At 44.8% G+C, this 114,249-nt stretch overlaps 2 protein-coding genes and 1 long non-coding RNA gene across 6 annotated transcripts; 2 read left to right on the forward strand and 1 right to left on the reverse strand.

Moving 5' to 3' along the window:
• Positions 1-3,466: 3,466 nt before the first annotated feature.
• On the forward strand, positions 3,467-13,415 carry LOC147376194 (3 beta-hydroxysteroid dehydrogenase/Delta 5-->4-isomerase). 4 transcript variants are annotated; one of them, XM_086392144.1, is made up of 4 exons: positions 3,467-3,522; positions 3,657-3,877; positions 8,498-8,662; positions 12,197-13,415. In XM_086392144.1, exons 2-4 carry the CDS (start codon positions 3,733-3,735, stop codon positions 13,006-13,008), a joined length of 1,122 nt encoding a protein of 373 aa, XP_086248270.1. In that variant the 5' UTR covers positions 3,467-3,522; positions 3,657-3,732; the 3' UTR covers positions 13,009-13,415. The 4 variants fall into 4 exon arrangements, with proteins under 4 accessions (XP_086248270.1, XP_086248269.1, XP_086248272.1 ...); XM_086392143.1 differs by having other exon boundaries at positions 3,467-3,877; XM_086392146.1 differs by lacking the exons at positions 3,467-3,522; positions 3,657-3,877 and adding an exon at positions 4,269-4,382.
• An 11,955-nt stretch (positions 13,416-25,370) lies between these two features.
• ZNF697 (zinc finger protein 697) lies at positions 25,371-60,000 on the reverse strand. The gene is made up of 3 exons (XM_086392142.1): positions 59,815-60,000; positions 32,155-32,435; positions 25,371-30,102 (listed from the first exon to the last, which is right to left on the reverse strand). Exons 2-3 carry the CDS (start codon positions 32,396-32,398, stop codon positions 28,694-28,696), a joined length of 1,653 nt encoding a protein of 550 aa, XP_086248268.1. The 5' UTR covers positions 32,399-32,435; positions 59,815-60,000; the 3' UTR covers positions 25,371-28,693.
• Positions 52,267-60,657, forward strand: LOC147376196 (uncharacterized). Its single transcript, XR_015160840.1, has 2 exons — positions 52,267-59,247; positions 60,422-60,657. It is a non-coding gene; the product is annotated as an uncharacterized LOC147376196 (long non-coding RNA).
• The last annotated feature ends 53,592 nt before the right edge of the window (positions 60,658-114,249 follow it).

The raw sequence follows: 114,249 nt of genomic DNA on the forward strand, positions 1-114,249 counted from the left end.
AATTCTACGGACCGTATACTCCATGGCGTCACAAAGAGTTGAACGTGACTGAGGGACTTTCACATAGCTGGGGAGCGTGAATGAGGAGTTGCTGCTAATGGGTACAGGAGATCTTTTAGTGGGGATAGAAATGTTCCAGGCCTTCCCAGGTGACACGAGTGGTAAAGAACCCACCTGCCAATGCAGGAGACGTAAGAAACTCAAGTTCCATCCCTGGGTCAGGAAGGTCCCCTGGAAGAGGACATGACAACCCGCCCCAGTATTCTTGCCTGGGAAATCCCATGGACAGAGGAGCCTGGCAGGTTATAGACCATAGGGTTGCAAAAAGTTGGGCACGACTGAAGCAACTTAGTACACACACGCACGCACATACACAAACCCAGAAATGTTCCAAAACAGGACTATGGTGATGGTTATACAAGTTCATAATTTTACTTAAAATAGTCGAATTGTACACTTAAAATAAGTTAATTTTATGTCATGTAAATTTGTTTTACAGCAAAGATGTCTGAAAACAAAACAAAAGTAATGTTCTGGCCCCCGTCTGCCTTCCCCTTTATCTCTCACCGTCTACACGGTTTATCAATTCCACTCATCGACTCTGAACTCTTGTTCCACTGGTTCTTTGGCTGAAGGCAATCCTCAGAGAGAAACTAGATGAAATCTACCAGCCTCCAACATTTCCAAGAGCTGGGGGAATTAGCTCTTCAGCCCCAGCCTTGGAGGGGATAGGAGGTATAAATGCCCACTTACAGCATCCCCACAGCAGGCAAAGCTGTACGAGGCATCTTGATGACCTCAGATAGGCGCCACAGGTCTCAGTGAGACCGAGGGCCTTTAGTTAGTGCTCAGAGAAGAAGACGCTGTAGCTCAGTGCCTTTCCCAAGCAAGGGCGTTTGAGGCATTGGGAGCAAGTCCCAAGTGACAAGAGGAGGATGTCCACAACGCAGGAAGAGGGGGAGACCTGAAGGAGGGTGTCAAACCCACTCCTATAAAGCATCACTCTCTGCAACTGTTGGCAATTTAAAGAATTCTTTTCAAGTGCTTGTGGCGTTTCACTAAGACAGACCATTTGTACTGAGCCACCAAACAACTGTCAATAAATATCTGAAAATCAAAATCATATGGACTATATTCTCTGCCCACTATAGTATTAAATTAGAAATTGATAACATTATCTAGAAAATCTCTGGTTTCTGACATTTAACAACATGCTTAGGAATAACTCATGCATTAAGGAAGAAACCACAGGTAAGTCAGAAAATATTTTTACCTGAATGGTAACAAAACTGCTAAGGGACTTCCCTGGTGGCCCAGTGGTTAAGACCCTGTGCTTCCACGGTAGTCTGCAGCTTCAGTCTCTGGTCCGGGAACTAAGATCCACATGCCTTCAATGTGTGCCCCACCAAAAAAAAAACATTGTTGGTTGCAGGTAATATGGTGCTTAAACAGAAATTTGTAGCTTTAAATGCAAATGCCCATTGTCAAAAAGAAGAAATCAAGTATCTAATCTTCGACCACAAGAAACTTGAAAAGTATAAATTAAACACAAAGTACATAAAAGCAAGCAAATAATTAAAATGAGATATTGATGAGAGAAAATAGACAGTAGAGGAATACAATAGTAAAATTTCCTGTATGCAGTGTATAAAACTTGATTTTAGATGAATTCTATATTTAAATATACATCCAGAATGATGAAGGCTTTAGAAGAAAAGTTAGGAGAATATCTATCCACTAAATACCAGACTGTAGTTGTTTCTGGGGTAGGTTGGAAGGGTGGGAATTGACTGAAAATGGGCAGGAAAGAATTTTTTGCAGGGAAAAAAAAACATTCTAGATCTTGTTTTGGGTGGTTTCTTACATAGCTGTACATAATTGCAATGGTTCGTTGAACTAACGTTTAAGATCTGGACATTTTAAGGCACGTAAATTACACCTCAATCTTTTGACAGTATCTTGAGATGCTGATGGCAGTGGTATTTGGACATCTCTGGGGTATAGGCTTCTGAACCATGTAAGTATCATCCGTTCAAGAATCTACTGAGAGTGTTTTTGCAAACCAAATGTGGGTTGAGTGCAAACATTCATAATAAAAGCTACTATGGCCCACAGCTACAGACCGCTACTGTTGGAGGCATGCCCATCAAATTGAGAAGACATCTTGGGAAGGAAAAGTGAAGCAGGCAGCTCCATGTAATCGTTGGATCAGTTTATCAGAGTGTAACTTACAGAGTAGGGTTTGGTGGACAATGACCCACAAGCATTCACACACGTACTCAGCATTGCTGAGGGGCCATGGGGACAATTTTATAACTAACCTAGGGTATGAGGTAGGTGCTAGGAACTCCTGCATACAAGACATACATTCCTAAATTAGTATTTATGAAAGGGTAACTAGTTTCATGGGTGCCAGGAATACAAATAGTTTCATTGTCGTTTGGGACTAACAGAGCCTAGAGGCCATTTGGCCCTAACAGTTATTAAGCAGTATCTATTGCGTTTCCCAGGTGACTCAGCAGTAAAGAATCCTTCTGCCAATGCAGGAGACACAAGAAACCCAGGTTCTATCCCTGGGTCAGGAAGATCCCCTGGAGAAGGAAATGGCAACCCAGTCCAGCATTCTTGCTTGGAGAATCTTCATTGACTGTTGGGCTATAGTCCATGGGTTCACAAAGAGTCGGACACCATTTAGTGACCAAATAACAACAACAACTAATATCTTTAAAAAAAAAAAAAAAAACCCTTGATAACAGAGAAGTGGTTCACTGTACAGTCCTGGGTAGGGTTAGTGAAAGGACAGGAGAAACTGTAAGGGACCAAGGTGGAAATAGTTATGCTAACAGCCATATACCTACTCACGTTGTACAGGTCATAGAACTAGACAGTTATCACCAGATAGCTTCCCTTCAACGGTGCTTTTCCTCCAGAAACCCAGAGCTCTGCAGGGGGAAAGAAACTGAGGATCCAGATATGTTGGGTGGGAAAGAAAATTGCCTTCCACCGAATTTAGTGATTGGAGCTTCCATCACTGCAAATTTCTAAACTCTAAACTCTGCAAAACAGCAACACTTCAAAGAACACTCTGACAGAGGAGACAACAGGCTACCGTGGATCCACCTCACCCCCACGCCCTCCAGATGTCTTTGCTGCATGAGGCAACAGTTCACAGTGCTGGAGATTTCGCCCCGTCCCGTTTAAGTTCACAGACGGTGGATCCCAGGCAGCAGACACTGACTGCCAGGAGCCCTGTTGAGGGTAGAATCAAGAATCTTTATCGCGCTGTGGCCTCGAAGCTTGCTCTCTCCTCCTATGCCTTAGAGGAATGAGGGCTACAAGGTAAAGGTCACTACTGCTTGGAGAGGAAGTGAGGAGATGTGAGCAATGTGTACACTGTAAGAATTCAAGGCTGAGTGGGCTGAGTCAGAGGCAGCAGCATATAAAGCTCTCTCCAGTCCCGTCTTTTGGAGATCTGGAGATCAGAACCTGGGTGCTTTCATCTGGCTTGCCACAATCTGACCGGTTAGAGCTTTTTCACTTTCTTTCTGCTACTCCTGGGAGGTGGGCACAAGGGATTTTTGCAAAAATGGAATAGAAGGAACACAGTGTATCTTTATGAGCACGGAATCACTTGAACTCTTTGTGGATCTCTCCAGCATCGTCCTCTCGCCCAAACTGCCCCCCAGTGCTTTCTGGTTCCTGGTGAGCGTTTCTCAGTGCTCAGATTTGGCCATGGCAGGGTGGAGCTGCCTCGTGACCGGAGGAGGAGGCTTTCTGGGCCAGAGGATCATCTGCCTGTTGGTGGAGGAGAAGGATCTGCAGGAAATCCGGGTGCTAGACAAAGTCTTCAGACCAGAAGTTCGGGAGGAATTTTCTAGTAAGTAAGCGAGTGAACTCCGGGAGCTGGTGATGGACAGGGAGGCCTGGCGTGCTGCGATTCATGGGGTCACAAAGAGTCGGACATGACTGAGCGACGGAACTGAACTGAAGCTGAGTCATGGGCGTGTAGCTCCCTTTGAAGACTTATGTGGGTGTGGGGGAGGGGGTTCTTGTCTAGCAGCTTAAGGAAAATGGTAGCCAAATCAAGGCTAATCCTGTTATCAGAGAGGAAGATCACAGATGGAGTAATACCATGGTGTAATCACAAGTAGTGTCAGAAGACGGGGTAGGGTAATACATGGTGCAGTCCCAGATGGGTCAGGGGCCCCAGCCCAGGGTGAGAGGGTGGGCGGTGGACCAGACACTTAGAGTCTGTTCTTCTCATCTAGAAAATCATGTTTCAGTTTTCTCCCTGTCCACGAGTCTTCAGTGTTTCAACTTGTTACTTGTTGTGTACCGTCTGCAAAGAGTGAGCCAGTGCTGTTAACCTGGAGATGCCACCAGTGAGTTCCAGAGCTTCTTGATTGCCCTTATGTTTCTGTGGCTTCACTGAGCATCTCTGTTGAAGGTGAAATAGAAGGAAGAGGGGGTGAAGTGTGTGAGTGTGTGTGTGTCTCTGTGAGCGTGTGTGTGTGTGAATGAGAGAGAGAGGGAATTAGAGAAGGAGCCAGAAAGAGGGGGGAGGAGAGGATGCACAGGCATGCAACAAAGAAGCCAGAAAGAGAACTAGAGGCAGCCTGAATGGAGACACACCTCGAGGGGATTCCCTGTGCGTCTCTTTGTACTATTTGCCTCTCTCCTCATCATCACAAGGACATGACTACAGAATCTGCTAAAGCAGCTCATGGCTCTCTTTCCTGATTGCTGCCCATAGTGCCAAGGCAAACGCTTGATTTATAGTGTATTTTCCAATCTGCTTTGCTCCCGGATCCTCAAAATATCCTTGTGAGGAAGGCAGGAGAGGGTAACACCCGCCTGGACAATGAGGAATTGAAGTCCGCAAAGGTAAAGCGACTTGTCAAAGTCTCTGGGATCGATGGGGAGCAGAGCTCAGACGAGCCCCAGTCAATGGCCCGAGGGCCAACTCTTGACAAAGTGAGTCTTCAGTCTCTCCCATTTCCCGCCTGTGTGCCCCCAAACCAACTCCCTGTCTCCCCTCCCCAGCCCCGGTGGATTGGCCATCTACACACAGGCCCTGGCTGCCCAGGACCCCCGTCCCCACTTAAAGTCCTCCTCCCCAGCTCACTCTCCTGGCCCCTGCCCATCACTCTCTTCTCCTTTCCCCTCCCCGACCTCTGCAAATGTCTGTTTCCTCTACCCTCTGCTTCAACAGTGTCTTTGATTTTTTTAAAAAAATTCACAAATGATTAACACCAACCTTTGGTAATCCCTACATCCCAGCAATATATGCAGGCTGATGACTTATGCCCAGAGAGAGTGATGCTCAACCTAGCGGAACAGCTCCCAAGGTGAATAAGTCAGGTGCTGTGGTGGGTGGGCAGGGGCCTCTGTCAAGATAACGATAGAGAATACTTACAGGGTCCCTTTTGTGCCAGGCGCTGTGCCCAGCGTCTTACGTGTGTCAACTCATTCGCTCCTCATCACAACCCTCTCTCTGGGATGGGTAACAGAGCTTCAGTTTATTTTTTTCTTTTTTTTTATGAGAATACAGGCATAGAAGAATCCAGTCAATTCAGGCTGCTGTAACAAAATACTGCAGGCTGGGTATCTTATAATTTGAAATGTATGGGTCACAGTTCTGAAGTCTGTGTGTGTGTGCGCTTAGTCGCTCAGTCATGTCCAACTCTGTGACCCCATGGACTGTAGCCCGCTAGGCTTCTCTGTCCCATGGGATTTTCCAGGCAAGAATACTGGAGTGGGTTGCCATTTCCTCCTCCAGGGGATCTTTCCAACCCGGGGATCGAACCTGCACTCCCTGTGTCTCCGGCATTGCAGGTGAATTATTTATCCACTGAGCCATCTGAAGTCTAGAAGTCCAAAATTCAGGCAGGGTCAAGTTCTGGTCAGAGGTCTCTTGCTGGTTCATAGCTGCACCATCTTGCTGTGCCCTCTCTCAGTGGAAGGCATGAGGGATCTCTCTGGGGTCTTTTCTATAAGAACATTAATCCTATCCGTGCTCTCCCTTCATGATCTAATAACCTCCCACATGCCCCTAACTCATAACACCATCAAATTAGGATTTCAACGATGGCTCTGAGGGGACAGAAACATGCAGACATAGCAGAGGTTAACTAATTTGTTCAAGGTTCCACCTCAGGAGACACCAGTTCGATCCCTGGGTCGGGGAGGCCCCCTGGAGGAGGTCATGGCAACCCAGTCCAGTATTCTTGCCTGGAGAATTCCATGGATATAGGAGCCTGGAGGCAACAGTCCATAGGGTTGCAAAGAGTCATGCACGGTCTGGCTGCAGTATCTGTGCTCTCAACTGCTAGTCTGTCTAGTAGCTTCTCTCTAGGGCTCCCTCCAACCCCGCTCACAACAGGTAAGCTTACACTGCATATTCAGTCTATGCAAAACACTGGCCAAGCCCACAGAGGCTTGGAGGAGGAGGGAGCTAGGGGTTCCAGCTGAGGCATCTACAGCGCCCTCTGCTTGTCACTCTGCATCCCTGCAGACTAATGGGTGAGCGGTCTTCCCTCGCTTGGCCTTTGAGCCAGTCTGCTGAAGTCAGCCTTGAAAGAGAGGAAGGGGAAGGGACAGGCAGGGCAGAGGTGGAGACACAATCAGAAAATTCTGCTCTCCAGCTAACTCCTCTGCCTTTGTCCCATTCTGTGGCCTTTTGGGAGTGGAAGGGGCTGGGGCGGAGCTAATCTCAAACAGGCTTAAAGGAGAGCAGATGGTTTTACCAAGTTGTAACCGAAGAAGGAAATTCAATCTATGAGGTCTCTACCTTCACGAACTAATAACCTCCCAAAGGCCCCTAACTCCTAACACCATCACATTAGGATTTCAACAATGGATCTGAGGGGACACAAACATACAGACCAGATGTAGCAGAGGTTAATTAACTTGTTCAAGGTCCCACACCTGGAAAATGGAAAAACTGGATTTGAACTCAGGCTGTCTGGCTGGCTCCTCTGGTGGCTCCGTGGTAAAAAAAAATCTACCTGCAATGCAGGAGACTTTTCACTCTGGATTTCTCTCTCACTGTTCTCTGGCCTCCATTGCCCATTTCATTTAAATTGACTGATCCTGAACTGATCTGCTGTCCTGCAAGTGGGTGATGGGACAGCAAGCAAGGCTTGAAGGCAGGTGGGCAGGCTGGAGCCTTCATTAGAAGTGTGACTTAAGACTATTCCTCTGAGCCTGTATGGCCTTGCCTGTAAAGTGGAAATTGGAATCCCTGTCTCATGAGATGGCTGGGGAAGGAAATTAGAAAGCTGAAAGTCATATGTGAAATAAATAGCACAAAATAAGTGCAGGGTACTTATCCAAGCTCTTTGTGTGGCATTTATTTCATGGGCTAATCTAAGGTGGGCCTTCCCTGGTAGTTCAGACAGTAAAGAACCTGGCTGCAATGCAGGAGACCCGGGTTCGACCACCGGGTTGGGAAGATTCCTTGGAGAAAGGAAAGGCTACCCACTCGAGTATTCTTGCCTGGAGAATCCCATGGATAGAGGAGCCTGGCCGGCTACAGTCTGTGGGGTCGCACAGAGTAGGACTCAGCTGAGCGACCACACTAATCTGAGGTGATGATGTTGTGCCACCTCCCTGGGCTTCAGAGGAGCCGGAGACCCTGATGACATCTCTGTGACCCTTGGCTAAGATAGTCAGAATGTTAGTCCCTTGGTGGCTAGCTCATTTTCAGCACTGATATCTGCTTTTGATGATATCTAATAAGAGCTCTTGCAGTTAAATTCAGCATTGGGGCTCATTCTAAATTCCTGTTAAAAAGCACCACCATGCTCTTAATCACTCAAGAGGAAAAAACTCGGGCTGCCTTTGACTCTTCCTCTCAGCCCGTCTCCAGTAAGAACCAGGACCTGGAAGGTAAGGTCTGAAAGTCAAACCTTCTGTACTTCTTCTCTTCTCAACTCCCTCTGCTGGATCCCTGGTTCCAGTCCTCGTCATGTAAACTGTGGTGCCATGGCCCGATTAATCCCTCAATCACCTTGCTTTTTCTTAGCCACCCCCCACCTTGATCCGCTTTATAATACTGCAGCAGGGGTTTGCTTCCTACACCACAATTCTTGCTTACATTTCTCCTTTAATTCCAAATCCATACCCGATTCCCCATTGCATTTAATTTGAATTAAATGCAAATTCTTTCCTTAATGAATTTTATACATGCCGCATGAGTCTCTTTCACAGTTTCGTGTTCCAGGTACTCATGACTCCTCATAGCTCAAACTCTCTTTTTTATGTTTTTGGAAGGAGATGGGATGGAAATAGATATTTGCTGTTTCTCAAGAAATGCTGCACATTCTGATTGCTATGCCCTTGTTGACTTGCTCCTTCCATGGGCTGTTCACCTCTCCTCCCGATCTCTCCTTCCCCTCAGTCTACCTGTCCTTGAAGACCTAGGTAAAATGCCACCTTTATCAGGAAACTTTCAGATGCAGAGAGCTTTCCAGTGACCTGCCTCCTGTTCACACAGAGCTCCAGAGCAAGATCAAGCTGACCCTGCTGGAAGGAGACATTCTGGATGAGCAGTGCCTGAAGGGGGCCTGCCAGGGCACCTCAGTGGTCATCCACACCGCCTCTGTCATTGACGTCAGGAATGCTGTCCCGCGAGAGACCATCATGAACGTCAATGTGAAAGGTACAGGATCCTGGGAGGAGCTGGAGGGAGGTGGGCCAGTGATAAGGGAGGCCAGGATAAGGGAGGGGGCGCCTGGTGAACACCTGTTGGGTGGACACCAAGCATTTTTGCTCATCACCACCAACAGAGATTCCTGGTGGATTGGAGAGTAAATAATCTGCCTACAACTTGGGAGACCCTGGTTCGATCCCTGGGTCAGGAAGATCCCTTGGAGGAGGAAATGGCAACCCACTCCAGTATTCTTGCCTGGAGAATTCCTTGGACAGAGGAGCCTGGTGGGCTATAGACTGTGGGGTCGCAAACAGTCAGATACGACTGAACGACTAACACTTTCACATACTTTCTTCCAATCAACAGACTCATAGCCATCATCCTCAGTTTTTTAGATGAGGAAACTGGGGCTGAGACAGGCTAAATAACTTGTCTAAGGCCCTGTGGAGAGGAGTGAACAGGCTAGAATTTAAACCCACACCTCGGTAAGTCCAAAGGCCACAAAAACGTTTCTGCTGGTCCAATCAAGTGTTGACTCAACTCCAACCTCAAACTCTTGTTCTCCAACCACCTCCTGCCTCCACTGCATTGGAACCAGAACTTAAAAGTGTTTCCTTGGTCATCACGTTAGCCCTTCTGTGTGGTTATAAGCTGGGGGTCACAGGACAGCCAAGAACTAACTAACAGCTTTGTGATATAAGATGCTCCCAGGTCAGGAGTAATGGGCCACAGCTCTGGGCTGGTTTCCTTCAGGCAAGACTTCCTGCAAAGGAAGGATTATAAGGGTAGTGAGAACGTTGAGAGAATTTCTGCTCATCCCCAAGAAGAGTTCCTCACAAGAAAACTACCAAAGCTGGTTCACAGTGGTCTGGCAGTACAGAATTAGCCAGCTCTGGTCTTCCTGTAGTATCTTCTTAAGAAGACTAGTTTTACATTATCCATAATACCATCTCTTCAGTTCATTTGTGCAGTTGCTCAGTTGTGTCTGACTCTTTGCAACCCTGTGGACTGCAGCATGCCAGGTCTCCCTGTCCACTGTTTCCCAGAGTTTGCTCGAACTCATGTCCACTGAGTCAATGATGCTATCCAACCATCTTATCCTCTGTCACCCCCTTCTCCTCCTGCCCTCTATCTTTGCAGAATAAGGGTCTTTTCCAATGAGTCACCTCTTTGCATCAGGTCATGAGAGTATTGGAGCTTCAGCTTCAGCTCACTACCAGGTCTTTTGTTGTTGTTGTTGTTGTTCATTTTTGGGGGTGTGCCACATGGCATATGGAATCTTAGTTCCCTATCCGGGGATCAAACCCATGGCCTCCTGCTTTAGAAGTGGACCACCAGGGAAGTCCCACCAGGTCTATTATTGAAGAGTAGCTCCTAGCCAGGTGTCCAAAGTATAGCATCTTAAGATCCTTATCCCTTAAATGCTTCCTGGCTCTCTCTGAACTGTGACTTTCCAATCGACTTAAAACCTAGACACTTCGCTCAAGGAATTAGCTGAAATCCCTTATTGGCTTGCTGTGTAGTATCCTCCTCTGATCCCTGGAGGCCAGTCTCTCTAGGACCACAGCACCCCAACCCCCAGCGCATCTGCCTTCCACACCCTGCCCACCAGAATTAGTCTACACAGAGACTCTTTTTCTAAAGCAACTCTTTGCTTTTGCGTCTCTGGCCTAAAATCACAGTCTCAAAAAAGACCCTTTCTAGTTTTGCCTTAGCCATGCCCCTGGTTACCCCCACACTGCCAAGAGAGTGCTAACCGGTCTTGAGTTTTCAGCTCCCCTACTCCATAATTTCCTACTCTCCACAGCTCCCAGCATTGGGGATTTGAAATCCCTGGGAAGAGTTGGAGGCCTCCATCGACTAAAACTAGGATCACTGTATCACTCTCTGGTTTAGAAAATGCTTCACAATTGCGGTCATTTCTTCTTGTGCAGTTCACGTGAGTGCATGCTCAGTGGCTCCGTCGTGTCCGACTCTGGCCCCATGGACCACAGCCCACCAGGCTCCTCTGTCCATGGGGTTCTCTAGGCAAGAATACTGGAGTGGGTTGCCATTTCCTTCTCCAGGGGATCCTCCCGACCCAGGAATCAAATCTGTGTCTCCTTCGCCTCCTGCATTGGCAGGAGATTCTTTACCATTAGCTCTGAAATATCTCTGCTTTTAGATTTAAATGTTTTTAACGAGGCTGTCTTTCCTGAAAATCAAATTGCACAAAGATATTAAGAGGGTTTTTTTTTTAAATACCACTCCAAAGTGATGTTTTTTCCAGGAAATCATTTCTTTCCTGTAGGGAAGACTCTGGGTTACCTCTAGGAGCTAAAATTCTCCCCAGGTTAAGGAATTCTACAAGATCCTCCCATGACAGATATTACCAGCAGAGGGCGCACTCCTTTCTGGTTCTTCACCAGGCTCAACATACAAAGCCATTGCCAGGCTCCAGAAGACTAGTATTGAGAAAAGGTTTACCACCTCAGTTTTTCATTCCTCGGTAAAAGGAGTCATAGACAGAATTAGAAGTGGCCTTTGCAAGAAGCAAAATCAGAAACACAGTCCGGATCTCCAGCTTCTCCTCACCGTTCATTTGCTCAGTGACAAAAAGTCCTTGTGACAATTTTTTATTGGTCTTCAAAAAAAAAAAAAAGATAAGAAAATACCAACAATTCAATTTATATTTAAGAGTATATATTACTTGCATCTTTCCTGGAGTATCCCCTGGATAGGGAGGCTGGTGGGCTACAGTCCATAGGATCACAAAGAGTTGGACACAACTGAAACAGCTTAGCGTGCACGTTCACATTACTTACATACAACTCTGTGTGTGTGTGTGTGTGTGTGTGTGTGTGTGTGTGTGTGTGTGTGAGAGAGAGAGATGTGAGTCCTTCAACTGTCCTCCTATGGACCAGAGTTGTCCCTATTCTAAGAGTATGGCCTCCTAATTTTTTTAAGTTTACAACAGCTGTCTTTAGGACTTCCCTGGTGGCTCAGACGGTAAAGAAGCCACCTGCAATGCAGGAAACCCAGGTTCATCCCTGAGTCGGGAAGATCCCCTGGAGAAGAAAATGGCACCCACTCCAGTATTCTTGCCTGGAGAATTCCATGGACAGAGGAGCCCGGCAGACTACAATCCATGGGGTCGCAGAGTCAGACACGACTGAGCAACTAGCACTTTCACTTTTTCATTTCAGCCCACCTTTAATGAGGTGCTGGAGATGACAAATGATCGTTTTAAAATCTCGTTACTGTGCAAAATATAAAGTGGCAACTCGTTCTTTTCCAACATTAAAAGTACAAACATGTTCCATGTAAATCCCCAAAGTCCATGAAATCCAAATGCTTGCGGTCCAGAACCCAAGTCTTGTTCTCCTTTCATCTTTTCATTTTCCCTTTTGTCCTACGGCTTTAGCATGGTTGGATCTTAGCCAGAGATAATGCACTGCTCACATGTAATAGCCACTGCACTTCAGGACGAGGCGCAGACACGGTCCGTGGCAGGGCTGGGCCTGGGCTGTGTCCTGACACTGACGGTGTGCTTCCTTCGGGCAGGTACCCAGCTGCTGTTGGAGGCCTGTGTCCAGGCCAGCGTACCGGTCTTTATCCACACCAGCACCATAGAAGTGGCTGGGCCCAACTCCTACAGGGAGATCATCCGAGACGGCCATGAAGAAGAGCATCATGAATCGGCATGGTCCTCTCCATACCCATACAGCAAGAAGCTTGCTGAGAAGGCTGTGCTGGGAGCTAATGGGTGGGCTCTGAAAAATGGTGGCACCTTGTACACTTGTGCCCTGAGGCCCATGTACATCTACGGGGAGGGGAGCCCATTCCTCTCTGCCTACATGCACGGAGCCTTGAATAACAACGGCATCCTGACCAATCACTGCAAGTTCTCAAGAGTCAACCCAGTCTATGTTGGCAATGTGGCCTGGGCCCACATTCTGGCCTTGAGGGCCCTGAGGGACCCCAAAAAGGTCCCGAACATCCAAGGACAGTTCTACTACATCTCAGACGACACGCCACACCAAAGCTACGATGACCTCAATTACACTTTGAGCAAAGAATGGGGCTTCTGCCTGGATTCCCGGATGAGCCTTCCTATTTCTCTGCAGTACTGGCTTGCCTTCCTGCTGGAAATAGTGAGCTTCCTGCTCAGTCCAATTTACAAATATAACCCTTGCTTCAACCGCCACCTAGTGACTCTTTCCAACAGCGTGTTCACCTTCTCCTATAAGAAAGCTCAGCGAGATCTGGGGTATGAGCCCCTCTACACTTGGGAGGAAGCCAAGCAGAAAACCAAGGAGTGGATTGGCTCCCTGGTGAAACAGCACAAAGAGACCCTGAAAACAAAGATTCACTGACCTGGGAGTGACAATGATGGGAACGTGGACATTAGTTAGTAGATGTCTATCGAGGGCTCCCCTTGAGGCTTCATACAGAAAGTAATACGGACACAAGCCTGGGTCCTCCTGCCTCCCTTTTAGAAGATGCTCACCTTACTATCTGCCTTCCGCCACCAGAAACTGTGTCTGTCAATGGCCCAAGTGGGAGCTTTCTTCCCTACCCGCCTCCAGGGGACAGACAAGGTGATTTGCTGCAGCTGCTGGCACCAAAATCTCAGTGGCAGATTCTGAGTTATTTGGGCTTCTTGTAACTTCGAGTTTTGCCTCTTAGTCCCACTTTCTTTGTTAAATGTGGAAGCATTTCTTTTAAAAGTTCATATTCCTTCATGTAGCTCAATAAAAATGATCAACGTTTTCATGACTAATCTGGAGGAAGCCGTGGTTTATGTGAAAACAGTCTCTTTTGTTTTCCCCTCCATTTCCAGATATCAGCCTTTCCTATTCAGAGAAGCAGCATGGGACTGGGTTGGGCAGAGTGCTGGGGAAGTGGACAATGGGATTGACGAGGACTTACTATGTTTTAGGCATCTACTGAATGACTCACTTATTTAACCCTCACCAGAAACCTACGAGGTAGGGATGACTGGCTATTCCCTTTTATGAATAAGGAAACATGTTCACAATCACACTAACTAGTGAGAGACCAGGACATTTAACCCAGAAAAACTTGAAAACCCTTATCTGCCACTGAATTGTGTCTCTTGCTGGTGAATGAGCTGCCAGGGTGCAGCGGGAGCTCTGGACATGGAGTATTGACTCTTGGGAGAGCCCAGATCTCTTGGGTCACCTCCTTCTTGCCTGGTCCTGTGCAGGTGTTTGAGGAGAGGAGGACTGAGGAGAGCCCCTCATGGAATCTGGGAGGTTTTCCTACCCTCGTCAGCCAGGAGGAGAGGGAGAGGCAGAGGTGCAGCCAGCCTCACTGCCAGTGCCAGTGTCCTTGAAGGTCCCTAGAACACACGTGGATGGATGCGTGTGTTGGCCACTCCGGTAACTCAGAAGTCAATAATCCAACGTTCTTTCAAATCACAGTGAAGCCACATGACGGGTTCCTAGGCAAGTAAAGGGAACAGATGTGAATGTCCCTGAAAATGTCTCTCCCACTCGGTGCAAAAGTAGAGATTTAGCTCCTCCAGATTTAGCTCCTGCTCCTCCTGCTTCTCCTTCCTCCTCCCCATCTCTCCCTCACCCTGCCTCCTCTCTCCCCTTCCCTCTCTCCTCCTCAGCCTCTTTCCCTTCCCTCCATCGCTCCCTAACCACTAGCCCTCTCATCCTTCTCAGGGTCCCCGAGGAAGGGAGGCCAATCGAGACATGTTTGGGGACTTAAATGATGACATGTTCATTAACTGACTGGAGGACAGGCAGTCAAAAGAGACCCTGTCAGACCAACAAGGACCGTGCGACCCGAAGCAGGAGAGGAGGTGGCCCGGGGAGGGTGGGGGGTGGGGGCAAGGGGGCGGGGGCGGGGAGGTGGGGCTGTCTCTTCTACTCCAGGGGTCGCCTGTCTTTGTGAGCCACAGCTACAAGAGTCACACCCAACACCAACATGGCCTCTCTCTTACCCAGGGAATTTACAGATTATGAATTCAGTTGAATTTGATGCGAAGGAGATTGTTTAAGTATTCACTCTTAAGGGGAAAAGGGGAAAAGCACTCTGGCCCGGAGGAACAGGTTTCATCACCTTCAAAACCCCAAAGGGGAAAAAAATTAAAAAAAACAAGGGACAGAGGATTAGCCCTGGGAGATCAGTAAATGGTCCCAGGGGTGAGACAAAGTGAGAGATGGAACACCCGCTTCCTCCAGTACACAAAACACAAGAGGCAGCCTCTGTCCAGCCTCGTGATATGCAAACCCTCATATGTTTATGCCGATAAGGAAGGAAGGAAAGGAGGGTGGTGGAGTCTGAGACAAAAGTTCCCTCCAGCCGTTTTTAGTCTAGTGAAATCCCACAAACATAAACCCGCCAGAGCTGTTCTCCCAGGGGAGGGCGGTGGCATTGTCACCAAAGGGCAAGCTGGTGTGAGAGAAGAAAGAGGAGAGCGGATCTGCCCGGCTGTTGGTCTCTACTGAATAAGCATAAAGACCTGGGAATGCTTTGACCAACGAAGCTGCGTCCTTAATGACACTGGGCTCCCTGACACCCGCGCGGGGTGGTCCGAGCTCGTGCACAGGAGCCCTAGGTGCACTACAGGGGAAGCACCGCACGGGGGCAGCAGAGACCCGGAGGGAAGAAGGAAACCGCCCCGCAGCACCACTCCCTTCCCCGCCCGCCCACCCCGACACACACCTGGGTGACTGCGTGGGGTACGGCCGAATGAGTGAACGAAAGCCAGCTACGTGCTCAGCCACCAGCTTAAGTGCTCTGGATACTGAGTCTGGAGAACGGAGCTGAACAGAAGTTACTGGGAAAAGCCTCAAGGACGAGGTGGGACCGCAGCTAGGTCTTGGAGGAGGGAGATGGGACTTAGGCAGGAAGTGAGTGAGCGGGTCCAGGCAGCGGGAAGAAGCTGAGTAGTGGTGGGGGCAGGCGGGGTGGGGCTGGCAGAGAGGAGGAGGAGGGAGGGCAGAGAGGATTCAGGTCCGCCAGGTGAGAAGGGTTTGCCAGGGGAGATTAGGTAGTTTAGACTGCCCCCCCAAGCTTGAGGAGGCAAGCCTCAGAGGGCCGAGGTGGAGCTGGCAGGAGGGTGACTGGCCTGGGGAAGGAGGGGCAGAAAAGCAACAAAGGACCTAAAGGGGCTGGAGGAAGGCAGACCCGACAGCTGTGGTGGAAACTGCAGGACAACTACTATATTCTCAATTACCTTATTAACAAACAGATGAGGACAATGACAAAACCCAACCTCACAATTTCTCCTAAGAAATCCCAAATATCCCCCAAACAGTCAAAATCTGGGAGCTCTGGGATTGAGACCTACCTTCTCCCTGAAGGCCTAAATGCTTGTAGGCAGCCTGGCCCACCCCAGAATGGATGGAGCAATTTAGGTCTGGATCACACTTCATGTGTACTCCAGGTTTTTTTCTGCAGAAATTTCAGTGTGTTTGATGACAAGGTGCTAACCTGGATCTTGCTGGGGTGTACTGTAATATATGATACGTACCCTTATTACCTTGTTAAAATCCAAAAGAAATCTGAATTCCAAAATATATCTAGCCCTGAGGGTTTTGGATAAAAGAATGCGAACCTCAACCAGCAAAATTATGAATGAAGTATGGTTCTAACACACTTTATATGAGTGTGTGTGTGCTCAGTTGTTCAGTCCTGACTTTTTGCAGACCCATGAACTGTAGCCCGCCAGGGTCCTCTGTCTGTGGGATTTCCCAGGCAAGAATACTGGAGCGGGTTGCCACTTCCTCCTCCAGGGGATCTTCCCAACCCAAGGATCGAACCCTCATCTCTTATGTCTCCTGCACTGGCAGGCAGGTCCTGCACCACTAGCACCACCTGTGCCTGCTAAGTCGCTCCAGTCATGTTGGACTCTTTATGGACCTAGGAACCATAGCACACCAGGCTTCTCTGTCCATAGGATTCTCTAGGCAAAATACTGAGGTGGCTTGCCATTCCCTCCTCCAGTGAATCTTTCCAACTCAGGGATCAAACCTGCATCTCTTGCATCTCCTGCATTGGCAGGCAGGTTCTTTACCACTAGTGCCACCTGGGAAGTCCCATATGTATATATAATAATACTCAGTCAACATCCAAAAGTAGGTAGGCTTATTATCCTAGCCTGATATATGAGGAAATGGAGACAGAGAGGTCAATAACTTGCTCAAGGTCATCCAGCAAGTTGTGGTTCAGTTCCAGTAATAAAAAGCTTTTGACTTCAAAGATCTTACATAAAGATGGCAAACTCACATGCCTGCAGGAGCCAGGTACCATGTGTAAATGAGGCAGGCAAGAGCTAAGAGGCCTCAGGGAGTGGTGAGGAATGTGGTGTGCAGGGAGCACATACTTTGTCTCGGGGGGGCAGCAGTCACAGAGCCCCCCTTCCCATTACTCAAGTGGGAATATACCCCAAGTCACCAGATCTTCTGACTCTTCAAGGAAAGCAAAGGTTCCTCATTTTTTATGTGAAATCTTTTGATTTCTAAATATTGTCAACTTATTCTAAATTTTAAAAACAGTGTGAAGACCAGTTCTGGGAATGGGACCAGTGTGGGTTAGTGCTCAAATTTTATGTGTAATAGCTTATTTCTTAAAAATGGGCGGTGAGGGGTTGAAGGCAATCTGTTCATTTTTGGCGCTAGGTCTCGAGTATACATAACATTATCTTCTATACTTTTCTGTATGTTTGATATAGGTTATAATTTTCAATACATTAATTTTGATTTTAAAAAAGAGTTCAAAATATCAAAACATATCTGTGGGCTGGACTGACACCTAAGGCTTCTGGTTTTGCATCTCTGCTCTCAGTCTAGTGGAAGTAATAAAATATGAGACATGGTGAGTTCTGTGCACAGTAAAATGTACCAAGTGCCCTTAGAAAGGTAAAATGCTTTTGGAGGGTCCTCTCTGGGTAGGGTACTCCACAGAGCCCTTGCACTGGGGCTTAATGTTGACAGATGGGTAGGACTTCAACAGGTAGAAACGTGGGGGAATATATGCCAGGCAGAGGTGATAGAGACAGGAAAGATACAGAGGTGAGAGAGGGGAGTCATTTTCAGGCAGCAAGGAGACCAGTGTGGAAAGAGCAGATGCGGGGGAGAATGGAGGATACAACTGGAAAAACAATGGGTTGCCTTGGGTCACCTATAGGAGACTGCCTTCCTTCCCCTTCCAGAGGCCATGTGACATTTAACTGCATGTCACATGTCTCACTGTCTCTGGAAAATTAACTCTTTAAGAACAAGGAGCTTGTCTCCATACCTGCCCCCTCTCCCCATGCCCCTCAACAACAAATATGGGTAGTCAGACTATAGAATGTGGAGGTTATTCAGTATACAGTGGGAAACCACTGAAGATTCTTGTTCAACTGTCCCTGGAAGATTACTTTGGCAGCGATGTGTAGAATGGATTGGAAAAGATTAAAAGGCTACTTCAAGAATGTAGGTAAGAAATAAAGGCTTGATTTATGTAGTGTTAACAAAGGGAACACACAGGGCAGCTGAGGCCAGCCTGAGGCAGAACAGACGCTGCTTTGGGCAAGGCCTGAGTGAGCACCCCACGTACCCACTTCCTGAAGCCAGGGATCTCAGTGCCCTTCCCTTACTCTCCCTCCAGCCTATCATTCAATCTTATGGGTTTCACCTCCCAGACACCTCCCGAAGGTGTTGTCTACCTCCCTGGTAACCCAGCCTGGTTCAGGCCTCCCTGCCTCAGAGTCATTATCCGTGAAATTCATTCTCGGTAGTTTTGCCAGTTATCCATCCAACATAAAAACTGACCACGTCACTCTCTTCTGTGAAACCATCCAGTGGAGGAGCCTCAGGACTCTTAGGATAATCCTGAGTGTCTTAAGACAACACAGAAAACTTCTCAACAGACTGGTGGTTGCCAAGATGGAAGGAAGAGGGGGAGGATAACTGGTTAGCAGATGTTAAGTCTTTATATATAGAAAGGATAAACAACACGGTCCTATTGTAGAGCACAGAGAACTATATTCAATATCCTGTTGCTACCAAACAGGGTTCTTGGCCTTTCCCAATCAATAGAAATTGACTAGAGGCCAGATGAGAAATTCAAGCAAGGCTTTATTGGGGTCCCTGCTGCGGCAAAGGGGAACGAGGACAAACAATATGTTCCTTTGCTTGCTCGTTCCCCTGCTGGGGGGGCAAGCTTGTTCCTTCTATGGGGTGAGGGTAGGGTGTGTCCAGGGGTCGGGTTTAAGGGGTGGCTTAGGTGCTGTGCCCACCCTTTTGGTGATATTGTGTGCAGGGGGCATGCTCCCCACCCCCAACTTTTCCTCAAGGCTCTTCAAAAGTGGCAGTTTTTTTTTTATTTCTTTGTATCTTTTGGATCCAGAATTTGCCCCAGCTGAACCCCAGTTATTTTTGCCCCAGGACAGAACCCCTAGTCCTGTATAGTTCCTTTGTATTTTATTTCTTGAGGAGAGGTGTGTCCAGGTGCAAGCATTGCCACAGTGCAGCAAAGTGTCCCAGGTCCCAGGCCTGTCTCACTATTATGAACCATAATAGAGGAATTTTTAAAAATGACTGTGTGTGTGTATATATATATATATATATATATACACACACACACATATATTAACACAATGTTGTGTTAATGGCTGCTGTATAGAAGTGATTCAGTTTTGCACACATACATATATACATTTCTATGTAGGTGTATATATGCTGCTAAGTCACTTCAGTCGTGTCCGACTCTGTGCGACCCCATAGACGGCAGCCCAGCAGGCTCCCCTGTCCCTGGGATTCTCCAGGCAAGAACACTGGAGTGGGTTGCCATTGCCGTCTCCAGTGCATGAAAGTGAAAGGTGAAAGGGAAGTTGCTCAGTCGTGCCCGACTCTTAGTGACCCCATGGACTGCAGCCCACCAGGCTCCTCCGTCCATGGGATTCTCCAGGCAAGAGTACTGGAGTGGGGTGCCATTTCCTCCTTCAGGGATACATGTATGTATGTATATGTATATTTATGTGTATACATATATATACATACACAGATATATATATATATGTATGTGTGCATAACTGAGTCACTTCTCTATAGCAGTAATTAACACAACACTATAAATCAACTACAATTCCATTTTAAAAGAAAAAATCTTAAGAGCTAGCCCCTTGTCTACCTCTCCAGACTAAATTCCCGCCAATCTCTGCCCTGTCTCCAGATTCTCCAACTTTATGCTCCAGCAGCAGGCCAAAATTGGGAGCTGCTGGCATGTATCGTCTTCTACATATTCCTGTACCAACGCAGGGTGCTCCTTCTGCGTTGGGCTCGCCCACCTCTCCTGCCACATCCTTCTCAACTCCTTATTTAACATCCAGCGCTTCCCATTTTATCACCTCTGCACCGTGTGGATATCTCATTGCTATTCATGTATTCCGCCTCCCTCACTACATGGTTATATTCTTGAGGGTGAGAACTCACCATTTCATCTCTATGTCCCCTATGCCTGGTCCTGTGCCTGTCACAAAACAGTCACACGATGGACAGATGACAGGTGGATGAATAGACAGACAGACAAAACACACACAAACAACTGAATTGCTGAGGTGGGGAGTGAAAGGAGGCAGGGAGGCAGAAGAAATGACAGTTCTGGAAAGAATTCAGCGATAATGTCAGGGTGTTAATGAACCTGAAGAAGTTAGACCTTCATTATGAGAATCAGGAAAAAGAGAAGCCACACTTCTTCTTAGGGGGTTAGGGGTAGAAACATGAAGAGTGAGTGAGTGATGAGTAAGTGAAGAGAATATGAGAGGAAAGAGGCTTTTGTGAAGGCAAAACTTAGCTGCTAAGATTTTAAGGGTTCTAGAAATTAGATCGGAGAAGGCAATGGCACCCCACTCCAGTACTCTTGCCTGGAAAATCCCATGGACAGAGGACCCTGGTAGGCTGCAGTCCATGGGGTCACGAGGAGTCGGACACGACTGAGTGACTTCACTTTCACTTTTCACTTTCATGCATTGGAGAAGGAAATGGCAACCCACTCCAGTGTTCTTGCCTGGAGAATCCCAGGCACGGCGGAGCATGGTGGGCTGCCGTCTTTGGGGTTGCACAGAGTCGGACACGACTGAAGTGACTTAGCAGCAGCAGCAGAAATTAGATACACAACCTGAAACAACCTCATGCCCAGAGAGTTTTTGAACTACAGAAAAAAGGGGATCCTACTTTTACTGAAAAGCTGAACTCATAAGAAAATCTCCCATTCCCTTAAGTGACTTGGGAAGCGTGCGTGCTCAGTCATGTGACTCTTTTCGACACCAAGAACCATAGTCCACCAGCCTCCTCTGTCTATAGGATTTCCCAGGCAAGAATACTGCAGTGGGTGGCCATGCGCTCTGCCATGGGATCTTCCTGACCCAGGGATCAAACCTGCATATCTCCTGCTTTGCAGGTGGATTCTTTACCACAGAGCCACCAGGGGAGCCCAAGTGACTCAGGGTAAGGACAGCTCAATCCCTCAAGCTATAGCAAGTGCTTCTTAAAGCATCAAGGGAGGGGACTTCCCTGGTGGTCCAAGTGGTTAAGAATCCACCTGCCAAGGCAGGAAACATGGGTTCAACCCCTGGTTCGGAAAGATCCCACATGCTAAGAGACAACTAAACCCATGCACCACAGCTACTAAAGCCCACACCCCTAGAGCCTGTGCTCCACAAGAAAAACCACCACAATGAGCAGCCCTCACACTCCAACTAGAGGAAGGCCGCATGTAGCAACGAAGACCCGGGGCAGCCATAAATAAATAATTTTAAAAAGCATCAAGGGTGTCTGGGAGAAGTTCATGGGGGAGTCCTTTTCCTATGTCATGGCCCAAGATCCCAGGGGTCTTGAGCAGGGAGGGGCAGGGAGGGGATCTGGTATTTCAAGGCGTGAAAGAAGTTCATTATGACAGAATGGAGGCTGTGTTGGGATGGAATCCAAGAAAAAGTGGATTGACCACTCCATTCCCAAGGGCAGGGGGCCCTGATAAGTGATAAGTGAAGTTGCTCATCATGTCTGATTCTTTGCGATTCCATGAACTAAAGCCTACCAGGTTCCTCTGTCCATGGAATTTTCCAGGCAAGAGTACTGGAGCGGGTTGCCATTTCCTTCTCCAGGGGATCTTGCCGACCCAGGGATCAAACCCAGGTCTCCTGCATTGCAGGCAGACGCTTTACCATCTGAGCCATAAGGGAAGCCCAGGGGGCCCTAAGGTTAGTCACAAACTCGGGTACAGTCACCAGTCTGTCTGAAAATTGAAGCTTCTCATATGCAGTCTTTCCATCATAAACAGAAGAAACTGCACCAGCAAAGACAGCCCTTCTTCCAAAATAGATGCTGGAGACAGGGGGTGGGCATGAGGTGGGCTACTGGCCCTCCTGGCATAGACATTGGCCTTTAAGGTAGGGAGAGCCTACTCACAGCCGGGGATCTATATTCCTCCCCCCACCAGCTGGAGTGTGAAGTCACTGGTAGTTATTAGCAGGGCATCTTCACCAGCATGTGGATTGTGAGGTGACCCGTGTTTGACTTCATGTTCTGCCGCGAGGGCCCCCCCTTTGATTTTGCAGAGCCCTGAAAATTACACAGCCAGCCCTGATTAGGAACATGTCTGTCAGCAGTGGGCAAAACAGCTCTTGCTTAATCATAGGTATACAGGGAAGGCTGTCTGCTGGGGAAAATCAAAGGAGCATCTTCTGCAGATGTCTGCTCTGAACTGCTTCCATTGAATCAATCCCTAGTCTCCAGCAACTTGGGGGGCCTGGAACCTTTCAGTCCGGATGAATCCCTCCAAATACATACGTGGGAATGCCAACCTGAGCACTGCACACACACTGATACCTTTTTTTCAACCTTCTTAAGCATAGGACAACTTGGTACTTGGGACACTTTGCCACCCACCTCTTTGGTTTCCAAAGCTGAGCATCTTGGTCACTGTGATGAGGTGACCCACCTCATCACAGTGGCTACAGAGGGCTGTGAACAGTGTGACTTGGATTCCATCTGGGCAGCTGGAAATTGAAAACCAATGGAATGTGTCTGAGGTTAGCAGAAGTGACCTTGAAACACAGGCAGGCAGCAGGGAACTACAGACACTTGAGCTCTGGCCGGGAAAGACAAGAGCACGACACTCGTCTGCTCAAGCTGGGACCTCCTCCTCTTTCCCTCCAGCGGCAAAATTTAGGAAGCAATTTGACTGCCAAGTGCAGCTGAGAAAAAGAGAAATGTGTGGAATTTTGCTTTGTTAAGTGAGCTGAGACAAGGGATGAAGGTCAGAAAGAAGGGAAGGCAGGCTTTCTGCAGTTGGCAAATACAGAGAAGGGCTGGTGGCAGCCAGCGATGCCCCTGGGGCATTATCTGAGGAACAGCAAAGACAGGCATTCTTCCTGACTCTTACTTATTATCTTTAACTATGTGGGGAAGGCATGTGTGAAACAGAGGCCTACCAAGAGTAGACAGGCAGCAGAGCCTGCTGTATCTGACAATGCCCTTTGCATCTGACCGGTCCCCTTTGTACCCCATGGCAGACAAAAGGATTTGCGGCTTAGGAGTCTTACCTAACCATAATCCCCAAGGAAGAAAGGAGGTGCTTAATTCATCCTACAGACCTCCCAATCCTGGCTGGGTTTCCATGAAATACCCATTAAATCACCTGGGAAGCCTTTATAAAATCATGGGTACTTGGACATCACCCCAGACCAGTTAACCAGTGCCTTGAACAGTTTGTTTGTTTGCGAGAGGGTTGTTTTTAAAACTCTCCAGATCAAACCTGTCAGTCCTAAAGGAAATCAACCCTGAATATTCATTGGAAGGACTGATGCTGAAGCTCCAATACTTTGGCCACCTGACAGGAAGAGCCGACTCACTAGAAAAGACCCTGCCGCTGGGAAAGAGGGACGACAGGAGGAGAAGGGGGTGACAGAGGATGAGATGGTTGGGTGGCATCACCGATTCAATGAGTTTGAGCAAACTCCAGGAGATACTGAAGGGCAAGGAAGCCTGGCGTGCTGTAGTCCATGGGGTCACAGGGTCAGACATGACTTAGCAACTAACAAGGTAAACCTACTGTGCAGTTAACGTTATATTAAGAAAATCTGTCTGAAATGAATCAAACCTGGAGAATTCTAAGTTGACGAGACATACTTTCTCTAACTGGAACATGGATAGAGGCTGCTCTAATTAAAGTCCAGGTTGAGCATCCCCTCACCAGGCAGCACCTAAGGCCAGGTTTACTGTTGTGTTCCCATAGGGCACTGAACAGGTACTTCAAATGCTTGGTTTAACATAGCTTCCCAGGGTCTAGGAATTAGACTGGTGGTTGCTTCAAGCCAGAATAGTCAGGCTCAGGGAGAAATGCTGCAATCAGAACTGACTGCCTCCTTACGGGACTAGAACCCAGCAGTTGCTGGCCCTGCTCAGCAGCCCAAAGGCTGTGGATATTCACTTGAGGAGATAGTTGCGATCACTAAAAGAAATTAAGCTGCCTTTCATGCTCTTTTCTATTACTTAGAACCCCTTCTTTTCAAACTGCTGTGTCATTGTTTTCATGGGCAGAGACTAGCTAGAAAATACTTTTAGCACAAATTCAGTCTAGCTGATAAGTTGCATTCCATATAATCTGGAGTCATTAAGCTATATTTTTGAAAACTGGGTGGAAGAAAATACTTTGTTGTGTGATTCAGGAATACATTTTTTACAGATTGGAAGCGGGACCTGAAACTGTTTCCCTCCTCCATCACTGTAGTTTTCCTGCCTACTGCCAAAATCCCCCACAGATTGCTTCTTACAAGGAATGAAGACAGGTCTTTGGAAACTGCAACAACAGTATAACATTAACACATTCCCAACAGCCCAAAGCCACGTTAGTGCAGAAATGTTGCTCTGAATTATTGGCTAGAATGGGCAGACTACTTAGACATCAGCCAATTCCAGAATGTTCTAGGATCCACCTAGACATTCTAAATCAGGAGTGCGCAAACATTTTCTGTAAAGATTCAGGTGGTAAATATCTTGGGATCGTGGGTCACATATAGCCTCTGTCACAACTACTCAACCTTGCCATTTTAGTGCACAAGCAGCCATAGACACTATGTAAGGAAGGCTAAGTAGAACTGTATTCCAATAATTTTTTTTTAAAAATTTATTTGTCTTTGTTGGGTCTTAGTTTCGGCACTCGGCGAAGGCAATGGCAACCCACTCCAGTACTCTTGCCTGGAAAATCCCATGGGAGGAGGAGCCTGGTAGGCTGCAGTCCATGGGATCACTAGGAGTCGGACACGACTGAGCGACTTCACTTTCACACACTGGAGAAGGAAATGGCAACCCACTCCAGCGTTCTTGCCTGGAGAATCCCAGGGACGGGGGAGCCTGGTGGGCTGCCGTCTGTGGGGTTGCACAGAGTCGGACACGACTGATGCGGCTTAGCAGCAGCAGCAGCAGTTTCGGCACTCAGGATCTTTTGCTGCAGTACTTGGGCTCTCCAGTTGTGGCGGGATCTTAGTTCCTTGACCAGGGATCACACCAAGTCCTCTTCATTGAAAGGTGGATTCTTAACCACTGGACCACCAGGGAAGTCTCCCAGTAAAATTTTATTCACACAAAGGGAAGGGTTGGATTTGGCATCTTGCTGACCGTTGTTCTACCAGAGCATAACTTCCATAGATTGAACTGAGTGCTATTTAATGGGTGACAAGTGCTATTTAATGGGTAAAGAAGAAAGACTGACATGGTAAAAGACTGATCTGGATTTAATGACAAATATTCCACACTGGTTGCTGAACACCAGAATGCTGTCCAAGGAACCATCATTTAAATAAAACAACCTGAAAATAAGGCAATTCTCACATATACAAGCACACACTCACACAAAACCTGTTATTTTTAAATCATTAAATTATTCACTATTATAACAAACAGTTGTAAAATAACATTACAGTGAAGGAAAATGTGCACAAACTTCAGAAACACAGTTCCGATTGTCTATGAACACAGGTTCTTAATTTGTACTTCTTCACATATGTATAGCCTCAGGATCTTAAAGAGGCCACATGGCTCAAGGGGTTAACTTATCTTCTCCTTCCAACTCAGCGCTCAATATTTAATCAAGCCATTTAACCTATTTAAACCTGCTCTCTGTTCTCAGAAAAGTGCAGCCTGCACTTGACCCAGCTCCCCAGGAAACAAATGATACATTTGCCTCCACCATCATGAATGAGTTGGTAGAAGGAGTCTTCAGATGAACATTTTTAAGGGTGAACCACAGTTACCAGGGTTTGCTTTAGAAATACTAATTTTCTAGGACTAATATAAGAAACAACTTCCTGAATGCAATTAACCTCACTTAATGCAGCTATGCTCCCTGAAGAATCATAAGGAAAATGGAATCACATCTTAGATGCACCATGAGTAGGGTGCTGGTGGCTGGACAGTTTTCTTTTGCTAAGGGATGCACTCATAGAAGGGATCCTGAAGTAGTAGCTGGCTTTCTTATCATAGTAACTTAAAGAACGGAGGAGGTCAGTGACATCCAAAGATTTCCACTGCCAGTAAATTATTGAACAATAGTTTCAGTCTCCTCTTCCCATTGAACCCATGCTTGACAGCTGGTGTGGATGAGACTGCAATAGTATGAAAATGTCAGCAAAAGACCAAGTGACCCAGAATGTGGATCATAAACCCATGAATAACCAAAAGTTGGATGAGATTTCATAGGCACAGACTTGAGAGAACTTAAAACAGCTGGAAGAGGTAGATGTGCATTTAAAAAAAAAAAAGGAATAAGATTACCTACAAATTGGCTATATTATTTTCATGTGAGTCTTACACACTTAGTATTCAGACTTCAAGAGTCAGAATAAATAATGGACACTTGCTTTGCTCAGATTACTCTCAACCAAAATAAAAAAGGAATTAGTATCTTCCAAAACTATCTATAGTTTAAAAAGCTATTTGCATTTGTGAATAACAATAAACCAATTTAGAGAGCAAGATCAACAGGCATTATACAAACCCAGATTTCTCAGGAATTTTTTTTAAGTGTTATGATGGCAAAAACATGCTTTCCTACAGTCCCCAAAGAAGTTCTTTGCTAAAGTACAACCGACCAAGTATAACTTACCAGCATCCATAGAAAGTTTGCTAAAACAACAAAAACAATCTTGTGGATTTTTTTTTTCCTCGTCAAGTGTGTCCAACAGTTTGTGAAGATGCTTTCATGAAAAGTAGAGGGTAACAATCACTAATAAAGAAAACAAAACCGCTTTCCACAACTCTACCTTCTAAAGGCTAACCCTAAGGGAGGGATTTTCAGCATAGGTCACTGAAGTCTGTACAAGAGTCATCTACAGCCCCGACTAGAAATGGAACATGTCCAGGACATGCTAATTACATGACAAAGACCAGCTTTGTCAACAAGGACATCTTTGGCCCTTCTAGACTAGCCTTAAGTTTTTCCATCAAGCATAAGAATTTTCAGTGTCCTTATATTACATAAATCACAATAGGTCAGTCTTCCTAGCAGCTGAACTGGAGAGCACAGTAGGTCAGACCCACCTATCCACACTGCTGTTTGCCTCTCTTCAGAACCGCCTGTCACACTCCTGTCCCCTGGCCTTCCCTAAGACAGGGGTCATAATACTGTCCTACCTCACAAAGACGTGAGAAACAACTAACAATCATTCAAAAGCATAAAGCACTTTACAAATAGAAAAGTGCTATTTTGGCATTTATATAACCACCAGACAACATTTGTTGCTTGTGCTATTTGGCAATTTTGCATTTATACCTCTCCCTGCTTGTGCCCTCCTTGTGTAAAGTCTTGAGCTTTCTACTGTGCCTCCCTGTGTAGGAAAGAGAAATTTCTGCTCAGACCAGAGCCCATAACCATATGGGTGGAGGTGGGAGTTGGAATAGCTCCCCAATCACTGCAGAGGGGGAGGGGTACACAGATACAAATGAGACAAGGGAGCCCTGTGGCCCAACACGGGAACATCTTGATTTCCTGGATTTCTCACAGAAGGCCAGCAAAAGTCTGAGCAAACTGACTTTTGCAGCAGGTCACTAGGGCAACCATTGATGGCCCGAGTTTCACTTGACACAAGCATCAAGCTGACCTGGGGAAAGGAAGAGTCACACATGGCTGGAATTGTTCCATTTCCCAGCACTTAAAGACCACAGATGAGACCTGAAATAACACTGGGCCTGGAACACACCTGACACCAGGGGTGGGGGTCTGGTCATCCACACAGACCAGCCTAATCCAGCATGAGGCTAGATTATTTTAAAGTAGCAAAGAACCAGGAGCAGTACCAAGAGCTCCCTGATCTGAAAACCAGTTACGAATGATTTTCTAAACCTCAGAGATTCTGCCCTGGAAATGAGGGTGTGTAGCTGAAAATTCTGCCCAGTTTCCTCTGGACGCCTCAATATAGCAGCTAACTGTGGCTCAGAGAAAGGAAGGGAAGAGTACACAAAATATCCACTCCTGTAGGACTGACAAAGTTCCTCTGCTTTTTGTGGGACTGCAGCTGATGTGGGGGGAACAGGGCAAACAGTGGCTTAATACCTGGTGAAGCCAGGACAGAATTACTCATGCACACCTTTGATTTTATCCCAGAACTCTCACTCCATCCACACTCTCTCCCTGCTTCCCAGAGGCCATCACGGCCCAACCTACTGTGCTGCCTGCCATCCTGTACCCTCCCCCACCCCACTATCTCCTCTTCCTAAAAGTCCTCAAAATGCCTGCTCCTCCACACCCTTCACTCCCTACAGCGTGCACTGGATGAAATCACCACGCTCAAGCACATCTCCCAAACATTTCACCGTTAGGGAGGAGGCAGGCAAAATACAGCCCCTCACAAAGAACAATTCTTATTCAACCCACCCCTTCGGGACTCCTAACACCTAAAAGGCTCCCCAGTCATTCTCAGATTGTGCCTCCCGCCCCCATTCCCCGTTTCTTTCTACAGGGTCTGTCCCCAGGACACCTATTCCCCACGTGATTTCCCACCCCCCGCCCCGCCCAGGGTAGCCTCCGCTGGGCCCAGCCCTAACACAGGTGCAGCTTCTGATGCTGCGCCAGGTGCGTCTTGTAGCGGAAGCCCTTGCCACAGCCCGCGCACTTGTGCGGCTTGTTGCCTGTGTGGATGCGGCGGTGGCGGATAAGGTGCGAGCTCTGGATGAAGCTCTTGCCGCACTCGATGCACGTGTAGGGCTTCTCGCCCGTGTGCGTGCGCTGGTGCTGCGTGAGCGTGGAGAAGTCGCTGAAGCGCTTCTCGCATTGGCCGCAGCGGAAGGGCTTCTCGCCGGTGTGCACTCGCAGGTGGTTCACCAGGTGCGAGTTGCGCCCGAAGCCCTTGCCGCACTCGCGGCACACGTAGGGCCGCTCGCCCGAGTGCGTGCGCTTGTGTGTGAAGAGGTGCGAGCTGACGCTGAAGGTCTCCCCGCACTCGGAACACATGTACGGCTTCTCGCCCGTGTGCACGCGCTGGTGCTTCACCAGGTCCGAGCGCCAGCTGAAGCGCTTGCCGCACTCGCTGCAGCCGTGGGGCTTCTCGCCCGTGTGGATGCGCTGGTGGTTGGCCAGGTGCGAGCGGCGCACGAAGCCCTTGCCGCACTCCCCGCAGGCGAAGGGCCGCAGCGCCGCCGGCCCTGCGCCGCTTGCCGCGGCGTGCGCGCGCCGGTGGCTCAGCAGGTGCGAGCTGAGGCTGAAGGCCTCGCCGCACTCGGGGCACGGGTAGGGCTTCTCGCCCGTGTGCAGCCGCCGGTGCTTGAGCAGGTCGGCTCGCCAGCTGAAGCTCTTGCCGCAGTCGGCGCACAGGTTGGGCCGCTCGCCTGTGTGCAGCCGCAGGTGGTTGGTCAGGTAGGTGTTGCGGCTGAAGCCCTTGCCGCACTCCCCGCAGCGGAAGGGCTTCTCGCGCGGGGGCCGGGCCAGCGCGGGCCCTGCCCCGAAGCCCCCGCCCACGCCCATCATCCCCACCACCGCTTCGCACTCGCCAGCGAAGCCGAAGGGCTCCAGGCTAGCGGCTGCGGCGGCCTCGGCCAGGCGGTGGATGCGCTGGTGCTGCAGGAAGGCGGCGCCAGGGCTGAAGCTCTCCCCGCAGTCGGGGCAGATGGTGGGCGCGTCCATGATGCTGGCCATCAGGCTGTCGAGCTCCCCGAGGTCCATGGACATGGGGTGGTGGAGGCGGCGGAAGCGGCGGTGGGCAGGCTTGTCGCCCCGGTGCCGACTCCCCAGGGAGAGGTGCCGCCTCCAGGGAAGCACGGCAGGGGGCGGCTGCTCCTCTTCCTCCTCTAGCCGGTTCTCCCCTGCGCTCTCCTCTTCCTCCTCTTCCTGGGGGCTCCGGGAAATGCTGTCGGACTCAGACAGCCCTGGGAACATGGCCATCTCAACTACGCCAGATTGGTCATCCTCTTCCTCACGGCTTGCAACCCCGTCTTCCTCGCTCAGCAGCCCCTCTGCAACAGAAAAGGAGGCCATGCGGATGACTAGGCTTGACGCTCAAGAGATAAACCCAGAGGAAGCCTGTCACAATAAGAGTGTGGGCCACAAGGTAATCTCCTCCCCCGGAATCTCTTAACATGTCTCTCCAAGGTCCGTGCCTACTCAATCCTCAATTCCAGCCTCCTTCCCACCTGGAGACTCAGGGATGGCCTAAAGCTCACCTTCCCCTTGCCCCTCCAGTTCTTCAGGCAGCTGTCTCTGGGCCTAGGCCCCACCCACTGGACCTGGGGCTCTGCTCAGCCTGGCTGCCTGAAGGCCTGGCAGCGCGCTTGAGATGGTCAACTCTGGGCCAGGTGGGACTTTCTGTGACCTCAGAAGAGACCTGCTCCACTCTGTGAGCCAACAATCCCTTTCACAGCCCTAGCCTCAAAAGACAAGGCCACTCTGGCCAACCACAAGAAGAGATCACCTGGCCTAGCTCACTGGTCTGTTTTTTAGTATGATTGGTCAGTCTGCAACAGCTTAAGGTGGAACAACAAACCAAACACATCCCAACTTAAGGGCTTTACTCTGTGGGGGGGCGGTGTGTGTGGGCACAGGCGCTGTTTGGGTGGGGAGTAGGGAAAAGGGGAGGTGAGTGCAGGATCTGGAGCTAGCTGATGAGTCCAGCCTGGAGGCTGATCCAGAACACATATCTGCCTCTGGTTGCTTATCCCCAGACATGAAAGACCATTCTGTGCACTGCAGGGGAGGGCACAGGAGGTCTGGGAGATGTCCTGGGGAAGAACTGTAACCTCAGGATCCTGATCGTAAGGTATTTCAGCTCATTTCAGTCCCCAGGGCATGAGCAGGATCAAGCAACAAAAGCCCAAAGATGGAACCAAGGAAGTGGATGGATGCCCAGTATTTACTCTTTCTAGATGAAGAACTGCAAAGATTTAGGAGAGCCCTTGGGCACTTATCTTCCCTGGTGGCTCAGATGGTAAAGCGTCTGCCTACAATGCAGGAGATCTGGGTTCAATGCCTGGGTGGGGAAGATTTCCTGGAGAAGGAAATGGCAACCCACTCCAGTATTCTTGCCTGGAAAATCCCATGGATGGAGGAGCCTGGTAGGCTACAGTCCATGGGGTCGCAAAGAGTCGGACACGACTGAGTTACTTCGCTTTCACTTTCACTTGGGCACTATGGGTATTAGCCACGTGATCCCAGGCAGATCTCTTGCCACTGGGTTTATTTATCTGCAAGCAGGGATGATGACTAACTAAACATCTGGATCTGTGCTAAGCAATTCATATAACTCTCCAGCAACCCGAGGAGGGTAGGGCCCAGTATTACCTGTGTTCCTTCTTGAGCTGTTACAAGTGTCATTTTATAGCAATATTTTGTATTATAAAGTGCACACCAGTGAGTTACCCTCTTCACCCTTGTTTACCAGCTACAGCTCCTCTCCAGACCAAAGAAAAGAGATGTTCCTCAGACTTAAGACAGTGTGTGTGCCATCGCTCAGTCATGTCCGACTCTTTGTGACCCCATGGACTTTAGTCTGCCAGGTTCCTCTGTCCATGGGATTTCCCAGGCAAGAATACTGGAGTGGGTTGCCATTTTCCTGCTCCAGGGCATCTTCCCGACCCAGGGATCTAACCTGTGTCCCTTTGCATTTCCTGCATTGGCAGGCAGATTCTTTACCACTGCACCAGCTGCTGTAAGGTGGTACAGAATCTGCTTAATGGTCTCCAATGGAGGAGCCTGGTAGGCTGCAGTCCATGGGGTCGCTAAGAGCCGGACACGACTGAGTGACTTCACTTTCACTTTTCACTTTCATGCATTGGAGAAGGAAATGGCAACCCACTCCAGTGTTCTTGCCTGGAGAATCCCAGGGACGGGGGAGCCTGGTGGGCTGCTGTCTCTGGGGTTGCACAGAGTCAGACACGACTGAAGCGGCTTAGCAGCAGGAGCAGCTAGAAAGCTGCCTTCTAAGAATGCTGCCCATGATTATCACTCTAAAGGAGCTAGAAAACAATGTGAATGGGGTAACTTCCACAGAAATTCCCCAGCTCTTTCCTCACCTGTGCAGATGTTAGACATCAGTTCCCTCTCCTCTGAGTGTCCTCTTGGAGCTTCATCCTGTGGGTCGGAGCCCATCTCCTGCCCCAGGTGCCCTTCTCTCTTGTCTGCATCCTGTGGGTTAGAACCCATTCCTCTTTTGTCTGGGTCCCCTTCCCTGTCTTCACAGTTCTCAAAATCAGAGCCCATGCCCTTGTCTTGTGAGTCCTGGGCTTCACACACACCCTGTTTGTCGTCTTGTTCCATCCAGGAAGAACAGGATGAGGGAGGTGACCAGGGATACCTGCTCCAAACAAAACAAACACAGATCAAGATCACGTGGGTCTGGCCTCATCCCCTTACCAGGTCTGGCTTTGATTGCCATGAAAATTGATGGCACAGTCCAATAAAATGTATAGAGTTCCAAGCCCTAGGTGGCAGATCCTAGAGACTCCATTTCATGCTTTAAAGTAAATAGAATCAATTGAAAAGGAGGCTGATCTAGGTGGCAGAGAAACAGCAGTAACTCACAGGGCCACATGCCAACTGCCACCAGATTATAGTCGATCTGCTTCCATCTATGAAATGGATGGGTTTCCCTGGTGGCTCAGAAGGTAAAGAATCTGCCTGCAATTCAGGAGATCCGAATTCAGTCTCTGGGTTGGGAAGATACCCTGACCAGAGAAGGGAATGGCTATCCACTCCAGTATTCCTGCTTAGAGAATTCCATGAACAAAGGAGCCTGGCGGGCTACAGTTCATGGAGTCACAGAGAGTCAGACAAGACTGAGTGACTAACACTTTCATGAAGTGGATTATTCTATTAGCATGGCTCTATAGCTTTAACAGTGGGTAACAGTGGTATTCCCATTTTACAGATGAGAAAACTTGAAGCTCAAAAAGAGGACTCCACAAGGCCAACTTGTAAGCAGTACCATTCTGGGTACCATACCCTGCCATCTTAGTTTTATGAATTTCTGGTGACACTTATTTGATTTCTTTACTTTACTGATATAAAAAATTTTTTTGCTAGTGTTAATTATAGCCACTCAGCCTTTTCCAGGGGATCCTCCTGACCCAGGGATCAAACCCAGGTCTCCTGCACCGCAGGCAGACTCTTTGCCGTCTCAGCCAGATTGGCAGAAATTGGGGATTAAACTAATCATGCTGCCTCAAAGTTCCATGAGTTCTTTACTCTTATTAAAGCTTGCCCTTCTCTAAACATACACAATTTTTATTTGTCAATTATATCTCAGTAAAACTGGGTTGGGGGGCGGCACACATCTTGACCTCCTGAAACCCACAACAGTCTTTGTGAGGATTTTAGCTACTTAGGAGGGGGCCTCGAAGGAACCAGAGGAAAAGTACAGTCAAGACACAAGAGTAACAGAAGCATCAGGATATTGACTTCTCCTCTAAGACTGCGTCACTACCAGCGGCAGCACCCAGCTCTGCAGTGAGGACCTGCCGCTTCCTGTGAGTAGTGAGCCAAGAAGTTCAAGCTTTAGTAGGTCTCCTGGGGACAGGTAGGGGGTACGCAGGGACCCTCTGTATTAGAAGCCATCTCTAGAACCTGATGACATATTTTGCCTTATTTATGCACTTTAATTGTAGATCGACCATAATAGGAACATCCCCTGGCACAATTGTCAAAATTAAAACAGAAAGGTATGGTACCCAGAATGGTACTGTTTACAAGTTGGCCTTAGGCTTGTGCAGTCCCCTTTTTGAGCTTCAGGTTTTTCATCTGTAAAATAGGAATACCACTGTTACCCCATCATTAAAGCTATAGAGCCATTTTAATAGAATAATCCACTTCACAAAAGTGTTAGTCCCTCAGTCGAGTTCGACTCTCTGTGACCCAATGGACTGTAGACTGCCAGACTCCTCTGTCCACGGAATTCTCCAGGCAAGAACACTGGAGTAGGTAGCCATTCCCTTCTCCAGGGGATCTTTCCGACCCAGGGATCAAACTCAGGTCTCCTGAATTATAGGCAGATTCTTTACTGTCTGAGCCACCAGGGAAACGCATCCACTTCATGGATGGAAGCGGATCGAACTGTAGTCCAGTGAGAGTTGCTATGTGGCCTCATGAGTTGACACTGTTCCTCTGCCACCCAGACCAGCCTCCTTTTCAACTGATTCTCTTTACTTTAAAGCATGAGGTGGAGCTTCTAGAATCTACCATCTACAGAGCCCCTCTACAGAACAGGCCATCATGTGAGCTGTAGAGAGAAGATGACATCAGATTCCTAAACCTTTTTGTAGATGTCAGGTTTATATATCAAATGTATAGGGCACCCTGCCAAGTCTGAGCACTTGAGCCAAAAATAATTGACCCCTGCCATCTATCACTCTTACAGCTTAGCTCAAGGCAGCAAAACAGTTTATAGGTCAAAGATCTTGGACTGACTTAGAAGTGTCCAGCTCTTTCTCTGCCTCAGCAGTCCCCAAACAGGACTTGCAAGAATATGGCTGAGCAGTGGGACTTCCCTGTTGGCCCAGTGGTTAAGACTTTGCCTTCCAATGTGGGGGGGTGGGGGGGTGTGGGGGTGGGTTCAATCCGTGGTCAGGGAGCTAGGATCCCACCTGCCTCACAGGCAAAAACCAAAACATAAAGCAGAAGCAATATTGTGACAAATTCAACAAAAGAGTTTAAAAATAGTCCACATCAAAAAAAATCTTTGGAAAAAAAATTATGGTTGAGTAGGATGCCCCTACTTCGGCTTTTCCTGCCTGCGTCCTCTTAGAGGGCTTCCCAGAGGCAGCCCGGGCTCTGCGACCAGACTCTTGGGCATGGAAAACAGGAGTTATGGGCAGCTGCCATTCCAGCGGGGCCAGCCTTCCCCCAGAGCCCAAGGCAAGTCAGTAAACCTCTTATTGTTTCAATGCCCTCATTGAAAGGTGCAAGGAGGGTAATGCTACTTAACCTTTCTCTCAGGGAGGGTGTCAGCAGGAAACATTAAAAAAGCACTTTGGAAAATACTTGAACTTGATATCCTGAGTAGTCCAGATGTGGAATTCACAGTCTTCATCTAAGTCCTGATGCCATTTCAACAGCCCTCAGAGAGACCGCAGCCCCTCCTTAATTTTGACGGGCTCATGGCCCTAAAGAACACACTATATCTATCCTCAGAGTTGATGATGTGTCATTTCAGTCGTGTCCGACTCTTTGCGACTCTATGGACAGTAGCCCATTAGGCTCCTCTGTCCTTGGGAATCTCCAGGAAAAAATTCCGGAGTGGGTTGCCATGCCCGCCTCCCGGGGATCTTCCTGACCCAGGGATGGAACCCACGTCTCCTGCATTGGCAGGTGGGTTCTTTACCACCAGTGCCATCTAGAGTTGATGATATACTCCTTCAATTAGAGGGAAAAATCAAGCCTTTCTCTTAAACACCACAGGAAAATGGCTGGGACTGAAGATGGTCACTAAGCAGTATCCTGAAACACAGCGGAGTCCCTTTAGAACTTGTAACTGGTTACAACGCCAGGTCCCAAACGCAGGATTAGGCCATAGGAGAAAATCCCTTTAAAGCCATAAACCGTTTAAGACGTCTATCCCTCAAGGGACTCTTGACCCTAAATCACTTCTACCCATCACTCTCTTGTCTCCTGGAGCTCAGTCTCCATAATAAACAGCTACATCCCTTGAGTCAGCAAGTGTAATACATCCTGAAGGTAGGGGGGTAGAGAGGTAAGAGGAAGGTTTGTGACCTACTGGTTTGCTAGTGACTAAAAGCAAAAGCAGCAGAGGTGGGGGGAACTTAAAGGGAACCTAGTCAATGATTTCTGCCAACCTAAGACCAGCAAGAAGAATTTTATATCCATAAAGCAGAGGAATCAAATAAGAATGAGCCTCACCAGAAACTCATAAAACTAAAATGGCAGGGGATGGTACCCAGAATGGTACAGAAATGACTGCTGCTCTCCACCATGAAGGGCAGGGCTTAAGGGTCTACCTTGGGCAGCAGGACATCTTAGGGTTTTACCTCTAAGCCTTTTAAGAAGGACAGAGCGCCTTCTGAGAGAACACAGCAGACAGCAAAAACGGAACAGTGGACTTTCTGATTGTGATTTCTTGGGAACCAAGAGACAGTTCATACCAGAAATACTAAATAAATAAACTTTTTTTTTTTTTTAGATTTAAGTGGGGAGACAGGAGGAGAGGCAGAGTCTGAGTTCCCCATTTAGGGCCGGTGTATGAAATTCATAATGCTTCCCTACTCAGAGTTAAGGAGGCTCTGAGCTCTCAAAGGGAAGATGTCCAGATCCTTATTCACACCAGGGGAGGGAGGATTAGGTTCTGAGAAGAGTGGGAAGCTTCTGTCACCTTGAGAGATACATTCATGGTACAACATCCACTCCAATTTGTTTACAAATGCATTATGTTAGTGCAAAACCAGAATATAGATTCAGCTCCATCCATCATATTACAAGGTTCTAGGCAGCTATCAAGTAACAGAGAAGGCTATTTAGAGGTAAGGAAGGGCAGTCACAATGTATTATTAGAAGAAAACTAGCTGGTTTAAAAATAATCCCATTTATTAGGATATGCACACTAGCATACATATCGTTATACATTTACACAGGTTCAGAGAAGAAAGTCAGAAGATTACTTATTAAAATGTTAAACATCTCTTGGTCATTTCTAGGGACTTAACATCATTTAATCTTAACAAGAATGTAATGAAGCAGGGTGTGAATTTCATGTTCAGGAGGAAAATGAAAAAATGATAATGTTGGTCACTCAGTGCCCAACTCTTTGCAACCCCATGGACTGTTGCCCACCAGGCTCCTCTGTCCAAGGGATTCTCCAGGCAAGAATACTGGAGTGAGTTGCCATGCCCTCACCCAGGGGATCTTCCTGAACCAAGTATTGAACCTACATCTCTTACACCTCCTGCACTGGCAGGCAAGTTCTTTACCACTAGCGCCATCTGGTTCTAATCACTGACTTAGCAGGGAGAGCCTTGGTTTTGGCCATCACAGACACTGTGCTATGTGACTCAAAGTATTTGCCCCTCTGGACTTCTGTTCAGTGAGGAGATTGGGTTTGAATGTGCCTGAATCCGCTTCTCAAAGTCATGTGACAAGAAAAGAGCGTGAATCCAGACATTTCCAGCCCCAGCTTGTGTACTTGACTCCCACCACAAGCTGCTGGCTCCCTCAGTGCCCACCAGCACCACCACAGAAACCTTCTCCAGGGTCAGATCACTTCAGGGTGGGATCAGCCAGCTTTGCCAAGACTGCTCAGATCCTAGTTTTCAGAATTTGCAATATGTTCATGTTGCTTTCTTCTCAACCCACACCCTCCCCACATCTCAAAATAGTGTAATGTTTCTAACTCTGTAAAGTCAGTAGGCTCCAGTGCCTTCCAGACAAACTCAAGCCCATCTGAAAGATCAGTCTGAAGATGCTGCTACAGAGTGGAAGTGAATGTGATCAAGTATGGTGGAAGGAGGGAGGGAGGGTGGGAGAGAATGAAGTAGAAGAAGGGGAAGTGAAGCCAGCAGCTGGCCCAGAATTAGAATTTAACCTGCCTGAGTTTATTGGCACCTTCTCCCAGTAGCTCCTCTCTGGACCTCTAGAAAGGCAAAAGCCATTCCTTTCCAACAGCAGAAGCCTCAGCACTTTATGGATTCAACCTCTCTTCCTGCCAAGAGGTGGAAGCTGACAAGCACACACCTCGCCCCCACCTTCTTATGGATGAGCCATTGACCCTCCTTGTCTGGGGCCTTGTGCAGGGAACCCGAGTCCCGCCACCTCCTGGTGGGGATGGGAGGGGTAGAGGGTGGTGCTCACAGCTCCCCAGTGGCCAGATGTCTTCCACTGGGACCACCAATGGAGCCGACCCTGCACTCGAGGGCATCCCTCTCATTTGAGTAATTCTGTTGGGTGAGCACCGAGGGTCACCCAGTTTTCCACATGACAAGAACTTAGGCTCGCTAGCTGAGCTCCAGATGACAGGGCTCTGAGGTATTGTCAGGCCTCTCCAGTCGCCTTGCCGTGGCATTTCTACTCCCAGGGAAGAGGACAGATGCCCCTCACCCCCAGGAGCAGGTCCACCTGCAGCTCCCCACCCCCGCAACCCCCCAACCCCCAGGCAGGGCAGGCGGGACCAAGCTGGGGGAGCCGCCGCCTGAGCACAGACCTCTCCCCGCCCGTTCTCAGACAGGATGGGGAGTCATGTGCCAAGGCCACTGCCAGGTGGCGGGGAGCCAGGCCAGCGGCGCTGTCATGTCAGGGGAAGGAAGCGGCCAAGAGGCCGGCCAGGAGCAGCTCCTTTCCTGTCCCCTCTGCTGTGGCGGGTCCCTTCCTTACCTCGGAGCGGCTCAGTCTCCCGCCTCCCCCACAGCCCCGGTGCCTCCTCCCTTCACTTCCCACGCCCCCTGCGCACCAAGCTCTCCCCTGGGAGAGTTCCCAGGGTAGAGTCCAGCAGGGACGCCCGGCTGGGTAAAATGCTGGAAAAACAATTTAAGTCTGTGGCTCCTGAGGCTGAACTCATGACTGTAACTGGGGTCTAACCGGGAATTCCAGGGGGTTAATCATTTGTCAGTCTTCAAGCATCAACTGGGTAAACAATCAACCAGGGGGATATGGCCTCCTCGTGAGTGAGCCTGTGGTCAGAAAGGATGCAAAGGGCAAAGAACTCCACCCCCCATACAAGGAGGAGATGCCTCCAGTGAACCCCGGGAATGGGTCCACATCCCAAGGGGCAGCTGACTTCCCAGGCACACACCCAGACCGTCCAGCCCCACATGCCAACCTCCCAAGTGGCAGACTGCTGCGGTGAGGTGCATGGTAATTCCAGACAGAGCCAAAAGATTATTGCAGCTAAGTACTGACCACTCTCCAGACAGGAGAAGCTAAAATAATATGGTTTCCTCCTTGTGGTTACTGTTTTTTTTTTTTTTTTTAACCTGGAGAGGGAAGCCCAAATGGGAAAAAAAAGAGAGAGAGAGAAAGGCTCAAAACCAAGGCAACAGAGAAATCCATTTACAACCCTGTTGGCCAGAGCTAGTCTGAGATTCTTTCCAATCTTTATGGTCAAGAATAGCACATATGTCCTTGGGGTCAGGCATTTCCTGTTGGTTGGGCCAGAGCCCCTCAGTTTGGCCGAAGGGCCTCAGCTTGTCACAGCTGCCAAGCCTGCACCACCATCCCACGCCTTCTGCACAAAATAAAAATTACTGCAATGCAGAGACAGATCCTAAGCGCCTTCAAAGTTAGACCATCTGCCCTAAGATGGGAAGGCACAGAAGCTGAAGGTTTTCATGCAGGTGTTTACTCATCCATATTTTACATTTAACTGAAATAGAATATTCTACCTGATGCGCAGAAAATCCTTCTGTTTTTTTTTCTTTGCTCTGCCCGCATCATCTACCACTATTCCCTGTGTACAGCCTCAGCGTTTCTTCTTATCTAGCAACTGGGCAGTCCTCAGAAGAATTCAGGTAACTCCTCAGGATGCTTCCCAAGTAGCACTAGTGGTAAAGAATCTGCCTGCCATTGCAAGAGGACCCAGGAGACACAGGTTCAATCCCTGGGTCAGGAACATCCCTTGGAGAGGGAAATGGCTACCCACTCCAGTATTCTTGCCTGGGAAATCGCATGGACAGAGCAGCCTGATGGGCTGCAGTTCATGGGGTTGCAGAGTCAGACATAACTGAGCACACACACACACACACAACTCCTTAGCAGCTGGCTCAAATGTTCAATGTTTGTACTTCATGGAATCATACACTCGGGAATCCCTTTGCTGAAACTCCTTCCACAGACAGGAAATAGGGCCTCAGAGAGGGAAAGCGACCAGATCAGAGACTGAAAGACAGTTTGCTAGAAAAGTTACGGCCAGAATCTCACTTTTCTAATGGCTTCTCCAGTGATCTTTCCATCTCTTTAATATAAAACATCACTTCGAGAACAGCCAGATACATTTAGGGCGTATACTTACTTGTCTTTTTCCCCCACACTATTTGTCAGAACCAGTTTGACAGAACCAATAGGATGTGTATAGAGAAAGACAGTTACTATAAGGAATTGGCTTGTGTGCGTATAGAGACTGGCAAGCTCCAAACTCCACAGGGTGGGCCAGAAGACGAGACTTGGGAGAACTGATGCTGCAGTTCTAGTCTGATGGCTGTTTACTGGAGAGCCCCTCCTTGCTCAGGGGAATCAGATTTTTGCTCTATTCAACTGGATGAGTCCCACCCACATTACGGTGCTCAGTCTGCTTTCCTCAGTTTGTTGCTGCTGTAGTTGTTCAGTCACTAAGTCACGTCTGACTCTTTTGTGAGCCCATGGACTATATGGCCCACCAGGCTCCTCTATCCATAGGATTATCCCAAGCAAGAATGCTGGAGTGGATTGCCATTTTATTCTCCAGGGGATCTTCTCCATCCAGGGATCAAACCCATGTCTCCTGCATTGCAGGCAACACCAGGGAAGCCCAGTTATGTGACTCCTCCAAGTTTACCAACTTAAAGGTTAACCTCTTCCAAACACTCTGTCACAGAAACACCCAGAATAATGTTTGACCAAATATGTGTGTACCTGCTGGCCCAGCCAAGTTGATGCATAAAACTAACCATCGCACCGTGGCTAAAAAACACAGTCTGCAATAATCCCGTCCTATGTGGACATTTACTCATGAAAACATCTTATTTTTTATAAAAACTATTATTATTATACAGAGAGTGAAACGGAGTCTCAGGGTATATGCACTGTAGAAGGGAAGTGGGGGAAGAGTCAACATCAATCTTAATTAAAGATCTACAGACACATGCATGTATATAGGCACCCCTCCCCCACAGCAGAAAGAGATGCAATTTAATCATCTACTTCACTGAAGGACAAGAGAGAACACAGACTTAGAATGCACAGCAGGGAGGTTGGGGAATATGGGAGCTGTTAACAAACAGCCTTGTTCTGGGAGAGTTGGGGCTGGAATCCCTTAAGGTTATTTGATGGGGTCAGGTGACCTCAGGAAGTCTTTTCCAACCCACATTATTCTGTGATCATGTTCTACTGGAATGAACAGCCATCAGGAGAATGTTAATCACAGTGAATAGGGAGAGAAGAATGTTGGGACCAAAAGGTTTGAGGCACACATTCAATCACCTGAGTTTCCCACTGCAAATTCAACAGGAGAAACAGCCCTTCCAGTTATCTGCCTAAAATAACCATTTGGCGTCATTGATGAAGAATGGCTGGTACGTTTCAGCCCAGTTCATTTCAGCAGTGGGTGACACCTCTCCATGTAACCTGCCAAGGTGTCTTCCAGTGAAGAGAAAGCAAGAATAAACATGGTAGTGATGTCACCTAATCCTTCAGTGTTTCCGCCTAATAAAATTTTAAACTCCGTAGTTAGACTGTTTTCAGCATAAAGTGAAACATTTACATACACTTAACTATACCTTTTAAAAATTCACTAACTTGTGTTAGTCTTATTATTTCCTCAAAAATAACAGTATCAGCAAAACCAAGACCATAGAAAAATTTAAGACACAATCCAGTTTCTTCAAAAGTGGCAACAACAACAACAACAAAATGGTAACAAAAATAGCAAAATACAAAAGGAGAAAAACATACAAGTTAAAACACTTGGAAGGTATCACCCAACCTCAATGTATAGACCTTATTTGTATCCCAAATAAACAGACTACAAAAACAAAGTATAAAACAATTGTGGACTTGTGAATGAGGGTTAGCTATTTGATATTGAGGAATTACTCTTGTGTTTTTAAGAAATACATAAGAAAATATTTACAGGTGAAATGCTATGTCTGGAATTTGCATTATTTGAAGTGATATGTCTGGAATTCCAGGACAGAGGGGAGTACATACAGATGAAATAAGATAGGCATACACTGATCTCTGTTGAAGCTAGGTGGTAGTAGATCTGATTTTACTCCTGCATTCACTAGAAAACTTACCAATAAAGTTTAAAAACAGAAAACATAAATCTTTTTTTTCCTGAAATTTAAGGCTGCTTATATTCATTTAGGGCTTCCCAGCTGACACTAGCGGTAAAGAACTTGCCTGCAGTAAGAGATGCAGGTTCAACCCCTGAGTCACGAAGATCCCCTGGAGGAAGGCACGGCAGCCCACTCCAGGATTCTTGCCTGGAGAATCCCGTGGACGGAGGAGCCCGGGGTCAGTCACGACTAAAGTGACAGTACACGCGTGTACTTGTTTACATTCTGAGCAGACCATAATACAATGTCAGTAACTTCCACAAAAGGGTTAGTCTGTGTTTTACAAAGTGTGCCAAATCAGGAGTGATTACAATCCTTAATACTGAACAGAGCTCATGGGTATTGAGAGGAGAGGCAGAAGGGAAAAAGATGAAAGAAATTTAAGTTTCATGATTTTGAATCTCTCTTTTTTTTTCCTATTTATGAAATAGGGGAACAGCTGTTATATACAAAATAGAATCAGAAAACTGTTTCTGCTTTCATAACTACTTGCATTTTTCCCAAGAACTCAAAGAAGGAGTTCTTAACACCACAACCAGTGCTTGTTTCTTTCTACCATTATTAGTTCAGCCACTCTACAATCAAGAGAGAAGACGAGGGAAATCCCTGGAAGTCCAGTGGTTAGGACTTTGCAGTCTTACTGCCAAGGTCCTGAGTTCAATCCCCAGTTGGGGAACTAAAATCCCACAAACCAAGTAGCGAGGCCAAAAATGGGGGTGGGGTGGTGGTGCATGGGAATAGAGAAAATAAACCTGGCTGGGAGCCCTGGCTGTGACAGCTCTGGTAGAGGAATGCTTTATCCCCAGTAAAGTCAAGCCGACAAACTGATGCAATGGTCCAACACATGAAGTACATCAATAACTGGTCATCTCCAGAATGATCTCCTAAGGCAGGTGTCTCCAACTTCTGGGATCTAATCTGAGGTGGAGCAGATTTAATAATAATAGAGATAAAATGCACAGCAAATGTAATATGCTCGAATCATCCTGAAACCATCCTCCCCCACCCCTCCCAGCCCCACACTGCCTGGGTCCATGGAAAAATTGTCTCCCACAAAGCTGGTCCCTGGTGCCAAAAAGGTTGGGGACCACTGTTCGAAGAGGATTAAAAAAAATGTGTGTAGATGAAAAGAAAGCTAATACACTAGTGATTTATGAAAATGTTATCTCCATGAGATACACCCTGGCAGGAACAGAATTACCTTAGCAGCCCAAACTGAAGACTTTTAAGTTGTGTCCTTCTCAGGGAACCACTAAGGATGCCATCCAAATATACTCGAGATACCACATTACAGAGAGAACAGCTAGACAAGATCATGTTCCCACTTCATGTTGGAAACTAAAGGCTTGCAGATAGTTTCCATCTTAACCAAGAGTACAGGCAAGTCTGTGGCGCATGGAAGCCACGACAGGACACAACCTTCATCTAAGCAGTGGGGCATCTGTCTCAAGAAGGAGGTCAGAGTGTCCAGGGCCCCCTCATGGCCTGAACATCATAGTTCCTAAGTCAATCATCAGGCCAAGGCTGTTTGGGTTCCTTCTGTCCTTTTACCTCCAGCTCCTGGCATTTCCTGGAGAGAGCAGTAGTCCTAAACAAGCTTATAAACAGAATAACTGTATTTTCCTTAGGCCTAGGTTCTTAGCCTGAGGGCCCTGAGAGTCCACGAACTCTGGATACCTTACATGAAAGTGTTTGCAGAACCTTTCTTCTGATGAGAAAGCCCATAGCTTTCCCTCGGGCTCTGAAAGCATACAGGACACAAAAACAAAGCAAAATCCCTGACATGAACCTCTACTAAGAGGATTCATGATGCCTTCCTATCATTTCAGAAAACCTCCAGAGCAGTTTCAGGTTAGCGAAGTAACAGCAGTTTCACACTCTATGCCACAAGATCTTCTGGTGGGCAGGTGGAGAAGAGATGATAGGGACAGTAAACTCTGAATCAGGCATTAGCACAAAAAACATCCGTATGTTTCAAAAAGGATGGAGCAGAATGAGGGGCATGGCAAATGCAACTTGCTTGATCCAATTTGCTGGTTTAGTCTGTCTGTGCTTAGTCACTCAGTCGTGTCCGACTCTTTGCAACCCCATGGACTGTAGCCCTCCAGGCTCCTCTGTCCATGGGAATCTCCAGGCAAGAATACTGGAGTGGGTTGCCGTGCCCTCCTCCAGGGGATCTTCCCAACCCAGAGATTGAACCCAGGTCTCCCACATTGAGGGTGGATTTCTTTACAGCTGAGCTACCAGGGAAGCCCTGGTTTAGTCTAGCGTCCTATGTGACAGATGAGTCAGGCAACAGGGACCCAGAAAGGGTAAGTGAATTACCCATGAATGCACCAGTTGAGCACAGACAGGAGCCTAAATCCCTGGCATCTCAACTTGTGTTCTAATCCCCTTTCTGCTCAACCTAGCATTGCCTGTGGTGCTTGGCTGAAATACTCAGGCTGGCGACTTGGCATCAGTAGTTCATCCACTTTTCATGTCCTGATCGCTTGTGTTATGTGGCAGGTGCACTGAGAGGATGTTAAATTGCTCTTCCAGCCTCTAACAGCCTGCCTCTCTGGGATGTGGCTAATTTATACAAGTTTGACCCTGGGTTTATGGCTCCCATCAGCAGCTTATTTGGGCAGTGAGTCAGAGCACGTTAATCAAGCCATAACCTACCCAGGACACAAAATGCTTTGTTAGTTAATCCTTGTCTTCTCAAAAGAAAACGAATTAAAATCTGGCCAAAGTCACCAACTCATTCCTAACAAATCATCAGAGTGTTCGCAAAGTCATCCTGCCTGCAAATACATAATAACATGGAAATAGCCATGTGAAGAAGGGAGTTCTGGGATAAACTCAAACTCCTCAGTACAAAGAGCCCAGGTCACATGAAAGGATCATTAAGGAAGGGTACCACCCACCCATACTCATCCAACATGGCCCATGACTACAAATACAGTTTCTCAGACTCACCCTCTTTTCTATCATTATCTTTTTGCTTGTTTTAATAGCTCTGCATTCTGCATGGAAGGTGGTGCTGAGGTGGGCCAGGTGGCAGGAGCAAGCCAACCATAAGCTAAGGGAAGAGACTCCATCCACAGATGAGAGATCTCATGTGTTTTTGTTGAACATTTCTTTAAAGGATCCACCATTTTACAGATAAGGAAAATGAGGACCAGAGAAGATAAGTGCCTTGTCTGAATTCACAAACACGAGCTGGTGGCAGAACTGGGACTACCACTCAGGTTACCCGATTCCTTTTAAGTTCCATCTCCCCTGCGCCAGACTCTCCCAACCAGCTCTGTCATATTCATGGGTTTAGTGCTCTGGCTTTGCTGACAGCATTCATTGACACTACCTTCTTTCTTCCTATTTTTCTTGTTCTCTTCTGGACTCTTGCCTCCCCTGCCCCACCATATTCATTTTAAACAGCTTTCCTCTAAAAAACATAAAAGATATTCTTCAAACTTAAGTTCATGTGATCCTCAGAAATTATCTCCGAATTAACAGATTTTGGATTACCTACTGTCTTTCTTAGAGAAAAAAGACATCTTGTTGCCCAGAAAAAAGCAGTCATTCTGAATTAACATTGACTTAATGGGAGTGTTGTGGTAAACAATGAATACGTCTGTCTTTGGTACAGCATTTGAAAAAGAAGTCATCATAAAAGACAGACAGCTGGAGAGAAAAGAATACTTATGGAGCATCAACCTGAACAACTGGTATGTCATTTTCAAAGAATTTTAGGGAGTTCCCTGGTGGCCTTGTGGCTAGGATCCAGCACTTTCACTGCAGAGGCCATAGGTCAATTCCTCGTCTGGAAACCATCCCACGTGCCATGCAGTGTGGCCAAAAGGCAAAACAATTAAATTAAAATTTTAAAAGAGAATCTTAATAGAGTATTTCCATCATGCAATTAAAAATATTTTTAAAGACTCTTAAAAATTCAAACTATGAATGAAACCCTTTCATTGAAAGGAGAGACTTTTCTTCTGCAAAGACTTTCCTTCCTTTTCATTTTTTAAATGCCTAAAGCCAGTTATCAAACAATATTATATTTCCTTCTGCAGAGCCAACAGGTCTTACAAGCTACTGGGAAAAGCAGGGCTGGGGTCAGTGAGCCCTGATCAGTTCTAACCTCATCACCACACACATCAGTTTCCTAGTGAACCATGGTCTTCCCAGGTGTGTAACATCTCAGTAGATCACAATCATTGCTAACATTGAGTCTGGCTCACATCAGCATCAGCTATAATTTTCCATCTTCCAATCCAACATTCAGTCTCTTCTATGATCTCACCATTAACACTGGAATGTGCTGGACATGCATAATCAAGATGCAATAAATGACTACAGAAATCCTGTTGAGATGCCATCCTTGAAATTCTCTCATACCTTAGCACCCACTGTTCTAGGCGTCACCACTTCCCTTAGTACCCTGCTTCTCTTATCTCCCAACAGGTTGACCTCCCAGGTTTCTGTTTACATTTTCTTCTCCCTCTCCTCTTAATCACGATACCCCTTCCCCTAGTTTTCAGTAAATACCTCCTCTGTCCAGAGACCCCACGAATACAAAACTCTCCCTCCACCCCCTGACCTGTATTCTAGGTCCGTATTTCTAATGGTGCAGCAAGCGTCACAGCTGAGGAGCTTCAGCGTCCCTTCCGTACCGAAGTGCTGCCCTGTATGTCACATGGGACTCGGGACGCGGGGCCAGGGGGCGGGGGGCATCGGGGATGGGCAGTCCAAACTGGAAGGAAAGCACCGGTAATGGCACCAACAGATCTGGCTGCAAACAGAAGTTTGTCACTTACACACTCTATGCTTCTAGGATGGCTGTTCACCAAACTAAGTCTTACTTTTCTCATCTATACAAAGAGAGCAACAAGTTACCTTGAAAGGTTGTTGAAAACTCGAAGGGGCTTTCCATTTGGAAAGGATCTGGCCCTTGTCATATTGAAAAACATTAGTTCTCCTTCCAAACCTCTCTTACAAATCACCTGCCCATTTCTGTTAAAAGCCTCTTTGTTCTTACTCATCAGGTTTAAAACCCTGGAGTCAACCTTGGCCCCTCCCCTCACCCTTTTCAATCCAATCAGCTGCCAAGTCCTTCTTTTTCAGTTCTCTCCTCTATTTTCTCTTATTACTGTAGTAGACGCTTCCGGAAGCATCTTAAAACATAGTTGCCACTCCATTTACCATTTGCCATTGGCCATTCTCCTGCTCAGAAACCTCTAACTGACTTTGCCATTCTGTCCAGAGAAGTGCAAACTCCAAGCCTGAGACAATGTAGCTGAAAGCGCTAACCTCTCCCTGACTTTTCTGCCAGCTAACCTCAGCCTCAAAAAGGCATGATTCAAGCCTCCCAAAAGGCACCTTGTGCTTCTCCTCTCTCACTGTGCTGTTCTCTCTCAAGAAACAAGTCTCCCCTTTCCTAGTGGGAAGCAATACTGGTAGTGGTTAAAAGCTCAGATGGTGCTCTGGGATGACCTAGAGTGGTGGGAAGGGGTTATGGGGAGGGAGGTCCAAGGGAGAAGAAATATATGTATACATATGGCTGATTCACTTCATTGTACAGCAGAAACTAACACAACATTGTAAAGCAATTATACTCCAATAAACAAATGACAGCTCAGATTCTGGAGCCAGACCACCTGTGTGAATCCAGTCTCTAGCCCAGTCTCTTTGAGCCTGGGCTTTTTCATCTACAAAATGAGAGAAACAACTGGGTCTACCTTCTCAGATTAGTGTTAAATGCTCAAGGAGAATTATTATTATCTCACTTTGTATATGATTCTTTAGGGTACTCTTCCTTATTTCATTCTGCCTAACTCTTGAGACTCCCTTGGACAGCAAGGATATCAAACCAGTCAATCCTAAAGGGAATCAGGCCTGAACATTCATTGGAAGGACTGATGCTGAAGCTGATGCAAAGAAATGACTCATCAGAAAAGACTCTGATGCTGGGAAAGACTGAAGGTACGAGGAGAAGGGGATGACAGAGGATGAGATGGTTGGATGGCATCACGAGTTTAAGCAAAGCTCTGGGAGTTGGTGATGGACAGGGAAGTCTGGCATACTGCAGTCCATGGAGTCCATGGAGTTGCAAAGAGTTGAATATGACTGAGTGACTGAACTGACTGAATGTTAGTTTTAAAAATATAATCATAGTTATAAGTTGTACCTTATTGTTTGCCCTCTCTCCCTCCCTCCCACCTCCCAAATGTAAGTCCTGGTGGGAACATATTGCTTTATGCAATTTCATGATTCCCCACAAAATGAGCCTTCAAATAGTTCTTCAGTACAAAAATTTATTGTATTGAGGTATAGTTGATTAACAATGTTGTATTAATTTCTGTTGTTTTATATATATATATATATAGATGGCTTCCCATATATAGTGGGAATAGTGATAAAGTGGTAAAGAATAGTGGTAAAGAATCTGCCTGCCAATGCAGGAGAGACATAAGAAATCCAGGTTTGATCCCTGGGTTGGGAAGATCCCTGTAGGAGATTCACTCCAGTATTCTTGCTTTGAGAATCCCATGGACAGAGGAGCCTGGGGGGCTACAGTCCATAGGGTTGCAAAGAATCAGACATGAATGAAGTGACTTAGCATGCATGCATCTATATATACACACATATATAATACACATGTATATATATATACATACCATATATATACACATACATTATTTTTCAAAATCTTTTCCATTATGGTTTACTACTGGATACTGTATATAGTTCTCTGTGCTATACAGTCGGATCTTTTTGTTTATCCATTCTCTCTATATTAGAATATATATATTCATTCTGTATATATTAACATCTGTCATTCCCAAACTGTTAAATAGTTCTTTAAATGGATAAAGTTAGGGCTAATTATTTCCTTCCTCAGTCTCAAAATGAAGGACTAATAGGACCAGGAAATCTAGTGATCTGGCTAAGATTATGTCAGGCAGAGAGCCCTGGAAACAAGCTAGCTCTCCTAACTGGATCCAATAACCTGTCAGCACCAGGAGCCAAGCATGCTTAATTATCCTGCTACACAGGTAGATATGATAGTGGTGATTAGCTTCAAAAGTTAGAACCTTCTCAAAAGAGAATCCCGAGTCCCATGGCCAAATGACAGCAGCCCTTGTTGGCATCAAATAGTCTTGTGCGTGTCCTGCCTCCTCTCCAAGGCTTTAACAAGCAACTCGGTGGTGCAAAGAAGAGGTGGCCCAGAGCTGTGTCTGGATCCATGGTTGTTCCTGGGCTTTCCTAGTCGTACAGGACAACTGCTTCTCTCCCGTCCCTGCAGGAAAGACAGGGCTAGAACCAACAGGGCTAGAAATTAAATGAGGATGAAAAAAGATCAACATTCAACGTTTACAAAGTAGTCAGGAGACTAAATAAAAAGTTGCTTGGGAGGAGAGGGCAACAGGAAGCACAATCAAATACAGGAGAAATCTGTATTCAATATTTATTATTAGAGCATCTACTCAGACCAAAGTTTATTCTCCAGCAGTTTTCTTGGGCTTTGGGATTCTGTTTTGTTTGCTGGCTCTGACAGGAAGGATCTGCACATCTTGACTTCTCTTCTCACTTATAGTCATCAGCCTATGGAAACCCTTTCCTGCTGCTGCTGCTAAGTCACTTCAGTCGTGTCCAACTCTGTGAGACCCCATAGACGGCAGCCCACCAGGCTCCCCCGTCCCTGGGATTCTCCAGGCAAGAACACTGGAGTGGGTTGCCATTTCCTTCTCCAATGCATGAAAGTGAAAAGTGAAAATGAAGTCGCTCAGTCGTGTCCAACCCTCAGCGACCCCATGGACTGCAGCCTACCAGGCTCCTCCGTCCATGGGATTTTCCAGGCAAGAGTACTGGAGTGGGGTGCCATTGCCTTCTCTGAACCCTTTCCTAAGGGTCCATAATTAAGCTATGAGACAAACATAGGCTCTTAAAGAAGTTTTTTAAATGGGTATGTGCCGCTTAGGAAGTAGGTGACCAGAAATATTTACTAAGCCACTAATTCAATCAATAAACACAAGTACCTATGAGGGAATGGGGAAACAGAAATAAAAAGAGCTCCTATAGTAACTGCCCCCAAGCTCATTAAAGGCTGTGGCCACCGTCTGGTTAAATTTAATTGGCATTTACCTTATTTAAAAAAAAAAATAAAAAACAGTAGGGGACTTCTCTGGTGGTCCAGTGGTTAACAATTCACTCACCAATGCAGGAGATACAGATTCAGTCCCTGGTCTGATTTCCCATGCCTCAAGGCAACTAAGCTGGTGGGCCACAACCACTGGGCCTGTGGTCTAGAGCCTGGGAGCCACAGCTACTGAAGCCCATGCACCTAGAGCCTGTGCTCCACAAGAGAAGCCACCACAATGAGAAACCTGATCACCACCGCTGGAGAGCAGCCCCTACTAGCTGCAACTAGAGAAAGCCCATATGCAGCAAAGAAGACTTAGCACAGCCAAAAATAAATGAAATAATTTTTTTAAGCATTTCTTCAAGTTTATTTCACACTATCTGTCTTCATTTCTGGGGTAAACCTGTTTTATATTAAAATAGATCTGGTATACCTCTCAAAAAGAAAAATATAAGAAAAGTTCATATATATGGAAATATATCAAGAGAATCAGAACCTAAGCTTGGAGAAAATATCTGCACAACACATATCTGATAAAGGACTGCTTTCCAAAATATACAGAGAATCCTTAAAACTTAACAGTAAGAAAATGAGTAACTTAATTTTAAAATAGGCAGGGATTTCCCTGGTTGTTCAGTGGTTAAGACTTCACACTTCCAATGCAGAGGGCACAGGTTTTCTTATGTCACTATAGAACTGTAAATTAATGATATACCACTGAAGAATAGATGCTTTCAAATTGTGATGCTGGTGAAGACTCTTGAGAGTTCCTTGGATAGCAAGGAGATCAAACCAGTCAATCCTAAAGGAAATCAACCCTGAATATTCATTGGAAGGACTGATGTTGAAGCTGAAGCTCCAATACTTTGGCCACCTGATGTGAAGAAATGACTCATCGGAAAAGACCTTGATGCTGGGAAAGATTGAAGGCAGGAGAAGAAGGGGATGACAGAGGACGAGATGGTTGGATGGCATCCCCGACTCAATGGACTTGAGTTTGAGCAAGCTCTGGGAGATGGTGAGATACAGGGAGACCTGGCCTGCTGCAGTCCACGAGGTTGTAAAGAGTCAGACATGACTGAGCGACTGAACAACAACAACCTATTAGAATAGCAAAACAGCCAAAACATTGACAACACTACATACTGGTGAGGAAACAGCCAAAACTGTGACAACACTACATACTGGTGAGGATGTACAAGAACAGGAACTCTTATTCACGGCTGACAAAAAAGGCAAAATGACACAATCACTCTGAAAGAGAATTTGTCAGTTTCTTAGAAAACTAAGCATGTTATGTTTTTGTTCAGTCACCTAGTCCTGTCCAACTCTCTGTGACCACATGGACTGCAGAAGGACAGGCCTCTCTGTCCCTCACCATCTCCCAAAGTTTGCTCAAGTTCATGTCCATTGCATCGGTGAAATCTAGCAATTGTATGCCTGGCTATTTATCCAAATAAGTTGAAAACTTACATCTCCACAAATGGACGTTTATGGGAGCTTTATTCATAACTGCCAAAACTTAGAAGCAACCGAGATGTCCGTGGTAGGTGACTGGATAAGCTGTGGTACATTCAGTTCAGTTCAGTTCAGTTCAGTCACTCAGTCATGTCCGACTCTTTGAGACCCTATGAATCACAGCACGCCAGGCCTCCCTGTCCATCACCAACTCCCGGAGTTCACTCAGACTCATGTCCATTGAGCCAGTGATGCCATCCAGCCATCTTATCCTCTGTCGTCCCCTTCTCCTCCTGCCCCCAATCCCTCCCAGCATCAGAGTCTTTTCCAATGAGTCAACTCTTCGCATGAGGTGGCCAAAGTACTGGAGTTTCAGCTTTAGCATCATTCCTTCCAAAGAACACCGAGGACCGATCTCCTTTGGAATGGACTGCCTGGATCTCCTTGCAGTCCAAGGGACTCTCAAGAGTCTTATCCAACACCACAGTTCAAAAGCATCAATTCTTCAGCGCTCAGCTTTCTTCACAGTCCAACTTTCACATCCATTCATTCAAACGATATTATTCAGAGTTAAAAAGAAATGAGCTATCAAATCATGAAAAGACACAGAGAGCATATGGGAACTCTCTGTACTTTCTGCTCAATGTAGTTGTGAGGGCTTTCCTGGTGGCTCAGTGGTAAAGAATCCACCTGCCGATGCTGGACCACCTGTTCAATCTCTGGTCTGGGAAGACCCCACGTGCCACAGAGCAGCTAAGCCGGTGTGCACAACAATTGAGCCTGTGCTCTAGGACCCACGAACTGCAGCTACTGAAGGCCACCCCCCATACAGCCCGTACTCCACAATAAGAGAAGCCACAGCAATAAGTCCATACACTGCAATCAAGAGTAGCCCCCCACTCACCACAATTAGAGAATACCCACGCAGCAACTAAGACCCAGCACAGCCAAAAATAAATAAAATTAAAAATATACTGCTGTGCGCCTAAAAGTGCTCAAAAAAATAAAGTCTAAGGGATTTCCCTGGTGACCCAGTGACTAAGAATCCACCTTGCAATACAGGGGACACAGCTTCAGTCCATGGTTGGGGAGCTAAGATCCCACATGCCATGGAGCAACTAAGCCTGGCTGCCACAACTACTGAAGCTCAAGCACTCTGGATCCCACAAGACACAACACAACCAGAGAGTCTGTACACCGCAAGGAAAGATCTCACCTGACACATCAGAGATTCTACGTGCTATAGCTAAGATCCAACACAGCCAAATAAATGTTTTTAAAATAATTTAAAAGATTAAAAAAATAAAATCTATTTTTTAAAAAAATTATATGTACATATAAAACGTCCTTTCCCCATCTAATATAACACATAAGCTACACCCTTTGCCATATCTCTTTATAAAAAATTGGCAGTACCATATTAGGAAAGCATCAAAGTAAATGTTTTAAAGTGTAATATATCCATTCATTCAGCAATTTTTTTTTTTAACATGTACCGTGCTACCCATTACACTAAGTTCTGTCTTATGGAGATTACATTCAGATGAAATCATTTCTAAAACCCACTGCTTTCAAAACTACCTACTGCTACCAGAAATCATTGTCAATACCTGCATGAGGATTTTTTTTTTTTTTTCCTTAAGAGATTCTTTGAAATTCACCAAGGTTCTTACCTGTTGGAAAAAAAGTTGAATAACTGGAAAGGTGTTCTTCCCAGAGTGCCCTGTTTAAGCATGATCAAGCATCAGAGATAAGCTAACCTCCTGAATAGGTAGGACACTGAGACCAAAGTAATGTTTCTTATTAATAAAACCTAGAAAGAATGGTTCTTGTTTTGTAAGTCTGGGTAAGATTCTGACAAAGTTCTCGGGAGAAAATATATCTCAAATGCCTCTCTGAATGAATGTAGGCTCTCTTCCCCTTTATACACATTTTAGCAAATTAGAGCTGTGTGCACATGACCCCGACTTGACCCTCTGCAGGAAGGGGAAACTAGAGAACTGCAGGTGGTGCTCCACACATCTGACTGGAACATTGTTGCCAGCCTCTGGATGTATTGTGCATGACTTGCTGAACAAGTGCAGGGACCCCAAGAACTGTGTACATGCAAAGTTGCTTCAGCTGTGCCCGACTCCTTGTGACCCTGTGGACTGTAGCCAGCCAGACTCCTCTGTCCATGGGATTCTCCAGCCAAGACTACTGGAGTGAGTTGCCATGCCCTCCTCCAGGGGATCTCCCTGACTCAGGGACTGAACCTGAGTCTCTAGTCTCCTGCATTAGCAGGTGAGTTCTTTACCACTAGCACCAGCTGGGAAGCCCAAGAACTGCCCTGCTGCTAAGCTGCTAAGTCGCTTCAGTTGTGTCCGACTCTGTGCAACCCCATAGACGGCGGCCCACCAGGCTCCCCCGTCCCTGGGATTCTCCAGGTAAGAACACTGGAGTGGGTTGCCATTTCCTTCTCCAATCAGAACTGCCCTATCCTCATTTAAAATGACTGATGTGCTTTTAAGAACCCCCACACACTGTGCTTATACCAAGGCGTCCACAGCACTGTGGGGCCTTGAGGTCAGGGAAAAGAAGGCTCAGGAGATGGCAAAGCCATCTTGTGGCAAAGCCTCTTCACCCACAGAGGGGCAGCTGCTGATCTTTTTAACATCCCCATTAATACATAATGCAACAAAACCCAATTCCATACCCCATACAAATCATGCTACTCTTCTCAGAGGTAAAAACAGAAGGAACTATCTTCCTTCCTCATTCCAGCCTTTTTTCCCCCCCATATCTGCAGCAGCAGGGAAACCCCTCCAGTTTTCTCTGACGTGCACCATAGAGGCCTATCCTAGGAGATGTGGCAGAAGGTGTGCCTGACAGCAAGGATTAAGGTACTGAAGCTGTGACCCCACCCAGGCTGTGAAGTGAATGTTGCTCAGTCGGGTCTGACCCTTTGCGACCTCATGGACTGCAGTCCATGGAATTCTCCAGGCCAGAATACTGAAGTGGGTTGCCATTCCCTTCTCCAGGGGATCTTCCCAACCCAGGGATCAAACCCAGGTGTCCCGCTTTGAGGGCAGATTCTTTATCAGCTAAGCCACCAGGGAAGCCTATCTACCCAGCATCAATAAAACACCATCATCGTTTAGCACTGATCAAGCTCGTACAACTGAGCAATACCCAGATCTGCTCTCATTTATTTCCAGAGGGTGCTTAATTTTTCGGGCAGTCTGGTGAAAAGGATGAAAATTATAATAACTAAGAAAATGACCCTCCGATCTCTCTCTTACAAACTAGCAACATGCAAATAATGTTTCATGCCTGCACTTTTGCATTTTGAGTCATTACCAGTTCATTACCAAACTCACAATTCCTGAAAGTCCACCATATGCCGGGGTGTGTTCTGGACATGCAGTCCCTGCCTTGCGCAGAGAATAGGCAAATTCCAGCACACGGTGGGGGCTCATTCAAGTCTACATTCATCAAGAAGACACTGAGCCTCAGGTATTTCAGGCAATGCCAAAGGTTAGAGGAGAGCCTGAATGTGGCCTGGAGTAGTCAAGAAAGGCTACAGAAGGGGGAAAGCGTGAGACTTGCCCTGGAGGGAAGACAGAAAGAATTCAGATAATAGGCTGTGAGAAAATGGGAAAGAATTCCAGGGAAGCAGTTCTATGACCAAAGGTCTTATTATGGATTCTGAACCTGGTCTTTCCAAATGATGGCCATGGGATTATGAGGGCATAAAAACAATGAATGTATGAAGAACCCGGGCCTCTCACATGAGATCCATTAGGATGCATTTAGAAGCCCAACAATATCCAGGAAGGAAATCCGTAAAGTGAAGAACCTCAGAGGAAGAACATAGATCTAGCAGTTTTCTCCCAGGGAAAACAAAAACACACCCGTTGTGAAAACAGACCTAAATTCCGGTCTATCTCATGCATCTGGGCCTCTAAGCAAGATCCCTAATTTCTCTCTGAGACCCAGTTTCCTCCTTTTTTAGAACAGAGATGATTGTAATATGTAAATCATCAGATTAAGACAATGCATAGAAATTCTCTAGTTTAATAACTGATACATAGATGTCCAACATACAGTAACTCCTTCATCACGTTAAAAAAAAAAAAAAAAGCATAAAAAACAGGTGTATCAGTGGTAAAGAATCCGCCTGCCAAGCAGGAGATGTGGGTTCAATCCCTGGGTCAGATAAATCCCTTAGAAAAATAAATGCCCACTCCAGGATTCTTGTCTGGGAAATCCCATGGACAGAGGAGCCTAGCAGACTGCAGTCCATGGGGTCAGAGAGTCAGATATGACTTAGCAAATAAACAATAATCGTTGATACATAAATGTTCAATATACAGTAACTCTTGTCATCACATTAAAAAAAAAAACAAAAGCATAAAAAGCTTTCCAGTTAGAGATAAATGAGCAACTACAAACTGCAATGTCTTTAAGCAAAGTTTGAAAGTCTGATTTGTCTTGAACTTCTATATGCCACATTTTAATCCTAGTAGACTGCTTGGGCTATAAAAGTCAAAGTGACGTGATGGAGTCATTGGCCTAGTTGGAAATAGCAGGATGATCTTCGTAGTGCTACTTTCTAGAAAGCACATTGAACTTTCACAACTGAGAAGAAAATATCACCTCCAAGAACATGGCAAAAGTCATTGTTTATCCCCTTGGGATTAATCCATTCTATATCCTGCCTATAGAGTTTTAAAATTTAGGCTAGCTAAGACCCTATTCATGGAGAAGGCGATGGCACCCCACTCCAGTACTCTGCCTGGAAGATCCCATGGACAGAGGAGCCTGGTGGGCTGCAGTCTATGGGGTCGCTAAGAGTCGGACACGACTGAGAGACTTCACTTTCACTTTTCATTTTCATGCATTGGAGAAGGAAATAGCAACCCACTCCAGTGTTCTTGCCTGGAGAATCCCAGGGACTGGGGAGCCTGATGAGCTGCCGCCTATGGGTTCGCACAGAGTCGGACACGACTGAAGCGACCTAGCAGCACTAGCAGCAGCAGCAAGACCCTATTCAACAACTCTTAATGAGTGTCTTTGTACTAGACACTGTAACAGACCCATTTAGGGTCTCCAAACGCAAGAACAAAATGAAAAGGTCTAGATGCTTTAGAGTCACATCTGCAGTGAATCCTTACAGGTCTGTAAAAAGGCTTCATCTTCCTTTTCACAGAAAGAGATAAATTAAGACATATGTATTCTTTCAGTTCTTTCACTCATTCCTTCATTTAGTCATGTTTTTCATATAGCATCCTCTGTGCACTTGTTAGGTTTAAAGTATAGGGTACAGAGCCATTGCCCTCAGGGATTTACTTTTTGAAGGGGAGAAGGAGAACGTCTAACTATCACAAGGCAGACCAGAGATGGGTATTCTTCAGAGGATGCAGAGTGCAATGGGGATAAGATGGATTCTGACTCGGAGGTCTAGGAAGACGTCTATAAGACTTCGGCACCAGCTGGGCTAGAATTTGGGGACAATAATCAGGGCAGGGCAGGGATGCCCAACAGGCATGGAGTCCAACTTGAGGAGACACACAGGTGGAAGAACGCTGCATCTCAGACCAGGGAGCTCTTTGCTGCAAGAATGGATAGGTAATATGAGTGGCCCAGGTCCAGTGGAGAACAGAGGTAGGTAAGCACTGAATTGTGAAGGGTTTTGAATGCCAAACTCTGGAGTTACCCTTCTGATTACATCAACACTACATACTATGTACTAAGAAACCTGTTAGGAAAGGGGTGGGGCGGGGCGGGGTGGGGGGAGCTGCGCAGAATGAAGGAAAAGAAAAAAAGAAGTAGGAGCACAGATCAAAGGAAAAGCCCAAATGGCATTAACACAGGATCAGGCTCCAGACCTCTTAATGACATTGCAGAGTTGTTTTTTTTTTTTTTTTTCTCACTCTACACGAACAGGCAAGATCTTTCTTGCTTTAAGTTATCATCTTTAACCAGCTTTTACCCTTTCTCCTTGCCTTAACTAGACATCAGAAATTGGGCAAATGTGTAGCTACAGAGGAAATCCAAAGAGCTTTGAGGGGAAGGAGAGGAAATGTGATGCAACCCCATCATCCTTAGTCATGCAACCTTCAGCGAGGTCACCCTTCCCAGGCCAATTCAGTTCCATCACCAGTGCTTCTCAACCTGATTTCTTTCCATTCATTCCCTTAATCCCAGTCATTTTTGAAGGCCATCTATGTTCTCCTTTCTGTAAAAGGTAGCCTGACTTCCCATTTATGACCTTTGTTTACTATGGTATCATCATATTCTTCTTGGGGCCCAGCTAAACTTTGAATATCAAATTTCCCCCAGCGATAACCTCCACGTCCAACACGCGCACACACACAGCCAATATGCTCCAATTGGAAATCTTCTGAATTCACAGTGTATTCTCTTTATTTCACCATTCTCATGTCCTCAGCCTCAACAACTGGGTTTTTCCCCACTCCATTCTTAAATCACTCCAGATGCCTCATCTCTTCTAGAGAAGCCAGCCGGAAAGGTTTGTTTTTCCCCATAAGCTATTTATATAGGAGACAAGACTCTGTGCCTACCACATCATCATGAGCCTTGGGTACTCCTGCCTCACCACCCAAATGCCATCTTTAAAGATTCATTTGGCTCTTAAAACATCGCACATTAAATAACATCCCTATGTTGGCTTAAGAGAAGAAGGCTTTCCTGGTAGCTGAGCAGGTAAAGCCGCCGGAAATGCAGGAAACCCGGGTTCGATTCCTAGGTTGGGAAGATCTGCTGGAGAAGGGACAGGCTACCCACTCCTGTATTCTTGGGCTTTCCCGGTGGCTCAGAGAGTAAAAATACTTGTAGAGCAGTAAACTAAACAGAATTAGGGGACGAGGGTGGGGGTAGAAAGGAGAAACGGGCTGCTTAGGCGAGGGAGTTCAGGTACACAGCCGTAACACCTGGGCTGTGTTCAAAGTTGCCCACTCATCCATCACAGTAGCCATTATCCAACCGCCTTCACCACACCCTGAGTCCCACGAGAGGAGGATAAAGCCATCGGGGATGCAGAGTATTCAAGTCAACCTACAGGTAAAGGACAAACAGGCCAGGTATCAGAGCAAAGATAAACACCACCAGACACCACCAGATTGAATCCAGCTCACGTAGCAAGGGTGGGTGATTCATTATTTGGGGTAGGGACGGGGCGGTTAGGAAAAAGGAAAATCGGAAAGTCCCAGAGGAAGTGGCCATCCGATTCTCGAAACGTGGCCATCAGGTACTCTCAGCTGACTCCCTGTTGCACTGACTCTCCCCCTCAACCTCTTACTCGCCCTCTCCTCCCACCACGCTTCACCCGGTGCCTCCACTGACAGTCCTCCGTCTCGGCATTCCCCCTGGATGACGGTACCAGCCTGGCCACACCGGCGACATGGGCGTTTCGGGGTGCGAAGCCTACCGGAGCTAAACGGCGGCGACCACTCCCAGGACAGCGAGCTGCTGCTGCCCCATCTACCCTCTCATCCCCATTGTGCCATTTGTCCAGTCTGATGGCAGCCCAAGCCGCTACTCCGAGTCAGGTTAGAATGCAGCTGAGAGGAAAAGGGAGCACACGTTTCACAAGGACCCGAGATGACCCGCTGGCCCTCCTCGGAGTCTCCCATCCCCACTGTCCATAGCCCCAAGTGGGGCTGGGGGCGCGGGGAGACAAGGCGAGGGGGCTGCAGTCGGTACCCGTCCGCAGCTGCACACAAAGCCCTTCACCTTCTCCTTGCCTCCCAAGCTCCTCCCTGGGCTTCGTTTTTTTCCGAGGGTCTCGGATGCCCCCTTCGGTGGTCGGCGGGACGGTCTGACTGCCTCTCCAAACGCTGCCTCCTCCCTCGCTACTCAGCCTCATTCTCCCCGCGCCTCGCCACAGATCCCTAAAGGAGCTCGGTCCCGGCTTGGGGGGCCTTAAGTACACCCCCACCTCGCGCCCACAGCCCCGGGGCCCCTGCGACCGGGGTGAACAGACAACGGTACAAGTTCGCCCAGCGGTATGGCCACCCGCTCCGGGGCGCACGCCCCATCCCGGCAGCAGTCCGGTCGGGTCCCGATCAGCCCCGTCCCCGGGCGGCGTGGGAGCCCAGCCGCAGCCACGCTCCTACCTGCGCGGCGTCGGGTGCGGCAAGGGGCGAGGGCACCACACGCCCGGGCCCAAGCCCCGCGCCGCGGCGCAACTGCCCTTGTGCTGCTGCTGTTGCGGCGGCAGCGGCGGCGGGTGCAGCGGCCGCGGGCTGGCTGGCAGACTGGCTGGTGGCCCGGTTGACTCCTCACTGGGGCTTCCTGTAGGGCTGGACAAAGGACATTTCCTGGGAGGAGCAGGGGAATGTTCCCAGCATGCCTCGATTTGTAGTTCCTGGGGACTTCCTGCCACCACGGCAGCGGGCGCCCGGGAGGCAGCCCCGGCCGGACTAGGACCCCGGGCCTGGAGGAGAGGCGCTACCGCCTTCCCCGAAGCGCTCCCGGGAAGGGAGCAGCGGGCTGGTCGGACCCTGGGCCCCGCCCTGCGGCTTGCGCCTAGCCCGCGGCTCGGGTGGGCGCCGGGCGCCCTAGTCCCTGAGTAGAGTCCTGCCACTGACCTGTCGCTGTGTGCGGGGGGACTGCGATGGGAGAGGCCTTTTTTTTTTTTTTTAAAGAATGAAGAAGCTGGGGATGGGTTCGCTTTAGGTCAACTGGGTTTTTTTAAATAGATTTTCTTTTTTCTGTTTTAAGTCACCGGAATGCTGCTGGGGGCGAATGAACGAAGTTGACTGCTCACCAGGAATTCAGATTCCTTAAGATCTTGGCGCTTCATCCTTAAAACCAGAAGAGCTGATTGTTCCCAGATCCTGACCCAGTGGCATTCCTCCCTACGATGTTGGCCTTGTCCCAGGCATCTTTTCAAGAAAAGTAATTCAACTAGGAGATTGAAAATAAACTACATGAATTAACTATAAGACACGTAAAAACCCATGTGCTCGTGAATGAGGAACTTGCGGGACTCTCTGCCTATCTTTTCCTTTCACATTTTAGGATTCAGTTTCCTGGGTTCTACAAAACGGACGTGGTGGCCACTGTAGAGCCTGTGAAGGGGTTAGGGAAGGAGGAGCTTGGCTACAACAGACAAACTCTGCTTTCAGACTATCAAGGGTCTGTAACATCCTCCACCAATTCCTGTGTAGTTCCCAGGACCCTCATGGGAAAATCAAGGAAGGGCCACTTAGAGACTACATGACTAACCACAGGCATGGAATGGGCTGGATTAATTTAAGGTGTAGAATTGATGAGAAGCATGAAGATATCTTGCTTCCCTTCCAGGAGTTCCTGTTGCATGGCACTGTGTTCATTGTCCACCTAAATGAACCGTGCTGTGATCCTCGAATTTTCCATTCCCTACAAATTACTATTCCTTAATGGTTTGCAGTCTGGTAACATTCCAGTGAAAGCGTGCCCCTCTCCCAAAAGATAAATTGGTGATAATGGTTTGGCAAATCTGTCGACCTTTTCTAGGGTTCAGCTTGGGGAAAAAAATGATATACTCGCTTGTAGCATTTAACATTATCTACCAGGCTTTGTTGAAGCTGTTTTCTGCCATGCTTCTAATATGGTACCCTCTCCTCCTTCTACATCTCTAACTTCAGCTCATGATACCTGAAACTTCACTATTTCCAGGCAAGAGTGCTGGAGTGGATTGCCATTTCCTTCTCCAGGGGATCTTCCCGACCCAGGAATCGAACCCGGGTCTCCCACATTGCAGGCAGACTCTTTACTGTCTGAGCCACCAGGGAAGCCCCCCACTATCTCTATCCCATATCAAACCTCATCCTCATTTTATTTTGCCAACCCAAGTTAATTCATCACTTTAACAAAGATCAGTTTAACTCTTACTAGTCACTATGCCTAGAGTAGACAAATGATAACATTCAACAGTAGGATATCTGCTGAGTAACTTAACTACAAGCTATGTCTTACCCTCTGGCTTCCCAGGTGGGCAGTGGTAAAGAATACAAGTGCCAATGCAGGAGATGCAGATTTGATCCCTGGATCGGGAAGATCCCCTGGAGTTGGAAAGACATCCAACTCCAGTACTCTTGTCTGGACTATTCCATGGACAGAGGAGCCTGGTGGGCTGCAGTCCATAGTATCGAAAAGAGTTGGACACAACTGATCCACTGAGCATGCATGCCCTCGAGTCTTACCCTCAAGAAGCTCACTCTAGTTAACTTCACACAGACAATTACCACACGGTATTTAAAGAAGATGTCTGTGTTCCCCAAAAGTGGTGCTCTTTCCATAAACCTTTTGTTCCAGTGAGAATAGGAGTAGGACAGGAGTGACCAGAAGAGGGAATGGGAGACAAGAAAATGCAGATAGTACATTGGGATGCTTAGTGTGTGAAATGTAGTTTTGTAGGGGGTGTGGGGAGCTGGGAAGGAAGTAGGATCCAAGGAGGATTCTCTGCTTGTAAGAGTTTTATTTGGTTTTTAAGATGAGAGCTCCTTGGGGATGTTTAAATGCTGATGGGAAAGGACTAGGAGACAGAGAGGGTGAAGACAGAGAAGAGAGAAAGGGTAAGGGATTAGGCATTCAACAAATACTTGTTGAATTAACTAATTCCTGTTACGGATCATTGCTGAAGATATTGAGGTTGCAATTAATAAACTGCACATTCCCAGCAAAAATATGCAGAGTCTGAGACCAGACAGAAATGACATTCCTTTCTCCCTCGTCATCAGCCCTCCCCCACACTCCTTGTCCTCAGGGGAAGGTAATAGATAATCCGATAAAGGAGGGGGAAAGAAGGGCTCCCCAGCTGTTAGAGGATGGATGTCAAGTTCTCCAATTCAATGACAAGTTCCAAAAGCACTCAGCAACTTGAGAAAAGTCTAAGCTTTTAAGACTGTGGGTTTGGATATTATTTTATTAGTAAAGTAAGCAAATATTTTACCCTTGCTTTTTTTTTTTTTTTTTGACTTTACTTTGACATAGACTAGATAACTGTTTTCATCCTCACCTTTCAAAATGGGAAATTGCACCTACATTTTTTAAGCTTTCAAGTATAAGGTGGACCACTATTGTTTTTCTTACCCTTGAGAGGATCCATCTCCCTTTTTTGATAACAGCAACTTTGGGAAAATAATTCCCTTCCCAACCCTTAGTCATTGTGGTTTAGAGAGTGGCAGATCATGGTGGATACAAGATCAACATGTACCAACAGAATAGATTCTGTTGCTGTGCAAGGGATAAGCTAACGGAGGAAGCAGAACTGAGAAAAGATGTGTGTGGGGGGCGGAATACTATCACAAGCAAATCCTTATGCTATTGTTGATTATGCCTGAAGCCAAAATACTCCTAGACTTTTTAGTTATGTGAGCCAAAACATTCTCTTTGGCCTTACGTTATTTTGAATTAAGTCCTGTCTCTTACGGCCAAGAGAGTTCTATAGAGCTAGCTGGTCATGGGGGTATTGTGATGCAGATTCTTAAATGTGCAATTGGCTAAGTTGAGGAAGGGTGACAGTAGAAAGGACCCCTCTGTACAGGGCTGGAGAATTGGAAGTACTTGTGATATGGTAATCAAAAAATTGAGTGAAAGGTGTCAGACCCCAGCATTGCAAGGGTGGAGTTTTAGAGGTCTTGATTGACATATGTCAGGGTTTGCAAAGGTTTGGGCTCCCTGTAGTTTTTATAAATGTTCTAAAGAAACAGACATGCTGATACTGAACCTGAGCCTATGTAGAAGCAATGAGGAAGGAATTACAGTCTGGCTAAAAGATGCTCTTTCTGCTTCTAGCCAGGAAACTTAAATGGTCAAGAATCAGATGTATTGAGCCATGCCAGATTGGAAAAATGAAATTCTCTGTTCCTTCCGAGAGTGACAGCAAAGGCTTGAAGATTACAAAGCAAAAACAAACCTCTGATAATGCAAAGACTGTTTGCAGAGTCTATATCAGACTCCTCCTACTATGCCATTCCTGTCTAAGAAAGGGAAGAAATAACCCCATTTTAAGTAGGGTGACTATATAATTTATCATCCAAATGGAACAATTTTGAGTGTGAGTAGGGGTGCTATTAATAATTACACTGGAGTGACAGCTCTAAAACAGGTCACCCTAATTAAAGGAGCTATACACTAGAACACAGCCTCGGTTCAAGAGGCCAATCTTTAGTCTTCTTTACCCCCCAGTTCATTGATTCAAATTGCCCCTAGGCAGAGGTCAAGATGGCAGTCATTAGGCTGAAGGCTGAAAGGTAAATCAGCCCTAAAATCTTTCCTTAAAGACTGAGCCCCTCAGGTCAATGTTTAGAGTGCAGCAGAACTCCACACCACTGAACTACATTAGCAAGTGGAAGCTTAAAGTAATGTAGTCCCAAAATGGGGAACTCTCCCAAATTCCCATTGCAGTTGTGGTCACATAGGAAAACAGTCAATAAGAATCTTTCTTGAGAGTTAAAGTGGAAATAGCTAAACTGATCAAAGAACTGTAGATTTGTCTGTAAGAGGCTGTCACCCTTCCCCCACCCCTGTCTCTGCATCCTCAGTTCCAGGGCTGGGTCTGTAACCTAAGCCCGCCAGTCAGCACCTCCCACATCCCAGACCAGCAATGGGGTCAGACTTGGGCATGTGACCGGGAAGCGAAGGTTAAAGACGCCCTCATTCCCTGTTGAAATTGCTAATTGAAAAGACTACACAAACTGGAGATGCTGGAGGGTGTGGCCTGAAAGTGGAGTCAAAACAAAGCAAAGCAGAAAGAGAGAGGAAATAGTGTTTATATGAGGCCTTCAATTCAGTCTTTCCTAATCTATCCCTGTTCTCCTCGGTTACATGAATGACTAAATCCATCCCCCGACACAACATAATGTGATCGAGTTGGATTTCTGCCTGTTTCAAGAGAAGTAATTCTGACTAAACGCGGAGATTCTGACTGCTTCTCAGTGTTTCTCATGGTGGAAATTCTCAGGAAAGAGGCGAGAATGGGACAGGGGGAGACTCACAGGGCAACACTATCAATGAAGTGCTCTCAGCAGACCCCCTGATGTTGACAGTACCAGCTCTCTAATCCGATCATCCAGGCTGTATGATAAACCGACTTCCTTCTAGGATGGAAATGACCCAGACACATGGATCAGTCAGTGCCTGACTGTTGGGAGAACTCAGTCATGTTTTCCTCATTCTACTGGCTCTTTTGTTAAAATATATATATATATATATATATATTTTTTTTTTTTTTCAATTCTTACAGTTATTGTTTAGCCTGATTGACTTGTTAGTAGGTTTTTGCCTAGAGTCAGCCCCAACTCCTGTCCTAACCTTTCTGAGGGGAGCTGTCTCTCATCTTAAACCTAAATGTCGCTTCACTATAGAGACCTTCTCTGACAACTCTATCTAAAACCATCTCCCCCTCTTCTTTGTTAGTCTTTTATTCTCCATATTTGAAACATTTTATCCCTTGTTTTCCCTGTTTCCTTTCTCTCCTGCAAGTAGCCTAAAACTCCATGACAGTAAGCTCTATATCTGTCTTATTCATAGTTTTGTCCCAAGAATCTAGCACAGTACTCAGCTTTTATAGCAGAAAAGATATCTGTGGAGCACATTTAATAAAGAAATATGTTTTAAGCAACTGAGAAGGAGTATCAGTGTTCACTTGTGGGCAACCTCTCTTGGATACACCTTTTTAAAATGGAAATATAGTTGCTGTTCAGTGTTATATGACTTGTAGGTATTCAAGGTAGTGATTTTTAAAGGTTATACTCCATTATAGTCATCATAAAATATTGGTTATATTCCCTGTGTTGTATAATGTATCCTTGTAGGCTTATTGTATACATAATAGTTTTCATTTCTTAACCCTGTCTCTATCTTGCCCCTGCCCCCTTTCCCCTCCCTACTGGGTACCACTAGTTCTCTATATCTGTCAGTCAGCTTCTTGTTTGTTGTATTCGCTAGTTTGTTATATTTTTGTTTGTTCTTGTTTAATCGAAATATAGTTAATTTACAATCTTGTGCTAATTTCAAGTACACAGCAAAGTGATTCAGTCATATATTTATATGACTGTATCTATATATTCTTTTTCAGATTCTTTTCTAAGTTAATACAAGATACTGAGTATAATTCCCTGTGCCTCACAGTAGGTCCTTGTCGTTTGCCTATTTTATGTGTAGTAGTGTGTAAGTTTGTTGAATTTTAAAATTCCACCTATAAGTGATATCATACAGTTTTTGTCTTTTTCTGACTTATTTCACTAGCGTAATGCCTTAGAAGTCCATCGGATGCACTTCTCTCTCTCTCTTTTTCTGAAATTTATTTTTGGCTGCACAGATGCTTAGTTGTGACACTCAAGCTTAGTGGCTCCATGGCATGTGGGATATAGTGGCATGTGGGATATAGTGGCACGGGGGATTAGTTTCTCCATGGCTTGCAGGATATAGTTCCATGACCAGGGATGGAACCTGTGTCTCCTGCATTGGAAGGCGAATTCTAAACAACTGGACCACCCAGGAAGTCCCCGTTGAATACACTTTTTTAAAGTAAACTTTTTATTAAACTATTTTGTATAAAAATGACATCAGACTTTTATTAAAGTCTGATGTGTTCAGATATTGAATATCTTAATCCCTGGAAGAGAATTTGGGGGAGGGGAAAGTGGGAATATTTCCCATCTGATCAAAAGCAGTGGAGGGAAGAGCACATTTTACCAGGATTAGCTGGGCCAGGGGCTGGCTTTCAAATAATCTGCCTCCTACACGTGACTCCCCTGTCCCCCAGAGCATGAGCAGAAGACTGTGTTTGTTGTCATTGCTTTGCTGAGCTCCATACAGCCTGGAACCCCTTATCCCTGAAGGATGGGGAGAGAAGTAAAACAAATTCTGAGCCACAGGAAAATAAATAGTAACACAGACTAAGGTATAGATTTCCATCACCTATGTATGCCAAAAATTAGAAAGATATTTGGTCCACTAATCTTCTAAAATAAGTCTGTATTTGACTGAATGGAGAAAGATATCCTCTCTCTAAGGTTAGAAGCAAAATAAGGACCCCCAATATCACTACTATTCTTCCACTTGGTACTGGAAATCTATGGCAACCCAACAAGAGAAGAAAAATCAAAGGTATAAATATTAAAAACAGAGAAACAAAACTGTTATTTACAGATATGTGATCATCTACATGGAACTTGTTGTAAACAATGAATCATCTATTTGCTTAGATTCACAAATTGTCTCTGTTTCACAAATAAGGAAAATGAGTCTCTGAGATAAACTACATTTATCCAAGTTTGTTCAAAAGTACACCTCAGAGACTGAATTTAAGGCCTCATGAGGCGAGAAGGAAGAACAAGAACACTGACAGTGAGACTGTGAAGGGGAGAGCAGTGCCGTTCCATCCATCCATCCATCCGTTCACTCAGTGGTTGGACACTTATTGTGTTAGCGTATATTTTCTCCCTTCTGTGCACACTGCTCGGTTCCAGTGATGCCAAAATGAAAGCCGTGTGTCCTGATAGCAGTCTGGTGGGAAAATGACACTGCATGAGAAGATGGCTGTGCCTGAGCTCACATAGCAAACTGGGGCACAGGAGAAGCTGGGATTCTCAGAGATTGCTTTCCCAGTGCTGACACCAGAACTGAGTCTTAAAGAACACAGGTGGGTGTTCTTTTTTTATTGGAGTACATATATATATGTATATCCCTCATTTTTGGATTTCCCTCCCATTGAGGTCACCTCAGAGCACTGACTAGAGTTCCCTGTGCTCTACAGTAGGTTATACATTCGTATACAGTAGGTTCTCATTGTAGTGATTTAGTCACCAAGTTGTGTCTGACTCTTGTACCCTATGGATTTTCCAGACAAGAATACTGGGGTGGGTTGCCATTTCATTCTCCAGGGGAATCTTCCCGACTCCAGGATGGAACCTGGGTCTCCTGTATTGCAGGCGGATTCCTTACTGACTGAGCCACCAGAGAAGCCCTCATTAGTTATCTATTTTATACATAGTATCGATAGTGCATATATGGCAATCCCAGTCTCCCAGTCTATTCCACCTTCAGTTCAGTTCAGTTCAGTTGCTCAGTCGTGTCCGACTCTTTGCGACCCCATGAATCGCAGCACGCCAGACCTCCCTGTCCATCACCAACTCCCGGAGTTCACTCAGACTCACGTCTGAGTAATGCCATCCAGCCATCTCATCCTCTGTCGTCCCCTTCTCCTCCTGCCCCCAATCCCTCCCAGCATCAGAGTCTTTTCCAATGAGTCAACTCTTCACATGAGGTGGCCAAAGTACTGGAGTTTCAGCTTTAGCATCATTCCTTCCAAAGAAATCCCAGGGCTGATCTCCTTCAGAATGGACTGGTTGGATCTCTTTGCAGTCCAAGGGACTCTCAAGAGTCTTCTCCAACACCACAGTTCAAAAGCATCAATTCTTCGGCGCTCAGCCTTCTTCACAGTCCAACTCTCACATCCATACCCTCCCCACTTAATATCCATACCGTTGTCCTCTATGCCTTTTTCTCTATTTCTGCTTTTCAGATAAGTTCCTCTATACCATCTTTCCAGGTTACACATATATGTGTTAGTATACGATATTTATTTTTCTCTGACTTATTTCACTCTGTGTGATAGTCTCTAGGCCCATCCATGTCACTGCAAATGGCACAATTTCATTCTTTTTATGGCCAAGTATTATTCCATTGGATCTCTCACTGGAGATCAAACTAATCAATCCTAAAGGAAATCAACCCTGAATATTCATTGAAAGGATGGATGCTGAAGCTGAAGCTCCAATACTTTGGCCACCTGATGCAAAGAGCCAACTCATTGGAAAAGACCCTGATGCTGGGAGAGATTGAAGGCAGGAAGAGAAGAGGGCTGCAGAGGATGAGGTGCTTAGAGAGTTTCACCAACTCAACGGACACGAACTTGAGCAAACTCTGGGAGACAGTGGAGGACAGGCAAGTCAGGCATGCTGCAGTTCATGGGATCACAAAAAGTTGGACACCACTTGGCGACTGAACAACAAGTATTCCACTGATGTATGTACACATCTTCAACAGAGGAATGGATATAGAAGTAGCTTTTGTGAGTGAGGAGCTGGACATCAGGTGAGGGAGATGCTGTAGAGTAGGGGATGGGGCAGACGGTCCTGCAGGATGGTGATGACTGAGGCTCGAGAAGTAGGCATAAACCAGGACCTGTATGACACTGTGTGTATGGTAGTCGCTCAGTCATGTCCAACTCTTTGTGACCCCTTGGTCTGTAGCCCACAAGGCTCCTCTGTCCGGGGGATTCTTCAGGCAAGAATACTGGAGTGGGTTGCCATTTCCTTCTCCAGGGGATCTTCCCAACCCAGGGATTGAACCCAGGTCTCCCACATTGCGGGTGGATTCTTTACCATCTGAGCCACTGGAGAAGCCCAAACATGAGCATGATGCATTGGCTGGGAATCAAACCAGGGCTCCTGCATGGGAGGCAAGAATTCTACCACTGAATGATTCTGTAAACTTTGCTAACTAAAGAGTGTGGGCTGTGGATGCAGTACTGAAGTAATGAGACAGATTGAAAAGAAAATGGCTCAGTCCTTATAGGTTGAAGGAGGAAGTGGAGTTACACTGTTTTTTCTTTTACTGTGTCTACACACAATAGCAGCAGTTATCACCTCCATTGGCATGCCAATTTTCCTATAGTTTACCACTAGTCACAGCTTTTTAAATGATGTGACCAAAAACTTTATCCTAATTTGAATAGTGTTGCTTTAGCATCAGCAGGCTTGAAAGGTACCTCCACCCATTGGGCCTCTCTTTTCTTTGAAGAATTGCGGCTTCATCATTAGGTTTATCAGGTAAGAAGGTCCCCCAGTGTAGTTCCAGTGAAGCAGAAAAGATAATTCCATTTATTAAAAAATTATTTATGAAACATTTGCAGTGCTAGGGTACAGCAGTGAATAAAACATGCTCCCTACTCTTGAGGAGTCTTGTAGGCTCAAGTTGACTGAGTAGATAATAACATTTAACACCAGAATCAGCAAACGTTATATGATACTATGCACCAAATCTTGTTCTATATGCTTCCATACATGATTCCTTCAGTCATTTAATATGCTCAACGATGCTATGACAGAGGCTGTTTAAGAGGCAATCCCTGCCCAGCTCAGCCTGCTAGTGGGCTAGGAACCCCAGCAGTAAAGCTCCAGGGTCTGTGTTCTGATCCCCTTTACCTTAATGGCCTGATGACAATCTAATGTGATAAATAGCCTGATGCAGACACGCTGCATCAGAGCAGCATCCGAAGTGCTACCAAACCAGTCTTAGGGGTCAGAAAACATTTTCTGGTAAAGTTTCAAGATGAGCCTGAAAGGAGGAGTAGGAGTTAGATAAGGTGACAGAGGAAGGGAGAGTTGAAGAAGTCTTATATGCAGAAACTCTGAGCTTAGAAACGACTTGGCATTTACTGCAGAGCATCCTGGAAAGTAAAAATGAGGATGAGGGGGTGGGCATAAAGGTAGGGAGGAATAGAAGTAAAATTGGCGTTACCTCACACATTAGGGCTAGAAGAAATCGCATAGACAAGTTTCAGAAAATCTTGAAATTGAATATTATATCCTGGTTAAGGCAGGATGACCACTGTTTATTCAAACAGAAATCAGAGTCATTCTTTGGATTCATGGATTCATTTAGGTAATGTCTTAGACAAGTATTTCTTATTAATCACCTTATTAATTATATGGAGTTTTATATCTAAACATTCATTTTTGTTGAAGTGAATAAAATTACACTAAAATAAGTATAAAATCAGTTACTACTGTGATTGAATGGTCATTCTCATATTCAGCATTTACTTATTGAGCATCTACTGTGTCAGGCCTAGTGTATGACACCAAAGGACACCAGTGAGGATGACAGGTCCTTGAACTTTCGCTATGCATATTTCAGCAAATCCTAACAGAGAAACCTGGTGGGCTACAGTCCATGGAATCACAAAACAGTTGGACACGACTCAGTGACACAACAAATATCTTAGAAAGTCTGAAAGCACGGTTTTCATATTTATAGAACGTATAAGGCTTTTTTGCCCAAACATCTACTTTTACAGATAAAGAAACAAGGAAGATTAAGTGATTTACCCAAATTCATATATCTCAGTGTAGTGAGGTGATGAAACTTGACCCTGTACTTCCAAGCCATTACTCTTTTCAGCGATACCTCACCACCTTATATATTCTGAGCCATGCGTTCAAGAGAAGTGTTGCCAAGAAGTTGAGGGGTGCTATAAGTCAGGATTCCCATTGGAGCCCTTCTTTGCCAATCTAACATTTCCCCCTCTCACAAGGTAACAGCCTACCTATAACCAACTTTGTCCAGTTTACAAAAATGTTTTCACATTTTTTATCTCAGGTGAGCTTCAGGGGACCCAATGAGGTAGATTCTGTAGATACAAATACCCCCATAGAGATGAGGAAATGAGTTTTAGAGTTTTAGCGGCATGAGCACAATCACAAATGAAGAGCCAGAAAGGCAGGGTCAGCTCAAATCCACAGAGGCACTCAAATCCTCAATCCAGGCCTCAATCCACAAAGGCACTCAAATATCCTGGGAATAAACTTGAGATTCTGTTCCATTTCACTCATGTTTCTACCAACACTCTCCAAACTAGTGATGAAATGTAAACTGGTTCTATTCCCACTCAAGAAGGAAGCTTCCTTGGATAGAAATGTAAAAACATTCTCAGGGCTGCAGATGTATCTTAGCTGAGATTTTCTGTGATCTACACAGGCCTGTTTCTTGGTGTAATCAGAGTCCTGCCCTAGTTCCAAGAGGACCTGAAACTGGCAGCTGAATTCTGAAACCAAAAGTATGTGACATTGTGCAGGGAAACAGATTTATATATATATATGTTTTAATTCTTTTAATATACTTCACATAAAACTCATCTGGTTGGAAAGGAAAAATGAAGAGAGAACAAAAGCTGTAGAAATGTGGTAAATGTTTTATTGGTGTGAAGCCAATAAATAAGTATTGGAAAGAAAAGCACTTACACACACACACACACACACACATATATATATATTCACATTATAGATTATACAAGTGATGCGTGAGTACATTCTTGTTAATGTCTGGAATGCTAATGGAGTTAATTAAATATTTAGATTAAAAATAACAGTCACTTTTCACATACTATGAGACCCTTCCAGTGATTTAAGAAAAATATTTTCTTAGAACCATATCTTGAACAAGTCTGTGTAACTAGACCTGAGTAAGTTTTCTCTGCTCATGGCTAAGTGTGAGTGACTAATGCTTTCCAGTTCTGAATGCTGGAAAAACTGTGAAACAAAAGACAATTCCAAATAAGTAAAATATTCTGTTATACTTGGTGCAAATAATAAATCCTTCATTTGAGCCTAAAAAGAGAGTTCATTTTCACTGATGGAAATGGGCATAATCTTTTGTCACCCCTCTATTAAACAATATTGACTTAAAGGGACACCACATTACCCAGGCTCTGGATCTGCCCCCTTGAGGCCTCAATTAATTGGCTGAGGCTCCATTCTTTTATTCTGCAGATGTTTCTTTTTTTTTTACTCTAAATTCTTTGCTCCTTCCACTATCATATTTCCAACCTTGTGAATGCTTGTTCTGATAGACTGTACCACGAAAGACTTGTGTTTTATTTTGTACTGTTTTCATTGGTTCATGAGATGTTTTGCACAAATCATTGGTCTGTCTTCGTAGCTAAACTCAAAGCTTCTTGCAGGAGGAATCTCGCTCCACGTCTGTCCTCTCCCTGCCTTCCCACTGAGTGCCCTTGCGGCAGTGTGCACTGGGCTGGTTCACAATCTCCGGAGGGATGTAGAACCTACCTACCTACCTCTTTCTCTTCGACATGACGGAGTGAGACAGGCTTGGACCTGGAACACTTTGCTGCAGAGCTTACACCTGGACAAGTGTCTCCTTGGGAAACAAAATACAAGGAAACTATAAAAGCTAAGTACACACATGTATAACCAGGGCAAATTATCCCAGGTGGATCAGCCGTAAAGAACCCGTCTGCCAATGCAGGAGATGCAAGAGTTGCAGGTTCGATCCCGGGGTGGGGAAGATCCCCTGGAGGAGGGCATGGAAACCCACTCCAGTATTCTTGCCTGAGAATTTCATGGACTGAGGCCTGGCAGGCTACAGTCCACAGGGTCGCAAAGAGTGGGATATGACTGATCGACTAAACTTCACGCTTCCATGCTTTCCCGGTGCAGAGCTACATGTTGGCCAGCCTTGGGTGCCTGGGCACCGAGGGCAGTCCCCCTCCACAGACTCACTAAGCCTCTTCCTGGACCTGATGCCCCAAGTCAACTCTTTTTGGACCTATAGTCAGCACTCCAGCTGCACCAAGTTCCTGGCTTAATTCCTGACTACTCTCAGCCAGAAATCCTTTCTGGTCCTGGACTTCACCTACATTCTCTTCTTTTGCTAACTTTGTTCCCCTCTCCTGCACTGTATAAGCTTGTTTCTTCTGGCTGCTTCCAAAAACACTTCATCCATTGCCAAAGGGCTTGGTAGTAGTTCTTTTAATCATTAACACCGATAGTTATTTATAGAGATTACTGACACCAGTCCATGAGATGTTTGACTCCAGTCAGGTCCATGCAAATGGAAATTCTATCCAGGATGGTTGTGTCTTGTGTGTTTGGATGGTACCAGCATGTTCTTCTGCCTACAACACGGTCTGTCCAAAGTTTAAGTGATTTCACTTTGAAGAGAAAATAATGCACTTTTTTTTTTCCTGTGAGATTTTATTCATGATCATTTGTTTTGGCCATTGATAAAAAGAAACCAGTTTAACAGCTTCAAAAGGTCAACTGGAAAAGGAACTAGTCAACCTGTGTACTCATTAAAAAATAAAAGGAAGAGTTATGGAGAGTTATTATTACACCTTATATCAAGATGGTTTGGTGGGGGCGGGAGGGGTACTTTCTTGGTGGTCCGCTGGTTGAGATTCTGCCTTGCAATGCAGGGGGCGCGGGTTTGATCCCTGGTCAGGGATCTAAGATCCCACATGCTGTGGAGCAATGTAAGCCTGCACATTGTAACTACTGAGCCCGTGTGCCACAGCCAGAGAGGCCATGCCATGTACCACAACAAAAGATCCCAGATGATGCAAGTAAGATTCCATGTGCCACAATAAGACCTGGCACAGCTAAATAAATAACTGAATTTTTTTTTAAAGACTGCTAATTTTTTTTTTTTTTTGGAGGGGGAGTGGAATGCTGACCAGGTGGTAAATTGGGATTATGCCCTTAGCTACATCTCTGTGACATTTGGGTTTATACATGTGAAAACCAGAATAAGCATTTATCCCAGGCTGGGGTCTCAGGAGATAAATATTATGTGTAGGACTTTAAAAGCAAAGAATCCAGGGGAATGGAATAACTATTCTAAGAATTCAGATGGTTCCAAAGAATGCAGTTTTAACTAGAAACAGAAATAAAACCCCAGGCTCACTAGAAAACACCAGGTGTTTTCAAGGACCTTGTTGAAAAGTTGGCTGACCAAGTAGAAAAGCAAAGAGCCTGGAGCTGTAAAGCCCAAGTTCAGTGACTCAGACCAGATTCAGTGCCCATGGTTAATACCAGGAACTTCTCTATCTGTTCACTGCTTACATCAACCCCAAATCCTCATCCTGCAGGAGAGTCTGTTTTTAAATCTGAAAATGCAAGTGTGTCCTGGAACTGATAAACAGCTGAGAAAGTGTAGAGAAGAAAGGAACAGGTGGGCAGGGCTAAGCCGGAGCCCCAGGTTAACAACAAAGTAAAAATGAGTAAGTGGATTCTCCTGGAGGTGGTGGATAAAGGGAACCTGTTGTTAACAGAGAGTTCCCTACACAAGAGACCTGGAGGCACTATATTAGCAGACTAGCTCAGGCGACTCTTTCCCAACTGTCTCCAGTTTGGAACCACATGCCTGCTATAAATGGTGTTTGGAGAGTGGGGAGGAGATGACAGGTCTGCGTTTCTGCTTCCTATGGCTCTATTAAAATGTAGCTGCTGTGGGTAGGGCATTCATCATCTCCTTTCTTGGTGACCCCGCAAACTGCAGAGGGCTAAAATGACAAATAGATTCAAGGGACTAGATGTGATAGACAGAGTGCCTGAAGAACTATGGATGGAGGTTTGTGACATTGTACAGGAGGCAGGGATCAAGACCATCCCCAAGGAAAAGAAATGCAAAAAGGCAAAATGGTTGTCTAAGGAGGGCTAACAAATAGCTGTGAATAGAAGAGAAGCAAAAGGCAAATGAGAAAAGAAAAGATATACTCATTTGAATGCAGAGTTCCAAAGAATAGCAAGGAGAGATAAGAAAGCCTTCTTTGGTGATCAATGCAAAAAATAGTGAAAAACAATAGAATGGGAAAGTCTAGAGACCTCTTCAAGAAAATCAGAGATACCAAGGGAACATTTCATGCAAAGATGGGCACAATAAAGGGCAGAAATGGTATGGACCTAACAGAAGCAGAAGATATTAAGAAGCTGTGAAAAGAATACACAGAAGAACTATACAAAAAAGATCATCACAACCCAGATAATCACGATGGTATGATCACTGACCTAGAGCCAGACATCCTGGAATGTGAAGTCAAGTGGGCCTTAGGAAGCATCACTATGAACAAAGCTGGTGGACATGATGGAATTCCAGTTGAGCTATTTCAAATCCTAACAGATGATGCTGTGAAAGTGCTGCACTCAATATGCCAGCAAATTTGGAAAACTCAGCAGTGGCCACAGGACTGGAAAAGGTCAGTTTTCATTCTAACCCCAAAGAAAGGCAATGCCAAAGAATCCTCAAACTACCACACAATTGCACTCATCTCACATTCTAGTAAAGTAATGCTCAAAATTCTCCAAGCCAGGCTTCAACAATATGTGAACCATGAACTTTCCAATGTTCAAGCTGGATTTAGAACAGGCAGAGGAACCAGAGATCAAATTGCCAACATCTGTCGGATCATCAACAAAGCAAGCTGCTGCTGCTAAGTCGCTTCAGTCATGTCTGACTCTGTGCGACCCCATAGACGGCAGCCCACCAGACTCCCCCGTCTCTGGGATTCTCCAGGCAAGAACACTGAAGTGGGTTGCCATTTCCTCCTCCAATGCATGAAAAGTGAAAGTGAAGTCACTCACTCGTGCCCAACTCTTAGCTACCCCATGGACTGCAGCCTTCCAGGCTCCTCCGTCCATGGGAGTTTCCAGGCAAAAGAACTGGAGTGGGGTGCCATTGCCCTCTCCAGAAAAAGCAAGAGAGTTCCAGAAAAACATTTACTTCCGCTTTATTGACTATGCCAAAGCCTTTGACTGTGTGGATCACAACAAACTCTGGAAATTCTTCGAGACATGGGAATACCAGACCACCTGACCTGCCTCTTGAGAAATCGGTATGCAGATCAGGAAGCAACAGTTAGAACTGGACATGGAACAACAGACTGGTTCCAAATCAGGAAAGGAGTACATCAAGGCTGTATATTGTTACCCTGCTTATTTAACTTATATGCATAGTACATCATGCAAAATGCCAGGCTGGATGAAGCACAAGCTGGAATCAAGATTGCCAGGAGAAATATCAATAACCTCAGATATGCAGATGACACCACCCTTATGGAAAAAAGCATAGAAGAACTGAAGAGCCTCTTGATGAAAGTGAAAGAAGAGAGTGAAAAAGTTGGCTTAAAACTCAATATTCAGAAAACTAAGATCATGGCATCTGGTTCCATCACTTTATGGCAAATAGTTGGGGAAAAAGTGTAAACAGTGAGAGACTTTATGTTTTTTGGGCCCCAAAATCACTGCAGATGGTGAGTGCAGCCATGAAGTTAAAAGACACTTGCTCCTTGGAAGAAAAGTTATGACCAACCTAGATAGCATGTTAAAAAGCAGAGACATTACTTTGCTAACAAAGGTCCATCTAGTCAAAGCCATGGTTTTTTCAGTAGTCATGTATCGATGTGAGAGTTGGACTATCAAGAAAGCTGAGCACCGAAGAATTGATGATTTTGAACTATGGTGTTGGAGAAGACTCTTGAGAGTCCCTTGAACTGCAAGGAGATCCAATCAGTCCATCCTAAAGGAAATTAGTCCTGAATATTCATTGGAAGGACTGATGCTGGAGCTGAAACTCCAATACTTTGGCCACACGATGTGATGAACTGACTCATTTGAAGAGACCCTGATGCTGGGAAAGATTGAAGAAGGCAAGAGGAGAAGGGGACAACAGAGATTGAGATGGTTGAATGGCATCACCGACTCAATGAACATGAGTTTGAGTAAACTCCGGGAATTGGTGATGGACAAGGAAGCCTGGCATGCTGCTATCTATGGGGTCGCAAAGAGTTGGACACAATTCAGCGACTGGACTGAACTAAACTGAATTCTGTAGTGTTGTTTGTTGACCTGGTCAGGATGGATGGCTAATGCACAGCAGTAGGGTGAACGGGACCCAGTCAGTCCTAAATGCCGAGATCTGGTGCCCATTTAAGGACAGAGCTTTGGAAAAATAATGGCTGGGAATAATTAAAGAGCTTCATTCATGCAGAGACTCTGCAAAGAGCTTTAAGTGCATCTCGCTTTTCAACTATGGACTGTACCCTGCCAGTGGTCTCCTGCATTGGCAGGCAGACTCTCCCACTAATACCACCTGGGAAATCCCCCTTCATTCCTCACAACAAACCAATTAGTCATTACTGCTTTCTCTATTGTAAATGTGAGGACACTGAAACTCAGAGGGCTCGGTAATTTGCCCAAGGTCACACAGCCAACAACAAGTAACAGGGTCAGATTTCAAATCCAGGGTCTGATTCCAGACCTCATGCTGCTATTTCCCATATTGTCTTAGGAAAGGCACCAGAAGGGAAACCTAGTCCTGTGATCCTAGATGAAAAAATAAGGGTTGGCTGCTTATTTCCTTTCCCTAGTTTTCTTCACTTTATCACATTCACACCTCATATTCAGATTCCAATACTGCACTTTTAGTGATGTGCTGAGTTGAGTGGAAGAGTGAACAGAATTTATCTCTGTGGAAGAATGTTCACGGATCAATGGGCTTGCCATTACATGTCCCCATGTGAACGATACAGTCTCCCAGGGCGTGGGGCGCATGCAGTTCTCACTCTCAGGAGATTTATAACCTCCTTTAGAAGACAAGACAGGCCTATCAAAGCATATCCAAGGGAGCCGATCATAAGGGCTAAATCAACAGGACGGAGGACTGCTGTTCACGTTGGAAGAGAGCTCACTTTAGAATAGACGGTCAAGGCAGGATTCCTGAAGGATGAGGCAGGATCTCAAGAGGCAGAGAGAGTATTCATTTGGAGTAGTGAAATCATGAAATGGAAATATGGAACGAAGAAGCAAAAGATGTGTTTGGAAACAGTGAAGGCACCAGGTCACTTGAGCGAGGCTCACTGGGAGAGAGGTAGGAGATGAAGTAGGAAAGGCAAGCTGAAATCAGATGGTGCAGACCTGGAAAACAATGCAAAGTAGTTTGAAATCATGATAATAAATGAGATCCACGGTGGGAAATACCAGGCCTGGGTAGGCACTTGATCACCTACTGGGGTTGCTGTGCAGTAAAAGCAGAAAGATCAAGTGCATTGGACAGAAGGTCAACTTTGAGTCAAAGTCGAACTCGGTAATTTTCTAATTGTGAATTTGACTAGTGACTGAATTTTTCTGAGTTGCTGTTTATTCATCAGAAATTCCCATCTCACCTGGTTATAAAGCAGGAGTCAGCAAACCTTTTCTGTAATGAACGAGATTGTAAATATTTCAGACTCGGTGGGCCATATGGTCGCTGCCATTCTGCAGTGAAGGCACACCGATAACTGGTAAACAAATGAGCATGGCCATGTTCCAGAAGCATTTCATTTACAAAACCAGTCATCCAGACGAATATGACCTTGGGATCATGGTTTTCTCACCCATGTTATAGAGGATTAAGTGAAATAATATCTGTACAACACCTAACATAAGATCAACTTTAAACAACCACTCCTGTCTCTGCCAAAGTGGCTTTTGCCCCTCCCCACCCCGCAAGTGGCTTGCACCCCATTACCACACTCTACTGTAGTTGATACATATGAATATGTTGTTTATCTATCATTCATTTTTCTGCAGTTCTGGCAATAATATTATCCCATTAAAAATAGGCTTCAAAATCAATAGATTTCCTAAGGTATTGTTTGCTAAAGAAAAGCGACTCTTTCTGGTCATAAAATTAAGAGAACTGCGTCCAATTTCTAGACTGAGGAGGCATAAGATGTACCCTCCATTTCCTTGCCACTTAAAGCTAAGAAAAAAGCCTTGGCATTCAACCTGCTGAATTTAGAACAGCTGAGGGAATTTGGAATGAAAGGGGGCCCCCTAATGGAGATTTACAGAACTCAGTTCAATTCTCTGTTTCATCCTCCAGGAAGAACTGACCAAGATGAACATACTTTAGAGCAATACACGTTTTTACAAGCCACCCGCATGTGACCTCTTCTGATCAACACCTGTGTGGTGGGATGACGTTGCTTCCGAGGAAATTGAATAAGAAATGGTTAAGGACTTCACCAAGATCACCCTTCATGTTGTAAACCAATAGAGAAAGAGAACGGACTGGATATTGGGGGTGGACAAAGAGGATACGGCTTAACCAGGGCAAATAGTGGGGCATTTTGCCCACCCTCTGAGTTTTGCCTGTTGCCAACACCAGAGCAAATGGATCTACAGTAGGAAACCATCAACCCACTTCCCTGAAACCTTTCCTGCAGCAAAAGGGTTGTAACTGAGCTTGATAGGCTCTAGGCAAAGGAGTTTTCTAGATGGTAAGCCAAGCTATCCAGCAGGGAAGAACTAATGGTTCTTTCCAAAGCCACTATTTGGAGTCATAGGACGCTTATTTGCAACAGCTTTGCTATCCCCCTCCCCCCTCGCCAATAATTCACTTCCCTGGTTGCTGAGTGAGGTTTGTTGACTATGGGACTAAGTCCATGCATTGCAGAGCGTATACACAACCACTCTGGATCCCTCTGGGAGCCACCTGGGAAAGAAACTGGAAGCCTAGGGTAATAAGTAAACATAATCATTCTTAAAGGAGAAACCGGCTCTCATTCCATACAGTACATGCTCAATAAATTGGACATCTTTGAGCTGTCTGAATAACAGGATTTCCAAGGTAAACGAATAGCAAAGCAAAGATCACGATGGTAGGAAATGTTTAACTTAAGAAACCACATCTAAAACAAGCCAAAGCACAAATCCTAATGAGTTTTACTTGTTCCTTAGAACAGTGGTTCTCAAGTTCACCTCCTACTTATCCCATAAACAAGAAGGCTTCCTGAACTGATGTTGAGCCAAGTCATGAAATTTCCCAGAAAAAAAGGAAGTCATGGGAAATAATGTTCTCGGTCCCATTCAAAATTATTTCTCTCACTTATTCTAAAATCTAGGATCAGAAGAGACGTATTCGTTTAGTAAACATTTAGTATAGTAGTATTTGGGGTGGGGGGAGGACTTTTGTTTGTTTGTTTTGGGAGTTTTTTGCTTGTTTTTTTTTTTTTGCTGCAATACTTTGACTTCAGACTGTTCTTCATCTTACTGTGTTTAAGGACCACTACCTAAAATCACTACCTAAAGTCAGTTCTGTTCACTGTGTCACCTGAGAATAATGGGCTAGTTAGTATTTAATTATTTGACAGCTTTCATTCTAATGCTGATGAACCTCCCAACTGAAGGCACTTCAGCCAATCCAACCTGTTTACTTCAAGCTTCAGGGCATTACAGTGAAAATTTTCTCTCCTTGGTTGACACTCATTCTAAAGAACTGAGCCGGAATTCCAGGATCACTTGTGCTGGGTCACCAGGATGTCCAGGCTGTCTGTTGCCAACGTCTTTGGTAATGATCTGTGATTGTTCTCCTCATCTGGCTCACTTCCCTGGGAGTCTTGCTTTTGTGCAAATGATTGGCCTGGAAATGGAAGATTCTTCAGGTCCAGGCTAAGAACTGGATAGACGTGTTTCATGTTGGCCAAGAAGAACTGTTTCCTTCAGATTTAGGTCAGACTCTTCAATGGACTGTGGGTCCAAGGTTTTTGTGTTTTGTAATTCTCAATTTCTTGACTTTATTCTCAAGGTCTAGCCAGTAGATGCCATGTAAACACAAGCAGTGGGCTGGCTCAGTGGTAAAGAATCTGCTTGCCAATGAAGGAGATATGAGTTCTATCCCTGGGTTGGGAAGATCTCCTGGAGAATGAAATGGCAACCCACTGCAGTATTCTTGCCTGGGAAATCCCATGGACAGAGGAGCCTGGTGGACTGTAGTTCATAAGGTCCGCAAAGAGTTGGACATGACTAAATAACAATAACAACAATAAAGATAAGCAATACTGTCCCGTTAATGGTCCCGTGTGTGCACTGAGTGTGTTAGCTTCTCAGCTACCATAGAAGATTTGGGGGAAATTAAACGATGTTCAGCTACTCTAATGGGGTCAACCGGAGCCAGGTTGGTGGGGTGACCAATCACCTTGGTTTGCCTGGGACTGACTGGGGAGGCCCTGGGGATATGGGCTTTTCAGTGCTAAAACTGGGAAAATCCTAAGCAAACTGGAATGAATTGGCCACCCTACTAGTTAGAAAGAACTTCAACCTTGTTTGTAATTGGAGTTCAGAAATATATAGGATATCTTGTGAACTAGAGAACCCTGAGGGAGGCAGGACAGTAAGGACTTCCAGACTGCCCCCTAGAGAGCAAATGGCCAGGAATGAAGAAGTGTGTCTAGAGTGGGACCACCTGAGTTAGCAGGAGCAGCTGTTCTAGGCATCACGTAGAGTAGTTATCTCTACTCTTCCAACCAGTCCTCATCATTCCAAGAGTATCTGTGAGCCCTGAATAGGGTAGGACTGTGGTAGAAATGCTAGAATCATATCTCTAAGGGTTCATAAAGCACAGACGAACTGGACACATTGATATACTGGCCAGAGAAAAGCAAGCACAGGAGACTAGGAGAGACTCAGATGTCCAGAGAAGGACAGCAGTGGCAAGACCAGGTCTCAGAGATGATCAAAGTGATGGCGGACAACAGAGTGGAGGCTCAGAAGGGGCTCTGGTTATATGTGAGGTGGTGGTCTATTTCCCTAATGACTAATGATGTTGAGCATATTTTTATGCACTTATTGGCCACCTGTATATCTTCCTTGGAAGAATGTCTATTCAGATCCTTTGCTCTTTTATGAAAATTGGGTTGTTTTCATTATTGAGTTCTAAGAGTTTCTTTTTTTAAATTCTGGATAAATCTCTAGTAAGCTTTATAATTTGCAAATATTATCTTACATTATGTGAACTATCTTTCCATTTTCCTTATGGTATTCTTTGAAGTACAGAAGTGTTTAATTTAAAGAAATATAATTTATCTATGATATGATATTATTATATTAACCATAGTCAAAGCTATAGTTTTGCCAGTAGTCATGTATGGATGTGAGAGTTGGACTATAAAGAAAACTGAGCGCCAGAGAATTGATGCTTTTGAACTGTGGTGTTGGAGAAGACTCTTGAGAGTCCTTTGGACTGCAAGGAAATCCAACCAGTCCATCTTAAAGGAAATCAATCCTGAATACTCAATGGAAAGACTGATGCTGAAGCTGAAGCTCCAATACTTTGGCCACCTGATACAAAGAACTGACTCATTGGAAAAGACTCTGATGGAGGCAAAGATAGAAGGCAGGAGGAGAAGGGGATGACAGAGAATGAGATGGTTGGATGGCATTACCAACTCAATGGACATGAGCTTGAGTAAGTTCTGGGAGTTAGTGAAGGACAGGGAAGCCTGGTGTGCTGCCATCCATGGGGTCACAAAGACTCGAATATGACTGAGTGACTGAACTGACTGAGCTGAATTTATCTATTTTTCTTTCATTGCTTGTGTTTTGAATATTGCATTTAAGAAGGCTTTGCCTTAACCAAGGTCACAAAAATTATATCCATGTTTTTTCCCTAAGAGTTTTATAGACTTTGTTCTTAAATTTACATCCATGGCCGATTTTTTAGTTAATTTTATGAATGAATTGAGGAAGAGTCCAACTTTAGTCTTTTACATGTTGATATCTAGTTGCCCCAAGGCTTCCCTGATAGCTCAGTGGTAAATAATCTGTCTGCAATGCAGGAGATGTGGGTTCAATCTCTGGGTCGGGAAGATCCCCTGAAGAAAGAAATGGCAGCCCACTCCAGTATGCTTAGCTGGGAAATCCCATGGACAGAGGAGCCTGTCAGGCTGCAGTCCATGGGGTCACAAGAGTCAAACATGACTGGCTAAACAACAACAGTCTAGTCAGCCCAGCATCACTTTCTTGAAAAGACTGTTCTTTCCCCCATTGAATTGTCTTGGTTACTGTGGCTTCTACTAAGTTTTGAAATCAGGACGTATAAATCTTTCCATTTTTTTTTCTCCTTTTTCAAGGTTGTTTGGGCTATTTTGGGTGTCTTGCATGTACATATGAATTCTGGAATTCATTTGTCAATTTCTGTTCAATTTTTAGGTATATTGAATAAGTATATCAATGTATGGAGTATTGACATCTTAACAATATCAAGTTCTCTTATCCATGAACATGGGAAATCTTACCATTTATTAGGTCTTAAGTTATGCAGATGACACCACCCTTATGGCAGAAAGTGAAGAGGAACTAAAGAGCCTCTTGATAAAAGTGAAAGAGGAGAGTGAAAAAGTTGGCTTAAAGCTCAACATTCAGAATACGAAGATCATGGCATCTGGTCCCATCACTTCATGGCAAATAGCTGGGGAAACAGTGGAAACAGTGTCAGACTTTATTTTTTGGGGCTCCAAAATCACTGCAGATGGTTATTGCAGCCATGAAATTAAAAGACGCTTACTCCTTGGAAGGAAAGTTATGACCAACCTAGATAGCATATTCAAAAGCAAAGACATTACTTTGCCAAACAAAGGTCCGTCTAGTCAAGGCTATGGTTTTTCCAGTGTCATGTATGGATTTGGAAGTTGGACTGTGAAGAAAGCTGAGCTCCGAAGAATTGATGCTTTTGAACTGTGGTGTTGGAGAAGACTCTTGAGAGTCCCTTGGACTGCAAGGAGATCCAACCAGTCCATTCTGAAGGAGATCAGCCCTGGGATTTCTTTGGAAGGAATGATGTGAAAGCTGAAACTCCAGTACTTTGGCCACCTCATGGGAAGAGTTGACTCACTGGAAAAGACTCTGATGCTGGGAGGGATTAGGGGCAGGAGGAGAAGGGGACGACAGAGATGAGATGGCTGGATGGCATCACAGACTCGATGGACATGAGTTTGAGTGAACTCTGGGAGTTGATGATGGACAGGGAAGCCTGTCGTGCTGCAATTCATGGGGTCGCAAAGAGTCAGACACAACTGAGCGACTGAACTGACTGAAGTTCATTCAACAATATTCTGCAGTTTTCAGAGAACAAAATTTATATGTCTTTTGCTAAATTTATTCCTAGTATTAATTTATAATCTTGCTTTATTAATCTTGGTGCTGTTATAAATAAACTGTTTTCTTATTTTTTTAGATTTTTCATAAAGTGTATTGAAGGGTAATTTTTATATAATTCTCAAATCCTGCAATTTGGCATTAATTCCAATAGTTTATTGTTTTTTTTTTTTTTTAGTAAAGCCCTACTATTTCCTTTATGCAATATCATATTATCTACAGATAGAAATAGTTTTACTTCTTTCTTTTAATTTTGGGTGTATTTCATTTCATTTCTGCCAGATTTCCCTAGCTAGCACCTGCAGTACTCATGATCTTAGGAAGAGCTCAGTCAGTCTTCACCATTAAGTGAATGTTAACATTAATGATGTTACCTCTGGGTCTTTCATAGATTCCTTTATCAGGTTGAGGAAGTGCCCTAGCTGTTGAGCCTTTCCATCATGAAAGGGTACTGGATTCTATGAAATCTTCTTTCTGCATCTATTAAAATGACCATATGGATTTTGTACTTTAGTCTATTGATTGTAGTGTAATATATTAATTTTTACATGCTAAATCAGTCATGTATTCCAGGGATAAAAGTCACTTGGTCAAGGTGTATAATTCTTTTTACATGTTGCTGGATTCAACTTGCTAGTATTTTGTTGAGGAATTTGGTGTCAGTGCTCATTAAGGATGCCATCACTTCATGGCAAGTGGGGAAAAAATGGAAAGTGACAGATTTTATTTTCTTGGGCTCCAAAATCACTGCGGACTGCCATGAAATTAAAACACGTTTGCTCCTCGGAAAGAAAGCTATGACAAAGCATATTAAAAAGCAGAGACATCAGAAAGCCCGTGTGGTCAAAGTTATGGTTCTTCTGGTAGTCATGTATGGACGTGAGAGTTGGGCCGTAAAGCAGGCTGAGCACTGAAGAGTTGATGCTTTCAACCGTGGTGCTGGAGAAGACATTTGAGAGTCCCTTGGACTGCAAGGAGCTCAAACCAGCCAATCCTAAAGGAAATCAACCCTGAATATTCATCGGAAGGACTGATGCTGAAGCTGCAGCTGCAGTACTTTTGCCACCTGATGCGAAGAGCCGACTCTTTGGAAAAGACCCTGATGCTGAGAAAGAGTGAAGGCAAAAGGAGAAGGGGGCGACAGAGGATGAGATGGTTAGATATCATCACTGACTAAATGAACATGAATTTGAGCGAACTCCAGGAGGTAGGGGAGGATAGAGGAGCCTGGCATGCTGCAGTCTACGGGGTTGCAAAGAGTCAGATATGACTCAGTGACTGAACAACGACAACTCATAAAGGATACTGGTCTGTAGTTTTATTACGATGTCTTTGCTTTGGGGACCAGGGTAATACTAACCTCAGAGAATGACTTGGAAAGTATTCCCTCCTTTTTTGTTTTTCGGAAGAATTTGGAAGCAATTGGTGTCAATTCTTAGAGAGTATATTATTTGCAGACTGAAAGGAGCAAAATGATTATAAAAAACAAATTTTTTAAAAATAAAAAGAAGATTAAATTGAGGGGAGAATGGCTAAGAGGGTTTGGAAGGCCTTTGCTAGGTCTGACAAAGATCACACTAGCAATCACAGTTCAACCTATTTATGAGCATGAATATGATAATTTTGACCAAAAGTACCAATGAGTCAAATGTGAAAGTACCAATAATCAAGAAATCATGACGAGAGTGCAGTTTTATATCAAGGATGCAAGGACAAAGCACTATTAAAAAGTCTATCAATATCAGCAATAGCTCAAAAAAGAAAACCATACCAATTCAGTTGATGGTAAAATGTCCTTTGATAAAATATCTATTTCTGATAAAGGCTTTTAAAAACTAGTCATTCCACATGTACTTCAATGTTCATAGCAGCACTGTTTACAATAACCAAGGCATAGAAGCAACCTAGATATCCACTGACAGATGAACGGATAAACAAGTTGTAATACACATATACAATGGAATATTACTTAGCCATAAAATGGAACGAGTTTGAGTCAGTTCTAGTGAAGTGAATGAACCTAGAGCCTGTTATACAGAGTGAAATAAGTCAGAAAGAGAAAAACAAATATCATATATTAGCCCATATATATGGAATCTAGAAAAAAAATGGTACTGATAAACCTATTTGCAGAGCAGGAATAGAGGCACAGATGTGAAAAAAGGACTTGTGGACACAATGCGGGGAGGAGAGGGGGCAAATTGAGACGGTAGCACTGACACATATGCACTACTGTGTGTAAAATAGTGAGCAAGAAGCTTCTGTATAGCCCAGGACACTCGGTTTGGTGCTCTGTCATGACCTAGGTGGGTGGCATGCAGGGAGTATGAGGGAGGCTGAACAAGGAGGGGATATGAGTATACTTCTACCCAATTCACATTACTGTACAACAGAAACCAGTGTAACATCATACAGCAATTATCCTCCAATTAAAAATAAATTAAAAGCAAAACAAAAAACCCTAGTCATTCATAGTTGGTACAACACCAAGAATTAACCTAATGTAAACTATGGACTCTGGATGACAATGATGTACCAGCGTTGGCCTATCCATTGTAACAAACATAACACGCTGGTGTGGGGTGTCCACGTGGGGCAGGGGAGGTGAGCGGGGGAGGCTGTGCGTGGTGGGGTAGGGAGTGTATGGGAACTCTCTGTATGTTCTGCTCCATTCTGCTGCGAATTTAACACTCCTTTAAAAAAATTAAGTCTGTTTTTTTAAAAACTGCTCATACAAGAATGCTTCCTTAAAAATGATAAAGAATATGCTTCAGAGCAAAAGAAATAGTATTTAATATGAATCATTGAAAGTCATCTCATTATCTCTAATATTGTTATCATTTGAAAGGTCCTGGTTAATACATTGATATGTCACAAAAATGAGATTGTTATGAAAGAGAACATGAATAATTATGATTTTACAAATGATAACATCTACTAGAACATTTAAAGAAATAAACTGAAAAAGAATAGTTAAAATTAATAAGTACAGAAAGTACAATGACCAAACCCAAGGTCCATATAATTCAATATCTTCTTTTGATAACAGTAAAGATAATATTCATATTAAATGAGCACATGTTGCAAGGTAGACATCGTACTGACTGCTTTTCATTCACAATGTAATTTAATCTTTTAAAACACCTTTAGTCATTAATTAATAAAGCTTCATAGCAACACTTATGAGCTATGTACTATCATTATCTCTATTCTACAGAAGAGGGAACTGGGGTTTAGGGAAGCAGATTAACTTGCCCAAGGTCACAAAGCTAGTATGAAATGGAACTAGAATTAACTAAGCCTCATTTTATTGTCATTATCATTATTATAGCTATTCTTATCATTGTTGGATTATCATTGCTTGAAAGTGTTGGGAAACAATTTTTCATAGTCTCTCCCATTTCTGCACATCTTGTGGGCAGTGGTACCGGCAGTCTTTGTTTCTGTCTTTTCCAGGCTGTTTGCACAGTGAAGGGCCGTGAGAGCTAGTCTCCATCCAGAGCAAAGGACAGATTTGCTACTGTCCAGTATAATAGAGAGAATATCTCCCTTCAGGAAAAGTGTCCTTTGTAAAAATCTGATTTCCCTAAGCTCCAGATTCTTCTGTGATGCAACTCTCTGCAGATGCAGGGGATCCCTTGCCTTCCTTACCTCACCCAATGGGAATCAGGCCCAGGTAGCTGATAACAAATGCTGCTACTCTGATGATTGCTAATGCTGTGAGAAATAAAGTCCTTTGTCTCTGACCTGGGAATCTCATGTGTTCTGCCAACACCCATAAAACTGTGCAGTTTAACTTGTTAGTTTGCAAGTAGAGTACAACTGTAGACCCTTCCTGCTTCTGAAGAGACATGCCAGAATGGGCAGACTGATTACTGTAAGATTTTTAAACTTCCCCAATTCCTAGCTTCAAATGAAAGAATAAATAGCTAAGAATCACTAAGAATTTTCAAAACAAAAAAAAGAGAGTAAAGAGGTAGTACTTGCCTCCCCAGAGATTAAGTTACTCATAAAGCTACAATAATGAAAACAACAATTGTGGTTCTGACATAAGAAAAGATAGCCAAATCAGTGAAATAGAAGGAATAGTTCGGAAACAGACTCTATAATGAGGGAGGGACTTCCCTGATGGTCCTGTGGCTATGCTTCCAATACAGGGTGCTGGGGTTCAACCCCTTGTCAGAGAACCAAATCCCACATGCTGCAACCAAGACCTAGGGCAGCTAAATAAATAAATGAATAAAAACAAACAATAGAAAAAATTACCCCAAGGGAAACATCATAAATCAATCGTGGAAGTTTGAACTACTGAAAAAATTATGGCTCTAAAAAACTGGTTGGACATTTGAGAGGGAAAATCAATTTAGAGATTCACATGATGCATTGGTATACACTTTTGACAGATATGATTTAAGAATGAGGAAACATACTAAGCCATTAGCAAATATAAATGAAGCCTGGAGGAATCTCATTTCTGGATGGGAAATAACATTTTGAAATATCTTTCAGAATTTTGAAATTGTCATGTCCTTTGACACAGCAATTTTTAACTAAGAGAATGCAAACTTCATCGTTAAGGATCTAAGACCATTGACTATTGGTTATTACTCTGTCCAGAGAAGAGTTGCTAAGTCTAAGTCATTTCAGTTGGAAGAGTAGGAATTCAATAAATGTTTGTGGAATAAGCAAAAGAAAAAATGTTGCAAAAAACTTAAAGGTGTATAAACAAGGATGTCATTGCAGTCCTGGTTGTATAAGTCAGTTGCCAGTAGGCTATTTATACCTTGAGGTTTAAGTGAAATTGACAAGAGAAACTAATCAAACTGTTCACTGCCCACCTCATGATTTCTGTGAGTTTTGGCTGTTTTGTTTTCTCACAGTTACTTCTGTCTCACTGGGAGATCTGGTTCTGTCTGAATCCTTGGTTCCACCTGGGTCTCACCTCTCACAGCTAGTCTCATCTTTTTTATCTGAACAAACTTACACATGGCCGTCAGTCCCCTTTCCCTGATTTTCCATCTTCTTAAAACAAGATGAAGCTCAACAACAAAAACACCTCCCAAGGCATTTGAATCTATAGCAACTTTTACAGGGTTCAGATGACAAAAGGGATTTTTATAGCCACACAAATGGACTCATTCAAAACTTAATGTTAGACATTCTTATACATAAAAATCCTTTGGCTACGCTCTCATGAGAAATTTCTCTCTGGCTATATTTCCCCATGGACTCCTGTCCTGATGGTCATTTGGCCTCCTCTCTTCAACTTTGGACTTTGCTCACATCTTATCAGGCTGTATTTCCAGGGCTTGCCTCTCACTTGGGCTGCTCAGGGACAGGAAAAATGCCTCCTTCTGTTTTTCAAAGCAGCTTTTCTTTCTACACCTTCCCCAGCCCCCAGCCTACCTAAAGCTTCAGTAATCAGCCAGACTACTCAAAGGCTTATTAATTTGGCCTCAATCTCTAGTAACAGAAAGGTATGGAGATTTTCATATTTTAGACTTTCTCTCTCTCTTATAAAGAAAAAGGAAGCAGTATATAGATTGTTGAGGCAGTCCAAGCATGGGTTGGAAAAGAATTTCCAGACACAGAGCATTTCAGAAGGAAGTGAGTTTATTAGTAAGAACAAAGAGCAGAGATAAATTGGGCACTGCAAGCCCAATGGGCTGATCTCCTGACAGAACAGGGAAAGCTGACAGGTTTCGTGAGTTAATAGTTTTTTAGCCTCAAGAGAAAGAAAATTCCTGCTGGACAGTGGGCATGAGGTGATTGGTTCGGGCTATAGGGTGTTTACTGGAGCGGGCATCTTTGCTTAGCTGGGAGTCAGGAAGCTTGTTGCCGACTATCAGATGGCTTTTGGCAAGGTTCCAAAGGGGCTCAGTCAGCTTTGGAGGTGACCTTGATTCTGGGCTCCACTTCTGTGGCCTTGGTGCAAGGTCTCACACCTGTGGCCTTGGGGGCAGGACTCAACAGAGATGTTTGCTTGCCTTTTGATATGAATATAACTATCCCATTCCCTTAAAAGGCACAAGTGGGGAATAGCCTGGTGGTCCAGTGCTTAGGATCCTGTACTTCCACTGCAGGGGGCACAGGTTCAACCCCTGGTGGAGTAACCAAGATCCCACAGACTATGAAGCACCGCAGAGAAAAAAAAAAAGTGGCTACAGACAGTTTTGGTTTCAAATAATTTCTTTTAATCCAACTACCTTTGTAATAGTAGGGAAAGTAAAGATGATTCAAATGATCATTAGTAGAAGATACCAGGTTGAATAAATCATGATACGATAAAGAAAGTAATGGATCCAGGTGTTCTGGTTCTGAAACGGAAAAGATGGCCAAGAGGGGTTATTAAGTTAAAGGAGAAAAAACAAGTTGCTTCAGCACTGAGTACATTTTTGGTTGTCACAACTAGGTGGCTAGGTTACTACTGATGCTGAACACCTGACACTGCCCAGGGCAGTTTTCCAAAGAATTTTCTGGCCCCAAATACCAGCAGTGTCGAGGTTAAGAAATTCTCTTCTAGATGAATATAAGCCACACTTTTATCAGTGGGTATTTCCAAGAGTTGAATTATGTTGGAATTACATCCTTTCTAAATCATTAATTTCTCTGTTTACATTACTTTTGATAAGCTTATTATAGTCCGAGAAGAGATTTTGAAAAGCTATAAATAGTTGGAAAGAATGGGTACATTTTGAAAAATCAATATATTTGATCAAATTAGGGAGCAGATGAGCAGACTGGGAGAAGGCACGCCCAGCAAGGAGAGGCGTGGCTTGTTCCCAGAGGAAGCCGCCCAGTTGGGTAATGAACTCTGGTAAATTCTCCATCCAGGCCTTCATCCAACTAGGAATTTCCTCGCCAGAGCACACCTCAAGGATGTCCTGTTCTTTCCCGCTGCCTCTCAAGCGCTCTGCCTTCAGGAGATTAGGGTTGGTAGGGCAGGGGGCAGTGTGGAACTGGAGTGCTTATATGTCCAAACGCCACGCCCAGAGTCCTGGGGGTGGGGAAACGGACCAGTTAGAGGCGTGGCAGAACATCAAAGTACATGCGAAATGAAAGGCGTAGTGCTATTTGTCTGCCAAGGAGTAAATTTTGGTTTTGTTTTCTGCCACCCCATCCCCTGTAGCTCAGACGGTAAAGAAACTGCCTGCAATGCAGGAGACCTGGGTTTGATCCCTGGTTCGGGAAGATCTTCTGGTGAAGGGAATGGCAACCCACTCCAGTATTCTTGCCCGGAGAGTCCCATGGACAGAGGGGCCTGGCGGGCTACAACTCATGGGGTCGCAAAGAGTCGGACATGACCGAGCGACTAACACTACCAGTACTACCCCATCTCCATCACGCGCTTTCCCAGCGTCATTTTGTGAAACTGGAATGTCTTGGGCGCCATCTGGTGGACAGATTTTTATTACCAAGTCACACGTGTCTGCCTTGGCATGAACCTTTTAGTCACAGTATATCAGTGTCTACCGGAGAAGGCAATGGCACCCTACTCCAGTACTCTTGCCTGGAAAATCCCATGGACGGAGGAGCCTGGTAGGCTGCAGTCCATGGGGTCGCTAAGAGTCGGGCACGACTGAGCGACTTCACTTTGACTTTTCACTTTCATGCATTGGAGAAGGAAATGGCAACCCACTCCAGTACTCTTGCCTGGAGAATCCCAGGGACAGAGGAGCCTAGTGGGCTGCCGTCTATGTGGTCGCACAGAGTCGGACACAACTGAAGCGACTTAACAGCAGCAGCAGTGTCTACATTTTAATGTCTTTGGCCTGGGCTGTGGCTTGTTGTCACTGCTTCAGCATCTTGTGCAATTGACAGATTATAAGCCACCAGAACTGTTGAAAGAGTAAATATTGATCCACTATAAGCTGGGAATGGATATTGATGTCCAACCTGAAGGGATGTTGGGAGGAGCCAGGAATAAGTTTTCCTGGTTGCCAAGGGTGAGAGCAGTGTCTGCGACTGAAAAATAAAACCAACTCCAGGCCAGAGAACTTCTGAAATCCCAAACAGGTTCCCCAGGAACCCATAAGATTCCCCTGGAGCCTGGGCAGTGTTTGAGGGTGGTGGACCCAGGCCTTCTATGGGATGAAACTCCATGAGGTGCACAAGTGCTCTGGTGTGTAACTTAACTAGTCCCCGCACTTTCAGCTCTGCCCTGCTCAATTCCCCAATAACACAGTTCCCTGCCTCCAGAGTGGGCTCCAGGGGGGGCAAACACTTCCTTCCTAATGAGGACTGCTGCTACTGAGTGGGTCCCGGGTGTACATTGCAGTGTTCTCAGATTTTTTGAAAGAAGTGGAAATCTTAATGAGCTGGGGAAATAGTAACACCTTAATTTTCCAATATTGGCACACATTTCTTTTAAAACACTCAGTGGGGCAAAAAGCACTTGTGTTTCATCAACTAGAGGCTCTCTAGGCTTCTTTCCATTCTTCTGACCCACTAAGCCTCTGACCTCTGCCTACATCAGTGCAGTAGGTGTGGGCTAGTTTTGAAATGAGGTCAACTGATAACCCTGCTGCTGCTGCTGCTAAGTCACTTCAGTCATATCCCACTCTGTGCGACCCCACAGACGGCAGCCCACCAGGCTCCCCCATCCCTGGGATTCTCCAGGCAAGAACACTGGAGTGGGTTGCCATTTCCTTCTCCAATGCATGAAAGTGAAAAGTGAAAGTGAAGTCGCTCAGTTGTGTCCGACCCTCAGCGACCCCATGGACTGCAGCCTTCCAGGCTCCTCCTGCAACTCTTTCCAGGCAAGAGTACTGGAGTGGGGTGCCATTGCCTTCTCCGCAGCTGATAACCCTAGCTCACGTGAATCACAGGGTCAGGAATGCACTTTCTTTGAAGTTTCAGGACAGTGAGCTACAGTTTAGGGAAAAGACCAAAGTGCTTCTCTTCAGCTAAAATATCTTCCAGAGCAGCCCCTACAGCCTCCTCCATCCCGTTCCACTAAAATACAGCTGTCTCCTGCACTTCTCTCTGCTAAACATCTCTGCAGCATGTTGCATGTGAACCAGATCAAGCCTCTGCATTCTGATCTTTTCCTCAGGGTGCGGTCTTTCTCCAACTTTCTGTTTTCATTTACTCAGAAGCCTATTATGCTATCAAATTAATTAAACTAATTCAATCAAGCACCATGTGTTAAAGCTAGTGGATGACTTTGCTAGTTGGTCTTTTTTTTTTTTTTTTAACTTATTTTTTGACACCAGAAACATTTTGTATTGGGCTGTAGCCAATTACCAACGTTGTGATAGTTTCAGGTGAACAGTGAAGGAACTCAGCCATAGCTATACATGTATCCATTCCCCGCAAACCCCACTCCCATCCAGGCTGCCACATAACATTGAGCAGAGTTCCATGCGCCCTACGGTAGGTCCTGGTTGGTTACCCATTTTAAAGACAGCAGTGTGTACATGACCTTCCCAAAGTCCCTAACTATCCCTTCCCCCTGGCAACTGTAAGTTCATTTTCTAAGTCTGTGAGTATCTTTCTGTTTTGTAAGTAAGTTCATTTGTATCATTTCTTTTTAGATTCTGCATATAAAGGATGCCATATGGTATTTTTCCTTCTCTGTCTGACTTCACTCAGTAAGACACTCTCTAGGTCTATCCACATTGTCACAAATGGCATTATTTCATTCTTTTTTAATGGCTGAGTAATATTCCATTGTATATATGTACCACATCTTCTTTATCCATTCTGATGGACATCTAGGTTGCTTCCATGTCTTGGCTACTGTAAGCAGTGCTGCAATGAACATTGAGGGCATATATCTTTTGGGGCCATATTTTTCTCTGGATGTATGCCTAGGAGTTGGATTGCAAGGTCATATGGTAGCTCTATTTTTAGAACTACTTTAAAAGGAACAGGGTTGAATGTAGACCCTGAGGCACATAATGCAAATATAATTATAAGGAGATCCAACCAGTCCATTCTGAAGGAGATCAGCCCTGGGATTTCTTCGGAAGGAATGATGTTAAAGCTGAAACTCCAGTACTTTGGCCACCTCATGGGAAGAGTTGACTTATTGGAAAAGACTCTGATGCTGGGAGGGATTGGGGGCAGGAGGAGAAGGGGACGACAGAGATGAGATGGCTGGATGGCATCACTGACTCGATGGACGTGAGTCTGAGTGAACTCCGGGAGTTGGTGATGGACAGGGAGGCCTGGCGTGCTGCGATTCTTGGGGTCGCAAAGAGTCAGACACGACTGAGCAACTGATCTGATCTGATGTAATTATGAGTTTCTATTAAAACAATAATAACAGGAACAGAATCGAAAGTAAAAATTATGTATAAACCTACTGTTTTACTATGTTTTAATGTATATGTTCTGTTTCATACTTTATTCATACATTTGCCTATTTTTTTTTACAAAGATCATGAAAAACACACAGACACACAAACACAAGCCCACACAGACGAATCATAGGTGATTTGTGATGATACACTACAGGTGAGATCACCCCAGGGGTGAACATCAGTCACACAAACAATAATTGGATAATATTTCTCTGATTCCACCCCTACTCAATCTGCAGAAATTCCAGTCCTCAAATCCTTCCTGACTAGTTCTTGAGTCTTTGGGAGCTAATCCTCCCAGCTGTGGTGTGCAATTTCCCCTACTTTTTAGCGTCTCTCTTTGGAAACATCTCCTGTTGCTAATGCTGCCATAGAAATCTGAGAAATCTCAGAAACTGCCGCATCCTCTTCTCATCCTTCTCCCATCAGCCAACTAAGACCAGTTCAGCTCCTTGGTTAGCTTGCTTCTATGCTATCGCCAAGCCCGCTGCGACAGAATCAGATCAGATCAGATTAGATCAGTCGATCAGTCATGTCCGACTCTTTGCAACCCCATGAATTGCAGCACGCCAGGCCTCCCTGTCCATCACCAACTCCTGGAGTTCACTCAGACTCACATCCATCGAGTCAGTGATGCCATCCAGCCATCTCATACTCTGTCTTCCCCTTCTCCTCCTGCCCCCAATCCCTCCCAGCATCAGAGTCTTTTCCAATGAGTCAACTCTTCCCATGAGGTGGCCAAAGTATTGGAGTTTCAGCTTTAGCATCATTCCTTCCAAAGAAATCCCAGGGCTGATCTCCTTCAGAATGGACTGGTTGGATCTCCTTGCAGTCCAAGGGACTCTCAAGAGTCTTCTCCAACACCACAGTTCAAAAGCATCAATTCTTCAACACTCAGCCTTCTTCACAGTCCAACACTCACATCCATACATGACCACAGGAAAAACCATAGCCTTGACTAGACAGGCCTTTGTTGGCAAAGTAATGTCTCTGCTTTTGAATATGCTATCTAGGTTGGTCATAACTTTCCTTCCAAGGAGTAAGCGTCTTTTAATTTCATGGCTACAGTCACCATCTGTAGTGATTTTGGAGCCCAGAAAAATAAAGTCTGACACTGTTTCCACTGTTTCCCCATCTATTTCCCATGAAGTGGTGGGACTGGATGCCATGATCTTCATTTTCTGAATGTTGAGCTTTAAGCCAACTTTTTCACTCTCCTCTTTCACTTTCATTAAGAGGCTTTTTAGTTCCTCTTCACTTTCTGCCATAAGAGTGGTGTCATCTGCATATCTGAGGTTATTGATATTTCTCCCGGCAATCTTGATTCCAGCTTGTGTTTCTTCCAGTCCAGCGTTTCTCATAATGTACTCTGCATATCAGAGACACGGGCTAAAAAGCAGCACAAACATGGAAATGTTAGTGCAACTGCCTTGTGGTTTTTACAAGCTTTTCCTTGCAGTCCATTCTTCCTTGAGCACCCCTGAGTCTGGAGTTTGAAGGATGGCCAACTAAATGACAGACAGTTCTCTCATCATCGCCTTTTCTATTTTGCTGACTCTGTTCCTGGGCTGAGCGTCTGTGACTTGATTTTCTTCTCTTTATTATGAGGTTTTACTTGATAGGTTCCTACTTAAGAAAATTGTAGTTTCTATAAATCCCCAAACTTCAAGGACCTAACATTGTAATAACTTCTCACTCATATAACCATCCAGTGTGAGGTTCCTAGTTGGCAACGTTGATGAGACTCCTTCCCGGGTATTCACTTCGGGGCCAGGGTGATGGGGGCTCTACCATTGTCAACACAGAACTTCCAAGACTTTTCTGGGTACCACCATCAGCAGGCAAAGGAGCAGGAGAGAGAGGCTCAAATTACAGTTTCATAAAATAAAATTCACCCACTTTAATGGCATTGTTGGATGAACTTTTGGTAACTGTCCACTGCATGTCCACTGTGGCAATCACCATACAGACATTTTCCACATAAGTTCTCAGTAAGTTCCTGATGCCTCTTTACATCTGATCCCTTCTCCTGACCCTTAGCCCCAGGCAACTTTCTGTCAATATAGATAAATTTTGCCTGTTTTTAAGTTCCTTGTACTTAGTGAAATGGGCTTCCCAGGCAGCTTAGTGGTAAAGAATCCACCTGACAATGCAGGAGATGCAGGTTCAATCCCTGGGTCGGCAAGATCCCCTGGAGAAGGAAATGACAACCCACTCTACTCTTCTTGCCTGGGAAATCCCGTGGAAGAAGGCTGGCGGGCTACAGTGTCACAAAAAGTCAGATATAACTAAGTGATTGAGCATGTACCCACACACTTAATGAAGTATGGTATGTCTTCTTTTGTGTCATACTTCTTTTTCTTGGTATAATTCATGTTGATAATTATATTAGTAGTTCGTTTCTTTCTATTGCTGAGTAAGATTTCATTGTGTGGATATATTACAATTTGGTAATCCATTCACTGGTTGATAGACAACTGGATGAGTTCCAGATTTGAGTTATTATGAGTAGTTCTTCTGTGACTCGTAGATATCTATCTTGTGTGTATACAGTAAGTCCCCTGCATATGAACCTGCAAGCAGCAAACTTTCAAAGATGTGAACACGTGTGCCCAGCCCCTGTAGGCTAGCTGTTGTATTGGACTTTTGTAATTTTCAAGGTACTGTACTGTAAGATTAAAAATGGTTTCTTTATTTTTTGTGTTTGTTTTTTATGCATGTATTATATGTGTGAAAAGTATTATGAACCTATTGCAGTACAATACTATAGAATCGATTGTGTTAGTTGGGTACCTAGGTTAACTTTATTGGACTTGCAAATTTGACTTAGGAATATGCTCACAGAATAGAACTTATTCATATGTAGGGACTTGTACATATATTTTCATTCCTCTCGTGTAAATATCTAGGAGTTTGATTCCTGGGTCATATAGTAAGTATATGCTTAATTGATACTAAAATGGCTGTACCATCTTGCATTCTCACCAGAAATGGATGAAAGTTCTAGTTGATGCAGGTCCTCCTCAATACTTGGAACTGTTAATATCTTTAATTCCAGCCATTCTAGTGGATATGTAATATAATTTTGGTTTTCACTTACACAATCCTAACAATTACTGATGTTGAGCATATTTTCATGTGTTTATTGGCTGTTTGCGTATTTTATTTTGTGAAGTATCTGTTCAGATCTTTTGCTCGTTAAAAAAATCAAGTTGTCTTCTTATTGAGTTATGAGTTCTTTATATATTATGGACCAAGCAAAGAGTATACTAATCATTAGCTAGTACTTTCTAACACCATTAGACAGTTGCTTTTTTGCATTATGTTCAGATTTGATAGCTGTTTCTTTAGGGAGATTGGTCCTATAGCATCTTACTCTCTTGTTATGGGAAGCAGAAACTATGAAGGAGATTTTAAGGGCCAGAGCCGGAGTTGGTTTTCATCAATTTTGCTTACATTGCTAGAAGTCAATCATGTGATAACAGTCAACTCTAAGAAGGCTGGAAATATGGTTTTTGTGTGTGCCCATAGGTAGTGTGCCTTGGACAAGAACAGACTTGATAGTTAGCTGTCCGTGTCTGCTGGGGTGGACTTAGAAGAACATGTGAGAGCTGAAGTTCTGGCCCAGGAGCATGGTAAGTCTGTTTCTAGATCCCTTCCACAGTAAATAAGTGTGCAGTACTTACTGTGTGATAGACGAGGAGGCCAATGTTTATTGAGCACATACTATGTGCCAGGCAAATACACTCTCTGTAACTATTTCTTCACCATTGAATGGGCCTAACTTCCTGTGGTGGCCAAAGGAAGACTATCTGAACCTTTCGTTACTTCTGGGGTACCAACCACAGTGTGTTTAATGATGCGTCCCAATCTTGCCAGTCACAGCAGGAACAACATTATGGGTAATGAGGATGCATGCCAAGCCCTCCCTGGTTCCCCTGAGGGAAAGGATCACTGGATAAATAAGGTGTTATTAATATCTCAACAAGCCAGTTTTTCCACTCTCTGGATAATTATTCATGGATGTCTGTTGACCCTCAGGGGTTGGGATAAGATTCCAATTACAGGCTGTTCCTTTGCTCCCCGCTGTGTTTCTGCACCAAAATCATCACTCTCTGCAGCATTTCATGCCAGAGCAGTTTGCAGAACCATTTCTGATCTTTCAGTGAATCTCCTGCCTCCATACATGGTTTTGCCAGATTTACTTGTAATTGTGACTCATGCAAATGGGTTGGAGATATTGCCTATGTTATCATCATCTCTCTGTCTAAAGCATCTAGACACAAAATATATATTCTTTAAAAAAAAATCTCTTATTATTTTTGACTGTGCTTGATCTTTGTTGCTGCGTGGGCTTTTCTCCAGTTGTGGCAAGCAGGGGCTGTTCTCCAGTTGCAGGGTTCTCATTGCTGTGGCCTCTCTTGTTCTCCTGTTGTAGAGCATGGGCTCAAGGTCTTGCAGGCTTTGGCAGTTGTAGATCCCAGGCTCTAGAGCACAGGGTCAATAATTGCGATGCACAGGCTTAGTTACTCTGATGCATGCAGGATCCTCCTGGATCAGGGATTGAACTTGTGTCTCCTGCATTGGAGGGTGGATTCTTTACCACTGAGCCTCCAGGGAAGCTCTATATATTCTAATGATAATAGCGAGCAGTTGGTGGTCACTGTAGCTCACAAACTGCTTCTATATAAATAGGATAACTAATAACTATGGAGTCATTATTCATCACTACTCCCTCACATTCTACACTCTGATACTACTGATCTCTTTGCAGTTTCCCTCTACACAAGGTGTGATTTATTTACTAGATAGATTGCTCTAGGAATCTTCCAATGTTTAGCTCAGTGTCCCTGGTATTGGGAGCTGCTTCTGCCCAGCCCCCCAGCTCAGACAACCTAGCTGATTTCTTAGAGGATATGAGAACACCTGCATTAGCACTTTCCACACTGCTCAGTAATAGTGCCACTGATTTACCTGACTGGGTGGCCCACACATTGTGAGCTCTTCAAGGATATAGCATCTTTTTAATTTGCATAGTTCCTGTCATACTTTAATTGAAGCATGAATAAATACATACATAAATGAATAAATCAATATTTGTATTATTTGCATCAACTGTTTTGTTTGTTTGAATTGTATTTGAGGTACTTTTCATAACCTTGTGCAGACAGGCAAAGCAAGAAGAAACTGGAGTGAAAAAAAGATTAGTACATTTAGAGGCTTCAAGGAAAACAGGTTTAAGGAAATGGTTATAGAATAGTAGAAAGACAGAAAATGGTTATCTTTGTACACATTTGCCTTTTTAAAAATCAAACATATTCAAAACAGTAGTGACTAATTCCTTATCTCTAAATAGTAATAACAAGTAACAGTTGTTTAGAATGTATATTTTCAAAACATTTACACAATTATTTTTTCCAGGACACATTCACAATTCTATTTTTCATATGAGCTACATAGGGAAATGATTAATCAAAGTTCCTATAGCTACTATACGACCAAACTGAATGTCTATTAGCTCAGGTCTTTAACTTAATATGAGGTCACTGGGACAGCTTCTGATTATTGGACTGAAAATTTTTACTTTATCTGCCTGTCTAATTTCCCAAGAGTTTGCCTTCTGGGGAATACAGACACATGCTGCTTATCTGCATATACTGTACATTGCCTAATAACTGGTTATACAGATTGTTTAGCAAATTCCTAAAGAAGATAAAATCATGGGCTTGATTCTAGAATTCACAGTTAACTTGTCTTTCTTCGCCCCTCTCTTAAGAGCCTGAGTCCTGTGTCAATCACTAAATTTAAAACCTCTGGATGAAAAAATAACCTTTTGTTGCAGTGAAAAGGAAAAAAGAAGAATGAGTTTTTTTCTTTCCCTTTCCTGAAAACAAAGCAGATAAAGAGAACTGTGAGCAGATCTGAACATTCCTAGCTTTTTTTTTTTTTTAACTTTAACTGGTCCTAACACTGCTGCTGCTGCTAAGTCACTTCAGTCGTGTCCGACTCTGTGCGACCCCATAGATGGCAGCCCACCAGGCTGCCCCGTCCCTGGGATTCTCCAGGCAATAACACTGGAGTGGGTTGCCATTTCCTTCTCCAGTGCATGAAAGTGAAAAGTGAAAAGTGAAGTCGCTCAGTTGTATCTGACTCTTAGCGACCCCATGGACTGCAGCCTACCAGGCTCCTCCATCCATGGGATTTTCCAGGCAAGAGTACTGGAGTGGGGTGCCATTGCCTTCTCCGGGTCCTAACACTACATGTCTGTAACTAAGTTTGCTTTTCTGTCCCCTAACTCTGCAGGAGCTACATTTTACACCTAGTCTCCTTTGACTCTTTGCATGCTAAGTTGCTTTAGTCGTGTCCAACTCTGCAATCCTGTGGACTGTAGCCTGCCAGGCTCCCCTGTCCATGGGATTCTCCAGGCAAGAATACTGGAGTGGGTCCATGGTCTTGCAAAGAGTGGGACACAACTGAGCAACTACCACACGCACACACATCTTTTGACTCTATGCTAAACACTTCCTGCCCCTTGGTAGTTCTTTTACAGATCAGAAAGATAGTTTTTTACAGATAGAAAGGTAGTTTTTTTATAGATCAGAAAGAGGGCTGCAGAGCCACTGAACTGCCAGACTCAATTACTGGATTACTAATGCCAGCTTATGACTGTTTTTGACAAGATCCTAACACCTTTGTTCCTCATCACCGACTCCTGGCTGCAAGCCCTCGTCTTATGTAAGCCCCTAGACTCCTCACCGAGCACAGCTATCTAACGCAGGGTCAATAGCTGTGGTGCACAGGCTTAGTTGTTTTGCAGTATCTTTCCAGACCTGGAAAGTGGGATCTTTCCAGACCAGGGATTGAACCCGTGTCTCCTACATTGGCAGGCGGATTCTTTACCACTGAGCCACCAGGGAAGCCCCCTTTGTCTTCATTTTGAAAGATGTTTTTGCTGGTCTTAGAATTCTAGGTGGATAGTTTTTTTTTTTTTTTCCTTTTCAGTACTTTAAAGAGATTGTTTTAAATAATTTCTTCTGTCTTGCATTAATGAAAGATCTGCCATAATTCTTACCTTTGTTTCTCTATATTTAACATTATGTGTTTTTTTCCCCCCCTGCCTGCTTTTAAGATTTTTTTTTTTCCAACTTTTTGTGATAGTTGGTATAATTTTCTTCCTACATCTTGTGCTTGGAATTCAATGAGCTTCTGAATGTGTTGATTTATAATTTTCATCAAACTGAGAAAATTTTTTGCCCATTGTTACTTCAAATATCTTTTCTCTCCACCCCCGACCCCTTCCGTCTCCTTTGGGACTCCCATAACATTTGTATTAGGCCGCTTGAAGTTTTCCAACTTTTCATTGCTAATTTATTCCTAGCCCTATTATTCTATGTAGTATTTAATTCTGGGAAGTTTATATTGAAAAGTCTTCAAATTTACCCTTTTCTTTTTCTTCTATAATGTCTAATCTGCAGTTAATTCCATCCTGTGACTTTCCATCATGCACACTATAGCTTCCATCTCGAGAACTTGAATTTGACTCTTTTTTATACTATCCATGTCTATACTTCACATGTTCAATCCTTCCTTTAGTTGTTTGAATATATGGAACAAATTTATCACACTGACTTTTCTATTCTTGTCTATTCATACCATCATCTGCACTAAGTTCTGGGTTGCTGCCGTTGGCTGGCTTTTCCCCTTGTTAAGAGTCACATGTTCTTGTTTCTTTGCTTGGTCACTTTTATTGAATTCTGAACATGGCAAATTTTACCTTCTTGCATGCTGGCTATTATTGTCCGTCTACATATATTCTCAAGTTGTTCTGGGACGTGGTTAACTGGGAACAGTTTGCTCCTTTCAGGTATTTCTCTTCAGCTTTGTCAGGCAAGACCAAAACAATACTTAGTCTAAGGGCTAATTTTTTCCTACTATTGAAGCAAGAAATAGGGAGCTTGCCCTCTGGAAGAAGAATAAAATTAGGAAAAGAAAGAACGATTAATGCCTTGTTGACTGTCAGTGTCTACTGCGTAAATGGAGACTGAATTTGTAACACATCTTTGTTGTTGCTCAGTCGCTCAGTCACGTCCGACTCTTTGTGACCCCATGGACTGCAGCACACCGGGCTTCCCGGTCGCTCACCAGCTCCTGGAGCTTGCTCAAACTCAGTCCAATGAGTTGGTGATGCCATCCAGCCATCTCATCCTCTGTCGTCCCCTTCTCCTCCTGCCTTCAATCCTTCCCAGCATCAGGGTCTCTTCTAACGAGTTGGCTCTTCACATCAGGTGGCCAAAGTACTGAAGGTTAAGTTTCACCATCAGTCCTTCCTGTGAGTATTCAGGATTGATTTCCTTTAGGATGGACTGGTTGGACCTCCTTGCAGTCCAAGGGACTCTCAAGAGTCTTCTCCAACACCACAGTTCGAAAGCATCAATTCTTGTCTTATCCATATGTATTTGATTCTGAAATCTCCTGTGCTCTGAGCTGTAACAGTAAGGACTGTTGCACTTGAGGTATATGTTGAGGAAGACTGACACTGGAGCCCCAGTTTGGGAGTGGGAGAAATGCTTAAGTTTTGGAGGGTGCTATGGACTAAATGCTTATGTCCCCACAAGATTTGTGTGGTAATTAGATCAATGCTTGTCACTTCTACCAGAAGTAACTTCCATGAAAGCTAGGACCCTACAACTGCCTGATTTGTTGTAGTGACTCACTTAAACAGTGTGTGGAAAGAATGAATGAGGACGGGGGCAGTGCACCCCTCCTGCCTCCCACCTCTGTCACCTGAGTGCACTGGAGCTGCATGCATTCCCCTGTGACTCAGGATCACCTCCCTTAAATACCTTTTTCAGAATTTGCCTATAGAGCCACACTCCATTGGTTCAAAATCCATATTTTTGAACTGGTTGGGGGATAGTCAGCCTTTTGCCCTTCATTTCCTGTCTCTTTTATCTCTGGCTTCAGGCACCCTTAATCAGCTAACCACTCCAGGAAATAGATGCTTGAGGAAGGGAAAAACAGGAGAGTTTTCCTGTCCTATCCATCCTGTCTCATTTTAGGCTTAAAGAGGACTACCCAATGTCTATGTTTGTTGATTTTATGTAAATTCTCTTATTAATTAGAAGTGGGGCTATGGGAGGAGTTCATTAATCTTCCATCTACCCTTCCTTAGTGGTTCAGACAGTAAAGAAACTGCTTGTAATGCAAGAGACCTGGGTTCAATTCCTGAGTTGAGAAGATCCCCTGCAGAAGGATGGCAACCCACTGCAGTATTCTTGCCTGAAAAATTCCATGGACTAAGGACTGGGGCATGCTACAAGGCCATGGGGTTGAAAAAAGCTGAATACAACTGAGTGACAAACACTTTCACTTTTTTCCACTACCCTTCCTAGCTTCTAAAATTTATTTTTGTTTCAGTGCTACTTAATCTCTCCGTTCAGTTCAGTTCAGTCACTCAGTCGTGTCCGACTCTTTGTGACCCTGTGGATTGCTGCGTGCCAGGCCTCTCTGCCCATCACCAACTCCCAGAGCTTACTCAAACTCATGTCCATCGAGTCAGTATTGCCATCCAACCATCTCATCCTCTGTCGTCCCCTTCTCCTGCTGTCTTCAATCTGTCCCAGCATCAGGGTCTTTTCCAATGAGTCAGTTCTTCCCATCAGGTGGCCAAAGTATTGGAGCCTCAGCTTCAGCATCAATTCTTCCAATGAATATTCTGGACTGATTTCCTTTAGGATGGACTGGTTGGATCTCCTTGCAGTCCAAGGGACTCTCAAGAATCTTCTCCAACACCACAATTCAAAAGCATCAATTCTTTGGTGCTCAGCTTTCTTTATAGTCCAACTCTCACATCCATACTTGACTACTGGAAAAACCATAGCTTTGACTAGACAAACCTTTGTTGGCAAAGTAATGTTTCTGCTTTTTAGTATGCTGTCTAGATTGGTCATAACTTTTCTTCCAAGGAGCAAGCCTCTTTTAATTTCATTGCTGCATTACCATCTGCAGTGATTTTGGAGCCCCCCAAAATAAAGTCTCTTACTGTTTCCATTGTTTCCCCATCTATTTGCCATGAAGTGATGGGACAAGATGCCATGATCTTAGTTTTCTGAATGTTGAATTTTAAGCCAGCTTTTTCACTCTCTTCTTTCACTTTCATCAAGAGGCTTTTTAGTTCTTCTTTGCTTTCTGCCATAAGGGTGGTATCATCTGCATATCTGAGGTTATTGATATTTCTCCCAGCAATCTTGATTCCAGCTTATGCTTCATCCAGCCCAGAGTTTCTCATGATGTACTCTGCATATAAGTTAAATAAACAGGGTGACAATATACAGCCTTGACTTACTCCTTTCCCTATTTGGAACCAGTCTGTTGTTCCATGTCCAGTTCTAACTGTTGCTTCTTGACCTGCATACAGATTTCTCAGGAGGCAGATAAGGTGGTCTGATTTTTCCATTTCTTTAAGAATTTTCCACAGGTTGTTGTGATCCACACAGTCAAAGGCTTTGGCATAGTCAATAAAGCAGAAATAGATGTTTTTCTGGAACTCTCTTGCTTATTCAGTGATCCAGTGGATTTGGCAATTTGATCTCTGGTTCCTCTGCCTTGTCTAAAACCAGCTTGAACATCTGGAAGTTCATGGTTCACATATTGTTGAAACCTGGCTTGGAGAATTTTGAGCATTACTTTATAAGCCTGTGAGATGAGTGCAATTGTGTGGTAGTTTGAGCATTCTTTTGCATTGCCTTTCTTAAGGATTGGAATGAAAACTGACCTTTTCCAGTCCTGTGGCTACTGCTGAGTTTTCCAAATTTGCTGGCATATTGAGTGCAGGACTTTCACAGCATCATCTTTCAGGATTTGAAATAGCTCAACTGGAATTCCATCACCTCCACTAGCTTTGTTTGTAGTGATGCTTTCTAAGGCCCACTTGACTTCACATTTCAGGATGTCTGGCTCTAGGTGAGTGATCACACCATCATGATTATCTGGGTCATGTAGATCTTTTTTGTATAGTTCTTCTGTGTATTGTTGCTAGCTTTTAAAAATATCTTCTGCTTCTGTTAGGTCCATACCATTTCTGTCCTTTATTGAGCCCATCTTTACATGAAATGTTCTCTTGGTATCTCTAATTTTCTTGAAGAGATCACTAGTCTTTCCCATTCTGTTGTTTTCCTCTTTTTTTGCATTGATCACTGAGGAAGGCCTTCTTATCTCTCCTCACTATTCTTTGGAACTCTGCATTCAAATGGGTATATCTTTCCTTTTCTTCTTTGCCTTTCACTTTTCTTTTCTCAGCTATTTGTAAGTTCTCCTCAGACAACGATTTTGACTTTTTGCATTTCTTTTTCTTGGGGATGGTCTTGATCACTGCCTCCTGTACAATGTCAGGAACCCCTGTCCATGGTTATTCAGACACTCTGTCTATCAGATCTAATCCCTTGAATCTATTTGTCACTTCCACAGTATAATCATAAGGGATTTGATTTAGGTCATACCTGAATGGACTAGTGTTTTCCCCTACTTTCTTCAATTTAAGTCTGAATTTGGCAATAAGGAGTTCATGATCTGAGCCACAGTCAGCTCCCAGTCTTGTTTTTGCTGACTGTATAGAGCTTCTCCATCTTTGGCTGCAAAGAATATAATCAGTCTGATTTTGGTGTTGACCATCTGGTGATGTCCATGTGTAGAGTCTTCTCTTGTGCTGTTGGAAGAGGGTGTTTGCTATGATCCGTGCATTCTCTTGTCAAAAGTCTGTTAGCCTTTGCCCTGCTTCATTCTGTACTCCAAGGCCAAATTTGCCTGTTACTCCAGGCCTGTTACTACTTTTGCATTCCAGTTCCCTAAACTGAAAAGGACATCATTTTGGGGTGTTAGTTCTAGAAGGTCTTGTAGGTCTTCATAGAACTGTTCCACTTCAGCATCTTCAGCATTACTAGTTGGGGCATAGACTTGGATTACTCTGATATTGAATGGTTTGCCTTGGAAATGAACAAAGATCATGCTGTCATTTTTGAGATTGCACCCAAGTACTGCATTTTGGACTCTTTTGTTGACTGTGGGGGCTACTCCATTTCTTCTAAGGGATTCTTGCTCACAGTAGTAGATATAATGCTCATCTGAGTTAAATTCATCCATTCCTATCCATTTTAGTTCGCTGATTCCTAAAATGTCAATGTTCACTCTTGCCATCTCCTGTTTGACCACTTCCAATTTACCCTGAGTCATGGATCTAACATTCCAGGTTCCTATGCAATATTGTTCTTTACAGCATCGGGCTTTACTTCCATCACCCGTCACATCCACAACTGAGTGTTTTTGCTCTGGCACCATCTCTTCATTCATTCTGGAGTTATTTCTCCATTGATCTCCAATAGCACATTGGGCACCTACCTACCTGGGGAGTTCATCTTTCAGTGTCCTATCTTTTTGCCTTTTTATACTGTTCATGGGGTTCTCAAGGCAAGAATACTGAAGTGGTTTGCCATTTCCTTCTCTGGTGGACCACGTCTTGTCAGAACTCTCCACCATGACATGTCCGTCTTGAGTGGCATGGCTCATAGTTTCATTGAGTAAGGCAAAGCTGTGATCCATGTGATCAGTCTGATCAGTTTTCTGTGACTGTAGTTTTCATTCTGTTTGCCCTCTGATGTATAAGGATAAGAGACTTATTGAAGCTTTCTGATGGGAGAGACTGACTGAGGGGGAAACTGGGTCTTGTTATGATGGGCCGGGCCACGCTCAGTAAATCTTTAATCGGCTTTTCTGTTGGTGGGTGGGGCTGTGTTCCCTTCCAGTTGTTTGACCTGAAGCCAAACTATGGTGGAGATAATGAACGTAATGGCGACCTTCTTCAAAAGTTCTTGTGCATGCACTGCCCCACTCAATGCCGCTGACCCTGCAGCAGGTCTCCGCCGGAGACTCCTAGACACTCAGGGGCACGTCTGGGTCAGTCTCTTGTGGGTTCGCTGCTCCTTTCTCCTGAGTCCTGTGTTGCAGCCTGGTGGAACAGAGACCAGAACCTGCCCCATGACTTGGGGGTGTGGCAAACTGTGCCCTCGTGATTGTCCTAGTAAGCATGCTGAACGGGACATTCTTGTGTCAGGATGTGCTCTCCGCTCCGCTTCACTGCCTACCTTTGGGTCTGTCTCCATGGAAACAAAGCAAGATATTCCTGATCAACAGCAGAGCCTGTGCTAATCAAACTCCCCAGTATGGCTATTCCCTAATGATCTCATGTGACTTCTGCCAATAAAAGTGCAGGCTGAAAGGGGCCATTTTGTCTTCCTGCCATGGAGAGCAGGAGGGCTCCCTGACTCCTCACTTGCCAAATTATATGTGTTTGTCTTTTCATTACGCGCTCGCCCCCGTTTCAGGTCTTTCTCACCCGCTTGTGCTGGACTCGGCAGTCCTGGTGTGCACAAGGTTTTGTTTGTGCCCTCCAAGAGCCCTTTACTTTTACCCAATTAACTGGTTTCTTTTTCCACATCTAACCTACCCCAGAACCCTCCCCAAATGTATGCACAACTCTTTTCCAAGATGGATACCAGCCCAGAGGCCTATGGCATCACATATTAGCATTACATGTTACCGGGTGGTGCCTAGCAACTAAGGAACAACATCATGCCAAGTCACTTCAGTCATGTCCAACTCTTTGCAACCCCATGGACTATAGCCTGCCAGGCTCCTCAGTCCATGGGATTCTCCAGGCAAGAATACTATAGTGGGTTGCCATGTCCTCCTCCAGGACATCTTCCCGACCCAGGGATCAAACTCCTGTCTCTTGCATCTCCTGCATTGGCAACTGGGTTTTTTACCACTAGTGCCACCTAGGAAGCCCCCAAACAGCAACAACCACCTCTCCTTTTTGACCTCCAAGGAGCCTTTCTGCACGTGTGAAATGTCTCCCTTGCCTCAAGGATGAGAGATACATGACCTCCTGATCGTTTATGCAAACAAGGTTTAGTCCCTTTTTGTTTCTGCCATGATTGCTATCTTAAGGTGTTCAGAGGACACAAGGCCAGGATATTTACCATTTCAGGAGGCCAGTTGTAAATGTCTAGCCTGGGGTCCTTCTATCTCCTGTCTCACATCCACCCCTCAGATAACCCAGGGTCATCTCCCCACCTCAAACGCCTTAACCTAATCACATCTGCAAAGTTCCTTGTGCCATAGAGGGTGACATATTCACAGGTTCTGGTCATTAGGATGTGGACATCTTGTGTGTGTGTGTGTGTGTGTGTGTGTGTTTGTGTTAGTCTCTCAGTCGCGTCCAATTCTTTGGGACCTCATGGACTGTAACCCGCCAGGCTCTTCTGTCCATGGAATTCTCCAGGCAAGAATACTGGAGTAGGTTGCCATTCCCTTCTCCAGGGGATCTTCCTGACCCAAGAATCAAATCCAGGTCATTGTAGGGAAACCCTGGTGGGGGAACATCTTGGAGGACCATTATTCTGCAACCACTCTCATTTCTTAGTAGATACAAATATGTTGGACAACTTTTCAGGCAGCACAGAATCCCTGATTTCTCGCTGTTGTCAATAGCTATAACATTCAAGCCTTTTGTGCTGTTGTTTCTAAATTGAATATAGTATTCTAGAAATGGAAGGACCTTTAATTTCACTTTGAAAGATTTAAGGACAGCACAATTAGAAATTTAACTAGCGATTTAAAGAAAAGTTATAATTTTGACTTTATTATCTATTGTCTTATGACTTTTAGCAAGTCATCTTTACTTCTCTAAATTGTAAAGTTGGGGTAAAAATAGCAATGTGTCTCAGATTTATCATTTATTTGTAAAATGAGAATAGTGAATGCCTACTCTGTAGAGTTGCTGTGAGGACTTACTGAATTATACATATCTAGCACTTTCACGCTTTGGAGAAGGAAATGGCAACCCACTTCAGTGTTCTTGCCTGGAGAATCCCAGGGACGGGGAAGCCTGGTGGGCTGCCGTCTATGGGGTTGCACAGAGTCGGACACGACTGAAGCGACTTAGCAGCAGCAGCACTTAAAAATGATCAGTAAATATTTGTATCATTATTATGACCATTTTGCATTTTATTGTCATATCTAATCTATGTAAAATATGGGTTTCTAATGTTAAAAAGAAAACCACAGGCCCAAAATGGCATCGCTTGTGCTAAAGGCCATGATTCCAAACCTAGACTTGATATGTGACTTAATAGCAGTTTTGACCTTCCCCAGAAATGTAATCTTAATCAGCCAGTTTGGGACCAGTTTCTGGTCAGCACCGATGAGGTAATGTGTCCTGTAGGCCCTCTCCATCTCCCTCTCCCACCCCAAGAAGAGACAATTCATGTGATACAGATTAATACTGGTCCCCAAAAGATGTCCTGGCCTAAAATCTTTCTTTTCTTTTGCTAATGACTTCCTTGCTGCTCTCTTTTCTCTTTTCCTTCTGCAACCCTCAGGAAAGTCTTTTTAGTTGTTAGACGGGATACTGCTCATTCTTGAATCCTTGAAGCCACTTAGATCTTCAATTCTACTTGGTTGAATATTTTTTTAACATTAACAAAAGGCTCATGGGATCCTGTAAGGCCCATTAATAAGCTTCAAGAGTTCACGAGTCCTCAAAACCATCTACACAATTTAGAAGGTGAGAGGGTTTGTGGCTTTCATTGGATTCTTACAGCGTTCAGTGACTTAAATAAATTTCAAGACACTGCGGCTGAAGGTAAGGAAGGGAGAGCTTGAGATGGCACGAGGAAGCCTTCTGATGACTAGACTCCCAAAGTAGTAGCTCAGGGTCCATTCTTGGGTCAAAAGGTTTAAAAATTTGATTTTCTCAGAGCCCCTCGTATTGATCAGTTTCAGAGACTATCACTCGCCTAACTCATAAGAGACCAGAGAACAAATCGGAAAGTTCCCGTGTTGGTGAATAGGAGGATTGCTTGTCTAGTGACTGCCACAAGAGAACACACTGTTCCCCTGCTCCTGTCACTCAGAGTGTTCCCCTGGTGACAGACATCCCTCACAAAACAGGTGTTTAAGTTTCTGCCTGTTTCTCCTTCTGCCACAGGACTCAAAGATGATGGGATCTGGTGAGAAAGAGATCCCACCCTGTGGTCGCTTACTGGCATCTGGGTATCTGGAATATAAAATACTCTGAAGAGTGGTAAGAAAAAGAGGTCTTCACTGGTCACTAAGAAGGTAAAGAAGAATGCTAAGAAAAAGAGTCGCGTAATCAGCAGGGTATTTTTATATAGACTGTGATTCTATCGGATGAATTCTCTCTGTACCACAAAAGGGTTCACCTTGCTAATGACCATCACATGCCTGTGGTCACACGCATTCTTTTCTTCTTTTTCTGCTGGAACAGTGCTGGGTAAAAGCCAAGACTTGACTCGCATCACCCTTTTGAAGGTGCAGACCAGCCTTTCTATTAATACATTCTTTTTGCAGAAAAATTATAATCCAGTTGATCATATTATGAGTTTTCTCCCCTTAACATTCAATTGTATTTGGATGAAATAGTATTCTTCTTCCCTTCATTTGATCTGGTGGTTCCCCCAAATCCTATTTCAGGCATTTACCTTCTCTCAGGATGGTTTACTTTCTCAAGTGATTAAATTCATCTGTTAGTCAGTGACTCTTATCAGTTTCACCATCAGAGACTTGCCTTTTCAAGTTCTGAGTGTACCTTACTGAGTGGCTTCATGTGCCAAACAAGGGACCCATTCTTCTAATCATTATCATCCTTATATTTATTGTTATCTTCATCATTATCATCAAAACAACACTGTAAAAGAGGACTCTTTTGTGTGTTAAAGTACAGTGATCATTTTAAAACTTAGGTAATACTTGCCTCTTCTTATATCTAACCTTTCAATGGCTTCCCATCCTAGTTAGAATAAAATGTAAACTCCTTTCCATGGTGTTGCTAGCCTGTCCCCCAGTCTTCACAACCCTTCTTTGGGTTCAGCACCCTAATTTTCCCTTGGGGACTCACTTTTCTTACACTATTAGTGTACACTTCAGATGGAAAAAATCTTTTCCTCCAATCTGAAGTGCGTGCTTTCTCTCAGACTGGCCAGTCAGCATGTTCTTTCTGCAGGCCACAGAGAATGGTTCAAGGACAGATACATGTCCCAAATTTGCCCAATGAGGATCAGGTCTGAATATTTTGCAACAATCATTGGATGACTAGTGCAATCTTTTAGGATGCTAAAGTGCTAGAATATACAGCTGAATCTTCTGTTCATTATTTTATGACATTTATGTCACATCTTTGGCATAGTCAATAAAGCAGAAATAGATGTTTTCCTGGAATTCTCTTGCTTTTTCAATGATCCAGCGGATGTTGGCAATTTGATCTCTGGTTCCTCTGCCTTGTCTAAAACCAGCTTAAACATCTGGAAGTTCATGGTTCACATATTGTTGAAGCCTGGCTTGGAGAATTTTGAGCATTACTTTATGAGCCTGTAAGATGAGTGCAATTGTGTGGTAGTTTGAGCATTCTTTGGCATTGCCTTTCTTAGGGATTGGAATGAAAACTGACCTCTTCCAGTCCTGTGGCTACTGCTGAGTTTTCCAAATTTGCTGGCATATTGAGTGCAGCACTTTCACAGCATCATCTTTTAGGCTTTGAAATAACTCCACTGGAATTCCATCACCTCCCCTAGCTTTTTTTGTAGTGATGCTTTCTAAGGCCCATTTGACTTCACATTCCAGGATGTCTGGCTCTAGGTGAGTGATCATACTATCATGATTATCTGGGTCGTGAAGATCTTTTATTCTACAGTTCTTCTGTGTATTCTTGCCACCTCTTCTTAATATCTTTTGCTTCTGTTAGGTCCATTCCATTTTGTCCTTTAACGAGCCCATCTTTGCATGAAATGTTCCCTTGGTATCTCTAATTTTCTTGAAGAGATCTCTAGTCTTTCTCATTCTATTGCTTGCCTCTATTTCTTTGCACTGATCACTGAGGAAGGCTTTCTTATCTCTCCTTGCTATTCTTTGGAACTCTGCATTCAAATGGGTATATCTTTCCTTTTCTTCTTTGTCTTTCACTTTTCTTTTCTCAGCTATTTGTAAGACCTCCTCAGACAGCCATTTTGCTTTTTTGCATTTCTTTTTCTTGGGGATGGTCTTGCTCCCTGTCTCCTGTACAATGTCACAAACCTCCGTTCATAGTTCATTAGGCACTCTGTCTATGAGATCTAGTCCCTTAAATCTATTTCTCATTTCCACTGTATATCATTAAAGATTTGATTTAGGTCATACCTGAATGGACTAGTGGTTTTCCCTACTTTCTTCAATTTAAGTCTGAATTTGGCAATAAGGAATTCATTATACGAGCTACAGTCAGCTTCCAGTCTTGTCTTTGCTGACTGTATAGAGCTTCTCCATCTTTGGCTGCAAAGAATATAATCAATCTGATTTCGGTGTTGACCAACTGGTAATGTCCATGTGTAGAGTCTTCTCTTGTGCTGTTGGAAGAGAGTGTTTGCTATGACCAGTGCATTCTCTTGGTAGAACTCTATTTGCCTTTATCCTGCTTCATTCTGTACTCCAAGGCCAAATTTGCCTGTTACTCCAGGTGTTTCTTGACTTCTTACTTTTGCATTCCAGTCTCCTATAATGAAAAGGACATCTTTTCGGGGTGTTAATTCTAGAAGTTCTTGTAGGTCTTCATAGAACTGTTCAACTTCAGCATTTTCGGCATTACTGACTGGGGCATAGACTTGGATTACCGTGATATCGAATGGTTTGCCTCGGAAACGAACAGAGATCATTCTGTCATTTTTGAGATTGCACCCAAGTACTACATTTTGAACTCTTTTGTTGACTATGATAGTTCCTTCATTTCTTCTAAGGGATTCTTGCCCACAGTAGTAGATATAATGGTCAACTTAGTTAAATTCACCCATTCCAGTCCATTTCAATTCGCTGATTCCTAAAATGTCGATGTTCACTCTTGCCATCTCCTGTTTGACCACTTCCAATTTGCCTTGATTCATGGATATAACATTCCAGGTTCCTATGCAATATTGCTCTTTACAGCATCGAACCTTGCTTCCATCACCAGTCATGTCCACAACTGGATGTTGTTTTTGCTTTGGCTCCATCTCTTCATTCTTTCTGGAGTTATTTCTCCACTGGTCTCCAGGAGCATATTGGGCACCTACCCACCTGGGGAGTTCATCTTTCAGTGTCCTATCTTTTTGCCTTTTCATACTGTTCATGGGGTTCTCAAGCCAGGAATACAGACCACCTGACCTGTTTCTTGAGAAATCTATACGAAGGTCAAGAAGCAACAGTTAGAACTGGACATGGAACAACAGACTGGTTCCAAATAGGAAAAGGAGTACATCAAGGCTGTATATTGTCACCCTGCTTATTTAACTTATATGCAGAGTACATCATGAGAAACACTAGGCTTGAGGAAGCACAAGCTGGAGTCAAGATTGCTTGGAGAAATATCAATAACCTCAGATGTGCAGATGACACCACCCTTATGGACTTCCCTGGTGGCTCAGACGGTAAAGCGTCTATTTACAATGTGGGAGACCCGGGTTCGAGCCCAGGGTTGGGAAGATCTCTTGGAGAAGGAAATGGCAATCCACTCCAGTACTATTGCCTGGAAAATCCCATGGACAGAGGAGCCTGGTAGGCTACAGTCTATAGGGTCGCAAAGAGTAGGAAACGACTGAGTGACTTCACTTTCACTTTCACTTTATGGCAGAAAGTGAAGAAGGACTAAAGAGCCTCTTGATGAAAGTGAAAGAAGAGA

This window comes from Bos grunniens, chromosome 3 (assembly GCF_055505025.1).
Source record: "Bos grunniens cultivar Pamir isolate PY7600 chromosome 3, Bosgru_T2T1.0, whole genome shotgun sequence".
Classification (NCBI taxonomy): domain Eukaryota; kingdom Metazoa; phylum Chordata; class Mammalia; order Artiodactyla; family Bovidae; genus Bos; species Bos grunniens.

Excerpts from the sequence above, each read along its gene's own strand:
- ZNF697 (XM_086392142.1), bottom strand. The coding sequence starts at position 32,398 with ATGGAACAAGACGACAAACAGGGTGTGTGTGAAGCCCAGGACTCACAA. Across the intron at positions 30,103-32,154 it reads GATGTCTAACATCTGCACAG|AGGGGCTGCTGAGCGAGGAA; the intron begins GTGAGGAAAGAG and ends TTTCTGTTGCAG.
- LOC147376194 (XM_086392143.1), top strand. The coding sequence starts at position 3,616 with ATGAGCACGGAATCACTTGAACTCTTTGTGGATCTCTCCAGCATCGTC. Across the intron at positions 3,878-8,497 it reads AGTTCGGGAGGAATTTTCTA|AGCTCCAGAGCAAGATCAAG; the intron begins GTAAGTAAGCGA and ends CTGTTCACACAG. Across the intron at positions 8,663-12,196 it reads CATGAACGTCAATGTGAAAG|GTACCCAGCTGCTGTTGGAG; the intron begins GTACAGGATCCT and ends TCCTTCGGGCAG.